This window comes from Synchiropus splendidus, chromosome 1 (genome assembly GCF_027744825.2).
Source record: "Synchiropus splendidus isolate RoL2022-P1 chromosome 1, RoL_Sspl_1.0, whole genome shotgun sequence".
Classification (NCBI taxonomy): Eukaryota; Metazoa; Chordata; class Actinopteri; order Syngnathiformes; family Callionymidae; genus Synchiropus; species Synchiropus splendidus.
This window is the reverse complement of record NC_071334.1, coordinates 5,716,827-5,861,005: the sequence shown is the minus strand read 5'-3', so window position 1 is coordinate 5,861,005 and position 144,179 is coordinate 5,716,827. Positions and strand designations below refer to the sequence as shown.

Here is a 144,179-nt window from a genome sequence, read left to right as displayed (position 1 = left end):
ACGGCAGATTATTCAGACAAAGAAAATCCCTTCAGAAGATTTGATAATCACCCAGGAGCAAACAAGGAACAACAGCAGAGTTCAGTGAGAGGTCACCAGGAGGCAGTGAATCCCATCCTGACTGCTGTCACATTATTGCTTATACTGCGGAATATCTCCGCCGCGAGAGGCTTCTGCCGTCACTCCCGCCAGAAACGCTGATCTGGTATGATATGTTTATTACCATCCATGTACAGCACTATGAAGAAAGAAAAAGTCTTGTTTCCGTTTTATCTTCTTGAGAACCACGTCATTTGCAGTAGCCCCACCATGGTGTGGAGGAGATGGGAGGTGCTGTGCACCATCAATGTCAGCCTGACCAGCTCCCCACTCCTTAGGTGGAATCCAGCCCTGCTGACCAGGACCTTCTGGTCTGTCCTCCTGCTGATGTGGCAGGTGATTCTGCTGCACCAGGCCACCAGATCAAAGGTGACCAGGTCTATGAGCGGTGACAACTGGGGAAGTTTCCGGATGCAAATAGACAGATGAGAATCATCTCCCTCATTCCTGGACAGCTGGCGTTATAAAATAAGGGAGGAGGAATGAGTGGAGCATCTGCCTTTCCTCACACACGAAGCAAATAAAAGGAACTGTGGGATGGTTTCTGCAGGGGAGGAAAGCGTGCTGCAGTGTGGAGCGTCTCCACGCTGCAGGTCTGCAGCCCTATTATGGTTCAGTTTTCACTGTTCTGGCAGAGGATGGAGAAACAAATCACATCATGAGCAACTGTTTGGAAAGACACAAACACACACACACAGAGAGCGAGAGAGAGAGAGAGAGAGAGAGAGAGAGAGCAGTTGGCAGCGTCCGAGAGCAGTTTCAGTTTAAGGTGTTTTTTGTTTCTCACGCTTATTTTTCTTCCCTAATAAATGGCCTTTTTTTGCAGATCTTTTGCTCACTGTCAGTATATCACCTTTAAAATGAATGTATTATGCATATCATTGAATACATACAACATTGACGTGTGTTCCTTTATCATCTCTGTTAGAGCTACTTTGCCCAAATTTCCCCCAGGTGGGATGCGGAGTGGTTGTTCTCCACTCGGCCACACGAGGATCCTCAATCCCGAGCCTCTTCCTGGATTGAAAGAGCCGAAGTCTTTATAGAGTTGATGATGAGGGTTGTAAAGACTAGGTTGAGACTCGTTGTTTTCAAAGTTCAACGCAAGTCAAAGAGACGGGATGGCTCTTACTTTTTCGTCTTATTTCCTGTATAAACGATCATCTCAGTAGCAACTTGACCTCAATCGCAGCCAGTTCAGCGGCTCATTTGGTGAAGAGCCGCATGAAACTGAGGATAGAGCCTGGTCTACATGTAGTGTTTTATTAAGAAAGTTTCCAGGATTCGCATTGCTTTTCACTGGCCGACTTCCTGTTTGAGCGAGTGCAGTGTGAAGTTCTGCAAAAATAGAACTGCTGCGCAACTGAAGCAGGGGGAGCTGGAAGAGTTCCGCCTTCCCTCCACAGCCAGTGGAAACAGACACATTGAAAACAATCTATTCTTTCTGAAAAACCTCAGCACGGCTCCTGGACTCAGTGGAAAATGGGGCTCGCTGCTCAGTTCCGGACCAGTTGGAGCGCTTTCTCTGAGAGACATTTGAGTCATGGGCCCCATCTTTGCTTTCATTTTCAACTGAAGGAAACGGGACTGAACTGTTTTCCTAATGTGAGGATCGAATGGAGCCAAGAGGATTCAAACGGAGCCTTCCTCCTCGTCTGCTGCAGACCAGACGGCATCTTAGGGCTGGGAAATTGAGCGAGTTTTTGTTGGAACGACGATTATGTCTTCCTACGATTATGAAAAGCTGATAATAGTCATGAAACGATTGTCTCGCTAAACGCCCGTCTCCCCAGCTTCTCTCGCTCAGCATCCAAACGCTGCACCACGCCTCAGGCCTGTGGAAGTTGCCTGGTGGGAAGCTGCTCTGGAAGGCACAGTGAGCGCGCTACACAGAGGGAGCCAACCAGGACAAGGCTCCGCCTGTCAGCTAGAGACACGGCGCGGGGGACGCTAATATTAGCCGCTGTTAGCCACACTCGTCTTTACAGCGGTGGCAAGGTCAGAACCTCCGAGGAGCCGATGCTCGTCCAGCATTTTGAGGCACAACAGCAGTGATAGCTGCTTGTTGGAGATCTTTCAAAAACCAGAGATTATTTGGAAGTGAATAAATGCATAAGAACAATCGCTCACGCTCAACCTGCCACAGGGGTAACGAAACCAAGCGCTCCTTGTCACTCACCACACTGCAGAGACACAGGAAGGGCCCTCAAATACAGAAGTTTTGTGATCAAAGGAGTGACTTCTTCTCTCTAAGCTTGGAATGTGAAATCACAACTTACAACATCATAACCACTGAAAAATCTATGCATCCCAGCCGAGTGCCTGCACAGCTCCAAATATTGTCTCCTGTCTCCACTGTGCTCTGAACAGTGATTCTTAACCAGAGGGCAGAGGCCGCGAGCGCCCCCTAGAGGGCCAATAGAAGTGTTGTGTTTTACACCTCTGCGCTAAGTTTTAATACACTTGCCACATATGGTGGGAGTAGTGTGTCATTGACATCTATGGAGAAACTATGGAGAAGTTCTTGAAAATGATAAAGACTTACTGTTGCGCCCCAACAGTAAAAACTTCTCACCTGTCTTTTTATGGTGATGCTTTCATTTACACTTATCTACTTTAGAGTTTATTTATGAAAAGGAAAATATTTTATGATAGTTAGTCGTTGTTTTATTATATTTATTTTATTCCATTTTTTTTTTTGAAAATTTGAAAAATTATTCAGAATTTTTTTCAAAAATTCATGATGTACAGTTTTTCCAATTTTCCCAACAAAACATGACTTGCACCTGCTTCTGCTGCTGTTTGGACTTTTCGATGATACATACCTTTGCGCTGATCATATGGTTTCATGTCATTTCACAAGGTTTTGCTTTGTTTACATGTGTGGTCATTGAACACGAATGAAATCAGGAATGAATCAGTTCTGTTCCTTGTATGGGCCCCGGACCCCTTTGTTCTGGAAAAGTTGGACCCTGAGATCAGACAGGTCAAGAATCCTGCTCTAAACTCAGACCACGCAGAAACATTTAGCCTACATGATGAATACATGTTAAATAAAACTAAAATTGTAGTTCATTGCTCAATAAAGTTTGAAAGTTCAATGATAAGCATAATATTAAATTGTTAAAATAACCGTTTGTGAATCAATATATTGGATATTTTGTCATACAGCCGACTCGTATCTTTTAAAATATCATCTTGAAATATAAAATACACAATTTGGGAAGACACTACTTTAATAAAAAAAAAAAAAAAAAAACATTTCAGTGGTGCATGTGGCGGTTTTTCTGCCTCCCGCCATCGGAAGCCTCTCTGAGCCTGAGTCAAGCCCGCTGCTCCTAATCTGCTGCAGCCAGCTGCTCCTCCACTTTCCGCACCTTTCCAACTCATTACACTCCGAGTTTGGAGTCTGCTGCTGTCAAACCTGCTGTACAATTACCCCGCAAAGGTCGGGGCTGTGTGAGATTACCATCAGATAATATCTCCTTCTGTCTTTCTGCATGAGGGTGTGTGTTGCTCCTGGAAAGCGTGTGGGAGGCAAAACCCGCCACATAGCGAACATACTGTCCTCAACTGGATCCAGGTTGACCTAACAAGGTTAGCATGCTCATGAAAACATGCTGTGAAAGTCCGATGGATGCGGTCCGACGCACAAGAATTCACTGACCCCCTGCTGCACGTGCACACGCACGTGTGCGTGTCTCAGATCAAAGGCAGCGATACGGCTGGTCGAGTCTATCGCTGAACACGCACACCGACGGTCCCATGAAGAGCATGTGCAGAGGCAGGTACGTCACGAGTCAAGAGCTCACAATGACCACAAGTGTTGTGTTTGATAGAGATGAGTTGATGTTTAAAGGTTCCATCACTGCGCTGAACGCTGAGTCACAGGCTCCTTTGGTTTGTAGAGTGGCTCGTGTTCTCATACGAGAATGCAGTAAGTATTGCAGTAGTTTGCATGCATGATCTGGAGAAAAAATATGGTGCATCATGCTTCAGGCTGAATTACAGTGAGACAGCAACTGATGCAGAGACTTAAACAAGAAAAGGTTCAGTAGGTAAAGCGCTATGGTCGGTTAGCGCTGGAGCTAAAATGTCTGAGGCGGAAACAGAGTTCCAGAGTATATAATAAAATCAAAAATAAACTCCAGAAGATATCGTGTTGAAGACGCGTTGAAGTCAAATGACTTTGTGGCGATCAATAGATCTGGATTATCTTTAATCACGTGTTGCTCACAGGTTTGATCCAAGTCAGACGGCTCAAACTGAATAGGACAGTTGAACAGTTTTATGAACTAAAAGGCAGTTGCCAGCCTAGGTGATAGGGGGAATCGGATGACAGCAACAATGAATTTGTCCTCCGCAATGACATGAGTTTTGCTTCTCTCCATACACATAGGATTTGTGCTCTGATTGGTTAACACTACTGATGTATAGAGGTGGTTTCGTGACACTGTACTAAACCATGTGCGCCACCTAGTGGCCTCTGAAAATTAGGACACGGTTTCATGATACCTCATCTAACCGTCACCAGTTAGCGCGCCACAAACTGGCGCCAAAATCAGCTTTGCCGCCAGATGACGCCCCAGACACTATGGTCGGGGCCCAAGTCAGGCCTGTCAAACCTTCTGTTGAAGTTGAAGTGGGTTTTGAGCAAATATTATGCTTCAATAATTAATTACCGTGCATTCTGGACTATAGAGGGCACTATTATCCCCACCCACTAACGGAAAAAACAGATCTTGCTCCTGCATATGCTGCAGCGCTCCATAAGCCACAGGTGCAGTGGTGCTGTCTGCGCCGTAGAAAGTCTTAAAAATGCATGAGGATCATTTCTGAACTAGTTTGGAAAACGGGCTCCAGCATGGAGACTGACTCATGAAACAAACTGGCCAATGTTCTGAACTGGAATCATCAGCTTCTCACATCTTTTATTGACATTAAAGCGCTCAAAATGTGTCCCAAGTTCCGACACCACAGCTGGTCTCAGCTGCTGCTTCTCGTCTCCGCTCCTCCAGGAGATCGACTCAGTGGGTGGAGCTACGGACACGTGGGTGAAAATAGCGCATTTTGAGTGCTTTAAGGTCGATAAAACGCTTGTGATGTCATGGGTTTGATGTGACCAGGCTCACCATGAGGCTCTTTGTCATATGATCAGACATTGTGCCGTGAGCACAGTCTACAACTTCTGAGTTTTTTTACTCAAATAACCGCCTCCATCTTCACATATTGTCGCTGATGGCGCTACATGTTTTAGTGACCCCATTTGGAAATATATTAATATGTGGCTTGAAAACACGGTTTTCCATTTCGGTCAATAAGATCCGAGCCACTAAAGTCATCCAGGATGTTGTGCAGCTAAATGTGAAATGAAAGGAATGATTTCAAGTCAAAGGTGAACATGATCAATACAGTCTAGGGAAACTCTTGTTCCAGGAGCAGCTCAGCAGCCAGTGATGCGAGACCACAGCGGCGCCCGCCTCCCCGCTTCCCTTGTACCAGACGCCTGGTGATGAAATCTGCTGGTTGTATTCAAGCGGAGGTGAAATGACTTCATTTAAGCACTGGATCATCAACAACAACGGTGCCGGCGCCAGCGTGACATCGCCCAGATTCCAGGGCCACGACATGTAAGTGTGATGAAACTGAAACACATGCTGCTCATGATGAAAGCAGCGCGTTAGCACCTCCGAGAAAGCAAGGGGGGTTGTGGGGGGGGGGCTCCACTTTGAGATCTTCTTGATGGTCCATAATTATCTTACTGTGTTTGTGTGGCTGCCAAAGTGAGACACCGAACAAGACGAGATGAAAAACAATTGATGGGATGAAGAGCAGATGTTGGCAGCAGAAGTGGTCCACACTGGAGGCGTGAACAAACACATCTGACTCAGCAGAGCTTCATGAGTTTCACACCGACTCAGTCGAAGTAGAAAAACACGTGCAACACTTCTGCTCAAAATGTATGGAGCAAGGCATAAAAGGTGTTTAACTCCGAGCTAGTTCAGGTTGGTGCAGAGGATTTGCTGTTTGGTTTCAGCAGTTTAACCTGTTTAAGGAGGAGCTGAAGCCAACAACTGTATCAGACAAGCTTCTCATGAGGCACAGCTGAGCGGCTGCAGTGAGAAGGTGTCCTGCTGCAGAGGTGACGTCAGGGCCGGTACACACAGCAGCTGCTGCGCTTCAACTCTCCACATGGCTTCCGCAGACTCTTGCAGACTCGCTCCTCGACAGTACATCTCTCTCAGAGAAGGCGCCGGTGATGGCTCTATCTCGCCGAGGAAAATAGGTCAGGCGGTGTTTCAGCGTTTCAAGAGCGAGCTGGAGCTTCTTCAAACACGGCGTGGTCCAAAATGATGGAGCAAAATAACGGATGTTAAGTGGATGGAACTCAATATGCATCTAGTTCAGGGCTCAAAAGGTGTTGCGTTTTGAGGCTTAACTTAAGCGCGTGGGCGACAGAAGGTCCCAGTCTCAAATCTACAGTCAAACTGAAGTTCATAACAATGTGAAAGGCAGGACTAGCTAACTGTTGAACAAAACTGTAGACACGATAACTTGCTGTAATGGAAAGAATCATAGTAAAAAAATGTATTATTAAGGGTCAGCTGAGTGAAGCAGCTGCCCAGGAGACTCCTGCATCTGAAAGTGTTACTGTGGCAGCAGCGACTGAGTTCACCTCCGTGAACCATTGTTTAACTCAGATGTTTTTTTTCATGAGGTTGTTTTTGTACAAATAGATGTTTACAGTTTGTTTTTTTTACAAAGCAAAGCAGAGTCAGTCGTTGACATAGTGTGTCTGGAGGGGAATGGGTTGGGGGCGGGGTTATGAGCTGGGGGCGTGGCTTTCAACATCCCAGCTAAAATCCTGACTTTTTCCTATTTCTGCTGTTGCTAAGCTGAGCCACGTAATCGCGCACCAGCGAGACGACCGCCTCTTCATGTGTGACTGAACTGTCCTGGAGTCTCTGTAGCGCCCCCTACAGACTTCCAAGGCAACGGAAAGGCAGGACATGATGACTCACTCGATCAAGACGGGAGTGACACGGGTACAAATTTGACTGGTGATGATCATTGGCCATAGCCGCGTCCTCTGTCGGCTGCCAGATGTGATTTCTTGTTATTATTTAGGCACTTTATTTTGAGATCATTCAGAATTTTCGACTTTTGCTGTGCTAAATTATCGCTCTGTGGTTGATGGATCAATTATCTGAAACACCAGGCAGCAGGTTCAGTTCTGTCTCCAGTACTGTTGTAGTGTTTATTATGTGAGAGCTACAGCACTTTAGACAGACCTCTGATTTGATTCATTCTGCAGAGAACAAAGCAACGTTCCCCACGGCGCTCAAAACTACAGGGAGTTGTTCATGTTAGGAGCTGCACCTGTGCAAGTTTTTATGTTTTATTTCATATAAATTCAATAAAATAACAACTATATAAAGCTTTGTTAACTGTAATATGTTTCAGTCCTTTTGTCTGTCCACAATGATATGACAAATTTAACCACAAACTGAAGGATTTTCTCAGCAATGTTTGGATAAGATCAATAAGCGAAATTAAATTAATTCTTTTCATTCATGTCTAAAATGCGAGACCTCGGATACAAGTAGCTGAAATGAGTTTTCTCCAACCGGTGGCAGGCATTTCCCTTGGAGATAGGGTGTGGAGTTCTGTCACTCGGGAGTCGAGAAAGGAGTCAGGAGCCCCTGGAGGCCTCCCTTTGGAGGTGTTTCAGGTATGGCCAGCTGGGAGGAGACCCAGGGGTCGACCCAGGACCAGGTGGAGGGATGAGATCTCCTCACTGGCCTGGGAGGGTCTCAGAATCCCTCAGTTGGAGCTGCTGGATGTTGCCAAGGAGAAGGGACCTTTTGAAGCTGCTGCCCCCACGACCCGGCAATGGATAAGCGGATAAGGATGGACAGGTGGATGGATGGATGCCGTATTGAATCCCACATTTTTTGAATAACCTTACTGCACTTCTCATCCAAGACTAGAGGCAAAAGTTAGAGCCAAGAATATGAAATATGCCGGGGATATTCCCAGAGGAGTAAAGTAAAGATTACACACTGGTAGCGTCACACTGGGGTCAAAACATCCACCAAAACCTCATATTCTGTTTATCTATCCGTCATCATGAGTCAAAGGCACAGGACTCAAAGGAAGGAAAGGATGGGACTCCATAGTGCATCGGTGGGGACATGAAACTGCTGAGATACCGTAATGAAAACACGTGGAAGAATGGTATTCCTCCTCATGAATGTCACTCATTATTCATGTTAGGGGGAAAAGCATTCACGTGGTCGAGCGTTCAAACCTGCCATTATTTCCCTATAAACACCAGCGAGTCTAGAGCATTTCTGAGAGGCAGATATTTCAGGTCTCCAGGCGACACATTTGTTGTATTATAATCATGGTTGTAAAAGAAGCACTGAGTGGAAACGTGTCTCTCTTAACAAGAGTGGAAGCTTCACCCTCAGGACACAGAAAAAGACAAGCTAATGTGAAGTGGCCAGCCACGGCCACCGCTGTCAAACTGTCACTCACAAAGTTGTGATTCACAGAAATCACAGGTTGGAATGGCAAAAACTTTGTGTCTTTCCTGGAGCTTCCTCCATGTTTGGACGATCTGACGCATTATCCGCCATCTTTCTTCCCTTGGGTTTGACAGTAAATGCTATTGTCGATGAAAGCCTGCTCCTCCTGTGGAAGGAGAAGCAGTTGGGCTGGTGGAGGGGGACATCTTGTTCAAAGTCAGGTCACGGGGACGGCAGCCGGAGCAGAGGACCTAAAAGATTTAATCTTCTACATTAACACCAGGTGTCACTTCATCTGCATGCGCTGCAGCGGAGGAGATTCCTCACTCTCCAGGTTCAAACGGGAAAGATCCCAAACTTAGCAGGAGCCTCGAGAGCAGGGATGGGCAATTCAGTTTCCTCAGGGGCCACAGTATATACTGTGGGTGCAAGAAATACTATATAATAATAAAAAAAAACAGCAAAGTTATATGTTGGTTGCACTTGTTGTCTCTGACACCAGCAGGGCCACATGAATGCAGTCAAAGGGTCTCATCTGGCCCCCAGGCCATGCTTTTGCCAGGTCTGGTCTAGTGCTACGACAGATGGAGCGAGCATGACAAAAAGCCTGACAAAAAGGATGAATAAGTGAATATCAATAAATATTTCTCAAGCTAAAGATAAGAGCTTGAGCAGTTGGACTTCACAGTATGATCCATGTGAATGGTGACAAACGTGTGTAGATCACAGCGAGAAGGGGTACATGTTATGTGTTGATAAAGACGTCTTCATCTGGGCTGTAGCGCTGTATTTATAAAGTGAATTTTATCATCAGTATTTATTATTCATTTGGACATGACTTGTTTCAAATAAACACACCAAACACTTCAAACCTGTTAGCAGGTGAGCAACTGTTGAATAGAAGTCTGTCTCTGAATTTTACTGTAATACTTGTCGACATCAAGACAACTATATCTGAGGTCAAGAGCAACAACACAGACTCCGTCTGGAGAGTCACATGACTCTTTTATGTACTGTGATGAGACGTGTTTCATTATAGTATTGTTTTTGATCAAAGCCACTCAGAATGTATCGGCCATTCGTGTTTTTTTGTTTTCAGCCATTTTTGTAGTCCAGCACCTGATTCTTGAATTTGATCGGTCCACTATCAGTCCCTCCCGGAAATGTGGAACAATGTCGCAATTCTGACCAATTGCCACCGATCGGTGAGACAAAGTCATGTGCAACGCCAAACGCTCATATTTGCCTGCAAATATGGCCGCCAAGGGTTACGATTGTGAATCCACTCATAAATGTCCAAATTCCCATGATTGAAATGGATAATAGACAGAAGTAAGACGCAGAACTCGCTAGTGCCGCGTCACCCGAACACTATATGGGGCAGATGGAAACAAACATGGCCGCCCACCTGATCCATCTTTCTCCAGACTGTTTCTGACCCTCTCCGTCCCGACCCTGTGGAACAGATCAGTTTCATTTGGCTGTAGTCATGAGCCACCTCCAAATATCCCTCAGGCTCCTCCCTCGTGAGGAGCGCCGTAACAAAACAACCAGTGCTCACCACACACTGAGCCCGGAAACTACTCATGGAACATCATCATCAAAAATATGTGCTAAATTTATCGTCATTTCTATTTAGCATGTCCATTTATTTATTTATTTTGTGTGTTCTTTGCACTTGAAATATTTTGAAGTTTTAAACCAGCAGGATTCTTTAGGCTTAAAACTGAATTTACAAAGGTTCTTATTTCCCAACCATAAGTGCTTGCAACTTTCATGACAAACTTTTAAAAAATCTGCCGCAAAAAGTCAGCGAAATCCTGGAGGGACTGAATGACATTTCCGAGAGGAAGTCATTTCCGTCAGATTTACTTGACAAATACAAACATTTACAGCGTTGTTTTGATGGGAAGCGACGTTGCAGTTTGAGTACAGTCGACAAAACTTAGCCAAATAAATGCACTGAATGAAGCTCCTTAACTCAACAAACAGCAATATCAATCTACATCTGTTTAGGTTCAACATTATCATTGGCTAGAACACAACCCATGTTCAGGTTATTGTAAACATTAAGTTTCTCTTGTGCCGACTCTGATAGGTTTCACTTCTTCTCAGTGCTTGAGGTACATGAATGGAAGTGAAATTTACACATCACGCCCGCACATTCTTAAACCACTATCATCTTCTGCGATTATTCCAGGTGATTTACCTCAAGAGTGCCATCGAGATGGTGAAATGAAACGTGAACATTTGAGGTACACAGCCACTCGCTCGTGTGTTTGCCGAGGCCTGCATGTATCGTCCTGCCTGGGTGCAGCAGATAGAAGCCGGAGGCGAGAAGCAGGGTCCTTATAGAAACACTGCCCTTCCACCGGCCACCACTATTACAGTGACTTAAGAGATTTAAGAAGTGAGCAAACAGCGAGCGATCGTTCGGAGTGTCACGGGGAGTAAATCAGACTGCACTGTGGTGAAGGAAGGATCTTCAGAAACATCTTTTCAGCGCCACACTTTATCACTCGCTCGTCCACAATTATAGTTCCTCAGAGCGCATGAATGAGATTCCTCGCCGGTGTTTTATTGGGACAAGACCTGCGCGATGATAAATCTGCCAGAGAGGAAAACATCTCCAGTTATTTATCTGCTAGGAGGCGTTTTAATGATACACCGTCGGAGGAGAGGGGAGCCGGTGTCAGCGCGCGCAAACAGATGTCTAAGTGCAACAAATACAGCATGTTATTACCACAGTGCACACGCTGGAGACACCTTTGTCTTGGCTTTGTCTCATCCTTGTAATTTGACCAGTTCATGTGAAGCCGTACGGTAATGTAGATGTTTGATGTTTGCAGATGACATTGTGATCTGTGGTGAGAGCAGGGAGCCAGTGGAAGATCAGCTAGGGAGGTGGAGGTTTGCCTTAGAAAGGAGAGGAATGAAGGTTAGCTACAGTAAGACGGAGTACAGGTGTGTGAATGAGAGGGAGCCAAGTGGACAGGTGAAGTTACAGGATGAAGAGATGAAGAAGGTGGAGGGTTAGAAGTACTGAGGCTCAATTGTCCAGGGCCATGGAGAGTGTGAGAAAGAGGTGAAGAAGCAGGTGCTGGCAGGATGGAATCATTGGAGAAAAGTGTCAGGTGTGATGTGAGACAAAAGGGTGTCTGCAAGGATGAAAGGGAAAGTGTCCAAAAGGCTGGTGAGGCCAGCAATGTTGGATGGTTTGGAAACAGTGGCACTGAGGAAAAGACAGGAGGCAGAGCTGGAGGTAGCAGAGATGAAGATGCTGAGCTTCTCTCTGGGAGTGAGCAGGATGATGATAGGATCAGAGGGACAGCACATGTGCTCAGGTGTTTAGGAGACCAAGTCAGAGAGGCTGGATGGAGATGGTTTGGACATGTACAGAGGAGAGAGAGAGAGCCAGTACATTGGTAGATGAAGATGTTGAGGTTGGAACTGCCAGGCAGAAGGTGATGGAGGTGGTGAAGGAGGACATGAGGTCTGTAGGTTTGAGAGAAGAGGAGGCAGAGGACAGGGTGAGATGCAGAAGGATGAAGAAGGAAGAAGCCAAAAGAGAAAGAAGAAGAAGACGTGAAGCCGTACTGTGCAAATAAGCCGGGGAAGATGACAGACTTTTATTATCGCCATCATCACTCCCTGCGCTTACAGCGCGTGTTCTCAGCTCACGGGCCAAATGTGGCCCCCTGAGACATTTAACGTGGCTCGCAGGAGCTTTAAATACGTGTGGTTGATGGAAAATAAATTCAAATTCGTGCAGGAAGAACCAGGCGACTTCCAACCAGAGTCTCTCCTGTGTTTTGAGATGGAGGTGAACCACAGAGATGCTGTACGCTAAAATGCTAGTTCAGTTTTTTAGTCAAAAACATTGAAGCCATACAGTTCATTCCGTTCATCCTCCTGGACTACAGTTTGGGTTCACAGTATCCATCCATCAGGGCTGAATAATGGTGTCTGGACTGTCCTGCATTCTCAAGGCCAACAGTGTCTGATCTCTGTCACACACACACACACACACACACACACACACACACCACAGCATGGCGCTAAAATGTAGCACCCATTAAGCCACAGATTCCATGATGCTTATTGTGTGGATTGCTATTACTGTTTTATATCTCTCATTAGCTGAGCGGCGGCGCTAACTGGTCCACATTTCCAGCAGACAAGACGCAGAAATGATGTGTTACCATGAGACACGAGACGCTTTCAGGTGGAGGACTGTCTTTTTTAAATGGGAGACATGGAACGCAGTTTTCTTCTTTTCTGGGAAACACAATCTACACTCCCAAAACGTCCAATAGTGACTATTTTGTCCCATGTTGTCACATCACTACAAGTAGATGTCACTTGGTACTGTGTTTATATTGTAGTACTGCATGTGGCTGATGCGTTTTGCCCTGCTAGGAGTCACGTTCATGTTCTTCAGTTGAAACCCTAATGCGTCCACATGCGACGCCGAAGGACGCAAAAGTCCACTTTCCCAACGTCAAGATATGGCGCCATGGGAGTGAGGATGGGTTCTCCCTTGAGAAGTGGCTCAAAGTAAAACCCATTTCTCTACGTCCAGAGAAGCCAGTGAGGTGGCTCCTTGAGAGGGTGTCATCTGCACGTGTGCCTGGTTCCATGCCCAACTGGAGGAAGGCTCAAGGGCAGATGAGGAATGTGCACATTCTGGCCACATCTTGACCATGACTACATTTGAGAACCCTATAACAGCACACATGTTTTGTTCGTGGCTGTAGCCCCATGGATCAGCAGAGTTGACTCCACAAGCAGGAACAGAGATGACATGTGAGATGATAATCTTTGCCCCCCTCAGGTAAAAGGAGCAGCGTATTCTGCAGTGACTCCACAGCCAACAGGAGTCAGAGTTATTTCACCAGCCCTCGAGAGACAGCCCCCTGGAAGGACCTCTGAGGGAACATGATACGGCTGCAGAAGGACCGCATCAGGAACCCCATGAGGCGCACGTGCCGCGTGGAAACACCGCAAACCTTCAGGTACAGCACACACGTGGAGCGGCTCCTAACAAGGTTACCTGCAAATTAGGGGGACGTGACTGTTACACATTAGAGGGCGGAAGCTTGTCACTGCTGAGAAGCAAAACTGCAAATGGGTTGACATTCTACTGACGTGTGTACAGTACTACCTCTGTTTGTTTGGATGTGTCCCACACAAACACACCATGAAAGTCAGGACTAAATAGAATGACTTGAGCATGTTTGACAATATCACTCCTGTCCTCTACATGTGTGACTGTCAGTTGGTGACTTCAAGAACTGGTGGAGTATCGTACTCTGCTCCTTGCTAGCGGCGTGACAAGATGGTTCCACATCACTTTGTATTAGTTTGACCCCTAGCAGGGTTGATGAAACAGTCTTGTCATTTTCAGACGCCACTAGATGGCGCTCTTGGTTTAGAAATGATCTGCGCCTTCATTGAATGAGTTGTTCCAGTCCAAATCTATATAGAAGGCATCGCCATCTGGTGGCCTCTGAAAATCACGACACTGTTTCATGAAGCCTCATTCACCCTTCACAACGTTAAAGTGACCTTTTTTAAATCTGATTTATCTTGGTAATATGTTCAATATGTTTAAGATAATGGAATATAATGCAGTGTTTATGCATTCCTTTGATCACGAACAAGTATTGGAACAAAGGAGACCATAATGTCACACTCAACTTGACAAACCGTCGGGCCATGCTGTGTTCAAGCAAGTCATCTTCACCTGCCACTATATCAGAGCAGCTCCACCGAGCAACAAGGTGCCATCGCTCTCAACAACAACTCAGCTTCGGCGACTTCCCATGATGCTGTGCAGCCCAGTCGACCGTCGTTGATCGCTACATGTGGATATTTACAGTCAAAGTAGCTTCATGCCGCGAAGACTGAGCCTTGTCACAGCAGACCAATGACATTACAGCTGTTGTAGAGTGCTCTAATACCCTGCGGTCTCAGAACTGAAGTGAGGTGCACTCAGTTATTTTAGGTTTCTTTGCGTCTCATATAACTTATCGGGATATTTTCAGTTACCCCAGCTATTCTTAACAGTATTGGAAATGATGGTATTACAGTGTGTCACTTCTAAGCTGGGCTTGAATCATATTTGAGCGTAGTAGAAACAGTACAAAGCCACTTGTCAACAGCACAAGTATCTGTTGCACATAGCAAGTCAGTGTGGCTTGATCATCCTCCCCAGTCACACCTCTCCTCCTCACGTCCTCTTATATCTCATCCGTGAACCTCAACAACTGCCTCCCTCTTCCTCCATCTCCATCATTCTTGTCTCCAAACTGTCCCTCTCTTTCTCACCTTGTCCTTCTTGGTTACTGTCAACTCGGCCAACTCTGCTTCCTGTCCTTGTGTCAGAGCGACTCTCTACTGATCCAGCTGCTACTCTTGTGTCTCAGATCACCTCAGGCAGCGGTCTCCACCTGCTCCAGCCCCCCGCACCCTTCTCTGAAGGCAGCACTTTTCTCCATGACACACGTGCAGCCAGGCCTGCCGACTGCTCACCTGCTTGTCCGTAAGCATCCACATCTCTTCCCTGCATGCCTGCAAGCAGGAGGCAGCTGAAAGGGCAAACACAGCGGCGTCGCAGCTCACCACCAATGCGTTATGACACTGGTGTGGACGCGCAAACTGAAAGTTGAAAGTTATTGATCTGGACGATTTGTTACTGCAGCATTAATGTGATGAAATATGAAAACAATGTTAATAAGCACAGCATATCAGCAAATTCAGTGTACTTCCTCCTAGTGTTGGGTAGGTGAGGCTTCATGAAACAGTGTTGCAGGGTGGATGAAACAGCGTCCTCATTATCAGAGGCCACTAGATGGCGCTCTTGGTTTAGAAATGATAGGGTTCATTGAATGGGCTGTTTAAGTCCAAACACTTTACAGCATCCAGCGCCATCTGGTGGCCACTGGAAATAAGGACACTGTTTCATGAAGCCTCATCGACCCATCACCACTTGCAGACACTGATGGATCACTCCAGTCATATTTTTTAATATTAAATATATGTAGCTGTATTTATTTAACTGACATCACACACCATGACAGGAAAAATGAAATGGTCTGGTACGTGAAGGCTGAACCCACTGATCTGGACGGCACCGTCTCCCCATCATCCAAATGAGGAGCTGACAGCAGAACCAACTCCCACCTGACTCTATGAGAGGAGCTGCCTCAGAAGTCCAGTCGGGGAGCTTGTCGTGTAATGGCCTGCTGTCTTGAAACCCTCTGAAGGTCAATCTGCCGGACGCTCGCTGCGCCGCGTCCCACTCAGGCCATCAAATGTGCCACAGTTAGAGTGCACTTGCCGGCGTCAGGGGCAGCGAAGGGGCTCGGCGGGTGGCATTTCGACGGTACATTACCTCAGCGTTGACGTCAGGCACATCATTGCGAGCTACTTTGAGCGGCGCTCTGTACTGGAAAACTGCTGGATGGACTTTAAAGTACCTTTGATGGCCTTTATCGGAGAGGTTTTACCCAGTGAAGTCCCATTACTGGACATCACTCACGCTAAAAAGTGTGAAGCAGCACGACCCATCTAGCCTTCAAACTAAACCACAGTAGATCTGCAACAATTTCTCTGCCATAACCAGCACTTAACAGCACATGGGCCGATGTTGGTCTCTCTCCCTGTCGGTCAACACTATAATGCAGCTGTGAGGCTCCAGCGACCAGATGCATGCATGCACTTACACACACGTCCGTCCTCTCCTTGCCATAACCCTTTCCCCGGCCTCTCACTCTAATGGCAAACCTTAACCAGGACTAACCCAATTACAATGACCCAGTTATTCTGAAGTTTTCATCCTCAAATTGAAGGTTAACCTTGTGGGGTCCGGCAAAAGGGCACCACAAGGGGGTGTTTTTCCAAGCATGAAGAATGGATATGCTTAAACACACACACACGTCTGTATGGCTATTCCTGTGGGGGCATGAATGGGGTCAGGTTTCTCATTGCCAAGACCCTTTCCCCAGCTTCTTCCCCAGAACCCAACCATCCAAAACACATGGCTCACCTGAGCCAGGACTCTGAACCAGACTGAAACCCAGTTAGAATGACACAGTTATTTTGAAGTCTTCATCCTCAAATTGAGGTTTGGACCTCCGCACAAAGACATAAGGTCCCGACGAGGATAGCGCGTTGTCAAAAATCGGTCCCCACGCAGCAGTATAAACAAGCGAACACACACACACCCACATCCACTTTTGTCCTCCTGTCTTAGTTAGGACCGTCATTGACATACATTGTTATTTATTGTCATTTAATAAACTACTTTATTGATGTTTTAACCTTCGAAACCTAGTGAGGACAGGCTAGAACGTCCTCACAAGACGGTGGCTTGTATGGCAAAACATGCCCCCACACACACACGTTGTGTCAGAAAACGAGTCAGAAAAACCAACTCACCTGAAGATGATTCCTGCTGTCAGTCGTGACCCTGAACTGGATCTCCAGCTGTCATCTGCAAGGACAACAAGAAGCGCAAAATCAGCCCCACCACAGCAGTCGAACCTTGAACGCACAAACTAAACGTCGCGTTTCTGAGCATGAGAAACTCAAAGCGAATCGCTGGTCGCTCTCAACTGTTCCTCTAATCACAGGCAATGAAGCCATCAGAAGAGAGCGAGAGGTTTAGACTGGCCGCGGGGACCATTCCCACCTGTCTTCCACCATCAGTCACACCTCTCTCGCGCTTCATCTTCCTCATCTAGTGAAGGTGTAATAAAAGAGAGGGAGGGGTGAAGCAGGGGGCTGTTAAATGTCACCAAGTGCTCGGATGAAAGCTGGAAAAATGGAGACGCTCAGGTTTTCTTTGGGCTTGAAGTTAGACGTGATCAGGAACAGAGAGGTTTGGAGACAAAGTTAGGGAGGTCAGATGGTTCGGACAGGTGGAGAGGAGAGAGCTGGACCCGGCTCTTGGACGTGGTGGATGAGAGGACAGGAGAGGGGGATGAAGAGAGGTGAAGGTGGAGGACTCAGAACTGTGGACACAGGACTCACGTAAAGACCTTTGAGAAGCTCTGTCTGACTCCCCCCTGCCATCAACGTAATGAGTGGGTCCAGCGTTTGCCTTTCAGGTTGTCATGCGTTGGACCAGTGCTACAAAGGAACCTGAGCAGAACTACATTTTCTCAGAAGCCATTACCACATAAATCAAGTGGCTTTCACTTTCTTTTGTTTCCCACCAAGGTGAGCGTCTGTTCTACAGTCTACTGTCACCACGCTTCAGCTTTGATGAACGGTGTGGTGCTTTAGTTCCCTCTGAAGCGACTGGCAGACACCTTCCTGTCAGACTGCTGGGCTGACGCTTGTCAAAAACATTCTTCTGCTTCAGACGCAGCTTTGAAAGCTCAGCTTCGGCGCTGCGCGGATCAGGGGAGTCTCTCCGCGGCTCACCGTTTAGATGGGGGAGAAAAGAAGAAGCACTCAAGTGTCAGTAAGGACAAGCAGTTGGTGTCTAATAAGAGGCGCTCATACAGTTCAAAACCACAACTGAAGTGGGGAAGAACCGCTCTGAGGACAGCAGGACTGTCTGGTCTTTGACTGGATTCCTCCTCACATCACTGCTCCCGTATTGTCCCTATCGGTAGCAACTATTGACATTGGGAAAGTAGGTACTATAATACACTTTGGGAAAACAAAGGCAGCCTTGAGTGTAGAACGCTACACACAGGTGTTTCAATGGGCGAAGAGAACATTTTCCTTCTGCGGCGTATGCGCCTTGTGATGTACAGCAGCTCTCTTCACTGAATCACACTGGATGTCAGTTGCTGTCTATAACCTGACTACGCGGCTCTCTTCCTGCACTGAAGTCACCGTGACTAAAACACGCGTCTGTTTGATATTTTGCATGGATTACCTCAACCACAGCGTTTATTTTTTTTGCGTCAATGCTTCAACATGCATTGCTGAAGGCTGCCTTTGTCGTCTAGCATAGGACACAAAAGTCCACTTTCCCAATGTCAGTATGTGACGCGGTGGGAGTGAGGATGGGTTGGGATTAGTTCTACATGAACCATGTGTCAGTTGCTATTTTACGCGTGTCGCTAGTTTGAGCATTTCCGTCGGCACCATACCTCCCCCCCACGGACACCAGGACTCCACTGACACACCAATACATCAACATGCAACATGGGAGGCTCTCTTTAGCGTCATTCTACGACGCAAAAGTCCACTTTCCCAGCATTATTGTTTCGCCGTCTGACCCCCATCTTATACCGGCAAATGCGCACTGGTTGGATGTGAGAAAGTTTAGATTTTAGAAGGTCGTCTTTTTCATTTTGTATTATTAAAAAGGCAATTTGTAATTTTTTTTTTTTTTTTTAAGAATTTGGCAGAATGAAGTGATGTCCTAAAATGGTTTTCACAACAACGTGCCTCACTCTACATACAATAATGTTGTGAGGATTCTTGGCAGGGGAAAAAAGTATCTGACCTTGTTTTCTTCATTGCTTTTTGGAGCAACTCTTCATCAATATTAACTCGTCTCAGTGTCCATTACCAGCTTTATCACTTAGCCATTCATGTAAAAGCAAGAGAATCGCTGTCATGAAGTGTTATTCTGAAGTATAATCGGCGCAGCGAGTTCGCAATATGACAAACCAGGCATCACTGGCTGTTGAACGCAGAAGCAGATGGAGGGTAAACGCACTTTCTAATTCCATGTGTCGGCCAGAATTATCCAACACGTTCACTCTGCTGTCCAAATTGTCCTTGTTTCCCACGACTCGCTGAGCAATTCTGCTTCGCAAATCTGTCACGCGGATGGATTCATAATGAAGCACAGCGATGAGATGAATCAGAAGAATATTTCAGACCATTGATAATGAAGGGAAGGAGACACTAAAGACACTAAAATGCTGAAAATCAAGCGAGTCAAGTCGCATGGCGAGAGTCCTAGTGTGGCCTGACTAGTGACCGGTGGATGGGGCATCATGAAACAGTATTGCAGGGCTGAGGAAACAGTGTCGGAATTCTTTTGCTTGGTTTAGAAGTTATATGAGGTTACACTGAATGAGTTGTTCAAGTCCAAAAATTTTACAGCAGACAACGCCACCTGGTGGCCTCTGTAAACCAAGACACTGTTTCATGAAGCCTCATCAACCCTTCAATATCAATAACATTCCAATGACCTGTGCCAACATGCGTGTGCAGAGGGAGTGTGATGGACTCTCTGGCCAAGACTGTGGCCCTGCGAGTCTTTTCCACGTCTTTTATGGACACGCGGAACAAAGGCTGGATTCTTCTGGGTTATTCTGCACAGGCTGAGGTGTGCGACAACACACTGCAGTTATCAGTATGTTCACCACAAATGCAGTTAAAAATAGATAAATCAATACATCTTTTTTTTTATGATTATGACCACCTCCAAAAAAGCTTCTCTATGGTCTGAAAAATGACTGAACGCACAGCACATACACACATATACAAACAGCGACTGAACACATACACAAGAGTCTATTTGTCATAGTGAAAAAGTAGCACCGTTGGTCGGGCCAACTCGCCCGCAGTAAAATCCCCTCCATTTTTTTTTCTAGATGATTCATGAGAGGTGAGACACCGTAACTCCAGTCTTGGAAAAATGAAGACCTGAAATGTTTTTATTTATGACGTGACAAAATGTGTGGCACCAACGTTGAAGAGCACATGCAAATGAGTGACGACTGTTACATTAAGGCTGCGTTTGGTGCAAGCTGGACGGGAAAATAGTTCCTTCTGAGCTGCAACTGGGGTTGGGAATACTGCAAAACACTAAGGGAGCGTGACGGGATAAATATGTTTCAGGGCCGCTGAGTGAGAGGTGGTGCTCCTGCTGTGCACATGACGCTTCATTATCGACACACTTTCAGCACAGACCCTCACTTAGCTTTGGATCAAAAGCTAAGTGTCATGAAAGTATCATGAAACAGTATTGCAGGGTGGATGAAACAGTGTCCTCATTTTCAGAGGCCACTAGATGGCGCTCTTGGTTTAGAAATGATGTGAGGCTTCATTGAATCAGTTGTTCAAGTCCGAACATTTTAAAGCAGACAGCGCCATCTGGTGGCCTCTGGAAATCAGAACACTGTTTCATGAAACCTCATCGACCCCTCACTAAACCAGGCAATTGTCTAGCAATTGAATGGCAATTGTGTGACAGTCAGAACAGTGCAACAGCACCATCGGAAACAACAGGTAGAGTTTGTCTGAACGATTATTTCGCTTCAAATTGACAACGCAATGTAATAGAATGCGTTTTTCAAATACAGAAATGGCTCCGCTGTGGGAAGTCTGGCAACCCGCTCCATGACATGTCCCCTCGTAAAAAATGTGTGAGTCAAATGGCCGAACTGCGAGAGGAAACTGAAAATAGTCAAGTTGTGTCAGATACATTTAGATTCCCAAATGTAAAATAATTTGTTTTTAATATGATTTTTGAGGGAGTCCACAGACAAAAACAACCCAACAAAGCAATAGTGTGTATTCTCAGGACTGAATGAAGCAGGAAAAATACCTGAAAGTCATTCACCTCACACCTGCTGTAGACGCGCTCCCTCAGCCAGATGTTTCTCTTCACCCTCCACCTAGTAATTATGGCGCAGTAGCTTTTAGCTCAGGCTAGTAAATATGTGTTATTCCTCTTCTGGGCTATAGTTGAAAATACCTTCCATTGCATTGTTGTCATTTCACAGGTTTAATCCTCAATTCAGTGCTCTGTCAACACTTGCACATGAGCGCACCGGCTCCAGCATGATCCAGATGACATTACCCTGGGCTTCATCTGGGTCCGGAACCTGCCCTAACACGCCGGGGAAATATAACGGAACATTTTTCTGGGTTGGAAAAACAAAACCAAAACAGCAGCACTTGAAAATGTTTGCCGTATAAGAATAGAATCAAAACCTGGGGAGCACAAGCTCCAATAAAGGGAGTGAGCACAGGCTTGATGCCAGCAAAGGTCAGACAGGGACAATCCAGAGCAGGAGACAGCCGATTAAAAAAGCCTATTAACAATTTAAAAGCCTTGTGTCTGCTCTGATGCAAGGCAACAACTCCAGTTCTGACGCTCGCTTAGTCTCTTTAGTTCAGTATTAGCTGGTTCAGTTGGATTCTTTACGGACGGATGTGTCACCACCTGTTGTTCCAAGACATTCTACATTCATAACCAAGTGTTTACAGCGCCTTCATTGCGGCTCATGACAAGGCAATAACCCTAAATTCTGCCCCAGAATATTAGCCCCACCCACTAAGTTTAAGAAGGAAAACGGATCTTGTTCCCACAGAGTGCTCTATAAGCCGCAGGTGCAGTGGTGCTGTCTGCACCGTAGAAAGGCTTAAAAATGCATGAGGATCACTTTAAAACTAGTTTGGAAAACGGGCTCCAGCATGGAGACCGACTCATGAAACAAACTGGCCAATGTTCTGAACTGGAATCATCAACTCCTCACATCTTTTATTGACATTAAAGCGCTCAAAATGTGTCCCAAGTTCTGACACCACAGCCGGTCTCAGCTGCTGCTTCTCGTCTCCGCTCCTCCAGGAGATCGGCTCTGTGGGCGGCAGAGAAAACAGAGCATTTTGAGCGCTTTAAGATCAATAACACGCCTGTGATCTCATGGGTTTGATGTGAAGAGGCTCAATATTTTGGCAGCATGAGGCTCTTTAGCCTGGAAACATCCATATATTAGCCGCGTCGCTGTATAAGCTGCAGGGTTCAGACCACGAAAGAACAGTAGCATCTTATAGTCCAGAAATGATGGTATTACTCTGCGAGAGTCCAGAGCTCTCTGAGAGTCACTTTGCTGTGCTGTGCTTCTATTTCTGAGCCCTAACATCTGCCCTTGTCTGAACATTAACAACACATTTTGCCATCACAGGCCCATGAAAGCCTTTTTATTTCAGTGATTCAATTGTACGTCGTCTTTCATAACGTCAAGTTTCCATTGGAGCTTGTCAAGTCACTGGCAGTGCAGTGACATGTGACTGCCATGTTGCTCTCCAAGCAGCAGCTCCTCATACCAGTCGGAGGTTAAAAGTACCGGAGAAATGCATTGTCCTAAATGGACGTCTACACAGACAAAATGACCTCTGCTTTTTTTCCCCAAAATGAAAAAAGAATGGGGGATAAAATATTGAAATGGAGTGTGTCACAGACGACTACGTTTGTTAACTTCACCACTGAGCAAATGCCTCCGGTCAGACTAGGTCAGTGGAGGAGCTGAACTCCCCCTCGGCTGGTGCGGAGTGCCAGGTCTGGACGACTCACCGGCCAGTCTGGGATTTAATGCCCAGCCTTGCCGGCACCGTGCCAGATCCATTAGAAGCAAACAAATGCAGCTGCCGAAAAAGCTTTGTGGTGAGTAACACGGCACACGCTACGAGAATAAACAGCCGCTTCCATGACAACCACTCTTCACTCACGCCATATCTGAAGCATATCTGAGTGACAGCGGGACAGTAACCTCATGAATAACTCGGCAATAATCAGAACACGAAGCCGTCACATCAGCTCGGTGTGCGCTGACTCTAATTCCAAAGTTAATTCGCCACTTTGTTCTAAGCGCTGACACCGGGCTCAACCGAGAGCTGCGTGGTGCTGGCTGTCCTCGCATCAACCCGCTCCCCCATCCTGGAGTCTGGACTTGGAAATTCTGGCAAAAACAAAGTGAAACTAGACTGAATATGAAAGAGTGAGAGCGATGGCTCCATCCAACATTCCTAAGGAAGCAGGAAGAGCGAGCGCGGGGTCGTCTGGAAGTGCACGTCGAGGGGCATCTGTCTGTGAGCTGCTCTCAGAAAGAGTTGCTGTGACCATGTTTACCTGACGTGCTGTTTCTGGCAGAGTGATAACACAGGCTCCCATTCTGTCAGTGGGAAACCTGAAGATCCAATGTCATTTTTTCAAGTCAGCTCTGTCCCTCAAAATATGACAAGCAACGTTGCTTCATGACCTGTTGAACTGTCACAGTATCTGTGGGTCTCATTTAGTCCATGGATCCCTCTGACTCTGAAACCATCTCAACAAGAAGACGCCTGTTTATCCACTCGGCAACATTTGTTTTTCCATTTAACCATCCATCCCACCCCCCCCCCAACGCCCCCTTCCATTTTCATTTCATGTCTGCTGCAGGGCAGACGTTTGCATTGCCACCTCCACCTACTGTAGGTTTCCCCCTGCAGGGTTTTCATTAGCATCTACACTGCTCCAGAAATCAGACTGAAAAAAATGCACACGTAAAACGTAACCTACAGGTCCAGTCAATTCTGCCGGTTAATAGGGTCCGTCGTCCTGGGGGAACACACCTTCCAATTTAGCTGTTCGGAATCACGCTAGTTCCCCTTCCATCCCTCTCACTGACACAACAATGCTGTTGCTGCTAAAGAAGAAGATGCCAGAAAAATGAAAATACAATGGTCTTATTTGAATTCAAAGATCCAAAATATTCACATGAAATGAGTCGGGACTGCGATGATTTAACGTCAACCATGTGGAAGTTGTAAAGTCCTTTATTTGTTGCTGTCGTTTGCGCATTCCTCGTAACTCACTTTTTTTCCAGGTGCCACGACTTAAACACCTTGTCCAACATCCATGTGAAGGAACTCATAAAGGCTCAGGTGCGTGCCTTGGAGAGTCCAGTGGAAGTGTGCAGATTTCTCCCTGATAATGTGATCCATTCCAGTCTAGACCCACCTCTGAGTCGCGCGGCGGTCGCGGCTCACCAAGGTATTTCCTGCTCACACTTTTAGCAAAGCAGCCTAGTCGAAGCGTAAAATTGAACTTTAACTTCAGGCAACAATAAATGGATTTCATCTCCCAGCTGTCATGAGCCCTCTGAAGAAGCAAGTTTCTTTACGGAGAGCTGCAGCAGCTGCATGGAGCTGGGCTTCGCTCGCCACTAGCCTCCTCTTCCTTCTTCACCAGCCTCCGTCGGCTCAGTGAGGCAGAGAGAGACAACATGTGAGCGATAATCGCAGAGAAAAATATCACCATCGTCGGTTACAGGCCCATGTTTTATATGATTTAATGGCGGGAGGTGAGGGAGGGAAGGTGTCATTCAGAGTTCAGGGAGCGGTGAAGTCAGGCTCTGGGTGGTCAGGAAGAAGTACCAGAGAAGGGGAGGGGAGTACAGCAAAAGTGCTGATGGAAACTGCTACAAAGAGGTGTGATCCAGGAAACAGAGGAGAAAAAGAGGACTGGATGGTGGAGTGTAGCGGAGGAGAGAAGCAGAATAAAAGAGGGCAGGAAGAGGGGGAAGTGGTCCTGCGCTGTTCAGGACGAAGAGCCAGAAGTCGTGACGGGTCGATGAGGCTTCATGAAACCTGTCCTCATTTTCAGAGGCCACTAGATGGCGCTCTTGGTTTAGAGATGATGTGAGGGTTCATTGAGTTGTTCAAGTCCAAACATTTTACAGCAGATAGCGCCATCTGGTGGCCTCCGAGAAGCAGGACACTGTTTCATGAAGCCTCATCGACCCATCACTAACCAGAAGTCGTAGGAAGAGAGGAAGTCTCTGGAGCTCCTCAGAACTATAGCAACTACAGGAGGATCAACTGACCAGTCAAACCAACCAACGTGTAGAAAGAGTTGTGAGGTGAAGTCAGCATCAGTGAGAAGCAGGATGGTTTCATGCTGAACACCACCACTGCTGTCTTGGAAGATGTTGATGGAGAAGGACAGAGGGGCTCAGAAGGAGCTGCACAGTGTCTTTGTGGATCTGGAGAAAGCAGGACAGAGCTCCTGGAGGGGAAGCGAGGTACTATACGAGCAAGTCAGGAGCTTCAGAGAAGTATATGAGGGTAGCGCAGGACACGTATGAGGCCAGTGAGACAGACACCAGGCAGCAGAGGGTCTTATATATCCACAACCAGCGAGGTCCAAACCTCCCACACACCAGTGATGGTCGGATGAGGTATCATGAAACAGTATCCCTATACACACGGTGTCCTAACTTTCAGAGGCCACTAGATGGCACTCTTGGTTTAGAAATGGTCTGAGGTTTCATTGAATGAGTTGTTCACGTCTAAACTATTTTACAGCAGACAGCGCCATCTGGTGGCCTCTGGAAATCAGAACACTGTTTCATGAAACCTCGTCAATACTTCTCTACCCCAGACAAATATTTCCATCAGTTTTTTTTTTTATTAATGCGAAAATGCAGAGCAGCCTTCAACATTATCGCTTGTTCACAGGTAACAGCTATTAGAGGTGAGGGTTTGTGTCGACTAAAAACATCTATAGTTCAGTTTCAGGCTTGGATCAGGTCCAGTGTGGGCAGCAGCTGATGATGCTGTCAGATGGAGCAGCAGTGAAAGATCCCTGCGGCACCAGACCTCACTTGAGGCAGCAGGTTCAGGAGCTTTATTAAAGAGCAACAGGGATAGAAGCAGCTCCAACTGAGAAGCTTAGAATCCGCCCGCAGCTGCCACGGCCTTCAGTCGCACGCGGCCGCTCCCTCCTGCTCCTTTGTCTGGACAACAGCTTCTCAGTCGCACAAAGACGTCCATTCAAACGCACTAAACGTTGGGCGGCAGGTAATTGCTGAGCGGGCGTGTGGTGCCTGGTCAACACTCAGCCAAGGCTCTTTTCCCTCCATTAAGAGGCTCCTGCTGAGGGCTCTGCTGATTGGATCTGCACTATGTTTCTACCTGAGCTTTGAACATGATCGTCTGTTAGTGCTGCGAGGAGGACGGACGGACAGACGGACGCAGGTGTGTCACCGCTGATGTGACCTCTGGCCTGTGGGGCTGCTCAGGGGAGGAGTTAGGACTGTGGAGCCAAGCGTGGCTCCAGTTCCACGGTGCTTCAGCGACTGACAGATGGACATTACACCAGGGGCATCTGTAGGGATTCCTTGTCTAGGAGCCACTTTTGAGTGGTCAGTATGGAGCCTGCTTTCATGGAATTGAACATGAATCCCAGGCTATAGAGGGCACATGAATATTAGCCCCGCCCACTACATTTAAGAAGGTAAACAGGTCTTGTTCCTACATAAGCCGCTGTGGGTGCAGTGGTGCTGTCTGCACCGTAGAAAGGCTTAAAAACGCACGAGGATCGCTTCTAAACTAGTTTGGAAAACGGGCTCCAGCATGGAGACTGACTCATGAAACAAACTGGCCAATGTTCTGAACTGGAATCATCAACTCCTCACATCTGTTATTGACATTAAAGCGCTCAAAATGTGTCCCAAGTTCCGACACCACAGCCGGTCTCAGCTGCTGCTTCTCGTCTCCGCTCCTCCAGGAGATCGGCTCTGTGGGCGGAGCTGCAGACACGCGGGTGAAAACAGCACATTTTGAGCGCTTTAAGGTCAATAACACGCCTGTGATGTCATGGGATTGATGTGAGGAGGCTCAATATTTTGGCAGCATGAGGCTCTTTAGTCTGGAAACATCCAGTCACTGTATAAGCCGCGGGGTTCAGACCGCCAGAAAAAAGCAGCGGCTTATAGTCCAGACATTACGGTACTTGTGACCTAATTTCCTGCTTTTTTTTCTTCTACTGGCCGCCATATTGTTGCGTCTAATGTAGTGATGGGTGGATGAAACGGTGCCCTCATTTTCAGAGGCCACTAGATGGCGCTCCTGGTTTAGAAATTATGTGAGGCTTCATTGAATGAGTTGTTCAAGTCCAAACATTTTACAGCAGACAGCGCCATCTGGTGGCCTCTGAAAATCAGGACACTGTTTCATGAAGCCTCATCAGTAGGAGGAGTATGGGTTGGACAGTGAGGACATGGTCGACAAAACAACAGTACACACTTTCACTTTCAGGAGCTATAACAACGTGCCATCATTTATTTGAACCACGACCTTAGTATACAAGCTGTCTATGTGAAGAAAATTAGATTTTTCCTCTGGGTCTGGGCTGTTCTGCACGGGCCTTGAAGCGCTTCCCTTGCTCCTCATGAGGAACAGTTTGGCTGTTACAAAGTGTTGCTGAGATACAAACCAACATGGCAGAGTCAAGTGGAAAGTCGTGTTCTTTGTACTTGGCATGGCTCCAACCCCATCAGCCCACGCGACCCAGACTCTATTGAACAACACACACCAAGAGCTGGACTCCGTCTCATTCAGGGATCAAACCATTCTCAAACAACAACATCTGCAATGCATCACGGCACCCAACAAACTCACTCACAACAATCCAAATGATGCGGCGCAACAGGAGCCTCTACCTGAGCCAAGTGTGGTAATGCAAACCTGTGTATACGGTCTATCTTCCAGGCCTCTGGTGTCTGACCACCAACATGAGACACACAGCAGATCACCTCCAGGAGCTATTGAAGGATGGCGCGTCTCCCAGTGACACTTCAGTGATCCTTCTGGAGCTATCAAAACATCCTCGCGGAGCGATTCTGCGGTGAGCCTCGTAAACACGAGCTGAGCCAGAGGGATTCAGGAGCAGGCCGACAGTGACAGATGGAAAGAGGCTCAGGGATCCAGATGAAGAGCAGTGGAAATCTCAAAACTTAAGGACGGCCCGTGAAACGCTGCCAGTCATTGGAAAACTGCTTCCAGATTCTTTCCGTTTTTTTTAAAGACCTATTAGGAATCTTCCATAAATGTCGCACAAATTACAGAGCTTGTACTGCGGCGACGCAAAGTCATATCCATCAGGAAATGAAGAGTTCTACGTTCACACTTGCAGCAGTTGTGGAGAGCTTCAGAGCGACTGAATACTGGGCATATTTGTTGTAGGTTTTCTGTGTCACGTGTTTTTCCCCTAAAAACCTTATTATTATTTTTGATTCACTATTTTTAAGACAAACATTTCTAAAGTTATGTAGGTTAATTGTGTCCAAACATTTTGTTTTCCACACGGAGCATTTTTCACTGCATGAATGTGAGTTTTGAGTGTCGATCATAAAACTTTTTTTCTGTGGCGAGTGGCCTTTTATGGCCCCGTGATCCGCGTCTTGTGCACTTATTTTTAAAATTAACGCATTTTACCGTGATCCTGTTTGAAACATCCAACTAAAAACTGTCAAACAGTCAATAAACCCACAAGATCCTAACAAAACATATGCATTTCTCTCAATGCTAGCTTAGCTAACAGCGTGAATCCTGGCCCTCCTGCCTCCACACTGGACCCATCACCTGCAGTTTCTTGGATGAAAAATGAATCCAAAGTCCTCCGCTGCTTCCTTCTCATTTTTTGTGAATTAGCACAGCAAAACAAATAAGTCACGACCCAGCTCTGACCTCTGTCGTCAGGGAGGATGGGATGACACCCATATAAACCATCAACAGAATTTGGAAACAAATGCGTATCTGCCATTGTGGAGTGGAAAAAAAGCTCCCATTAAATGAAGATTCAGGCCTGAGGCCAGCATCTTTAATGAATTGTGCTGCGCGGCGGCTCTTGAATTGATGTGGATTAGTTCTGAGGATTAGACAACTCCAGAGGGGACGGAGGAGACACAAACCAGAAAGGCCAGGCAAACAGAGCAGAGCTTAGCAAGACGGCACATTCAATATGTGGGACGTCCGCAGCTGCTACACCTGTCCAGGCCCAGTGACGGCTTTCACACGGCCTTACCGCTGCTTCAGGCTTTCCACTCTTCAGGCCAAGCTCATCTTTGGCTTGAAAGTTTTCTGAAGCGGGAATTCAGGAAGCTATGTTTGTGCGGACCCGTGACCTTTTCTGCTTCATGTTTAATACTCGTGACTAGCTTCTATGTTCAAACTCCAACTATTGTTAAATGTAGACCAAGGACTGGTTGCTGGATCCACGTAGCTGATGCTAGCATCGGGCAGCCAACTGTCACTCCACAGCGCCATCTAGCAAACGCACCACAGATCGCATTCATGATATAGATCCATATGAAGTCACTTGGCTAGAAAGGCCAGACACATGGGAAGTGTGGCCTCAAAAGCCTCTTTTGCCAGAGTTTCACGCTGGTTAGCTCTGTGCTAACATGTTAGCGCTCTCTCAGTATAGCTCTGGAGGATTGTAGATACTGGAACAACACCATCTATGCCATAGATGGTCGTCCTGTGCTGTAAAACTGCAGGGAAAGAAGTTGGATATTGGTTATTTAATCTCTCTCCTGCTGCATCTGTGTCACATTGGTCTGTGATAATACAGGCTCTCAATCGCTGAAACTATTTAGCCCCCAAATATTACTGTCAGAACCTGTTCTGGCTCAACTGCTTGGTATATTTACACAGAGTGAATAATGCTCTTTATAAATCCAAAAAGACACGTTGACCAAATGTCTGTGGGAAATTGTGACGTGCATTTATATTATAATTTATATTTATGGTAGTATTGTTTCTAAATGGCATCATGAACACACTCGCTCTTGAGTAAATATAAGGTTCCCAGAGCCCCAGGCCAGTCGAAGGTGTCTCCGTGCTCCTCAGTGCTGTGCGAACAGCAGGTGCCCCACCTCTCAATGCGAATTAAAATGGCCGGCCTGTTGACAAATGGAAAACAATGCTGCTAAGTGAGCGGGCCACCACCTGCCTGAGCCCAGCTGCAGCCAGAGAGGATGTGTTTCTCAGACTGTTAGTGTTGGACGGACACAGGAATGTCTGACTCCTCTTCATCTTCACAGAGGTGTTGGAGGAAGGAGGTTTTAAAGTCCAGCAAACGCATTAACGTTGCTTGCATTTGACCCAGCGCATGATCCTAGTCTTTAATAGGACAAATCCATTAAGTGGAGTTATTTACAGTCAGCTGAGGGCTCAGTACTGTGGTGGGTGGCCAGAGCTGCTGCCACCAAGCAGCCTGGAGGTTCGCTGAAACACTTCACTTGTGGGGATCCAACTGTTACAGCACAGCCTGTAAATAATGGCCCTTCAACTGGAACTAAAAACCAGATCTTGTGAGCTTCCTGTTGCTCATCTCTCAGACCTGGACAATTTTCCAAGACAGCAAATACACCTGATTCAGAACTAGACAACCAGGGGGTCAATATACAGTGGTCAGTAGTGTTTCACTGGTGAGGCTTCATGAAACAGTGTCCTGATTTTCAGGGCCCACTAGATGGCACTTTTTGCTCTAAAATCTTTGGCTTCAAACTCCTAAAACCATATATCGTTTTAAAACTGCCAGCGTCACCTACTGTTTCATGAAGCCTCATGAAACAGAGCTCTCCGCACAAGTAGCGCGAGGTCTTATGAAGAAAGGATGAAGAGTGAGAGCAACAGATGGAGCAGCACCACGTCATCGGTCTAACCACTAACCGTCCTGGTTTAAAAAATGGTGCTGTAAAAACAAAGCGTTCCACACGGATCCGATAAAACGATTTGAAACACTGTAGTACGTATTCCAGGACTGTAGAGGCGCTGTAGTGCTCCAGCAACAAACAAGAACGCAACACACAAATGAAGCGTGAGCGCTAGATATTAGCACTGGGGCAGAAACAAATGGGTCAACAACAGACATGGGTGTTTACAGACAATGTGGTTGAACTACTCCCTTGTACGCTGGTGTTCTTGTGAGGTGGAGACTTTTCGGGGGAGAGCCGAGGCAGACGGGGCTGTGGTGTCATTGTTTTAAAAAGTATCCAGCACCACTGTCCACACAGAGAAGTGTTTCCGTGTCCATATACATTGACCTTACTTCAGTTACAGTGGGGCGATAAGCCGGGTTCCTGTGGACGGTAGGTCTGTCCGACACAGAAGCTAGCCGATCGATTTTGGCTCCGTGTGGATGCAAGCTTTGGGGCCGTGACTCAAAGAGGAGCACCCGAAATCGGCCAGGACTTTGCCTTGGAGACAGCACATGCTGGAGGTTTCAGGTCTTTCGGTTGACCTATGAACTCCAGAGAACTTCTCCAGAAGAGCAGGATGAGGCTTCCAGGGAAAGGGAGGTCTGTCCCTCTTTGCTTTGGCTGCTCTCCTGCGAGCCAACCGCAGATAAATGGATGACTGTTCACTGAGGTCAGTCAGAGCCTCATCGTGGCAACACTTGTGCGGAGGGAGCAAACACTGGTCATCGCTCACAGACACCTTGAAAGCTCCACAGTCTAAAAACCTCATCACAACACTCTGGACGCCATTTAGCAAGGCCACTCTGCGACTCCACATAGAAGCTTAACTCTCACGAAAGCCACACAAGCAAGAATAGACCTCCGCTTGTTTGGGATGGGAAAAGCTGACAGTTTCTTTCCTAAACAGCAGGGAAAAGACCGAAATAAACCTGACGTGCTTGGAGTCGTTCAAATGTCAAGCAGCGCCGGTTCGACCACGCTTGTCTGTCTGCCAACGCTCATTTGAATAAGGTGGAGAAAATGAGACTTTATTTAGCTTATTGATGCAGCAGTTCACATACATGGACTGGATAGAAACAAGGGCCCGGGCAGGTGCTGAAATAGCAGGGTACCTGTGGTCAGATCCCCTTCAAAGACATCTGCGGAAACCCGCCAAGAGGGCTGAGTCAGCGGGTTCCACGCCACAAGAAATCATGGTTTCCATGGCCGTCTTTGTTTTTCCCTTTAAAGGTTTGGAATAATGTACTGTCGTAACCGTTTATTCCCTCTGTGGGGATCTGTCGTGCGCCAGGCGGTTAACTTGTCTCAGCTCAGAGGCAAAGAAATGGAATGTAAAGCCTCATTGACTAGAAAATTCAAGCTAATTTTCTAAGGCATGGAATGATCACACCTCCAGGGGAAATGCATTAACAGTTCGAGCAAAATGACGGGAAAGGACGTGTAAAATACTGATTTGCTTTATGTATATGAGTAAGTCAAGGTCGTGACCAGGCTCCAACTGGCGACTCACTAGCATGATTTGGTTTTACTGTAACTTATTACCATAAGAAGAAAAGAAAAAATTCAGACTTTACCATTGTATCCACTGCAGCTGCTGTGTTTTTATGGTATTTTTTCATTAGACAGAGAGTGATAATGTCAATTGTATTTTTCCGAAAGCCTTGGTGTCCGGAATTGTTTGGGGACTTCTCTAGCTAAACTGTTGAAGCGTATGCTATGGGTTACTACACGCAACTGAATCCAAAAGACACTTCCGTAGAACCAACACCTCTGAATGGAATGTCCAACCTTCCTGACCATCTTTCTGGATCAACAGCTCAAGAGAAATGTGGGACAACAACACTGACTGAAAGTGACTTGGAAATTAGCGGCTCAGTTGGCTACGCTCTTTGTTTTCCCTTAATAAATACAAGTAACATCCGACTTACAACCTGCTTGACTTGCGACCACCCGTACTTACGACCACAGCCAGCAGATGCTTATTTTTGTCTATTCAATGTCTGGCACCGCAGCACGTAGCAGCCCAGCATTGCGTACGACGGCAGCACAGTATCCCAGCATCTCACTCTCACACTGCCATCTACCACTACAGTAGCACCTATAACCCTCGCGTCAGCTATTTGGAATGGCATTCGACTTACGTCCAATCTGACTTGAACCGATCCCAGTTGTAAGTCGGTGTGTTTTCCGATGGGAATTTCACTAATGAATATAAATGAAAGCAACCTTTTCTCACTGAGTTGTAGTGATGGGTCAATGAGGTTTCATGAAATAGTGTCCTCGTGTTCAGAGGCCACTAGGTGGCGCTCTTGGTTTAGAATTGGTGTGAGGTCGAGGTTGAATAAGTCATTCAAGTCCAAACATTTTACAGCAGACAGCGCCATCTGGTGGACTCTGAAAATGAGGACACTGTTTCATGAAGCCTCATTGACCCTTTGAATTGAATTTTATAGCTGAAGAAGAGAATTACATGGAAAAAGTAATAAATGAAATGGGACTTTCTTGTTGTTTTTTTTTTTCCAGGTGCAACATCAAACCCTTCTCTTTTGGTTGGTTTGATGTTGCACATAGGGAGTTCAAACAAAAAGGAGAGGCAGAGAAACAAGTGGAGTGTATTGATCCCGTAATAGCCGAGACTTTTCTCTCATTATGGCAAGTTATAATTGGACGCTCCAGACATCAGCAGGCTGAGCCCTGGGCGGCAGCAACCTGCAGACTCGGCTGGAAGCAGCGGACTCATTTGCCTGGCGAGCGCCGACTCGCCTCCGTCTCCTCTAACACCATTAGACTGAGGCCAAATCCACCGCCTGTACACATCATTAATGCCATCGATTTGACATCAGGATGAATTATGAGCAGAAGAAGAAGTGGAGGTGTGACTGCAACCGCTATCGACAAAAAAGAAAATGATCTCCTGGCTGTGTATTGGCTCCGCACTAAGCCAAAAATCCGCATCAGACAAATACAAGTTAATTGAAGTCCCACCTCAGAGTCACCTTTTCCTCCTGAATGGATTATAGTCAAATGTCAGCGTCATCGCCGAGATCGCTATCGACAAATGCTAATGTCTTTCCCAAAAGTCTCCTGTCTTCAGTTCCTGCTTTCTTCCAAGACATTGGATTTCCAGTGTTCCGCAGCAACACTTCAGAGAGACGACTGTGATATAGTCCCTTACCTCTGAGAGTCAGAGTCAGAGTTGAAACAAAAAGAGAGTTTCTTCTCCATTTGTCTTCATGCTCGCTCACCCAAACCCAGACAGCAAAACGCTGGAAAAGCTTCCGACGTAGAACTTCTGGTGACAAATATTCCCAACAACTCAGACTTCAATGGTCACTTCATTTGACATTCTCTTTCTTTTATGGAGCTGATGCTCGGGAACGCTATGGCAGCTCCTGCTCTTCCACAGGTACTGCTCTCCACTCCTGGTCTGTTTCATGAAGCCTCACCAGCCCATCACAACACACTGTGTCATCATGAGCACAGCACGAGATGGTGATCAACCTCTGGCCCGCTGAACATCTGAACATGGATCTTGGATGTGGCACATCCAGCTGCAGCTGTAGAATGTTTGGACTTGAACAACTAACTACTGTTTCATGATACCTCATCTATCCGTCACAACTCCTTAATCTGGCCTCCCTAACTTTGTTTTCAAAGCCTGAAACAAATTCAGCAGCTGAAGTAGAGTCTCCATCAGATCTTGGAGGTCATTCCTGGTCCTCACTGAGATGTAATCTCAGCAGTAATGATGGGTCGATGAGGTTTCATGAAACAGTGTCCTGATTTTTAGAGATGAAACTAGATGCCGCTGTCTGCTGTAAAATGTTTGAACTTGAACAACTCACTCGATGAAACTTCACACCATTTCTAAACCACCATCTCGTGGGACGCTGTTTGATCCACCCTGCAATACTGTTTCATGATGCCTCATCTAACCGTCCCGACTCCTTAATCTGGCCTCCCTAAATTTGTTTTCAAAGCCTGAAACAAATTCAGCAGCTGAAGTAGAGTCTCCATCAGATCTTGCAATGTTTGGACTTGAACAACCAGTTCAATGAAACCTCACATCATTTCCATCTAGTGGAAAAGAAAATGAGGACACTGTTTCATCCACCCTGCAACACTGTTTCACGAAGCCTCACCTATCCATCACTAGTATATATATATATATATATATATATATATATATATATATATATATATATATATATATATATATATATATATATTCAGAGATGAAACTAGATGGCGCTGTCTGCTGTAAAATGTTTGGACTAATTCAATGAAACCTCACATCATTTCTAAACCAAGAGCGCCATCTAGTGGCCTCTGAAAATGAGGACAGTGTTTCATCAACCAGGCAATGCTGTTTCATGATGCCTCATGAAATGTAATGTAAGTTGTTGATTCTAATACTTGTTCTTAACACCAGGAGGGAGTGGATATAGGTTTTAAACTGAAAGGTAATAAGCTAATGTGAATAATACAGTTGCCGTTCCCTTCACTCGTCTGAGCCGCGCACGTGCCTGGAGGTGTCAAAACGCAGAGTGTGAGCGATGTTGCAGCAGCAGAGCAGGAGCACGGCTTCCCTGATGAATGAGGTCACAACCGGTGTTTTATCAACACCCACATGAAGAAACAAAGCGGCTACTGGGTGTTCGCCAAACACAAACTTCACTCCAGGAAAATGAAAAAAATCAGGATATGAAATATGGATGTGGCTTATGCTGACACTAAACAATCCAGCTGGAAGCTTGCTCCCGGTGAGAGGGAGGAGATGGTTAAATAATCTATTGGAAATAAGGACGGCGAGCCAGTGCTGGAAAACAAGTGGACGCGTCAAAGAGAGGTCAGGCGGCCAGTAAACAGCAGACGGCAGAGGCTCTCCAATAATGCAGCAGTGTAAACACAAGGAAACAGAAGCGCTAATCTGCAGCCAGGAAAGTGCGTCCTCCACGCTCCAGGTTGGTTTGTTTGCAACATGAGGTGCACAGAATGAATGTATTGTTCCTGCTGCTGGAGACATGGTTTGTTATTGTTGTGCAGAGTACGACTCACCATGAGTTTTACTGGAGAAAACTAGTTTTGTCTTGCATGTCACCCAACCACATGAACATTCATGTTGTCATCGACGACATGTGTTCAACTCGAGGCCCGGGGGCCAACTTTTACGTTTCAGTAAGAGATTCAAGCAGAATATAATGGGAAAGCTTGACTTTTATACAGTGGTTGAATGGTTTAAATCCAACATCAATAAGCCATAAGAGGAAACCCAAGCAGCTTTGGTCAAATATGTACAGATATGTGTGTGTGTGTCACTGTAGTGATGTGATTGTGTTTAGGCTTCTTATTGTTTTTCATTTTATTATTATTCTCTTTTATTTATTTAGTTAATTTCAAATACCATATGTATTTTTTGGTGCAGTTTTCTTTTTCTTTTTTACAACCTAGGGTTGTAAAAAAGAAAAAAAAAAGAAAAAGCTCTTCTTTTCCTCACATTTGATAATTTTAAAAATGGATGAAGAAAACTAGTGTAAAATGTAAAATAATCACAGACCAGAAGTATGATGATGTCTGACATACAATGAGGCTTGAAAATGGATGCACGAAATGTCAAGAATTACTCTGCAAAATTCTTTTTTTTTCTTCTATTAAATAAAAACAAAAAAGTAGCTAAGTCATGTTGGTGAAAGATGAATTTATATATATATTTATATATATATATATATGTATATATATATATATATATATATATATATATATAGTTTTAAGTTGAATTGTTTTGTTTGTAGTGACACCGCAGTATCCAGAGGTGAGAAAGACAATCGGCCGATATCTTCCTCCCAGACATGTGATGTCTCCTCAGGCGCAGTGTCATGATGTTGGAAGAGGAGGAAGCTGGTGAGAGGCACCGGAGTGTGATGGGAAGATAAGACGGCGTGTTACGACACTCAGACGAGTGGATCCACTCACACGCACTTGTTCTCGCCACTCAACTGGCTGTGACACTGAGCTACACTCCGGTCCCCGCGGCTCCGTCTCCCAGCTCTGTCATGTCGAACTCAAGAAAGTAATGAAGCGCTTCCCTAATTCTAGGAAGGTGCTGAGGGCGGAGGGTGAGGGAGGGTGAGCTTCTCGTGAGGTCAGATGATGGATCCAACTGAGACTTTACTGATGCTGCTTGACATAACAGACATGAAAGGGGCATCTCAGCTTGTTTGACTGTCGAGTGGCGAGCTCACCTCAGTCGTGCTGCTCAGACAAACAGCGCTACAGGCTCAGTAAAAATCAGATAACTAGACACACGAAGCAGATTTTATAACATCTTGAGGAGAGCAGAAAGTTCACACCAGTCTGGGGAGGCACTTTCCATTTGGAGTCTGTTTTTGATGCCCTTTCCATTGACTTCAAACACGGTGGTGATGCAACTTGTTTTTCAATTGCAGTTTGTGCTTTGTTTTATTGCTGTTTATTTAGGAGCCACAGATTAGAATAGAATAGAATAGAATCGATTGCCTTCATGCTTCCCATGTGACAATGTTTGAAAGTGCATGCAACTAGTGATGGGTCGATGAGGCTTCATGAAACAGTGTCCTGATTTTCAAAATGTTTGGACTTGAACAACCAGTTCAATGAAACCTCACATCATTTCAATCGAGTGGAAAAGAAAATGAGGACACTGTTTCATCCACCCTGCTACACTGTTTCATGAAGCCTCACCTATCCATCACTAGTATATACATCAACAAGACTGAGGGAGAGCAGACCTCCGACAAGCCCGATGTTGCGGGTCAGAGGAGCCGTTCGTCTGCAGCTCAGCACTGCAAGTAGGGGGCGCACTGGGGTTTGTGAGTGCGATAGAATTGGAAATAAGTTCCCTCCCAAAGCCCAACATTTGGGCAGAATTGATGAGAAAGTGAGCGACACAAGACAAAAGAGTAGTTGCACTGACTTTTGCACTTCAAAAACCGATTTCTGTGCACACAGACAGGAGGAAACCGGAGCACCACTCCGACCAAACCGGCATATTAACATATTTTATTTGTGGACCCTGTGTGAGTTATTTATAATTATTATTATTATTATTATTGCTTTGAGGTTACAGCAAAACAATAACCTTTACTGTCACTTGAACAATGCAATTGTGCAGCAACTCCCTACAGTACAGACATGAGTAGAATAAGTAAAAAAGAAATACATAAATAAATATAAAAACAATACACAATTCATGGTTTAGTTGGGAAGTTGACAACAACACTACTTAATAACACAACAAGTCTGTGGCAGAACCAAGAAGAGATCGATGGACAGTGGACGCCTCTAGCCAGGAAGTTCAAACCTCAACTAGTTTTCTGTTCGGCTTTTGAAATAAAAAAAAAATCAATTGTTTCCCCGGGCAGTTTGATAAACAGAATCAAACGAATCTCCTTCATGAAATCTGTTACAGCCAGTGCGGCGTTGCTGTCTGTGGGTAGCAGCGTCGGTGTCTCGTCCAGAAAAATGTTGACCTTATTTATTGTCTGAATTGTAGGACATGTATTCAGCTGTGTGTGTCTTTTCTCACTTTGGAGGAAGAAAAGTACCACAAGAATGAGAGGGATGTAATTGGACTTGACAGCAAGTTCAGCTGACATGGTTCTGTTTTTGATCCAAACAGGGTCCTGAAAGTGATCTCCAGAGAGATGCCACCTCACACACACACACACACCTCTTATGTAAGCAGGGTGCGTTCGTGCTCCCCGGCTCATTTCTCATGTGATGTGACCAAACAAGTAGCACTTCCAGGTTGCGTGTGTCTGCGCCATTTGTGGAGGGGAGCTGTGGCGCTATCGTGTTCACATCTGGAGTTTTCCTCCTCCTTTATCTCAGCCAACAGCTCCGTGCCTGTCGTGCACTTTGCTTTCCAGCAACTAATCCCTGCCCAGACATTCCTGTCCTGACGCTGAAAAGCCCCGCAGCATCGTCTCACACGCACTTGACACGGAAGCAGCCGAGTGTGTGTGTGTGTGTGTGAGAAGGTGACAGAATCCACTGTCTCCTGTGGATGATGTCATCAGAGTTGACGGCGGAGACTGATGGCAACAGTGGCCAGGAAAAACGCTGGAAATCATAGAGTGTCTCGATGTTCCTCCACGTGTTGTCGGGTTCTCCATCATGTGTTGTTGACAGGAAAGCATCATGCTACACAGGTTGTGTCTTGCCTCAGCGTCTCCTTAGGGTCATAAAGCCTCTCATTAAACCTCATTTAACAATGCTACAATGAAACTTTGCCGTCAACATTGGTGAAGATACGACATCAAAATGTGTCTGAGCTTCTCAACAATAGAAAAAATTAGCTCTTACCTCGTGACCTACACACAGACCCTGCAGGACTTCACTTTTTTGTTGACCGTAGCGGCAAAAAAAAACGTTGAAAGCTGTGACAACAAATGGTTCTTAGCTTGTGAGAAACTATTGTCACTTCTAGCCTAAAAAACAAAATAACAAAAATGCCAGTCTGTTGCATTTGCAAAAAAATAAATAAATATTAATTCTAGTAAAGAACAATTGTGGACGCTAAAATAAATTAATACAAAAATAAAAAATGAAGTAATAATAACAGAACAAGTGCTTTTTATAATGTTCCATGAGCAGTTTCCGGTTGCAGTGAGCTTGTTGTTTTGTGACAGAGCTCCTCACAAGGGCGGAGCCTGAGGGAGGTTTCGGGTGGGCGGAGTCTGAGAGGTAAAGGTGGAGGTGTGTGTGAGCGGAGTTGTTCATGAATCCAGCCAATGAGATGTCAAGGGCCAGAAACAGCCTGGAGAGATGGATCTGGAGGTCGGCCATGTTTGTTTATGTCCGCCCCGTATAGTGTTCGGGTGACGCTCTAGTCAGTTCAAGTAAAAATACTTCTGTCTATTCCACATTTCAGTCTTTGGAATTTGGACATTTATGAACTCAGAAAGTGAATCGCGACCTTCAGCGGGAGAATTTGAAGGCAAATGTGAGCGTTTAGCGTCGCACATCTCAACAAGGAGGGAGGGAATATGACGATGCACATGCTGCACAGAGGGGCGGGCGAAAGGAGACCAAAGTGAAAGATGGAATTGGTGCAGCCATTGGTTGAAATTGCTATAACAACGTCGCGATTTCTTGGCAGAACAGGACAGACGGCAAAGGCCACCTGTCAAAGTGAGGCGATGGTATGGCTCACGTTCTGTACTGTAAATAAACCGTTCCATGCTGATGCACTCTCACTCGCAGAGGAAACGTCAATGTTTGATCATTTATCGACGTTTGGACACCTGGAGCGCTGGTGTAGAGAAAAGAAAACTAGAGGAAGTCGCGCACTCACACCCACCAGTTAGACGGTATCTGTTTCCTCTCCATCCACAGCTGCTGAAAACACGGACACAGAGGCTGAAAAACAGGTCTGCACCTTGGACTCGAGCCTGTCGAGCGTCGACCACACGCTCCAGTCGTGGCTGCGCTGCAGCGCGTGTCATCCCTTCCACTGAACCCATCACTTCTGCGTGGCCTGCGACAGCCACCGTCAGGTCAGCAGAAGAGCTCAGCTGTGCCAACATGCAGTGGACATGACGGCGCGGCACGGGACAACTCAAAGATGGCGACTCCCATCATGCAACAGTAATGAACTCCAGCGAGCAGCTGCTGCGAGGAATTAGCGGCTGGAGCTGATCAACATTATGAGCCGTGAGTCATCTGCGTGTTGCCGCTACACGTCGGGAGCAGGTGGCAGGTTGCGGCAGGAGGACAGGCCGACGTGTCGGGCGAGCGTCGCGCGCGGTGTTGTTACCTGCCGGCGACGGAGGAGCTTCACTCCTGCCACTTCAGAAGCGGATATTCCACGTCTGGACCACGTGGCTGCATCACTTCTACATCTGCCGTGGAAGCATCTGTCCGACGCTCCAGACGTGAATCACAAACAGCTGTCTGCTCGGACACGAGTGCAGAGTCCTCCTCGCCGAATCTGACCCTCGCACGTGGAAGAGAAATGAGCGGCAAGCGCCAACAGGAACGCAACAATTTCACAACCCATTAATGGGCTGATGGATGGGTCGCAAAAAGGCAACAGTCTGAATGTTCGCAACAGGGAAATGTGGAGGATATTGTGGTCTTTATATTTTGAGTCAAAGACACAGCGGAGTGTGGACTGACCGTGGGGAGAGCCATTTATTTGAGTTTAGTGGGGTTGCCTAAAGCAAATGTAGCCTTTGGATGAGAGCCCAGTCATTCACAGTAGCAGCTGCGTGTGTGTGTGTCTGTGTGAGGAAATAAAAGCTTTGCTTTCAAATTGTCGTGTTCCTTCACACGCAGAAGGTGAAAGGACTCGGCTGCAATTAAACGTGCTAATGAGGCTGAAATAGAAAGAACATTCTGGATGAGTCCAAAACTCAGCACTGCTCGGCTCCAAGACGAGGAACAGCAAGAGGTCTTCAGACAACCACAACAAGTCTAACCCCGCCACAACAACACACTATTGAAGAGTCAGGTTCAGTGGTGGCCAGTAAAAAGGTTCCCCCGTAATAGTCGGGACATTACGGGGGACACCCCGCCCCCCGTAATGTCCCGACTATTAGATGCTACTTTATTCTCACAGTCTGAGCCCTGCGTCTTATACAGCGACGCGGCTAATATCTGGATGTTTCCAGGCTAAAGAGCCTCATGCTGCCAAAATATTGAGCCTCCTCACATCAAACCCATGACATCACAGGCGTTTTATTGACCTTAAAGCGCTCAAAATGCGCTGTTTTCACCCACGTGTCCGCAGCTCCGCCCTGGAGGAGGAGCGGAAACGAGAAGCAGCAGCTGAGACCAGCTGTGGTGTCGGAACTTGGGACACATTTTGAGCGCTTTAATGTCAATAAAAGATGTGAGGAGTTGATGATTCCAGTTCAGAACATTGGCCAGTTTGTTTCATGAGTCAGTCTCCATGCTGGAGCCCATTTTCCAAACTAGTTTAGAAGTGATCCTCATGCATTTTAAGCCTTTCTACGGCTCAGACAGCACCACTGCACCTGCGGCTTACAGAGCGCTGCAGCCTATTTTACGGCCATTTGCTGTACTTGCATCTGGTTAAGAACCACGCCTGATCTAACAGCGTCCTTCCTGCCTCAACTACCCACCCGCATTTATATTTCCGATAACACTAAAAACATGATGTGGCATTTGAAATATCGTCGATAATACAGTGAAACTCCTCTCAGCTCAGTGTGACAGCAGGTGGCAGCAGTGCTTGCGAAACCCTGAGTACATTTGCCCAGAAAGATGGCCGCCCCTGCGCTGCAGAGCGGGTCTCGCAGCAGCATGGCATCTGCAGTCCCCAGTACAGAACCAAGACGTGTTAAAACCTTCCTCGTCCCTTGAGCAAACTTCACTGAAAATTCAATTTATATCCGTTCATCTATTTTCCACGCCTGACACGTAACCTTCCTGGTGAAGGTAAAAAAAAAAAGCAGTGTGAATTTGAGGGAAAACCAATGGTCCTGATGGTTTTTCCACAGCTGAGGGCCCGAGCTCCATAGCAGCCACAGTTTCTGAGCAAACACTGAGTGAGCTTGGGATTCCGCAGAGGGCAAAGCAAACACCACAGTCACAGGATCCCACCGTTTGAGTTGGCAGATCTCACCCACAGGTACTTCCTCTGCAGCAGCTGCCTCTGGGGCCAGTGAGTTAGAGGCAGTCGCCGGGTTCTTTGTTAACACCAGAACGTCGGCTTCAACTGAGGAAAAGTCTGGTCGCATCTATAGAAATGTAGAGTTTGAAGTGTGTCTCTAGAGTTTTATGACCAGCCCGTAAGATGTGGGGTCCATAGATGCCAGACCCAAAAGTGTCTGACAACGCAGTATTCCAGTGTCCTCTCAGCTGACCAGACCACTGACCTCTTCACACCAGTTCCACCTTTCACCTTCAGACCAACCCATCCTCACTCCCATGGTGTCATATAGTGATGTTGGGAAAGTGGACTTCTGCGTCCTATACTGGCGACAACGGCAGCCTTGAGCGCTTCATGTTGACGCACAGGCGTTGGATGGATGGCAATGGATTAAGGAATCCTTCCACAGATGTGTCTCACTGGCGTAGATCACAGCCGCCGATATGAAAACAAAGCACGACGGATAGAATGAACCCACTCTGTTCAGCAGTAGCAAATAGAAACACAAAACACAGCCAACACCTTCTCACTCCAAGAACGTCAAAAAGGATTCGCTGAGCACCGACATTGGCATTGAGAAATACCCAGACTAGTGGACAAACTCATTTTACGGATTATTTACCTCATTTACTTCTATTTTATGGTCTTTTTTTTAATCTTCTTCTTCTGAACTGACAGACTGAACATCACTTTTGTGCAACACTGCCCCCCACAGTCTCAGGACGTAGCTGCATTGAAGGGGTGTCCCGTTTCAAAGTCACACAAAGCCCTAAACACTTGCTTTTGAGGGCTAAGGTTGAAGAATTGGAATTCACCCTTGGTATATATAGCACCTTAGGTGACCCTGTGCTTTACTGACAGTGCCTCCCAGGAGTCTCGTGACTCAACACACCATCACTTGAGGTGCTGCAGAATAGGTGCCAACCAAGTCACATAATAAAAACACAGTGCATAGGAGCGCCTCCCCATGCCTTAAGCCTAATGCCCAACTTCCAAAATAAAGCACCTCCAGTCTTTATGTGTATGCATATATTTTTCAAAAATTTATTTTGTACTGTATGTATGTACATATATTTTGTACATTGTGATAATATTGTGTGTAAGTGTACTGAGCTGCTGGACACCAGACTTGTGGGATTAATAAAAGCTATCGCATCGCTTCGCATCGCATCGCATCGCATCGCATCGCATCGCATCGCATCGCATCGCATCGCATCGCATCGTATCGAAGCGGTGAGACCAAGCACACAACACTATCAGTGATACAAACAAAGAGGTATGTGCTAAAGTGGCCCAGGAAGTTCAGGCTGTGCTCTGACTACACGCCAGGCCACCGTCAAACTTCGGTCATCCCCAGCGAGGACCAGTTACTTTGGTTAGCTTGTTTCATCCATGTTCCTATTCATAATCGGCCACTCGCAAGTTTAGCGAAAATCTCGAGCCCTAATCTAACTATGACTATCAACTGATCAAACCCATGGATCAGAGCATAAAAACAGTGAGTCAGTTTACTCCTCCTGTCTTGAAGTGAGATACTGAGAGTGAGTCAAGACCTTTTCATCTGAGGGGTGCAGAACTGTTTCGCCTGCTGTGGAATCTACTCCGTGTTTTCCCCAAGAACGATCATCTCTATCAGCTGCTCAACACCATGGAGAAACATTCATCATTCAGGGAGTGAAGGAGCCGAGAACGAGGAACTGCCCACTCCAAGGAAAAGCTTATCACACACAAGGGTAAACAGTTCACTTTGAAATGCATGTTGGGTAACAGCAAAACTACAAACATAACCATTCCAGCTGAGCAGAGTGAAGTGTAAACGTCGGTGTGAGAACCAATGGGCAGATGGAGACTGTGGTCCGGAGAAGCAGATTGGCCGCGTGAGAGCAGCTTCTGATGCCACACAGATGCCTCACACAAACACCAGCGTTTGGAGCTCGCACACTGGGAAGACAGCCGCGGGTGGACGAGTCGCTCAGCGCCTCTGTCGTCCTCACACTTCTGACTCCCGGGGGACTCCGCCCCTCTCACTCGCTGGCATGTGCATCCTCAAGACGAGACGCTTGTTTATTTATTGTCTCACAAGGAACGGACAGAGAAAACAACCGTGCACAGTCAGAGCCAGCACGACGGGATCAAACACCCGCGTGAGACAAGCCAGAAGAGAAGATGAGCAAAACAGAAACACTGGAACCATGTTTGAAACGTGAACATGCTGACAGTTCACTTTTTGATAGAGAACGAAAAACTATTTTAGACAGGCTGGTTGAGGAATATGAGACCTCCATTCATCCGTCCTGATCCTCTTATCTGTTGCCGGGTCGTGGGGGCAGCAGCTTCAGAAGGTCGCTCCAAATGCCCTTCTCAACATCCAGCAGCTCCGACTGAGGGATCCTGAGATGCTCCCAGGCCAGTGAGGAGATCTCATCCCTCCACCTGCTCCTGGGTCGACCCCTGGGTCTCCTCCCAGCTGGCCCTGCCTGAAACACCTCCAAAGCGAGGTGTCCAGGGGACCCGAACCACCTCAACTGAGTCTCTCCAAAGTGACTCTCTCTCCTCACACTAAGGGAGAAGCTGCCACCCGTCGGACTAAACTCATTTCAGCCGCTTGTATCCGGATATCAGGACCTGTTTTTCCCATTTCTCCAAGCAATGAAGGAGCACCAACAGCCACTTTCTGAGGGGTTTCTTATGGCACCCTGCTCAGGGTTCAAAGGTCAGGGCCATGTTCATTTTGCTCTCAGCTCTTGGTTCCAGCGAAAGAGCAGCAGCTCCTTGCTGTTTAATGCCCCGTCACACTGGAAGCTGCAGAGCGCAGCAGCACCAGTGAAGAACTGGAGAAGAACTGGAGACCAACCAGATCAAACATCAAGCAGCCAGATCTCAGTGAACCATAGGACTGGATTTTGATGCACAGGTGCTTTAAAAAAAAAAAACACACTCAGTAAAATCTCAGCCCGGAAGTAGGCAGGCTGATGCCCCGGTTCAAAAGAGGGGACCCGCACTGCTGCAGAGCCAAAGGACCTTTGAGACCGGAGAGTCTGAGCATTCACTGTGTGATGGAAAGTGTGCAGAATTTAAGGAAATGTTCAAGTCAACAACAGGAAGGATTTGCCTGGTACAACACGCAGTCTGCAGGGTTGAATGGTGGATTAAGGGTTGCAACTTCACAGCCCCACCACCACCACCACCACAGGGTCTCCCTCAGTCCAGATACTGACAGGTTAAATGGTGCCTCTCACTTGCAGGTGAGAGTGGCTCCTTCCTTTTGGGAGACACGCTCAAATGAATCACCACATTTTCACGTTTTTTTAATATCAAAATTGGTATTTTTTAAGAGACTAAATTCATGATGTTCTAGTCCTCATTTGAGTTGAGTCAGCTACCGGATCAGATGTGGAAACAAATACTTGTGAGAATTCGGATTAGGCTTCATGAAACTCGTGACCGTTTTCTATTTTCTCGTTGCCATTTTTTTTGGCGTTTAAATCATTGGTGCCACTTCGCGTTGGTCCACGCGCAGGAGCCGCGGTGCGTCACGTTGGCACCGGCCACTCGGCTTCATCCTCGCACCACCTCGCACCACACGCGCGCGGTTTGGGGAGCAGAGACCCCCTCGCTCCCAGCATCACCTGTGGCTCAGAAGCGGCCACATCCCCGCGCTGAAGATGCGCCAAACACCGTGACTCGGACATGAGCTGCGAGACTCACCTACTGTCTGGAGGAGGCGCGGTGTGGCCGGCGTGCTCCTGGGTCGGTGCGCCTCGTGAGACACGCGCTGTCGGGGGTGATGAAGCGGAGCGTCGGTGGTGGGACTCGGCCGGTGCGGGCGCGCAGACACTCTGCCATCCCGGCGGCGGCGGCTGCTCGCTTATTAACTCCAGCTGGGGAAGACACGCCCACGCAGGGCGTGTGCGCGCGTGTCTGCGCGCCTGTGAAATACCACGATATTCAACGAAACACTGTGTTATTGAGATCGGAACAAGCCTTGGAGCCAGATTCCTCTGACCCGCGCAAAGTGCGGCTCGGGGGCCACACGCGGCCTTCTGCCTGCGTCTGTATCAGGTCAGTGTGAATATGACGCTCCCCTCGGGAACCAGTCAGTTACAGAAAGGAGCCCCTGATCCAACACCTCACTTCCATCTCAGTGATGGAGAGAAACGCCACGGTCCACGAAGAGGTTGAAATGAGGAGCTTGGATAGAACCACCTCCTTTGTGAGGCAGTTTGAACGCTCACTTTCACCTGCAGGTTCGGGTCCCTCACTGGGGAAGATGAGCTGAACAGGAGTGATAAATCTATGAAACTGAAGGGACAAGTTTGACCGGACTCTGTGAGCTGTAGCGAGTCGCCTGGGAGGTTCCCTCGCACCCAGCGTCCTGACAAGGCTGTGGGACCATGGAACCATGAGCCAGAGCCAACAGGGTCTGACACTTTCATATGTATAAACAGGCTTCTCTCTGGTGTTTTTCCTGGTCAGTAAATAAAAAAAAAAACTGCTTCATAAAAATGCCTTTCACTGAAAATGATTGATAACGATGTAGTACACACACCAGGCCTGTAGATGGCGCCTGCAACAGAGGAGGGAAGACGGTGCACGTGCGCCTGAGCGCTGCGTTAGCGCGGTGGAACAACAGCCCGGAGATGGAAGATGGAGCGGACTGACTGACGTGTCTGAGCCGCTGTTTCGAGTCACCACAAAAACAAAATACTACAAATAAATGAACAGAAATGCTCACACTTTAGATTGGGAAACATAGATTAACTATAAATAAACCAATTACTGGTTTATTCATAGTTAATACGAGGTAACTATGGCTTTGCTAAAAGTGGATTTTAGTGACTATTCCAGAGCAAAATTGAATCAATCTTAACAAGATTGGTTAGTAATAATCAACACTTTATATTGTAAATTATAACATGCAGTTAATACACACACAAAACCTTTTCCATGCAGTTCCATGCAGACAGCACAATGTCTCGCAGAATGTCCAGTTTATATTTGATTTTGCTATTATATTGCTTTATTATTGACTTTGTTTTGCTCTCTATGTCCTGACGTCACCGTGTGTTATTTGCTGTGTTTTTCTTTTCACATCTCAGCTACTTGTGCTGATTTTTCCACATTGAAGTTTGCTTGTTATTATTTGTTTTTCAATTATGCGACAGGATTAAACCTCCGTTGCTGTAATACAGGCCTTGGAAACTCTAGATGAGATGCAAAAACAAAGACATATGTCATGGAAAAGTCCAACCAGCAGCAGAACCAGGTACAAGTCATGCTCATCAAATTTACTGAAGACAAGACAAGAAAATATGAAAAACTGAATGAAATTCAGAATACAATAAATATGATAAAACCATGTTTAAATATCATAAAATAAAAGTTATATTTTATTTAAACTCCAAAGACGATACAAGTTAAGTGTAAATGAAAATATCGCCATACAATTCATTTTCAAAACTGCTTCAACAGCTTTTCTTTCCAAGAACTTCTCCATAGTTGGTAACTACCACAGATTTGCAGCTGTCAAGTCAGTTCAGTGACTCACTACTGCCACCATACATGGCTCATGGATTAAAACTGAGCGTCTCGCAGCTCAAAGGTGTAAAACAAAAAACTTCTAGCGACCCTCCAGGGGGCGCTCACGGCCCAACCAAGGCCCCCCCCACTTGAATTATCGCCTAACAGTGGTCATGTCTGCCGCACACACACCCACCTTTTGCATTCAAGGTCCGTTTGAAAGGTCCGGATGAGCGGACCGTTGCACTTTACCACGTTACAGTTTTCATTTCTTCTTTTCTCTAAATCCCTCAGAGCGAAATTTGACTCCATCTGATTTCAGTTAGTCTCACAGGTGTGGATATGTGGAGCAATAGTGCAGAGGAAATCTAGTCAGGGAGGATAATGAGGGTCCACGACTGAAAACAGCATCACTGCTCAGCGCTGCTGATGCTGGTAAGAGTCGCAGGGTCGGATCAATTGTTTCACTGGAGAAAGCAACACCGACTGGTAAAAGAAAAGGTGCTGTGTTTTTAAATGATCATTAGCTGATCCAAACTTTGGTCGCGGGGGCAGCAGCTGTAACAAAGAGGTCCAGGCTTCCCTTTCCTTTCGCTAGTGTCCCCAGGAAAACAGAAACAGAAAGTGCTGAACCAAGCCAGAACCACGAGTGATGAGTCTTTTAGAAATGATGTGAGGTTTCATTCACTTAGTTGTTCAAGCCCAAACACAGCAGGCTGCGACATCTGGTGGCCTCTGAACATCAGGACACTGTTTCATAAAACAACAGCAACCCTTCAATACTGTGTCGTGAAACGTCAACTTGGTGTCACTAAAACCAGGACGGAGCCTCTGTGAGGTCACTGGAGGTGGATCCTGTCTGCGCACCATGAGAACGCAGCTAAAAAAGACCTTCAGCTTCAGCATCAGAGGAGGACAACCGGAGCCTTGCATGACAGCTGGGTGTCCGTGTAACCCTGTTCTTCTAACCCAAAAATGAAGAGCTTCAAAAGAAATACGTGAGGCAAGTGTAAAGAATGAGGGACGAGCAGCAACTATCACACAGACGTTCTGCAACGGACGACTGGTTGGATGCCATTTTCTCTGTTGAACAGATGGTTTACTCATTGTGTGACGGTCACTCCTCCTTTCAAAATAAATGCTGCCCCCTGGTCGAACTGGTACAACAGAGAGGGCCTCCCTTCACGACGGAAGGTTCAGAGAGGCATCACATAAATAAATAAATAAAGATACCAGACTATTTTGTGGGTGCTGCATTAATCTCACGACTACTTTCCCCCCCTGAGACAGCAGTTCATCAGTTCCATATTTTTATATTTATATTTTAACAAGCGAAGATCCGGCTATATTCCCACTCAGTGATGTGCATCAATATCAGAGGTCCCCGAGTTCCCCCCTGTCCTGTGCTGGGAGGTCAACAAATATGGCGCCCCCTAGAGGTCAGCCACAGTCGCGGAGTCCGTGTTGTTAGCAAAGCTCTTCAGAGGATGCTGGAGAGAAGACGTGGAGTGTTCGGTGGATTATTCGTCGGGTTCCGTGTGTGAACCCTCCACACACCCCCTCTCCTGGAGGGGCGGACTCAAAATGGAGACCGAGTTTTGGGCAAGTATTGTTGTGTTCAGAGGCCTCTGTTGTGGGTCGGAACTAGCAACTGTTGACAGTGACTGGAGCGTCGCAGGCCAACATGGCCTGTCCCTCTATATACACACAGTACGTCTCACAGTTATACTGGAGCTTGGCAGGCTCGCCCGGCCCGGGGTGCCTTCGCTGCCTTCAGAACAGGAATCGTCCGTGTCCACGGAAACACAGATGAGCCTCTGTTTTTTGGCCTGAACACTTGTTCAGCACTTGCCTGTCCATTCAGCCACTTTCACAGCCCACTAGAGCGTCTCACTGCACATCACCCAGAATAGAACAATGTTACGGTGGAGAACGCAAGAGTTCCTACATGGTCCAAAATGACAAAAAAGCGACGTGAAAAAAGGTGTATTGGATGAAAATGGAATGCTATTTTACATCTGGGTCCTCTGGCGCTTCCGCAGGATTGTTTTGTGCGGTGCCACCCGACACGTCACAGTGGATAACAACGTAAAAACGCTGGTGTCACCAAACACTGCCGCCACTCAGGCGTCGCCCACGGAGATAAAACACAAGTTTCAGGCCAGTGGAGCCTTTTAGCTCTGCAGTGCATTGTGGGACGTTACAAAATAATGGTACATTTTGACTCGATAATATGGAGAAATGGACAGTGTGGGATATCGCAGGGTTCTGAGATGGACTCCACAGCGGGGGACGAAGCACTGTAAAATGCTTCACTTCAAAGAAAAACTAAAATCTACGCTTGTGAAAATCAAATGTGGATGGGAACTCGGATTGTGCCCACCAGTTATGGAGGGGGTGGGCGATGTTGTCCAGGGTTTCACCCCCACCACATCACCAGCTTTGTGGATGAGTCTGTTGAGTCTCTGAGTGTCCAGAAGTTCCTGGACTCAGCGCTAAGTCAGCGCCAACTTCCCACCTCAGAGATAAATGCAGTGCAGTTTAACTGCAGAGTCAAACACAGTAAGTTTCTGCATTACGATACGTGAGCGCACAAAATGTTCTGCTACGCAACTTGTGTTAACCAGAGAAGCTTTTACTCAAGACTCATTGTTTTATGTCCTCACACTAAAGGATTATGTAAATAGCTTTTTAAAAATGGCAAAACAGATAAATGTGTATCAACTACCGTAATCTCCAGACTATAGTGTGCAGCAGAATATTAGCCCCGCCCACTAAACTTAAGAAGGAAAACAGATCTTGTTCCTTGTTGTTCCACAGCTGTCGAAAAGCCACGGGTGCAGTGGTGCTGTCTGCACCGTAGAAAGGCTTAAAAATGCATGAGGATCACTTCTAAACTAGTCTGGAAAACGGGCTCCAGCATGGAGACTGACTCATGAAACAAACTGGCCAATGTTCTGAAGTGGAATCATCAACTCCTCACATCTTTTATTGACATTAAAGCGCTCAAAATGTGTCCCAAGTTCCGACACCACAGCTGGTCTCAGCTGCTGCTTCTCGTCTCCGCACCTCCAGGAGATCGGCTCTGTGGGCGGAGTTTGAGGGTGAAAACAGCGCATTTTGAGCGCTTTAACGTCAATAAAACACCTGTGATGTCATGGGTTTGATGTGACCAGGCTCAATATTTTGGCAGCAGGAGGCTCTTTAGCCTGGAAAATCCAGATATTAACATCGTTGTACTGTATTAGCCGCGGGGTTCAGACCACATGAAAAAAGTAGCATCTTATAGTCCAGAAATTACGCTCATTTAGTAATGAAGTACAGTCAGCGTTTCACACAGATTGTGACTCCACTGTGGAGCCCAACTCAGGCTCAGTTTTTCTGGTCTGACCCTGAGGTGCTGCAGTAATCTACAGTGGAAACATGAGCAGGATGGAGCTAAAAGACAAATCAGCACATTCCACAGGAAAACATCCACAGCTGGCGGGTGAGAAGATAAGGACCAGTGCCAGCGACTCACCAGGGCCAATTTCATGCAAATCAGCCTGCCACGCGCCGCGGCTCGTCCGCTCCATTAAATGGAACATGCCACGGCGGCCGGTTTGATTTGGGTCGGCGCCAGGATGATTCCACGCTGTTTCACAGGCAGTTTGGTGCGGTGGACATCTGCATGTTCACGGTGCAATTGTTCCGTGTTGTGTTCAGGGACAGCAAGCACCAGCAGCTGGAGGACAGGGGTCCAGCAGGCAACCACACCGAGAAGAAATAAAATGTGTGTTGGTTAAAGATGTAGCTTCACAGGATTTTTTTTTTTTGCAATGGCCAGTCTATAAAGTGTTGTGTTGCTGAACAGAGCCACATGCTACAAACATGTCAGGCTGTGAGGCTTCACCTGAGCAGCTGGTCACGTGACTTAGCAGCAGTATAGCGGTTAAAGCTCATCCCTGTGTGTCACATTGTTGCTGATTCACGTCCGGTCTTTTGTGCATGTATTTTTAAAATGCATATATTTTACCGTGATCCTCCTGGAAATATCAAGCGGCGTAGATAGAAACGTCTGCACCATCAACAATGAGTCATAGGTGAAACACACGCCAGACCTTTAGTTTAGGGAATGACAAAGTGAAACGTAGAACTGAGTCATGTCAATCGTGTTGAGCGTGGATCAGATGACGGTCCAAGTCTGAGGACCGCGACTCACATCGGCATTGAACATGCTCCTGAAACAGTGTCCTCATGCTGAGAAGCCAGGCGGTGGCGCACTTGGTTGGGAAATGACGTGAAGTTTCATTAAAACGGTTAGTTAAATGGAAAGATTTTAGAGTGGAGAGCACCATCTAGTGGGCTCTGAAAGTGAGGACACCGTTTCATGAAGCCTCACCAGCCCATTACTACGGGGTTACGGTGATGTCTCAGACGTAGCCGAAGTAAGAGTAGAAAGAAGCAAAAGTAGATGCTCCACCACGCGGCAGCACTGGCTCACTGTCATGACAAAGCTACGACTTCAGAGACCAGCAAAGTGATCTGACCAGACCCGGATCACGGACGTACGATCAAACATGACGATAACGCTGGATAATCCTGTCAGACCAGGCCAGATTTACAGCCCTGTTTCATCCGTCACAGTCTGGTTAGCGTGTTTCCAGGATGATTCAGAGTTGCTCGATTTGTCTCTGGGCTTCAGACTCAAACGCGAGCGTCTGTCTCGGCCCAACACACAGAGCCATCAATTATCACAAAGTGAGAGCTACACACACGCACTGTGTCTACAACAACATCTGCTCCACACAAACTCATCCAGCAAGTTCTAGGACTGGAGACTGAGCGACGCTCACCGAAAACGAATGAGTGGCAGCAGATGAAACAGGCTCCGGTGAGCGACTGGAACAGATGGAACCAAAGCCACATCTTGGTATGAAGGACAGGAGACCGAGGCATGAAGAACATTTCTGCCAATAATGTTTGATAAAGAGGACGTTTAGGGCCAAACTCTGCCCAAGCACTAACCCACGTTCACGTCTGTGATCTTGGGAACCATTTAGGAATCGATGGCGGTAACTAGCTACAAAGACGTTCTTGTTCCGTTCCTTCTAATTTAGCTGAGCACAGCACCGGAACCTCTTTGATCCTCCACCTTTTGAAACCACCCAGCAGGAAGGCAGTGACGGTCATCTGCATGGGACATGCATTTTCCAGCACTTCAGAGACATTGAAATCCAAAAAGCAGCGTAACAAAGGAAACACCATCTCATCATGTTGCTTTCCGCTTCAACCCTGAATATTCAGCATTTCAATTTATCAACTTCTCAGGATTAATCCGTCTTCAGATGTTCCTCGCTGTTGAAAGCTTGCTCTGCTAACATGTGACCTTCTTCTTCTACTTGTCAACCGTGGCATGAACCAAAAAACTGTCATGAAGCTTCATGAAGCACTGCCCACATTTTCAGAGCTCGGAAGGTGGCGCTCTTGCTTTAAAAGTGATGTGAGGTTTCATTGAAAAGGCAGTTCAAATGCAAAGCTTTTGGAGGTGAGAGAGCGTCATCTAGTGGGCTCTGATGAGGAGGACACCGTTTCACGAAGCCTCACTAGCTCATCAATCGAAGGTGACCGGGTTCAAGCTCCACAGTCGGACAGTTTTATAACAAGAGGAGGATTTAAGTGGTTTAAGAATGGAGTAACATGACACACACATATAGAAGAATGAGCCCAGAGTCAAAGGTTTATGACAACGACAAACTCCCAAACCAACATGGCGACTGTGGAAGAGTATTGATCATGTAGCTCTTGCACTAAAGAGGAAACAGAGGCAGAGTTGTAAGAGGTGGAGGACGGAGAATTTCCACCATCGTCTTCTTTGTGTCTCATTAGAGCGATGTATCACGTAGAAACAGCAACACTGCCCCCCATGGTTTCCAGTGGTACCGCTCCGTAAGCTTTGGGGAAACGTGTAGAAATACAGAGGAAATGAAGGACGAGCACAGACAGGAGGATCCGTCCGTATCCGGATGGAAGGTTGAGCATGAATGGGAACCAAGCGGTTCCAGAAAGGGCTGTAGTGGGCGCTGTTTCTTTGTTCCAGCCAATGTAAGCACTTGATCGCCAGTCAGGTGAGATTGTTTGGGCCGACACCCGATTGGCTGGACAGCGTGCGCGGATCTGGTTGGAACAAGAATCTGCACCTTCTGCGTCTGTGTGTCCCTGCTACATGCTAAAGCTAGCGCTGGCATCCCATTCGGTTTCCTGTTGGAGTAAATGAAGTAAAGACTTATTTTGCGAAACACAAAGACACGTCGACAAAATCATCAACTTCATGCATCTTTTATTCCTTCACAATAATTAAAACGCTCACTCTGTTGCCGTTTTGCAACAGATAGAACAATCAACTTCACTGTAGTTAAGGCTCAATGAACTCAACAGTTCACAACATCTTCCACTACTAGATTCCAGTTGCATATCCAGTTTAAAAATGAGTCATTCCGCCGCATGAGAACTAGAGATATCAAGCCCATGTCATGACTTGTTGACCAACAAACAAGACTCGTAGACAAAACTGTAAAAAGGTTGGTATAAAAATGTTTCGGACCAAAAACGGGGACTAAACATCCCGTAAAAAGAGGCGCGAGATGAACACCTCCATAGCGTCGAGGCTCATACGAACAAGGAACACCACAGATGAGCCTCTTCACAGCAGCTAGGCGTCATCGCTTTAAAATGCTCCTTTTCGTTTCAGTCATTATTAACCCCAAGTGCAAAAAGAAAAGCACAATCTAAATAGGTTGGAAATCAGTAGCATGCCATCGTACGTCTTTGGAGTGTGAGCTGTAGTTAAAGCAACCCTCTCAGATGGCTGTGGACCAGTGTTACCCCCCCTCCCCCAAACAGTTCACAGTGACAGACTGAGTGATAGCAGCAGTTCCGAAGTCTCGGCGGGCGGATGGGGTGAAGCATGTAAGGCTTGTAGCTGATAAGGTCCGTCGCCTGTCCGACATCACTCTCCTTCAGCACGTACTTTACAACTGAAGTGTTTCGAGGTCCGGACCTCCGACGTCACCTGGAGTGCAGTTCAGACCCTGACACATGGTGCTCTCTTCGTCTGAGGTAAGTGGTGTGGCGGCACACCTGAATCTGCGATGGTCGAGGCACTTGCATAAAACTGCATTCTCCAAAAGGAAGGGCGAGGACGGCTCTCATTTCTCGGGGCCACGGGTCTAATTACGGAAGGCCGTGTCAGTGTGTTTGTCAAGCTTCAGGCTGCGCTGCTTCCTCTGGAAAACCAAGGACCCAGTGGCCAGATACTCAGCAGGTCCTGATGATGTTGTTCCAATCCAACACCTGAAAGTTTGGCTTTCTTAACAGGACTTTTGACAGGCAAAATGCTGACTCGTCAAGATCTACACAGCACCGGGAACGAGGCCAACGACTCGGAACACTTCGCCCAATGGGTTATCATTTGAAGGGGAACAACTCCTAGGCAGCGCCCGTCATTCCCGCGTGGATAAGGCCCCGTGGGAGAGGTGAACTCCCCATAGCTCATCATTTACAGTGACCCCCCCCCCCGCACACTTGGCGGCCCCCTCTGAGCAACCCAGACTCCTAAAGCCTGAGTTCATTTCTTCAGGACCATAGTGTTCCCAACTGAAGTCCTTCCATATAGACCTCTTGCAATAGGCTTCTGGATTGTTTCACTTCAGCCCAGAAACTTCTTGACATTGGTTTGTAATTGACCAAACAATGGTGGTGTAAAGACCTCTGCGATGGAGAGGCCATCACTTGGAATTGAGTGATACAGTGGAGAACTCAGGTGGACAGTGGTTTCTATTCAAGTTCTCACCAGGTGGACATGGGAGCATCGCCTTAACTCGGGCGTCTCCACTGGTGTGGGGGTGTTTTTGATCCTGCCTGAAGCTCCGGCATCAGGATTTATGGGAACTGTCACCTTAACCGTGACATGATGTGTTTGAGGGAGCACCATGTATTAGGGTCACAAGTGGCTTGGCAGTACTCTTCACCAGCCAACATACTTCAGTCGCAGCAAAGGAAAACAAGGAATGTCCAGAAAAACAAAAACATCACCTGGAATCATCTGCGCGTCAGTTTCATTAACCTGATTCATAATTTACAGTAACTACGAGTAAAAAAAAAAAAGTCTAAAAGGTGCAAAGAAAAAGTAGGTCCAAAGATGAAAACACTTAAAATCAGGAGGGCGACAGACAGAGCAGTGAAAGAGAGACGGAAGTCAGGCCCAGTCCACGTGAGGGAGCACCAGAGTGTCGGACGTCTACCTCGCTCAGCCAACCGTCGAGAACAACTCCACTTCCTGAAATTGCTCAAGGGTTGGTGGGAAATAATGTCATCCATTAAGTCCTGGTGCCTGGGAGGGAAGGAGAAGAAGGGAGCGGAGCGAGGAGAGACGGCGCTCCCTTAGGAGGCGGCCAGCTCAAAAGAAATGAACTGCTTGAGTCTCTCCAGGTACTGGGCGTAGAGCTCGATGTCGTTGTGGCCGGCACCTTCCACCCAGAGGGGCTCCACGGCTCGCGGGCAGCGCTCGTACATGGCCAGGCCGTGGGAGAAGTCGATCACCTCGTCCTCGGTGCCGTGGATCACCAGCACCGGAGACGCCACCTTGGACACTTTGTCGATACTGTGGAGAGCAAACAGGCCATGGGTTAGAGCAGTGGAAGGCTGACGGAGGAAACAACAGTCGAGGCTTGATGGATCATAACTCCACGGTGAGAAACATAAAGCGCAGTTTACTGGTTTTGATGCGTGTGACAGTTGTGGAGAGTGTGGTGGAGTTTGGTTCACCATTGTAGTTTTCAGCTTTTTTTTAATAAGGGGAACCTTTGACCATGACACTGGTCGACTCTGAGTCTCTGGATCCCTGTTTATTTGATGAGATGGAGTGGTCCTCATAGGTTCTCTGACGCGCTCGTCTGCCTTGGTTCACATCAACACATGCAGGTCTCCCGCTGCCAAGGTGAAAATAGTTGGATATTGGCGGCGGCGTCCTCTTCCACGTCCCCATTAGGGTTCACTGATCGCGGACACACTCTCACAGGCAGCGCTAATGCTACGAGCCGCCATCGGTTAGGGACCATCAACAAATTCTAAAGCCTCAAAGTATGAGTGACATCTTCAATAAGGCCATGGAAAACAAGCATTTTAGGAGAGAGAATTGTGAAAAGGTTTTTCACCACACAAGACAAAGGACTGACAGTTTGGATCATGATCTGGAGAATAGAATCTGACTAGATGATCATTTCTTCACATGATTTCTAATGTTTCTTCAGTAGCATCTAGGAAATGTGTCCAGACTGCTCCATAGTTCAAGTCAACTGTTCAGAGACATGAGATACAGCAGACAGACGGCTCCATTTAACCCCTAAATAAAGCTGGCAGAGCAGTCTGTCTGACACCAGCGGCTTCTACCAGAGACGTGAAACATTGAGTTTCTCATCTCTACACTTGGTTCACTATTCTATTGAAGCATCAACAAATAATGATGCTGGAGACAAACTCCACCAATGAGTTCCATCATAAAACAGTTTCAAGAGAGACTGTCGTGTCCAACACATGGAAGAGAATGGAAATGTTGGGACCAGCCATGATGGAAAGTAGGGATATCGAACACCTCCCAAGAGGCATTCTGACTTTTCGTCTGTGCTATTTCAGATTTACAACTGAAAAACAGCTGTTTTCTAACAGCTAATTTGTCAGCGAAATAAAACGTTCACCAACAGATCCTGAACTACAGCGACATGTGGGAATCCAAATCAATAGAAACTGAATTCAGCTGAAAAAACCTGGTCAGAATTCTGCTGTGGCTGAGGCTCCAGTCACCATCTAAAGCCACCCCAACCTCATGCGCTGCAATTAATGTGGAGGTTTGCTGGGAGATTAAGGCAGTGAAGCAGCGCAAGTTGATTTCACTCTGGATGGAACCAAGCCGTTCTCCTGCTCTGCAGCACCCAGACAGAACCAGGCTGCCGCAGCAGCTGCTCCTGGATTCTCACTCCAAACGGCAGCACACAGCGGAGCTGGACGGAATCAGAAACCCACGAATGTTTAGAGTCGACTGAAAGACAAACTTGGCTAAAATGGCTTCAGTTTTTTTTCATCCACAGGAGCAGAATCGGAAATGTGGCGGTGAAACACTGACGGACGACATATCAGCGGGGAGCAGGTTTACAGGCCGTCAGGTGGCGGACCAGGAACAAGCTGTGCTGGATGGAGGGGCCGTCGAGTCAGCACTGCTGTTTAGCTGAGGCGGTGATGGAATTCCATAAACACGTGCACATTCTGGGCCGTCTCACTGCAGCGGCAGCACCACACCTGGGCAGGACAAAAGCCACCGGCAGGAAGGCACAACCTCCGTCTGAGGAGGACGGACGCGCACTCGAGGAGTGACTTGAGACTAGACTGGGGAGGGTTTAGAGGAATGTGTGAATCACCTGTCTGGTCTCCATTCAAATATTCGTGTCACATGATAGAGCAGTCATAACTGCATATTCAACACATTCATGCCAGAAAAAATCAACTTGTTAAATGAAACTGTACAAGAGGAATGAACGTAAAGCCAATTCAAAACAAAATAAAAGCAGTGTATGATGCCACGAATAACAACAACCACTGAAACAACACTGAAAGTGCACGTTGCTACCATTTGATCTGAAATACATGTCATTTAGTGGGAAAGTATTTGAGGCAAATGTGTGGATGAGCTGGTAGCAGGACTAAGCTAGCATATAGCCAGTAGCAGAACTAAGCTAGCATGTAGCCAGCAGCTGGACTAAGCTAGCATGTATCCAGTAGCTGGACTAAGCTAGCATGTAGCCAGTAGCTGGACTAAGCTAGCATGTAGCCAGTAGCTGGACTAAGCTAGCATGTAGCCAGTAGCTGGACTAATCTAGCATGTAGCCAGCAGCTGGACTAAGCTAGCATGTAGTCAGTAGCTGGACTAAGCTAGCATGTAGCCAGTAGCTGGACTAAGCTAGCATGTAGCCAGTAGCTGGACTATGATGGGACTGGGTGATGTGTGGCTGCAGCAGCTTCAGCTACGCAGCGGAAGTGAACACACTCGGTCTCATAACCTTCTATACAATGTAAAAGTCGTGTGTGTGTGACCTGGTGCAGTGTGTGTGTTCCTTGGTCTGAGCCCATGTCTGCGGTGATCATGTGACAAAGCTGGTATCAGCTGGGTTTTGGAACTGGCCACCTCCAAGATACGCTCCTCCAGTTAAGGTTGCCAAGTGATGAATATTTCATTTAATTCAGAAACCTGCACATTAAATCCAGAGATCTTCTGAAGGAAGCCTGCGGACGATGGCTCCATGACTGGGACTGCGGTCAACCATCGCTCCGAAGCGCTGATCCTCAAGTTAAACTAGTTACCCAGTCAGCACAATCGCTGAGTCACAACAATAACAAAACATTCTGACACGGCTCCTCGCCACCCGTCAGCAGTTTGTTCTTCTTCTACTGACAGCAGAACCAGAAGGACTGGAGAGCTCACGTCGCCAGCCCTGTCACAGAGGTGCATCTCTCAGCAATTCGACTTCTCTCCACTGCAGTGGAAACTGGGAGAACATGATGCAACCAGACTCGGCAGCTTAAAGGAGCTGTTGCCCGCCTCATGCTACGCTCTGCATCTAACCATGCTCAGTGTGTTTGCCAGGTGAGGAACAGCAGTGGGTTTCTCATGTTTTAACGCCGCTGTTCTGGGAAAAACAAGGCGCCAGACTGAAACGAGTCACTGCTGGTTGCTTCAGCACCTTCCTCCACACAGCACCTGCTGGAGTTGTACATTGGTTGCACTACTACCTTTTCTCACAAGATCTCTTGAGCACACCTCTCTGCTGCTCCACGCCGACAGGCGAGACACAGGGGAGGAAGTCATATGCATAACAGGGTTGTTTTATCTCTCTGTGACGAGAGATGAGAAACTGTAATGCACGACTCAGCACAAAATGAAACTTTCAAGCGAATTATTTGATTCTTCTACAGTTTTCCTGTCGAGTCCTGTGATTTTTTGATTATTACTAGTTTATTCATGATCTATATTATATTATATATATATATGAATGTATCCATTATCTATGTATTTACTTATAACTACGTATATTCTTTTTCCTCATGTTATACTGTATGTTTATATCTTAAGGATATTTATTTATTGTCTCGTGTTCTTTGATAGTGCTGATGCTTTATGGACGTCTTTGATCTAATGATCATTATTATCGTCACTCATGACTGAAGAGGCCCTACTTTCTTTGCCATGCGAGGGCCCCTTGAAGATGGCAGGCGATAAAGCGAAAGCCGTCGTTCAGGCGGACTGAAAAGAGATTTTGATATGCCTCGGATGCTTGGGCGCACTCGCCCACTTCAACCTCTACACTGAAGTCCATTCAAAACCTCCTTGCAGGACCCGCCTTTGGCACTTAACACTGGCTTCAGCTCAAGCACAAAAGCTCGAGGGCCACTCTACGACTAAAGCATCGTAACTGAGCTCTTCCATCTCTGCACGTGACACATGGCGAGGCAGGAAACATCTTGCCACGCTCCCTGTCGAGAGGGACGAACCCGACCTTCACGCCCCTGAGGATCATCACCACGGACAGAGCTGGACGCGCCAGTGAGGACAGGCTTGGCTGAGACTCGGACCTTCTTGCTTCAGGCCTTCAATCATCATGCCAGCGCCTAAAAAGCTTGCTCAACAGCCGCCGCCCTGCAGCGCGGAGAACATGAAATACTTAGAAGGGACCTTCCAGGAACACACCATCTCTAGTTAGCACATTCTTCACGGGTCTAACAACAGACAGAGGAAGCGCTGCGAGTCGGCCCTGACCTACCTGCAGCATCACCCCGGCTACAGCAGGATGCTGTTAGTGACCGACACGCCTGACCTGAAGCTCCACAGGATTATAGACTTTCAGACACGTCAGATCGGACCTGTCTTGGTCTGTGAACGTAGCACACTTGCTGGAGGAGGAAATAAAGAAACCTGTCTCTTCTCTCGACAGAGCCACAAATGAGAGCATCTTTGGTCTAAGAGCGACAGTGTGGTGTGGCAGATCAGTTCATCCATATTTAGGGAGAGTCGCTCCCGAAGGGCTGTGAAATCCCTCTCCTCCAGCTCACACACACACACCACATGGAGAGTGAGACCACGCACGCAACTCTCTGTCGTCTGTCTGTGATTTCACCTGCACTTTTTGATTCAGCGAATTCAAGCAATATTTTGTTCTGTTCCTGTGGACCAAAGGCACCTCACTTCTCTGTTTAGATTTGAAACCATTCTGACAGCGATTGGCGGCTTAAAACAAGCAGGACAATAATGTGAAGACACAACAGTCATGAAGTTTATTATCACTGGACGCTTCTTTTTATCACCAGCAAAATTAATTTTCCTAATCCTATGAAGTAGTTTGTCAAACGAAGGGACTGAAACCCAAAAGATGTCTCCACGTCCCTTTATTTTTCCACTTCTTCAACTGAGCTCAGTCGCTGCTCATAGATAAGCTGGAGTTCAGACCAACAGAGAGCAGAGCGCGGCAAAGATTCCCAGCCAAATTCTCATCAGAAACAAGGGGAAAAACACTTTCAAAGTAAAACTATCCTCTGAAGAAAAACCCCTCTAGTTCTGCTGTATCAGGAATGAAGCAGCTCCGCCGCCAAATGCGGCTGTTTAGCCAACGTCAAAATAAGAAACAAGCTCCAGGCTGTAACTGAACATGGGAGATCGTCCATCACGTTGCTACCACAAGGTTGAAACGCTCCTCAGTCAAAGTCAGCTCTCAGTACTGATGTCAGAGTGAAGATAAGAGCGAGAAGAAACAGTATGAACCTTTCTTTGAGTGTTGCAAAAACAGCAGCTGCTCTCCGGCGGAACACTTGCTATCAGACAGTCCTTTATCTGCAGCCCTAAACTCACGACTTGACATCTCCATCCATGTGTTGTAATGTCGTGCTGTGGTCTCACACCTGGGGAAGGCATCGAAGCAGTAGGTCTTGCGTGTTTCTGGGAAGGCCACCCGGAGTCCCGACATGAGCGGTGAGTGCAGGATGACGGCAGCACACTCGTATCGAGCAGCGAGGTCGACAGTTGGCACGGTGCCGATGCTCTGGCCGTACAAGATGATGTTTTCAGGCATGACACCGTATCTGCAAGCAAAGAAAACAAGGGTCACCCATGGACTCGCTATGCATATTGCGTCAACAGAAAAATGTTCCACATCAAAGCTGCGAAAGTATGTTCATAGCTTATGTTTCCAGTTACAGCACATCATGAATGACTTTCATGTCATGGGACAAAAAAAAACAAAACAAAAAAAAACAAACACTTAAATTGCCTTTTTATTTACCTTAAATCCCGGGCTATAGAGCGCGGCGGAATATTAGCCCCGCCTACCAAATTTAAGAAGGAAAACAGATCTTGTTCCTACATGAGCTGCAGTGGTCTTTAAGTCACGGGTGCAGTGGTGCTGTCTGCACCGTAGAAAATTTTAAAAATGCATGAGGATCAGTTCTAAACTAGTTTGGAAAACGGGCTCCAGCATGGAGACTGACTCATGAAACAAACTGGCCAATGTTCTGAACTGGAACCATCAACTCCTCATATCTTTTATTGACATTAAAGCGTTCAAAATGTGTCCCAAGTTCCGACACCACAGCTGGTCTCAGCTGCTGCTTCTCGTCTCCGCTCCTCCAGGAGATCGGCTCTGTGGGCGGAGCTGCGGACACGCTGCATTTTGAGTGCTTTGTGGTCAATAAACCGCCTGTGATGTCATAGGTTTGATGTGAGGAGGCTCAATATTTTGGCAGCATGAGGCTCTTTCACGTGGACACATCCATATATTAGCCACGTCGCTGTATAAGGCGCAGGGTTCAGGCCGCGGGAAGAAAAGTAGCAGCTTATAGTCCAGAAATTACGGTACTTATTGGTAATGTTGGGGGTTTTTTTGTTGGTATTTTCTTGTATTCGTTAGACATAGTGGAATATGTTCCACTAATGATTTGATAGCTGTGAAGCAAGCAAGTATACATTCGTGTTTAAAAATGTTGTTTTTCTCTCCAGACATATCCTTGTTAGTTACTAAATTCCCCACAGACCTAATCACGTCGACTTATCTGCATAGAAAATGGCAGAAAATAGTCTGGAGACGAGGATGCAGAGTGCACTGTGGGAACATTGATAATGATATCAAAAGGTCAGTGTGTCTCCAAATACGGTACACAAGTCTGAGAAGAAATATTCAGACGGGGCAGCTCTCAGGCAACAGCTCGACAAACAAACTGCTGCAACTCTGACAGCCACGAAGGGAAACATGCGAGACGCCCCGCTTACAGACCCGACACATGACCTACAGCAGGTCCTGGATTTCAAAGCTACTCTATAGACAATACCTCCTCAGGCTGTTGGCTGTAACCAAACCACAGCGACAGTCAGAAACCACTTCCATTTGGCTGAACTGCTGAGGAACAACTAACATGGCCATTTGAGAAGGAAACATCAAGCTGTCGGCAGCGGCTGCTTGAGCCTGATTTATCCCCTCTGGGGATGAAGCTTCTTCACCAGACTCTGTTTATCTGCTAGTTATTATGACTAAGCATCTTGTCAGCACAATTGGAAACACTGCTGCATCAATTTAAGAAACGTATTAACTCCAGAATGATACAAAACAAAAATCAAGTCACCATTCTGTATCAGTCGCCACGGTTTTGTTTCATGATTTAGACTTTGAATCGCTCCTTGGATTCCGACAAAATAAGTGTACCGAGAGACAACAGCAGTCGTAAACACGTCACAAATGCAGCAGCATATCAAAGCATCTGTGTATCAAATATGGATATAGACAAATTAAAATATCAATTTTCTCCCTGGTTTTAAACGCTGTTACCAACTCTTCTAAACTTTTTGCACTTTGACTGCCACCACTTATCGGATGGTTCAAGGACTAGTTTACAGTCAATCTGACGGGAATAGGAGTTATCAGCAGGGTTTAAATAGATTTCTCAGATTAGGTTCTGTGTTTTGGTTGCACCTTAAATCAGTCAGTTTCCACTTCATTTTAACACGCTTGTTCACCTGAGAATCCATCTTTAAAAAGATCATTTTCATGACCAACACCTGGTTTTTCCATTCATATTCCATTGAATTAAATCAGAGTGGTGAATCAACATTGGGATTTTTTTTAACAATCTATTGTGCAGGCCTCCTTCGAATAATATAGTTTTATCGACTTAACCGATCGGTTGTTGCAGCCCTAAAAATATCCAAACACCCTCATGCATGACGGGAGCAGGGCTTCAACTTTGGCATAGAGAATTCCTCACAGCACCGTGTCACTGTATCGCTGGGATCCACCCCACCTGATGTTAGAAAGGTTAAGGCACTTGCTCATCATTCACCGTCTCACACATCCACCATTTAATCCCCAAACAACAACAAAGAAAAAAACGATTATCTTTCAGTCTTGTTCAGTTGTAAGAAACTATACTCCAAATGGAAGTCAACGGAGGAGGCACGGTAAGAACAAAAAAGTTGAAAAGGGAGCGGGTTTTCTTTTCGCTGTTATGCATTGGATTTTTTTTTTTTAAAAGAAGGCGCCAAAAATGAGGCCTACATTTATCAAGGATTTTTTTAGTTTGTTTTGGTGTCACCCCTTGTTACCCAAAAACATGTCTTGCAGAGAGACAGACTGTACAGGAAGGCTGTGGCTGCCTGGTCCCATTTCCATTTCCAAAGTGGAAAGAAACATTGAAGCCATCCATCCCATCTCCAGACAGTACGAGGCAGACGCAGGCGGATTAGAGGAGCGGACAGACAGCCATGACAGGCACAAGAGGTGCTGGAGCGTGTCTGTCCTCTGAAGTGATGCCATCATAACAGCTCTTCAGATAACAGCTTGGGTGTGACTAAGCTGCTGGCTTAGACAAATCCCACCTCTGATAAGCAGCAAGTCAACTGAGCAGTCGCTCACCGACACAGCAGATTATGACCACACACTCGGGCGGCCCGAGCTCCAGACCGACGCTCGCCTTATGGCGCACAACCAGTTGGAAGAGACGGTCTATGACACTTTGGCATTGTTGGCTTATCGCACATCTAGAACTTGAGCACAATGTTGGCAGCAACTGCTGGTAAAAGTGTGACGACAGCAGCACCATATCAAGCAAGTTCTGAATATGAAATCAGACGCAGAGCAATCATCCACACAAACATGCCAGATTGAGTTGGCGCCTTTTCATTACTCCCCAAATATCCGCCGCATGATTAATAACACATTTGCAAAAGACATAAATCACGGGAGGTGGACCACAGTGAAAACCCAATTAACCCAGTAACAGCCATATAAGTAGCCCATTCGGTTGGTTTACATTGGTTTACATACATTTCCAATGCATTCCTCTTTCTTGCCATAAAGTTTCCGTTGTCAGATGAGAAGGACAGCGCAGATGAATCTTTCATGGCAACTACAGATGATGAATGAGTTACAAACTGATGCAGTTTGTGTTGATGTCGAATTAATGTGTTTGGCCAGCCGCCAACAACTGTAGAAATGAGTCGACGCATTATCGGCAAACCTCACAAACGGCATCTTCTTTAGCGGCTTTCCCTATCGCCTCAGCCCAATGGCTGCATGTTGAGGCGCGCTTACTGCATTAATGATGATATTTTTTTATATAAATATTGACATTTTTACTCTGTACGCAAGTCTGACAATATGTATATTAGACAAGGTCAAACTAGGGAGTATTTTATAGTTGTAGTAGTTTATTGGAAGCCCAGTTGGGCGGCGTACGCTGGCGATTCCATACAGATCCCCATACAGCAGTGTCGATATTATACATCGCGATACTGCATGTGCGGCGATGTATTGTAATATTTGCGAACAAGAAAAGAACAAAAATGTTCCAAAGTTAGCTGGGTAGCAGTCGCTTGTTCGCGGTTAGCGCTAATGCTACAATGTAGTTCCATAGGGATTCGACTAGGCATCTGCTACGCCATTTGATGGTTGACTTCCGATGTTTCAACCCGGTGTAGGTATGAGACCTTCTTCGCAAACGTGTCCGATCTGCCGCTGGATGATGATGTCAATCTGGCAGCACTTATCTGACCTTTTTTTTTTTAAATGTTTTAATAAGGTAAAGATAATTGAAATGAAGGATTTGATGGCACGTTCAACCGCATATGTGACGTTTTTATTCGTTTGCCATTGAGTACATGTCGGTTCTTCTCAGCAGTGTGTGGAACAATGCGATGGCAGGTGGTACTCATTCAGTAAGTGGACGGATTTGGTGCCAAAACAATCCAAGTATTTTTTTCACAAATATAGGATTTAGCAGAGCTGGGTGATAAAACTTTTTTTTTTCAAATCAAAATGGAGATTTTTGATTTGGACAATGTGGAAAAACATGAAAATGACATCGATTTTCCCTGTCACTATGGTATTCACAGTACCATCTCACACACACTGCCATAGTTGCTCCCTCATCCCTCTTGCCTTGGAACCCGCAGTGAGAAAGCTGAACACTAGCATGTTGGCTGCTGAGAGCCAAGTATTTCATTGCTAAAAAAGGAAAGAGAAATCTGTGTGAGAGTGACAGTACATTTCTGCGGTCAGATGCAAGAACAGTTTGGCAAATCCCAGGACGGTAGGGGAAAGCAGCAGCTTCCTCACCCTCTGATTGGCCATTTCTTGTTCAGCACAGGATAAAGACCTGAGGTGAACAGCTGAGCAGAGGTCATCTCACCCGGAGCTGAACAAGTGAGGAAAGTAGCTGAGCAGAGGCACATTTTCGGAGATAAGATGTCAGTTCTTCAGCAAAATAACACCATTTCCTACATGAGCAGCACCGGCCAGTAAGCCTCAGGTTCAGTGGTGCTGTCTGTGGACAGGTCAGTGGTGCGCCCGCTTAAAAACGCTATCAAATCCAGTTTTGAAAACAGGGTCCAGCATCGAGACTCTGGAAATAGCAGAAACAAGTTGCGTAATACGCAGCGTCTGGATTCATCCACGCTGCTCTCACACTAGACAAGGTGCAGCTCTCCAGCCGGGATCAAGTCAGCGACCAAAACCCGACTCGCTTGTGTTCACGTCAGACTTTTTAGCTGAACGCACTTTTTCTCAAGACGGTGTCTCACATCTTTTATTCACATTAAAGCCTTCAAAATGTGCAGTTTTCGCCCGCATGCACAAAGTTCACCACAGCCGGTCTCAGCGGCTGCTTCCCAATTCCAGACCTCCAGGAGATCGACTCTGTGGGCGGAGCTGTGGGCATCCCGGCGAAAACAGCGCATTTTGAGGGCTTTAAGGGTAAAAATAAATAAGGGTAAATAAGATTTCAGCCCGTAACAATCCATATATTAGCCATGTTGCTGTATAAGCTGCAGGGCTCAAAAAGTAGTGGCTTATAGTCCGGAAATTACGGCAGCTCTATCAGCTAGCAAAACTCATTGAACTATATATACATACATATATATATATATATATATATATAAACACAACTTGAAGTGTGAAATGAGGCGTGGCAGGTTCTTTAAACAAGTTCCACTCCTCAAGATCCGCTTCTGTCAGTACCAGTCAGATGTGTGCAGAGGTGTACGGTGCTGTGGGCAATGTGCTAAATATAAACACCTTGTTAAGCACGACGGAGCAGTAAACACGGAGCTGCCAATTTAAACCGATGTGTAGCGTCGAAACAAACGTGTTCAGTTCGTCTTTTGCAGTTGAAAATGCTTTTCAGGGGTTAAAAAAAAAAAGAGGTCACTACATAGTGGACTTAAAATATCAGAATTGAGAATTGTGATAGCGGGTACATTGACACTTTCTTACAACCCGACTCAGCAGTTGCAGCTCACATGGCCAACAATTAAATGCAAACAAGCCCAAAGTATCCAGGCGCCAGTCTAGTTGCACAAGAAGAGGAAGGGAATCCAGCGAAAGAGACTCAGCTCGAGCAGGTAGGTGGCAAAACATTTACCAATAAATAACTAAACATGGCAAAATAATAACAATAAATAAAAAAATAAATGAAAAAGTATGTTTTACATGGCAATACATGGTTTGAAGGATTTAAAGACCAATGTAAACATCCAAGAAAAGACCACGAAAGGGCGTAAAAGATTACTCCAGAACAGAACTGACCTGACGAAGCCATCTGAATAGGGTGAAATGTTTTCTTTGACTATAACTAGTCCGGTTGACCTGACTGAAACTTTTGCTGCGTGACGACCCGGATAGCTGAGCACTCTCACAAACATCACTCCAGAATACACCATGAAATAGTCTTTTGCCTTATGAACACAGCAGTCGACAAAAGAACATGCATCCATCGATTCATTCATTCTCATGTGCGTATCCTGGAACATGTAAAATGAATAGACCTTTAGAACAAATGCAAGGGCTTCTGTCATCACTTAGAGCAGAGAGCACTGCATGAAGGATCGGATTTGGAGGCAGCGCTGCAACAGCATCCACTGGCTTCAGGACAAACCCACAACGGAGGGAAGTACAGTGGTACCTTGGTTTTCGAACGTCCCGAAAAAAAAACAAAAATTTCAAGATTTTTTTTGCTTCAGATTTCGAATGAAAATCCACAACTTGAACGTCCCTGAAAAAACCCGGAAAAAACATAACTTGCGCGGACCAATCAGCTGACCAACCACGCGTTTTGTTATTGCGTATAACGCAGCCTCTGTATGCAGACGTGTCCCGTTAGCTCCATTTACTGACTGTTGTTTCTTCATATTGAGGTGTAAAACCTTTCCTGTCTCCACACTGGACCGTGGTAGAGTGTCACAGGGGAGGTGCTGGAGCGCTCACTCCAGGGTTTGATGTCCTGTTGTGGGCTGGAGCTGGGACAGGGATGAGGCGAGTCTGGGACAGAGCGTGACTTGGTTTATGACTTTGTCACAGCCAAACTGCACAGAAGCGCACATTCAGAGCTGGACACGCACCGGGCACCTCTTCACTTCTGGAGAGACGTCACTCACTCGGCAACCCCTCCCACATGCAGCGGCCACACACATAGAGGAACAGCGCACCTGCAGCAGACACTCTCCATTCACTCCTACAAAAGACTATTTTAAGGCTTGGAACGCATTATTGCTTTTATCATTCATTGTAATGGGAAAAATCCATTCAGATTTCGAACGGCCGTCTGGAACGGATTGTGGTGGAGATCCGAGGGACCAGGAACTCAGCCACCTCCTGTTCAAGTTCCTAAGGTTCAGGTCTGTGCAAACTCAAAACACCCATTCAACCCCAGCAGCGTGGGGAGCCAAGAGCTCAGAGAAGGACTTTGACTTGTACACATCAGATGTCTGGAGTTTATGGATGCCATTTCTCACTTTGAGTCACGTGGAACTACACATGCTCGACTGAGCAGGAGGTGCAGGACCAACGCTGGACTGTGACGAATAAAGGAACATGACTTTAGCTGGCACCAGTTCAGCTGAATCACCCCGTACCATCCCGCGCCCCCCACAGTCCCCCCGGTACTCACTTGGTCCTCAGGACCTGCCAGGCCGCCTCGATGTCCGCGTACAGGTTCTTCTCGGACGGCCTGCCCGTGCTGACCCCATATCCCGAGTAGTCGTAGGAGAACACGTTGCAGTTGATCCTGGAGCCCAGGCCGATGTAGAAGCTGCACATCTGGCCCAGGTCCACGGCGTTGCCGTGGGAGAAGAGCAGCGTGTAGCGGCTGCCGGGGGCGCAGCGCACGAACATGCAGCCCACGCGGTTCCCCCGGCTGCTGCGGGTGGTGAACACCTCCACGGCCTCCAGCTCGCGCTGGGAGTACTGCCAGTCCGCGCGCTCCGTCAGGCGCAGGCTGCTGGCGCCGCCGGCGTCCGTGTGCACCGAGTAGCTGGGCTCCGGCGGGAGGAAGGCGAGCTTGGCCGCGATGCGACTGGGGCACGGCGGGCAGCAGAAGAACCAGCAGAGTTCGCCCAGGGAGAAGCCATTCATCCTCGGGCCTGCTTCGGGCATGTAGGCGCGAGGCAGCGCTTCATTCAACGGAGCGGTGACAGGTGATGCTAACTGCTAAAGCCGCGGACACAACGGAGGCTCGGCTCCAGAGACCCGGCTCCGCTCCAGCAGCAGCAGCAGCAGCCTCTCCGGCGCTTTAGGAACCGAGTCCCCGACACACGGGTCCCGAGGCGAGCGGCGCTGAGCAAACAAGACGAAGAAACAAGCGTCCAGCCGACACAGTGGCCGCGCTTCCGCTGTCGAAGGATTTCCGCCTGCTGGAGCCGCGCTTTATGACCAGAGCCGCGACAATAAAGCACCGTCTGTTTCAGTGAACGATTAGAGAATCAGAGGCACACGGATCAATCATGTCATAAAATATATATTACGGAAGGTTTCGTTTAGCGTTCAAGTTAATTAAAAAACTGATAACAAAATATAACGTTGTAAGGCCTTGTCAAGGGGTTTTATATGTCTAATTAATGAGAGAATTTGTGATGAATTAATGTCAATGAATCGCAGTTTAATGGTACTAGAAGCCACATTTTTCAATTTGAATGAATTTGGTATATTAGTGAATCACATAATGGAGCCATACATACATTTAAACAACAAAATATTGTTTATTTTGCATCAGTTTGACACAATAAATCAGGATGGTGTCTATATTCAAGTTTTTATATCACCTTATTTCAACTGAAGCTCTTTTGATGTCTTGAAAATATTTGTATACAAATTTAAATTTTATAAGAATGTCAACTCCATTCAGAGTGGTGGAAACCCTGGTCATTGTGCAGTGAAAAACCTCCCTGAACCAAAGCAAACAGATGCTTTTGGTTCTCAGCTGTGGCTTCAGGAAGCCCAAGAGTGGAGGAGCGAATAGTCCCAGGATGGAATTCAGTTCCCTGAAAATACTGCTGTGAGTAAAAGCACAGAGTGTTCCAATATAAACGCCACGGACACACGTGAACTCAGCTCGAGGGTCGTGACTCCTTTGTTTACGCTCCACATCGATCAAAATTCAATTTGTAGTGTAACAAGGATGTAACAAGATATTGAAAATTGTTTTCAAGTGACAGGTTTATTATTCCATGACACTAAGAGCACAAAGGAACCAACAAATAAATAGATATTCAGGGAAATATCCCGGACAGAAACAGGAAGTACACTCAAGATCAGGAGTTGTCAGTGAAAGAGTTTTGTAAAAAACCTTAATGAGGGCCAGTCGGGGGCCAAACTGCTGATTATTTTGAAATGATTTTATTAAATATTGTTTGCCTTCACTTTATAATTTTGACAGCTGTGTGCGTTTGTGTGAACCCATCCTCACTTCCATGGCGTAACGCTGTATATTGACGTTGGGAAAGTGGACTTTTGCGTCCTATACTGACGACAAAGGCAGCCTTCAACGTCGCATATTGACACATTAGGTTTTCAACTGAAGCATTTGCTGCGACTTCTGTGGCACTGTAAAAAAAAAAAAAAAAAAGATGGAGGTTGGGGTTCGGTGCGCTCCTCTCATTCTACACCCATCAAACGGGCCACTTTCAGTACCATTACTAAGGAGAGGAGCCACACACGGGGTTATAAATAGCGTCTGACGTCAATGAAGAGAGCTTCCGTACGTCTCCCTGTCCCTCCGCCATCATCCCCCTGAGGACCGCTGCAGCACTTCCTCTGAGTATGCAGAGTTTTCAATTAGATTTGTCTCATTATTCTTGATAGTTTCACCGGCGGATTGTTTCGTGCGATGGGCGTCATGTGTCGTCTGTCAAGAGAGCTGCCTCCACACACTCCAGCAGGTGACAGATGGAGGGTTCCCTCCTCATTATACTACTTGTATTTGGTGAAAAGTAGTGACACTGAGTGCCAGTGTGTTTGTGTTGAAGTGGGGCCAGATCTCTGTTGCAACAGTCTATAACATGTGAACACATTAGACCGAACCCTAATGGCTTTACTGCTCCGGGCGATCGCGCAGACAGCAGCTCCCCTCTTTGCTTATCAGCGGCCGCTCCGGAATGAAATGTGCACGTGCTGCAAATCCGTTGCTGAATTCCGCGTCTATCTGAAGAATGCTTCGCCTGTCTCTGGTTATGATCGGTCTTGTCTCAGTCATGTTTACGCTGTCATCATGTCAATTTTCCGCTGAGCTTCCAGTGCTTTGCACCAAAGTACAGTCTGCAGAGAAACACTGAAGGATTATCATGCGGCTACAGGAAAGTGCAGACTTCACGTTTCACTTATTGATATGTTCGGGCTGTAGAGCACACCTGAATATTAGCCCCACCCACTAAACTTAAGAAGGAAAACAGATCTTGTTTCTACATAAGCCGCAACGCACTATAAGCCACGGGTGCAGTGGTGCTGTCTGCACCGTAGAAAGGCTTAAACATGCATGAGGATCACTTCTAAACTACTTTGGAAAACGGGCTCCAGCATGGAGACTGACTCATGAAACAAACTGGACAATGTTCTGAACTGGAATCATCAACTCCTCACATCTTTTATTGACATTAAAGCGCTCAAAATGTGTCCCAAGTTCCGACACCACAGTTGCTCTCAGCTGCTGCTTCTCGTCTCCGCTCCTCCTGAAGTCTGCCAACCTCTCGACTGAGTGACACTCCTCTTTCTTCACCTACCTCCAGTAAATAAAGAGGGGAGTGATCATGTAAACAGAAGAACATCGGAACAGGAAAGGAAACATTTAGAAAATGGCACAAGAGAATTGCATTTTAATGGTTTCACAGAGTTCAGTTTGACTTCCCATACTGTGTTCTGGGGTCACGCGTCAAGGGACGCGAGAAACAGCGCGTAAGGTGGGAGACGTGCGGAAGCTCTCTCCACTGAATCACAATGGATGTCAGTTGCTATAAAACCCCTTACAGCACAGATGGGCAAATTTCCCAAAGGGCCACATTAGAAACTGTAACTGTTGTCAGGGGCCACCATCAGAATGAAGACAGCAATGATGACAAAACATGACAGAAAAATATCCAAAAGATATACTTAAGTAACAAGGACAAAATGAACCTAAAAAGATTAAATGTAAGGATAGAAGAAGTGTACATATGCAGTGAAATCTATTGAAATATTTGATTTCATACGCACTTAAGTTGAATATAAACCAACACAACTATGGTCCAGATGTTCAAGATAAAAAGGCAATTGATTTCAAAATATATTTTCAGTATTCCTTCAATGTATTTTGAGGAAAACACACACAAATGGCCAATAGAAAGAAGAAAATGTTAGTCTTGAAACAAGAACATGCTGTATTTAATGCTGAATTGGTGGCGGTTGTGGTGACTAAAAGAGAAGACAAAGGCTGGAAAATCACAACGTATCATTGGCAGTTATAGTCCGACGGGAAAAGGACCACAAAAATACAGATATTGGCCTGCATATGACCCCCGGGCCGCACTTGGCCCAAGTCTGCCTTACAGTGTGTGGTTCTCCTCCTTAATGACCAAACTGAAAGGCACCGTGACTGCGACACGTTCCATGTAGAATGACTGGAGCAACCTCCCATGGTTTACCTCACCCCAACCTCCGTCTTTTTTTAACGTGTCGTGCTGCCAATGTGTCAATATGCGACGCTGAAGGCTGCCTTTGTCGTCAGTATAAGACGCAAAAGTCCACTTTCCCAACTTCAGCATGTGACGCCATGAGAGTGAGGATGGGTTGCGTTGGATTTTGGCTCCGTCTCTACTGTGGCCTGGGGGTTTGTTGACAGATATTTTTCTGAAACGGATGAACGTATTCAATAAAAATATCAGGGTTGGCTGCATTTTTCTTTTGGGTCATTTGGATTCATGTTTAAGAATCACTCATGACTGGCAAACGTGGCTTTATAAATCAAGTTTCAGGAGGCTAACTACACAAAATGTGTTGTGAATGTTCGTTCAACATTGCTTTAACACACCTGTTAGAGACTGTGCTATACTGCAGAGCAATACTCCACACTTTTATGACTGTTGCCAAGCAGTAATACAATTCTTTAGTCACGGAAGTTGTTTCATTTTATAGTGTTCTGTGTTCACATGACGGCACAAGTCTCTGTGCCTTCTCACTTTCGTTGACAGGATTATATGCTATGTTTTCTAAAATGAGCTCCTTGGCAGAGCTATGCAGGTGGAACAGTGCTTTTCTAGTTTGCTAGCTCCAGGGTTTGTTTCCCACGCCATCCTCTCTTTCAGAGTCCCGAGGAACACCTGCCCCTCAAAACCGTTACAATCACCGCCACAATAAAAGCTCTGGCGGCTCAGTATTTCTGTGTGCTTTGGTCCTCCTCAGTTGTGTGTTTTATCTCAGCCCACTGTTTTCGGTTGCTACTTGTCCATTTAACTCCAGGCTGGTCCACCAGAGTTGAGCTTTATTGTCCACCTCACCCAGGCTCCATTTTGTTTTTCCGTTTTGGACTATTTTTTTGACTATTTTTCCCCCTCTGTTCTCTTTGTTGTTGAATTTTGATGCTGTCTCGTTGCCTCTCTTGGATCCAAACTTGTCTCCTAAGTGAGGGATTTCCATAATAATCCATTCAGCTTCTTTCCTTTCTTCCATTATTTGCGATTGAATGCCAGTTATTACTGGCAACGTTCAGCCTCCATGAAGTTCACACAATTGTGGATCCAGTTGAAATGCAATAAAACGTTGAAAATGCCATTATCCTCTTCACTGAACCCACTCGGTGATCCACAAACTTTTTCCCAAACACTGTACAAACCACTTGTCTGGCATCCGTGGACCATGGAGAAGTTTATTAAAATGCAAAAGTTGAATTTTGGTGATTTTTGGAAAAATCTGTGCTCACAAAATGACGGCAGATGCAAAAGACCAAAAAAACGACATTTTTTCAAAACTAAAAAAAATATTTATAGCGGGTTTTTTAAAGGGACGGAAAATGTCTGCCTCTCCAACTCTTCGACAAAGTTCAGTCCCGATACCGATATAAGTATCGGTACTCACATCGGCCCTCTCTTCTGACCCGACACCAAAAAAAGCATCATAAATCTGATAAAAGTTGATTTTATTTTTCATATACATCCCCTAAATATATCAAAAATATTCCTCATATTCTCTTCCCATGGTGTTATCCTCCCTCCAGTGGTGCTTCTCTCCAGTCAGAATCCAGTCAGCTCACGTCCCTCGAACACTTAAATGAACGGTCACATACAGTCGGTAGGTAGCTCTGATAGCCAATCAAATCCCAGTTCTGAGAGTCTTGTCGCAGGCTTCACGTGGCAGGTGACATGTATTTGGGTTACCGTAATTCCTGGACTATTTTTTTCATATCAACCCTGAGGCTCAGACAACGGACTGCAGGGAAACAACGGCGCCACATCAGACCAATGGAACCACTGACATTACAGTGCTCAGCGCTCCGTTTTAGCCCATGTTTCCCGGCACCTACTGCCGTACTGTAGGCAGTAGTCTGTTTTTATGCACTACTGTGACGCGGCGCATCGCCCAGTAGTGCATAAGTGGAAGCTATTTTTCACGCCTCGGTGTCATAAATAACAGTGTTATGGGGATATTTATTGAAGCACTGGGTGTGGGCCACTGGTAGCTCAGTTCCTCAGTATTTCAATATGGTGGCGCACTAGAGAGAGGGGTCTTGCTCAGTGGCTGTTGATGGTGGTGAGGAACAAGTCAGATCTTCCTCAAGTCACCACTAACAGGAGCAGGCTAATGTCATAAGACCTTCTGTTTAATTGACTTGACAAATATTGTTGAACATGTTCAGACTAACACAATGGAGCCCTGGAAACATTTGAAAGGGATTCGTAGCAAAACAACACTTCCTTTATGTCCCCTAAATCTGTCGTAACTCCCGGACCAACCGTGAAGGCGATTCCTGCTTGGAAATAGAATCACGGCAAAACAGTGGCGATGGGACCCACCATTTTGTTGGTGGATCGATGGCTTCAGTGTGAGTCAACTGTGTGTTTGTCAGGTGAGCGCAGGAGAAAGTCAGGACTGGAGGAGTATTTGCTTACATTATGTCATTTCCCCTGCAACAAAAATTGATTTGCACCATGACGCATGTGAGAACGCCGCTCTGTTCCAGCGTGGAGGAACACTCGGGCTAAAAGCTTTCCTCACGCTGCTTGGACTCACAACAAGTCGGAGTTGACTCATAGAAAACTCAAAAACAAAAGTCTGACTGTGCTGTGATCGTTCATCATAAAAGATCTTTGGGACAAGAGTATGGTCTGTGTGGGATTCCAACTTTCGCCGGGCTGAGAGAGGGCCACCATCTGCGACGGAGCCAGGAGACCTGCCTCAGAATGTTTGACTGAAGTCCGTTGCTAAATGTGGTTACAGAGGTTCTGATGGATGTTTGGATGGGCGGAGTCTCTGAGGTTCAGACCAGATCCATGGCATCTCCTCAAGTTGGTAGATAGCCAACAGGTTCTAGTAGTTCATGGTTTACCATCGTCACATCGCCCACCTGTGTCTCCGGACGAAGGTGAGGTGGAACTGCATCATTTCCCGCGACTCACCTGACACTCTCTCACAGCGGTTGGAAAACACTGTAGACCATACATGAATAAGAGCCAGACCACAGAAGCCTTTCCCCACTTTTCTTCAAAGACTTCCTGGACCCAGAACAGAACCAAAACCTAATAATCTGTTCTTTGTTCCTTCATTGGAGTCACATCCAGCCCATAACCTCCTCGGCGGAGGTAGAAATAAGGACAGAAGAAAGGGAACAGCAGGACGTCATCTCATGGCTTTAGTCGTCGGACGGGACTCTGTTCTGTTTGCTTTGTTATGACTGTTTTTTCTGTTCTGAGCGCAGGTTGAAACAGTCTCTCTCTCTCTCTCGGAGCAAATAAAAATCAACAGGAAGTCAGCCCAGATCAAATATCGGTGGGAGCAGTCGCCGTCAGCCTCGATACAACTATCAAGCGCTGTGTTTGGGCATTAGGATTCTGGTTCCTCCACTCGCAGACAGCTGTGACTCTGGAGAGTAGATCTGCAATTCAAACAGAGAGAGAGGAACCAAGGCAAGCTGAACGGACCCGACAGAAGTGGAATATATTTACATTCCACCACCAGACTAAATGCAGAGGGGGAAGCATCAAACCGTGCCACTCCGCCGCTGTTGTTCGGCAGGACACGCGCCTCCTTTACGTGCTCTGCTCGTCATTAGCGCGTGCTTGTTGTTTTCATGAAAAACTCTTGATGAAGTTCAGGCGGGTTCCTCACCATCACCATCATCCACCGTTTCCCCCGCTGCCTCTCAGAGGAAGCAAATCCCTTCGGCTCCCAGCATTAGCACGATGACATCAAAGCTCTCGGCAGGATTTACATGAATATCAGCTCAGCGCCTTACGGTCACAATAGAGTCGAGATCGGCTGCTGGTTTTGTTCGCCCGCACCAGTCGAGTTCATTTCTACAGATCACATTCATGTGCGTATCGACGAGCCTCGGTTTGGGTGGCACGGCAGACTGAGAGTGAGCCTTTTCTAGGCTGAAGCAGGGCTGAAAGAGACCCGTCCTGGGAGCGCTGAGCGCCCCACTTTCCTAGGATTTTGCTGCTGGAGGTGACTCTGGTCTCACCTCCCAAGGTCCTAGGGCAGGGACCAGACAACGGCTCAAAGATCCAGGCCTCAGGACGGGTCTGTGTGAGAGCGTCTCTCGAGGCGCAACATGGAAGCACCCTCTTGTGTCTTCACCGCCTGAGCCAGAGTGGCACAAGACACACATCTAACATAGGAAACACCCACTGCACCATCGAGCCAACATCAAAGGCATCAAATGTTGATGGACTTTTGCCTCGCGGAGTGACTGAGGAACATGTTGTGGTGCATATCCAACATGGCACACAAACTCCACAGATTGATGTGCGATGTGTCCAATCAGAAATAGGCTTGGTCACAGGAGGTACACGCCCCTTTTCACATGGATGTTGTTGTGGTCCCGTCAAAGTGTTTCAGGGTTTGTGGTTTTGCTTTTCTGTCATGTTTGTCATTTGCCCTACATGGCCACCGTACACAGCGGTTTATGGGACACACTACACTGACACGTGACGTGCAAAACCCAGTGTTAGGGTCAAAAACCAGTGTTAGAGTGAGGAACGGGACACAGCCAAAAGCAACTGTCAAAAGATGCTGTCGGACCTGCGGTGCCAACCCTTCCCATCGACCGAGGGAAACATGACTCAACACAGGACACAAACGTCTATTTCTTCCTCTTCTATGTTCACTATCTTCAACCTGGTGGTAGCTGACATGTGCTGGACGTGAAAAAGTGCAACACTACAGCCACAACAGGTGTGAGCGGCTTCTACCCACGGACCATGAAGAGCAGCACTGCTTGCCTTTGATAGCATCACCAAGTAGTGATGCTCAGAGATGCCACTGATAATATGAACAACAAAGGAAACGCAATGAAATATGCCTGATTTTCTTTTCTAGCTTTGTACTTCTCCCCCCACCTTGTTCCCGCGCCCAGAGCAACATCCCCTGCTTCCTCAGTGACCTCATGTATTTTGCTGGACTTGTCCTGCCAGACGGCGTCGCACTCTTTCTTTAATCAGCTCGCCATAATATTTCTACAGGCAGACTCCACCGTTACCGAGTCCCTCTTCCAAGTCAAGTCATGTCTTGGTCTTGGCGAACCTCCTGTTGTTCATGTGAGGCTGAGAGTCCCTGTCTGGAGCAAGCCTTTATTTCATGCTGATGTGTGGATGGAGCGGCGACCTGCTCACGGAGTTCCACCTGCAGCACCACACATGGACCTGGCAGGAGCCGGCAGGACTGGAGAGGAAGCCTGAACACGGCTTCCCAGGACCGGGTTCCTGCCGTGAGCCGCAGCAGAACAAACCATTAGCGGCGCAGTTTAACGGCGTAATTGCCAGCAATCATGCTTCTAATGGCACTTTTCCGTTACCAATTTTGTTTTCAGTTTTCACAAAGATAATTGCTACTGTTGAAGCCAAACTGAGAGCTAAAATGTCCGTGTGCTGGATGGGTTTTTATCTGACAGTGATGGAGAGAAGAGAGCGTTTAGTCTGACCATCGGACTGAAGTTAGCAGATGAAGTGGGAAGTGTATGGTCCCTCAGGAGCACGTGTCGACTGTGTTTTACAGTCTATGCGGACCGTCCCGACTGTCCTGCTTTCTCATCTATATTTTAGATCTTCGTCCTCGCTTCCATTCATCTCTCCAGCTCGGTGACTCCCTCAGTTTTCCCTTCCTGTCTGACCCTGATCACACCTGTGTTTCTTGACTCTCCTCGCTGAAGTCTGTTTGTAACGTGGTCACCACACGCACGTACTGATGCAGCCCTCTCAGTCCTTATTTCCGTTGAGAATTGGAAGCCACCTTGTGGAGCTTTTTCACTTCACAATTTCACTCACGACATTGACTTGTTGACACTGCGAGGGCAGAGAGGGTCTTGTTGTCCTTAAGAGCTCACCACTGTTTTTTGGTGCCTAGCTTAGAATGCCAATTGGCTGTTGTGAAAGTGAGCAGCAAAATTCTTTGAAAAAGGCGGTGAGATTCTTATCCTTCAGTATCTTGGGTTCCAGATCATGAGCGAAGTATTGATGGACCATGCTAAAGGGCCATTTGTGCTCGACGTTACGTACAGATCCAGATATGGTCGGATCCTTCTGTCTGTGTTCTGCCTTCATTTCCTCTGTATTTCTACACGTTTTCCACAAAGCTTACGTATACAGACCAAACAGAGCAGTACCACCTGAAACCATGGGGGGCAGTGTTGCTGTTACTACCCGATACATAGCTCTAATGAGACACAAAGAAGACGATGGTGGAAATTCTCCATCCTCCACCTCCTACAACTCTGCCTCTGTTTCCTCTTTAGTGCAAGAGCTACATGATCAATACTCTTCCACAATCGCCATGTTGGTTTTAGAGTTTGTTGTTGCCATAAACGTTTGACTCTGTGCTGCTCCCCCTGGTGGATATAGTGGTGAACAGCACTGCCAACATATAGAACACATGGAAGCGTGTGACTAGCGATGCTAACGGATACAATTCCGTACGTTAAGTGAGCATTGATGGACCTTTGGATTCCTCAATCCCGCGGTCGGTGCTGGCAAAACTCTGAGGAAGATACTTTCCTCCATCTCGCTCCTCAATTTAACCTGCTGAGAACCGGGACAGTCCTCGCACATTTCTGAGGTTGAAGGATGGAGTCCACCCCTAGACCAGGAAGTCCTGGGTGGCTGAGGGACAGGGGCCACCTGTAGGAGGACACAGATCCCTGAGAGGTGCTGGACTTGCATAAGAGGCACCACCCAGTGCAGCTTGAGGCCGTGAGACACTCTGGATGGAGTGTGAATCGTAATGAGAATGCTCTGCGAGGACATTTGTCACAGTCCTTTAACTGCCGAGGGAAACTGGAAAACGTGGAAGCAGTAAATCCAGATCAAACAAACCGGGTCCATGACTAACACAACCAACTTCAGCGGCCTTGGCTTGTCTTCGCGGGGTTGGTATTTTTGGTGGTTGTTGATGCCCAGAAGCAGCTATAAAGTCGGTGAACTCTGGCTGGAGGCTCTGTGTCTAGTCTCTCAACCCACCTTCAACTCTTGTTATGGAGCCTGATGTTGGCGCCCCAGGACTTGGGCAGCACCTGCTTTGCGTCACTCGTGTAGCTTTAAATATTTTCCCACTCCCACATCAGCAGCACATAATCCATGAAGACTTCTCCAGAATCCCGTGCGGTGCCTGCGGAGCGACAAGGGCCCGGCCTGTGTTTTCCCATCCCTGTGAGCTGGCAGCTCTGGCACCATGCCTGCTTGGCACCTCTTCGCTCCTCTCCTCCAGCGCTGCCTTCCACTCACTGGAAGCATGTTTTGAAAGGAAACACTTTCCCTGACACACACACTCAGATCATCTGCCTGAATTCCCAGGTGACATCCTCTGAGCCCGGCGACGTCGTGATGGACCGGACGCTCGGGACGGGACGTCTTCACCACCACCGATGGTGGAGGAGCTGTTGTTTGTTTTTGGAAAGTCTCAGACGTGAGTGTTGTTCGACAGAGTCCGACTGGCAGCCCGCGCCGGGCCCAGCCTCCAGCTCTCCGCTCATAATGGCGCCCGGGCTGCGAGATAGCGGCTCATTTGCATAAGCCACTGACATGTTGTTGTTGCGCGTGTGTTTGGAGCAGAGCCCTGACAGGTCTATCTTAAATCACGCTCCATTTCCATTCAAGGAGGGAAACGCCGTCCTCCAACGTCTCTATTTCCCATTCACTTTCACCCTGTCATCGCTGAAGATGAGGCTGCTATCTGTCAAGCTTAAACCGTTTTCTGCTCTGACTTCCTGTTTGTTAGTCTGCACTCGGACCTGTTGTGGGGAAGGAAAAAAAACAATGAATCGCTGAGGGACATTGTTTTCCCACTCAGGTGCCACATCACATTCGGGTGACACGAGGCAGGTGGATGCTGCAGGGTTTAACTGTCTCTTCTCAGACGTGATTCAGATCAAAAGGTTTAAGATAAAGTGGAGACATTTGATCCCGGTGGAGTGGTGTGTAAATGAGGACGCACAGGATGGCGGTGCTCGGTTGTTGTACTTAACTGAGTTATACTAGAGTCCTGAGTATTGTATTCAGTTTTTTTTTTTAGCGCCACCAAGGATACAACTTTGTACGTATAGTGAGCATAAACAGGCCCAAGTCCTGGTGGCTGAGGGACAAGAGCTGTCTGTAGAAGAATGAAGATCCCTGAGAGGTGCTGGACTTGCAGACCTCTCCTCCTCCTCACATCGTCCTTTAACCTCAATGGTTGTCTTCCTCCCTTTCCATTCCTCCTCCAACATGTTCCCAGTGACTCCACATCTGACCCCTGTGACTTTGTCTCCAGGCTTCTTCTTCCACATCAACTGTCCCTCCGATATGCTCATTTCTACTCCTGTGCTTCCGAGTTCCTCCCATAGAAAACCTGGGCTTCTCCATTCTGAGGCTTCCGTCATGGCAGCTCTCACTGCTGTCCTGCAGAGCTGCCACTCCTCTGTCACAGGTCGCCCCTGACAGTCGCCTCTCTTCTTCACTTTGAAGCCCATGGCGGAGCAGAGTGAGGACTCCACAGCAGAAGTGAGGTCAGGCCTGGTTACCCAATAAGCATTTATTGTCACGAGCACAGTTTGTTACACAAAAATAATGAGTCACATTTACACAGTTTGTACAAGTCTAGAACTGAATGTACAAGGACCAGACGAACTAAATATCCATTGTTAAATATGTACTCACATTGCACACAATAGTATTAAGAGCTACACAAAAAACAGGTACCATGTGAAAGAAACACAACAAGAAAATCACTTTATTTACAAAAAAACGCCGGAGATCTTTAGCAAAAGTCTTCTCCCGTCCAACCTGGTACAATCTGTCATGTAAAAGCCTCCCACTAAGAAAGAAGGTTATTCATAGTTGAAAAGATTATAAAGTAATAAAGTCAAGTAGCAATAGCTGAAGAACACCAAAAGGACTAGTATTAAATACTGCGTTGCTCAACGGTTATGGCGGTTTCTCCCTTGTCAAGCAGGCTGGTGAGAGTAGCAGTTATGAAGTGCACTTGAAGCTGTTAGCTTAGCAACTGCCGGAGATGAGGGTCTTCTGTTTGGACTCGATTTTCTCGAGTGTGACCGACGTCCACACACACACACACAGAGCTGAAGTTTACACTTGATGCGGCGGCTGGATGAGACTGTGTGCAACAGGCGGCGTGAGGCAACAGAAACTGGAGGTCTTCGTGTTAACGTCTTGTCATTTACGTCGAGCTGGAGCGGCTGCTCTCTGCAGGTGCTGCCACCATTAACCGCAGGAGATTGGTCATTTCCCATTCGGCGCCGTCAGTAATGACCCTCCGCCGACGCTGACACCAGGGACGCTGAATTGGAAGACCGATGGGACGCGCCACTCACTCTTCGGTTTCTGTCCCTGGAGCACTCGAGAACCCTCGCGCTAACAAGTTTCACGCAAATATGAAGTCAGCCATCGCACGCTGCTGGACGCTGGATGCTAGGTGCGTCGCCTGGTTCACTCGGTGAACTGCACTCCATCACGCTGAAGAGACAACGCCATCTCAAGCTCTCCTTCAGACTGATGTTGGAGGGAAACATCCAAATCTGTCTGTGCAGTCTGAACCAGTTGCTTAGTCCTTCACAGTCACGTGTACTGCATCCATTTACCGTAATTTCCAGACTATAGAGCGCACCAGAATATTAGCCCCGCCCACTAAATTTAAGAAGGAAAACAATCCTACATAAGCCGCATATGCTGTCTGCGCCGGAGAAAGGCTTAAAAATACATGAGGATTACTTCTAAACTAGTTTGGAAAATGGGCTCCAGCATGGAGACTGACTCATGAAACAAACTGGCCAATGTTCTGAACTGGAATCATCAACTCACATCTTTTACTGACATTAAAGCGCTCAAAATGTGTCCCAAGTTCCGACACCACAGCCGGTCTCAGCTGCTGCTTCTCGTCTCTGCTCCTCCAAGAGATCGGCTCTGTGGGCGGAGCTGCGGACACGCGGGTGAAAACAGTGCATTTTCAGCTCTTTAAGGTCAATAAAACGCCTGTGATGTCATGGGTTTGATGTGAGGAGGCTCAATATTTTGGCAGCATGAGGCTCTTTAGCCTGGGAAAATCCATATATCAGCCGCGCCGCTGTATAAGCCACAGAGTTCAGACTGTGAGAAACAAGTAGCATGTTATAGTCGGGAAATTACGTACTTTTAACCATTCTGATTTGGCCCTGACTTTGTAGTGCGCTGCTACTCTGTTAGCTAACAAAGTACCTGCACTAGCTCCTGCCCAGTGCCACGCAGCAGAGATAATATTGTACCTCTTAATACAAACAGTCCTGCAAACAATAAACACGAAGCTCAACTTTTCATAGATTTAAATCCTCCAGTCGTATGATCTGCTATTCCACGGTACCAGCCTCTGATCCGCTCCCGTCCGGCAATGTAAGAAATGACCAACCTCCTGCCCTCGGAGCTGCACAACTTCTGCGCCGCCGGCTTCATCAGGATGCTGAAGAGCGCGACAGTGACACGTGCTGACCAGGGCAGCTTCCAGAGTCCACAGAGATGAGGTACAGATGCACCCTGCTCAGCAGCGCCGGGCCGAGCGCCCGTACTGCTGAGCCGGAGACGATGAGACAGAATGAACGGTGCGAGCATCAGTCCAGTTCATCCAGAATAATGGAAGAGAGAGAGCGCAGGCTGAGCGGGGGGTGAGGTGGAGGGGTCACTCGGAGAAGGGAGGGAACATGCCGAGGTCGGCAAAGTCCTCGATGTTGTAGTTGGCTGTTCCTTGGGTGGGATCGCCGGCCATGGGCAGCATGTCCTGCACAGACCCCCGGATCAGACCTGGGTTTTTAAAAAGCACAGGTGTGTGTGTGTGTGTGTGTTACCTGGAAGACCTCCGTCTGGCTCGGGTTCGGGTGTGTGTGCTGCTCTCCCGCCTGCTGCGAGTGATGCTGGTTCTGCCACTGGGACCAGACTTCACTGGGGCGCCCCTGGAACTGCGCCCCACTCTGACTGCTCTCCCCGGACACATCTGCACACACACACACATGAAAACTCTGTAGAGGGCAGCAGAGGGAACATGGACTTTCTGAATGCTGGGCCCAGCGAGGAGCCATGGGTTTGCACTCTGAATACAAAGCCAGTCTCCAGAGGAAACCATGAGTCCCGGCCACACATTATAGACAGCACATTCAAGCACAATGGTGCTGTTAGGAGTTTAGAAAAACATCATTGTCAGTTTTGGCAGCGACGCTGCCCCATCATTTATTCTCTCGCATGTGGGGGTCGCAGATGTGAGCTGACCTCCACCACCTGTTCCCAAAGGTCATTCTTCTTCGGTAACTGCCCAACCATTGAAGGCCAAGGTGGTGAGATGCTGTTCATCAGCTGTGACTGCCTGAAGCGGGGTCTCCACCAGGCTTCACTCTGTCGGCTCAAGCTGCTTGGCTCCTGGTCGACACATCACCCCTGAGCTGGCCTCACTTCACTGGCTTCCTGTTCCTTTCAGGATCCAGTTCAAGACTCTATTGTTGGTCTTTACATGGCTTCATGGAGTGGCCCCCTCATAGTTGGCTGAGCTGCTCCATGTCCACTCCGCCACCAGAACCACAAGGTCCTTCTTTGGAGCTTCTGCCCCGGAACCAAGCGCGAAGACCTGAGGGCGGCCGGTCTTCTCTGTGGCTGGTCCTGAATTGAAGACGCACCTTTCTGCACTGGCTATTTAGTACAAACAGAGAATCTTCTTCTATTTTTATTTATTTATTTACTACTTCTGTTTTTTATTTCTTTTTATTTTCCATTTTTCTGTCAGGTTTTTATCATCTGTCTTTTAGTCTTGTTGTATTGTAGTTTGTTTTTAAGTGACTATGAAGCACTTTTGTCCGCACCATCTAGTAGAAAGGTGCTCTATAAATGCTCCTAAAAATAACTCTTAAGAAGACCGTTCTCCCTATTGACTCCAGGAAATGGTCGAGCAGGAGCAGGAAGAAAGCCCGGGATGAACTAGAGGGGGAGTCGAGACTCGATTGTAGGGCTGAATGTCAATGCAACAAGAGGATAAACAAGGAGAAACGCTGCATATAAATGAAGAAAAATGGGGAGAGGAAATTAATAATATAAAGTAGGAAATGCAAAAATAAAGACAGGAAATGATGCAGACGAAGGCGGACGAAAGGATATTGCTTTGAAAGGAGGACACGAATAAACCAGGAGAGGAAACCGCCAAATCAAATGTTGAACTGACTAAACTGTGGGACAATATATTCCACGCCAGTAAGGACTCACAACACACGCCACACTGGGTGCAGCGCTGACAGCACAGGGCTTCGTCACACTGACCATGCTGGTGACAGAGGAAACGCTGTCATGACTGATGTGTGCACGACACTGTTATGACCAGAGGTCAGGTTAATAACAATATTATTGGTCCATCCTGTCATGAAATCAGTTTGGTGGGAGATGTCATAGCAGCTGTGGGGACTGCTGGAGTCCAGACTGTGGTCTGAAGGAAATGAGCCGTCCAGTCACTGCGCCTGCGATCAAATGTGTGATTGTTTTTGGTCGGAAGCAAAAGCAGACCTCACGCTGTCCTTCACACACATCCATCATGCTCATGACTCAGCACAACTCTTCTGACCGTAACTGTCTGAGTCTGTGTGTCTGTGATCCCCGGGAGACGCCTCGCATTTGATCTTGGTGTTATCGTTGCTTGGACGCTGCTTTGCACCGTCCAGTGTTTACGGACACTTTGGTAAAACGTGAAATGACACCAAACTTCCACCTTTGACAAAGATGGAGCTACCATAAATCCTGGACTACGGAGTGCACATGAATATTAGCCCCGCCTACTCACTAACGAGGAAAATAGATCTTGTTCCTACATGAGCCGCAGCGCTCTATAAGCCAAAATGCATGAGACTCACTTCTAAACTAGTTTGGAAAACGGGCTCCAGCATGGAGACTGACTCATGAAACAAACTGGCCAATGTTCTGAACTGGAATCATCAACTCCTCACATCTTTTATTGACGTTAAAGCGCTCAAAAGTTCCGACACCACAGCCGGTCTCAGCTGCTGCTTCTCGTCTCCTTCTCGGCTCTGGGTGCATTTTGAACACTTTAAGGCCAATAAAACACCTGAGATTTCACTGGTTTGATGCGACGAGGCCCAATATTTTGTCAGCATGAGGCAGCTTAGCCTGGAAACATCCATATATTCGCTGCTTCTCTGTATAAGCTTCAGGGGTCTGGAAATACAGTTGGATCCCCTTGTCCGCCTTGTTTGTTTTGGTATTTCTGTGCTTGTGTTCCACAATGACGCGGAGACGTCAGTTACAAAATGGTGGACTGCCAGCAGATACAAAAAGACATTTTGGGGCATTTGTAATTGATTCTGAATGCTAGCGAATGAAAAAGGTGTCTATAAGTGAACAACACTGTTTGGTGGGATGGAGGTGCAGAGCAATACACGACATAAATGCTACTGGGAGTTTATGACTGAGCTTAAAAGAAGAGCGAGTCAACCAGTCTTTAGTCAGGATTCACACTGCAACAGAAGCTTCGAGCTCATTGTCTCCAACATGATAAGAAACTACCACATGTTTTGAGGAGCAAACAAGATGTGAAGTCATACTCTGACAAATGTGTCTCTTTCTCTCGATATGTGTGAAACAAGTCTCAGCCATGAGACACTGGACTAATGGGTGTGTTCATTAAAAGGCCATCATGTAGCACAGACTCTGCTGCGTTCCACTGGTCGTGTGGACAAACAGCAGTAGCCAGGAGACACGGCTAATGAACCATCACTGCCTGAACCCTCGGGCGCATCCTCACGACCCGAGCCCGAGTCTTCGTGTTGCTGTTCACGTGTTCCATTATTACCAAGAGTCTATCCCGACGCTGTGAGGAAAGTCAAAAGCCGTAAACTCACCGAAAGCTGTGCTGCGGTTTGTCAGGCCGGAGTAGGCGTTTCCGCTCGGAGAGGAAGTGGCAGGCGACGACAGAGGACTGTAGGAGGCTGGGTCGGTCTGGTAGCTGTGGCCGGTGCTGATCCCGAACGGGCTGGTCTGAGCTTTACTGGACTGCGGGAGACAGAAAAGCCTTGTAAACAATATGTGCATGTTTCGTGGCTTTTATAGTGTTACTGGCGCTTTGCTAAAATAGAGAGGTTTGTGTTGTGTTGCTATCAACCCATCTTTTCCCTCACACTGAGACAAGCAGATAACAGGGACGTCTGGTGGTACCTGTCCAGAGAAGGGGGGTCTGTTGCCTGACCACGCCACCTGTCCAGGATTCAGCTGTCTGGAGATCTGAGCCAAATTCTGATTGGACGAGCTGGAGGGCTGGATGTCGTTGACTCCGGGGACATGGATGACGGAGGAACTGTGGGCAGAAAGAAGAAAACAGGTTTCCACAACTGAGGGCTTGTGGTGAGGCACTAAATCTTCCTTTGGGGTCATTTCAAGAGGAAATGAAATGGAAGGACGACAGTCTGTGGTCACGCAGCACAGTAGGGGACAGTCAGTGAACACTAGCACAAGAGTGAGAGGGACTGATCCGGAGGACGTCACACCATCAGGCTGGAGCATTAACCAGTTTGATGCTGCTTATTGGAGGCTTAGTCCCCACATGGAGAGAGAATTGCTTCATACATGACTGAATGGCTGCTGAATAAACAGACTGAAAACACTTTAAACGTGAAGCCCGTCTCACTAACCTGAAGCTTTTAGCCGAGTGTCCCTGCTGGAAAGGAGAGCTCTGAGAATAGAGCTGCTGTCCTCCTGCTGTTGACGATGGCACCATCATCTTCTTGTCTCCAGCTGCCAGAGAAATCACCCAAGCTAAACACGGGTGTTGCAGTTCATGATGGGACACTATGGTAACAACAGCTTTATTTATAACGCACATTTTTAGAACGCTGTTCACAAAGTGCTACCATGTGCTTTAAATGATCTAGTTAATGATCGTAGAGGAAAACAGCACCCAGCAGCATTACTACATGGTTCAATAGGATAGGATTCTGGAGCTATAAAAATATACATGAATGGTGATAATGATAAAGATGAATTGCAAAGAATATTTACAAAAATAAAAAAGTATTAGGTATGATTTATTATCTGCTTCTGCCAAGGGGCAAGACTGTCAATACCCACTTGTTTACTTGGTAGTTATGAAAATACAAATCTTAAACAACTAGGGGTGTAAGAAAATATTGATAATTCAAATATCACAATATTGTACCGTTATTTTCGCTGAAATATAGTAATACCTGATTGTGTAATAATGTTTTACATTGTGTATATTGACACTTAATACATAGATACTTTGATATGCTACTGCATTCGTGCAACATTTTCTTTTTGTACGCTGGAGTCATTTTGTTTATTCATTCATTGGGGTGTGAAATTGAACTGGACAGTCATAACAATAATTTGTTTTCGTGCACATGATATTGCACTGCATTATCTGATTTTCTCCCTTATAATGATGGTGCTTATTCCAATATACTGCAGAGTTTACAGTTTTACAATAGATCGCAATGTATCGTATCGCATCAAGCAGCGTACAACGGGGTTTTCCAGCAATAAAGGAACAGTGTAACTGGAGAGGATGATCATGACAGAAGTACCAATAAGGCCAATACAGGCTTCCTCTGGGGCAAGGGATTCAATGGTCCAGACCTCAACCCCTCTGGTTTAGAAAGAGGAGGCCTGGTGGAGTGGTGGGCCTCTCCCTCCAATTGTATTAGCCCAGAGAAACAACGCCACATGGATCGTAGCAACTTATTTTGGGGCTAGCTAACTAGTCCAGAAGCTATAACAACATCATTCAGATGAAAAAATGTTTCCCTGAGAACAAAGTTAGGTATAAAAGGTAACATGTTGTAGCGGAATAGACGAGTAAAGAATTAAAACGTGAGTGTGTGTGAGTGAGTCTTACAGCCAGAGATGCCAGAGTACATCTCAGCGAAGCGAGGGTCTCTCTCCTGGGGGAACAGTGTGTCACTCTTGTCAATGTTCTTCCCAGCCTCGTGGACGCCACTGCTCACACTTGCCACCGGCACCTGGAAATGAAGAGACGCATCACTCACCCGCGCAGAGAGCCCCTCTGTAAGAACATAGATCTCAGCTCAGTGAGGACAGTCCTATGTACTGATCTATCTGCTGGGCATGAAACCTAACAGTCAGTAGATGGTAAACACAACACCCTCTGACAGATGGCAGAGACAGGCTTCTATATCAGACAGCTTGTCCTACTTCCTTGTGGCCCAGTTTGTCTTCAGGCAGATATTTAGAGGCTGCAAACATCCAGTAGTTTACCTGAGAAAGGTCGTAGGCAGTCAGTCCATCCCTCTGGTGAACCTCCAGCTCAGCCTGCTGCTGCTGCTGCAGTTGTCTGAAAGACGAATCACACTATTAATCTCTCTAGTCTGCAACCGATGCTCCTCTTGTCCTGATGGTTAGATGGGTAAACACAGTTACATCAAGACTCTCGTCCCCATCCACTAAACCCTGCAAAACTATCAGACAGGAACTTGTTCTACAGAGCGGATCCCAACACACAAGAGAATCGCTGCTGCAGGCAGGATTTTCCGAGACATCAGAGCGAACAAACAACCTCTTCACAGTGGAGACACAACAGTCTCTGGACATGAGCCAGCAGTGCACATACATCTTCAAAAATAAGGACGCAAAAATACACATTTTGGCCTGACAAGGAAAGAAGTCGACGGGAATCATTGTCAAGACAAAAAGTGACTTTTGCTTAGCTGAAAACTACTTTGATGGTGACAGATTATACTGGTTCATGCTGTTTACATTGACTTTGTATCCTTAAAAAAACCATTTGTTACTTGTCAGATCTCACGTTCCCTGAACATTTTAATCAAATCCATTCATAGCTTTTTGAACCGTTATCTGAACACAGACAAACCAGCGTTCTCCCCATCCCTTCACCTCACTGCTCGCAGCGGCGCTGGTGGTGGTAGTGGTGCGTTCAGGTACGTTGGATTTCTTCGTGGCGTCTTTGAAGAACCAAATTAATCCTCGAGTTTAGAGTGCCAAGTTTTCTCCGATTTACAAGTTTTAAGTTTGACTATTGGCGCTTTCATTGGAATTATAATACAGCAGAGAGCTTGCTCTTTATGAAAATCAAAATTCAATTTTCAAAACAGATATATTTTTGAAGTCTGAAATAGTGAGAACAGGCAGATGGCGTGTTGCTTGACTTAAAGTTCTGCTGAGCAGTCTAATCTGAATGGGTCGGCTGGTATAAAGCATAACTGTCTTGTCATTCTGTGTCCCATTTTGTTTGGGCTGCCATTAATATTTGGTTTTCTCTCACATTCCCTGCTAATGTTGCATCTTTCCTGCTGGCATTTTTGACATCACTTACTTGGCCTCCTTCCAATAATAAAAAGGTGGTGCTCAGAGACATCCGCACACAGACACCAGAGATTAATTGCCACTTATCTGCTTTACATTTCAGCTCACGTCGCTCTTATCTCTCCTGATTTCAAAGGCGACTGCAGTCTGATGGAAATTCCGCCCAGCTCGCTGTTTATTCTGCTGTTTTGTTTGTTTACCAAAATCATAATTGCTGACCTATTTGTTGAACTGACAACTTTGGAGTGTTGTTTCTTCAGACGTCAGCGCAGTGAAGTGCGTTACTGAAACACGTGTGGACTAATGTCCGCACTAACAACTTTGTTTATCTTTTATGAAAACAATTCCGGTACATTGCAGACGAGCTCGATAAATGCAGCAGGAGGAAACCATGTTCCTTGAATGGACACTTTACCCCAGTCTTACTGTCATTTACATGCTGATCATCAGATGCGCGGTGCATGAAATTTTCGTTGCTCAGAGACCTGAGAGGTCCACAGGAGACCACATTTTCAGGACTCTGTTTTGGATTTTGGGGCAAGACCACAATGGCAGTGATATAAAAAAAAGAAAAAGTACAGCTTCATTTTAAAAACAAGGCCCATGTCTGCTCCCTTTACGTTCAAAATTGTACCCGTCTGTGTCAAACATTGTTACTGTCACTGTGCTTCAATGTGCCTTTACGTTGGTATTGCTGTTCACCACTATATCCACCAGGGGGAGCAGCCCAGTGTCTTAAGTTTATGACCATGACAAACTCCAAAACCAACTTGGCGCCCGTGGATGTACCTCTTGCATAAGAGAGGAAACAGAGGCAGCGTTGTAGGAGGCAGTGGTTGGTGAGGCTGCAAAATATATCGTAACTGGAGGACAGAGAATTTTCAGCATTGTTATGTCTTCTTCGTGTCTCATAAGAGCTGCATCACAAGTAGTAACAGTAACACTGCCCCCCATGGTTTCTGGTGGTACCACTCCTCCGAATCCGTAAGCTTAGTGGAAAAAATGAATACGGATGAAATGAATGCGGACACAAGGCTCCATCCACTCACGGATCCGTACGTAACGTTGAGCATAAATGGGCCTTCAGGTTGTCTTGCCTTCAGCATTACTTGGCCACCATTGTCTATCACTCATTCTCTCGTAGCTTTTCAACATCCTCCTTAGACAGCTCTGGCTGTTAAAGGCTGATGGTGTTGATGTGTGTCACTGATGGAATGTAATTCAGCAAAAGAACTTTTCTATACAGCACTCAGTACTTTCCAGCATCCTGTTTGTGGCAGCCACTCTCATAAAGTGGAATGTTTCACGGCAATAATCAATGTGTATTTCAGCCCCCGAATCATCGACAAACATTGCACACCTATCTAATGTCATGTAAACTGCTACTTTTGCGTCTCTAACTGACCATGCAATAGAAGGATTTTCGAAAATATTTATTTAGGAAGCAGAAATGTCATTGTGCTGACAGCAGACTGTATGACGGACAGCAGGGAGAAAGAGGATGGGCACTCAGAGAAGTGACAACAGTGCTCCCTGTCGGCTCAGCACGAGACTCCACGACAACATTTCACTGCTGTCGACTGGCGAAGGACTCAAAGATGATTGGTGTTTCCAGACTGTTTCACCAGAGCAACACACACTTGCTTTTGCTCAGCAGCTGTACACATCACACAGCTAAATTCTTCCTCTCCATTGGTGAGGTTATGGCATAACCTAATAGTAGAAATTTGCTGGTCATAAAGTTCCTGCTTTCTAGGTATCCCAGTTGATGCTCAACACAAACCAATGATGGAGTGCTCCCCATTCTCCACCCCTCAATAAAACAAATACCACTGCTACAGGAGTTGTGTGACTGATACTAAGCTTCGATATCCATCAGGTTGAGACCCCTAGTTGAAGCCTTTGCACACACTGAGAGCACCTCAACAACACCTCAAGACATCAGCGCTCCATCTTCAGAAGCTCCATTGAACTTACAAAGGTTCAACTCAATAACTCCAATTTCATTTCTGAGAGCATGTTTCCAGGGAAGTATGTTGCTAATCTCCAAATCTCCAGACTAAATTGATTCCATAGCCCACATGCTGATACATGAGCACCTTCCCAAAGAACAAATAAAAGCAATTATCGAAGTACCACATAGTTCAGGTTGTGAGATCCAATAATGTTACATTTGGAGTGCACAGTTTGCAAACATCAATCAATTGTGCAACATGACAGTTTGTGTTGTTGTTGTTAGGAGGCTAAAATGAAAACCAACCAAACAAACAGAAACTTACTTGACATTGGTGTTGGTGCAGATGATGTACTCGATCTCGTCAGAGTAAGGATTCTGGAAGGTGAAGCTGCTGGTACGGATCAGCATCCACTCGCGGTTCTTCATACGGAAACGGTACATGACTGACAGGACCTGGCCCTTTAGCTTCACCACCTACCGGCAGAGTTCCGCACCATTATTGTTGTGAAAGTTGAATGGCTGCTGAGAAGAGTGCTTGAGAGCGACAGATTCATGGTTTTCTGCACGCCCAATTTTCTGCCTTATTTATTCCAGCGGGTGGCCTTTTCCATCAGGAAAGTGACACATGCAAAACGCAGGATGACATTTTATGATGGGAAAAAGGTTTGTGGAGACTGCTCTTGAATTTTGTTTTGTCTTGTTGACAGCCTCACCCTGGAACAAACCGGTCAAACGACAGAGTGCCATTTAAATTAAGAGACCAATTTTCTAAAAGGACAAACTTGGGATTCAACAAAATGTCTTCTCAGAGAAAGACCCGCACCCGGTGGATGGTACTGTTTTCACAAGTATAATCATAATGCTTTATTGTACAGTATGGGATCTTGGGAGGTGAAGAGGAGAGTGCAGGCACGGTGGGAGGGGTGGAGACGACTGTCAGGGGTGATCAGCTAGAGTTAAAGGGAGGATCTACGGAACATGCATGGTGATGTGTTTAGAGACAGTAGCTTTGACACAAAGACAGGAGGCAGACTTGGAACAGTCAGAGTTGAAGACGCTGAGGTAGTGACTAGGAACGACATGACTAGAAACCACAGTAACAGGTCATGTAGAGAGGTTTGGAGATAAAGTTTGAGAGATGGTTTGGATATGTGGAAGGAGAAGACAACCACTGTGGTTCATGGATGATGGGATTGAGTGCAAGAGTGCCTAAAGCAGACAAGAGCAAAACGCATTTGGGCTTAGCTTGTAGTTTAAGTGGCGTGACTTTAGGCACTGAAATGTAACTGCAGATCAGAAAAGAAATAAAGCATACATTCTAAACCAACCAAGGCAGAGTAAGGGCAGATGGTGAGCATCTCAGAAAATGAGTTCTGTGTTCCATATGACACATGATCTGCACTAGTATCATACTGTCTAGAAACTAGAGAACAAAGAAGGAGATGTTATAGCACACAAACGCACATAGAGTTTTACCTGTTGGAAACTTTCTCTCAGATGACTCTGGTCCTCAGGATGGCAGAACTCCAGGATGTCTTTGCCCAGCAGGTCCTAGAGAGCAACACAATAATAATAAGCGTCAGAAACACACACATACACATTTGTATTGCTGTGCTTGTGGAGACATTGTGGGGACCTCTCATTGCCATAATGCTTTCCCCAGTCTCTCCCCATAAACCTAACCATCCAAAACAAATGGCTCACCTTAACCAGGGCTCTTAGTCAAACGTTAACTCTGTTATAATGACCTAGTTATTTTGAAGTCTTCATCCTCAAATCGAGGCTTAACTTTGTCGGACCTTGCAAAATGGTCACCGACCAAGGCATAAGGTCCTCATAAGGATAGTGTTTTGTCATTGGTCCCCAAAATGCAGGAAGAAAAACACACACACAGAATGAAGTGGCCAGTGTCAGAGTCTGCAATGTGATGCCAAAACCAGGCAGAGTGTCTGTGTGTGTTGTCTCTGAACGTGGTCTCCATCCATGACTCGAGCAAACTAGAAAACTCAGTGGCACGATATTGGGAATGGAATCTGGTTATAAAAAAATTTAAAACTAATAATTTAAAAAAATAAGGACAGGGGTAAGGAAAATACACATTAGAAACGGGGGAGAGTTGAGTGTTCATAAAAAAAATGTGTTCAATGTTTGGTAAGGATTCAACCACGATTAATCACATTTCAATATTTTACGTCATAATGATCAAGTTGGGAGGGAGATCAAGGAGGAAGCGCTCCTGTGATATGAGCTTCATATCTGCTGCAGCGCAGGACATCTTTGGGGCCTCTATTTTTCCAACTTAAATTTTCAGCACTCTCAGTTAGTCTCCATCATCATGGACGTCTTGGTTATGAAATCACACTGCATGATGTAGTGCACCTGAAATTGGCGCAATGAAAAACGGTCCCTGTGAAAGAAACGTCATGTGACTCATCTGCATTCATCGAATCAATTATTATTATTACTTTCAGTAATTCAGTTAACTTTGTTTAATGGTGTCAAAGACCAGCCCTGGTTAAAATGTCCATTAAAAATGTGGATGAAGATCAAACACAAAGATTTGTCGTCCTCTGACACATTAAAGTGTCCCTGTAAGTCATTTTTAATACACGCAGCTGGAGTGCCCAAATTCCACATTTTGCTGGTCCAAGGGACTTCAATCATTTTACAGGGTTAAGCAAGGACGTATTCCACATCAGTCGAAGCAACACATCACCTCTCGTGACCCCCTTTTTTCATCTGACATTTGTGACACTTTTTTGAAGGCTTTTATATTTCTACATTCAAACACACTTTCTCCTGAGCAGACTCAGCTGCTGTCACTTTATGTTTGACTTTTTTTAAATGACTTTCACAGCCTCTATACTTTTTTTTTTTTACCAAGCGATCGCCATCGTGCCATTTGAATAACTGTGCCGACCCACACAACAAAACAACGACAGAGCAGCATGTTTCGTGGCCACACAAGACACATGTTGGGGGCAATTTGTAAATAGAGGTTGTAATACAAATACAAATATTTCGAAGCCGAGTGCAAAAGGTGCATGATATGTTTGCAACCCTCGGTCTGACCCGAAAGTGGGAACACATTTTACCAATTTGGTAAGTGCTGATCGGCAAACTTTTTCATTGAGAAACTCTGGAAACTATCCTGTTGTTTTGAGCATACCAATGTGGGCAAGACAAGTGTTTCAAATCAAGGCCTGTGTACATGCTCTGTCAACACACTAACGGGTGAGCACGGCTAATCATCCCAAAAATTGAAACCCTGGAATGTTGGCTGAACACAAGGACCTGAGCGGAGACAGTCATGTGACTCCAACATCGCAACAAAACAACTTGGTTATTGTCGTGCTCAGAACTATCAAACATAAAAGTCGAGTCACATAGCAGTGGAAGATATTTTTCAGTCAGAAATAACTTTTTAAAATAAATAACTCTCTCAGTAAACGTAGTAGCGCCAGTATTGGCTCGCAAAAATAAACAACATTCTTGCAGCTGTTCTGCGTAACTCCTACATCAGTAATTCTGTGAGTCATGAACATCGTCTGACCACTGAAGTGTCAGCAAGAGAAACAGCCCTGCACAGCTTAAAAACAAAGATCACGCAGACCAGCAAACTGGGGAAACACTGGCTGTTTTCACTGCTAACATTATGTATTGTAGCCATGGCAGACAGCTGTCGGGTTTGTTCTACTGACATTGATGAGTCGGAAGCTAAAACCCCTCACAAGTGTGGCTGCAGTTCTCACATACTGTTATAAAGTAACTGGATAAAGTTCTTGCGTGACCTTTTGACTGTGACCCTGCTAGTTCAGGTTAGAACTATTAAGCTACCAATGTCGTCTGACAACTAAGTCACTAAATCGCTCTGCTACTCAACTCACAAGTCTATTTTAAAATATTTTTTCATTTCTTTTATTCCTTTAAGTCGCTGAAATGAAATGAAGAAGACTTGGAAATGCAAATAAAAAATAAACATAAAGCGTCTTTACATCATATTCATGATATATTCAGAATTGTTCAATGAAAATACAACTTTTTTCATTTTGTCTTTGTTCTAAGTAAATACCCTTCATGTTTTCACACTAAATTACTGCTCTTTTTCTTCATCCCTTCTTGGTATTGTGTAGACGCCCTCCACACAAGAGACACTGTGCATCATTTGGCCCTTCAGAATTTAATTGCCCACCGCTTGACACAAAACTAACAGCACATCAACCACTTCATCTGTCAATGGTCACAATTTTCTTGGCAGCCATTCAGAGAAACTCACTTGAGGTTGGTAGCCAATGACGTTGATGCAGCGTGGGTCCACAAAAGTGATGATGCCATCTGAGTTGTGACGAGAGAGGAACTCCGTGGGCACCGACAGGCCATTCATGTCCATGGACACCGGTGAGCTGGTCACCTGCCAGACAGACTCAACAGTTAGAGAAGATGGAATAATGAAGGCTCCAGCTGCTCAATAATAATAGGCTCAAGTAGTGATGGGTCGATGAGGTATCATAAAACAGTATGGCATGAAACAGTGTCCTCATTTTCAGAGGCCACTAGGTGGCGCTCTTGGTCTAAAAATGATGTGAGAATTCATTGAATGGAAGCCTTTGAAAATCAGGACACTGTTTCATGAAACCTCATCCACCCATCACTAGCCTAAAGCAGGTTTTCTACTAGGATTTAGCGACAGGGCGTCCCATCTGGTTGGTGACATCTAAAATGCTATTTTTTAATCATGAGAAGCAAATCTCTCTCCTGTCTGCAGCAGTTATCACCCAGTTTGTCTCTTAATATATCTGGACGGTCCGGATTCACAAAGTAGCACTAGTCAGTTCCGCGAGTAACGCACGCCTGTCGGTCATTTTCCGTTTTTCCATTAAAAACATGCTGAAAACCACCATGATCATGTCCACATCCACAATGTACCATGCACTTTCTGCACCCGCCAGGGCAAACTCACCAGTTAAATAACATGAAAATGGGCAAGTTCGATCTGGTTCAGTGAAATTACCAGGAAAAAAAAAACCATTTCAGAGAAATAAGGATGGCGGTACTACGATTATGGCACTATAGAGGCACTAAAAAAATGGCAAGTCCTATTTGTCATGTTTCTTAGTTTACAGCATGCTTAGGACACCCCACTAGCTCGACGCCTGGCTACAAGAGTCAGACTAGACGTTCACATTTCATGATCTGAATTCGCATATCTGGACAGGAGTTCTCAAGTATCAAGATTTAAGACCACATTTAAGGTCTTAGCTTTGCCTTCATACACGCTCGAGCTAGACTCTGAACTTTTGGTCAACTTTTCTTTGACAAAAACCTGATCCGCTCGCCGTCTTCAAAGCTTTCCAAGCCAATAATGACCCTGACGCCCCAGCAGCATGAGTGCGCACCAGCATGTGTTCGAGTTCCTGAACATTTTATCACATAATAAATGAAAACAAGTCGGCTCTTAATTTTTACAAGATGTGACTCTCGCCACGCACGTACCACTTTAAAATGACACTAGTTTGCTTGACATTTCAAACTGAATAAAATGCCTTTTCCCCAACTTCCAATGAATTGTCTGCACTTCCATCCTCCCTGCTCACAGAGGACACATCAGCACAACGTGAAACGTTATGAGCAGGACTGTTCTTTGGAAGCAAAATGAAAATCAACATATGAGATGAAAGAGAACGAGTGATGATTCACGGCGTTAAATTTGACATACACACCTGCAGCCTCCCGATAGCCACCAGACAGTATTTCCCTGTCTGTCCTGCCTCTGTGTCTTCATCTGGTATTGTCATTCCTTCAGGCAGAAAGAGAAACACAATGTCAACAAAGGTAACGTTGGAGTGCAGTTTGGTTTTGCTATTTACTCCCAAATGACCTTCAAGCATGCGTGTGAGGTCAGCTTGTGAATTTGGTGAGGAAAAGTAATCAACCAAAATAAGAAGCATGAAACTATCAGATGTGCGCTGGTCGCAGCCCTGGACTGATTTGCAGACCACCAAACACCTGAGATTCCCATTCCACACCAGAAAAGAGCCAGCTTAACCATGCTGAGCTCAAAAAACACTCCCAAAAAACATCTCAAAACTAAATAAAAACATGCTCCTGATCATGACCCACACCAAAGATCAACATTCCCAACACCAGCTGCAGAAACTTTCTTCTCCCAATTTCCCAACTTTTCACGTTTTGCTTGCATGCCTCTTCATGTTTTTCTCCTTTCACACAATGCTTCGAAGATCGCTACGCACATGCCAGTGAAGCTGAGGCTTGATGACATGCACCGTATGTTTGAGCAGCACGTGAGTCTGCCGCCTGCCTGCATGCAATGAAGGGCTCGGACCATGACCGTCCATTAGTGCGGCGTCCTGAACATTCCACGTTCAGAGCTACAAAGTGAAGCATGTGGAATTGATCTCAACAAAAATGTGTTTGCCAGGGGGCACTCTAGACCCTCGCTCTCCGGAGCCTTTTGTGGGTATATTCTTCCCACTTCCATACAAAGTATTGGCGACTTGAAATTTTGACACACGTGAAAAATAATGACAAACTATTATTCAATTGTTACCATTAAGTTCACCTGAAACCATTCTCGTCCAGTCCTTGCTTTCGTCGGGTTCAGATCTAAATATTCATCGTGATTTAATGGACTCCCAGAAATGTAAAATCCTTGCCTCAATTCCTGACTTTTTAAGATGTTCAGTGCAGATCAAAAAGCTCAACCACAAGCATCTCATAAAAGACACATGGCTGCCACGACGTGCAGCACTGCAGAATACTTTTGCTGCTGAGCCTGAATTGACAGTGAGTGAACCTTAATTGTGTAACAGAGAAGATGTCACCTGTGACGCTCGTTGTCTTACAAACATTTGCGGTATGTGATCTGTTTTTAGTCAAAATGTTCAAGGGACCATGTTAGGAAACACGCGGCTGAGCTCACATCCTTGCCCCTGATCCAGAGCTTTGCAGAGGTCAGATCCGGTCACATCGGTGCTTGAGTCATGCGAGCTAGTCAAGCAAGGGAAGCAACCGCTGTGTGGAGTAACAGCAGGGGTGTTTATTTACCAGCAGGGGGCCACGCTTTGATGTATCCGGTGCAGTGAACCACGGAGTACTGGGCTTCTCCCTCTTTTGACGGTCCAAGGCCGTTCCTGTCCATCAAATGCAAAAAGAATGAGCAGGTTAAGAACAGACACACAGTTGTCGCGGATCGTAATGAACACTCGAACAGTGGGGGTGTGTGAGCGTGTGTTAAATGTAGCACAGCAAAACATCCTGTGTAATTAATAATGATAACATTCAGGGAGTACGGACGTTCTAATTTGTCACCGTGGAAGCAGGTGTCGTGGTTGCTGAGCATCTGAGATCTGGATGACACAGGTGTTTATAATTTGCAATCCAGTCATTGCCCATGTAAAAATGACGGTCTGACCAGATAAAGAGGAAGTGAAGACAACTACAATGAAGAAAGCTGATTCTGATAGCAGTGTTTCAGAGTCTCAGGAACAGTTTGGTGTCTTGGATGAATTTGTGTAGTAGATAAGGACATATAGACACATTGTCCCCTGCATATATGCATGTATTGGATGGAAGACTAATGCCTGCATTTGAAATAGGGTCTGGTCATTGAAGTCACATCACACAGTTGATGCCGTTTGATATTATAGAACTTGAAGCAACTTTTACAAATATTGATCCTCCAAAATGTTTAATGAAGTTTATGAATCTCTCTATTGTGAGACTCATATTTTGCTCCCTTTGCGACCTGCCTGTGTGGATCAGGTTAAACTCAGGAGGAAGACGTTTCGTCCACAGACCACAATAGCACCTCCAAGGTGGACAAGCCAGAACGTTGGGATTACTGCCCAACACAATAGGAACTGGTGGAAGTAATATTGCGTTCTTCCTCCGTTGACTGCTGTAAACATAGCCATACAATTGCTCAAAGTCTTCAGCTGGTTCCGTTTGCGCCCACACAGTTGGCGTATCATATAACCTTTGACTGATCCCAACCTGGTGCTGCTATCATGTGGCCAGCTGGGAACAGAACTTTTGCTGAGAGACATTATTTTAGTCAAAGCTAAATGTTCCCAGTGACGCTAATGTGAAATGTGATCGTATCAGAAGGAAATTGTCTTATCTTCCACCTGCTTCATTGTTCACATGAGCAGAAGTTTTCCCCAAAATGTATCCAAACTTTCATCACTCTGAGTAACTTAACAGCCCAAACTTGCAATTTGATACTGCAACGGAGTCATTCCCAGTGTCACTCTCAGATCCCAGGACTTGAGTCTTTTAGTGCCTTGAGTTTAACACTAAGTTGAGTCTTCAAATTCACCTTTGTTTAACATAAACAGGCCTTTATTCTGTTTAGGAATGAATTAACAAACACAGACCACCTTAAGTAGAACCTCTCAAAAAACCTCTGGGGACCACACTGTTACGTGCTGAAGTCGAATGAATAGTATCTAGCAACAAAACACACAAACAATTCTCTGGAGGTACAGGAATCCTGAGTTCAAAATATTTGGGCTCAGGAAGAAGCTGGAACAGTGACCATACCTGTATCTCTTCCTCATGTTGGACAGGCGGTTTAGAGAAATGTGGTCCAGAGGAGCGCTGCCACACCTGCACAGAGAAATCAGACACACACACTCACCAACTGGAGACCGTGTTTTACATCAGCTCCATGTAGCGTTGCCAATATTTATTTAGTAACAGAGACAACAGCGTGTGCAACCAGTCGCAGCAACAGACTGTCTGCATTCCACCAATGATGCGCCATCACTGACAAATAAACACTCACTCTCTACAAGAAAAATCAACAGACCCTTGTGAAATGCAGCTATTTACAGCCATTAGCAGCAGAACCTGGCCATGTTTCAATCTTTTTCTGTTTCGTGCATCAAGCCCCAGCGAACTTAAAGACAACCACTATGGTTGATACTGACAGTACCAAGCTAGTCGGCTACAATCTGCCCAATTTTTGTGTCACTCTGAAAATGACTTTTTTTAAGCACACAGTTATCTCCATATGAATAATAGAGATCAACATTTTGGACACAAGCCCTAAATAGAGCAAGAATACGATCAGTGGTAAACGCACCAACAGCTGCGCGCTCATTTGTCCTTGTCAAATATTGATGATATTCCTCTTCCCAAAGGCTGCTTGTTATTATTGCAGAGTGCATCCAAGTAGAAAAGTTGTTTGTATAAGGGTTCACCTACGACTGAAGGCTCCTGATGTATCATTTAAGCTGTGACACCCTTAGTGAATTAATGTGAAGGAGCACGTTTGCACACATCTTCATTTGAATCAGACAACGTGACAATGTAAAATAAAGGCAACTATTTCAATTAAACAGTTGACCGATATATCGGTTTAGCCTCCATCATATCGGTCCCTAGCTATATTTGTCCAATTGCGCCATTGTGTGTTACGAATACAGTCTGCCGCTCATTCATGCCTTGGGCAAAGTACAAAAGAAATCTACTGCCTTTTATAAAACCTTAGATTTTTATTATTATGTCTTTATAAGGCTAACATGCAAAACATGCACTATAACCTGCTGTGGTTAGGTTGGGGATGTTTTTTAAAAAAAATATAAAAACCTAACCGAAACCTAAAAACCTAACCATGAGACGATTTAGTAAGTCAAGTCAGTCAATAATTTTTTCTGTTCAACTTAAGCAATAAAACCATTCTATACAAGAATCTATGTCTTCTCATGGAAGGTTTGCAAACAAATAAATAACTCCACAATTTTCTTAATATCAAAGCCATAGGCCGTCGAATTGTTCGAAATCCGAATTGATTTCGCCCATTACAATGAATGGAAAAAGAACTAATGCGTTCCAAGCCTTAAAACAGTCTTTTGTAGGAGTGAATGTAGAGTGTCTGCTGCAGGTGCGCTGTTCCTCTATGTGTGTGGCTGCACGTTATGGTTTTTCTGGCTTTTTTCGGGGGCGTTCGAGTTCTGGATTTTTGTTCGGAATCCGAAGCAAAAAAAATTTTTGTTCGAATTACGAGACGTTCGAATTCCAAGACGTTCGAAAACCGAGGCACCACTGTATCGGTAATCAGATTTCTTAAACTACTAGACATCGATATTGGCCCAGAAATAGCATGTTGGTTGACCCCTTCTTCAATGATACTTTTCAAACTAACATAGAGGTGCATAGGCTTTTAAAACCTACACAGATCCCATCAAAAAACTGTCCTCCTCCTGAGCCTAGATGCCACTGCAGAGTAGGCCAGCAACACACTGCTCTCTGCTGAGTGGTCTAATGGTCCGTCCCATTAGCAGCCAGCCACTGCTGGCAGCACAACACATCACCATGCCTAGATTTCATTTCACCTGGTTGTACAGTATTGGTTCCCCTTTGACTCAGAAGAGGTCATTATGATAGCTGCTTTTTTTGTTGCAAATTTCTTAGTTTTTTCATAGTTAATTTCCAGTGCGCAAAACAGAACATTTGTGGGTCTAAAAATAAATAGTTGATAACTTTCATTCATGGTCCAAAGGCAAATGAATCAAACATTATTTTGGTTTCTCTGTAATATGGCTCTTATATCCACGTAATACAATAAATCTGCTCTAGTGCAATCATATTTTTGGGCCATTTTTCTGTTAGGTTCAGCTTTTTAGTGGCTTGTGCTGTGTGTCTATAACAGTAAGAGTCTCACCTGTCACCAACAACAGGGAACTCACAGTGATTTCATTGTTATGTCTCCAAAGTCATACAAGAGTAATTGAGTCAAACTAGTCTAGACTTCAGTTGGAATAGATCGGATCTGGTGGCCGGCCAAATGAGCTGAGAGTATTCACTGGGATGTTACATAATCCTGCCTGGGTCCAATCTTCCCCCAAACCTTGCTCAGCACTCCACCACGTGGTTTGCTTTGACTTGTTTTTGTCACACATGTGCTTCGGTTTCCTTCACCCTTCTGCTTCCAAGCAGACCCGGCAGCATGTTGGTTCAATTATTCCGAGCTTGGAATAGCAACAGATCAGAGGGGAAGTGCAGGTCCAACAAATTCTCAACACCAGACCTCGGCAGTTCTCATGCGACTGGCAGGCCTTGATGACATCTGCGCGCCGAGCGATAGCCTCTGGCGGGAGCAACGTTTGAGACGACACAGAAGCATGAACTGAGCTGCTGTCCTTCAGACAGTGGATGCTGATTTGTTGGAGTTTGTCAACGCCAAGTAATGAACACAATGAAACTGAAAATAAATGTTTGTAGCGCCAGAATGGTTATGTGTCTAGCAGCCGGCAATTATTATCACCATATAAAAAAAGACGCGAAACCTGCCTAGTCCAATTATCTTGCAACTGCAGAGGCATCAGTCATAGGACCCGCGCTGCTCGGAAATATTAATAGCATTACTGTGGAATGAAAGAGCGCGTGGCTTCAAGTTCACGTGGTGTGAAATAGGTTATGGATCCATGAACATCTCAATTTTAAAAGAAGGCAAGAGTGGTTGATTGTGCTTTTGCTGTGTGGGATTACATTTCCTGTTGTGTGAGTGTGCTACCCACAGCGCTGAGTTTATAAGGTGATGATGGCGAGAGTTCAGGAAAGTTTGCATTCTATCGTCAGCAGACTGCATTCGCTCAGGTAAATCCATCTTTTGGGTCAAGAAGATAACACAGAATAAACTCCCCGTCACCTCCACAAAAAGATGTCGCACAGAGTCAGGAAATCTCGAGCGTCTCATCGATCCATCCTTGGGGTTACGATCAATTCAGAATTGATCTTTGCCTCTTTAAGGAGCAAAATCCCTGAGATTATCTGAAAAAAAGTTTCTATGACGCTTTATGATCACCATGAACAAGTCTAGTAATTAGTGTTGAACTGCTATCGTTCTCAAATCTGTAACGACAGACTTGTCAGCAGGGGCTACTCGTACCACTTCCATATCTTGCTTTGACTCGTCTCTCCTATAGGTTACCAGTTAAGCTGTTTTCTGTCAAACTCCAGGACTTCCATCCTTTCATTCTCGACATTAAATAACAGTAGCGTGAGAATTGTATTCTTAATTTATTATTCTCCTTCTTTTTTGTTTATTTTTCTTATACATCTTAATGTTGATAGATGCGTTTCATAGAATAAAACAAATCATGTTACGTATACGTATCTACCTGTGCCTTTATTCTTCCCGCGAGCTCACTAGTTGTAAATGGCGCATACCTGCAGGTGATCGCATTCAGTCTACACACATGTGAAACGCCCTCTTCGCCTGGTGGTGTGCAATAGATGGACTTTGCTCCCTATCAAGTGTTTTCATTGCTTATTCTAGGTCTCTGTTTGGCCTTCACAGTCGCGCCTTCTTTTATATTAAATTATTCGTGACTCTCTTCAGTTCTGTCCGTTTTCTCTTCTTTGGTTCTTCTTGTTTTCTCAGCAGTTTTTGACCATCATGTTACTTTCTGTTGTATTATTCAGAAAGTTACGTTGAGGAAGATGGCACCTGTCTTGGGATTGAGGAATTGACTACCCAGACAACCAGACAACCCAAAATGCTTTGAGTATTTTCAGCCAATGAAAAAAAAAAAATCACATCCAAAGCAACAAAAAAGTGAGCTATAAATTGAAGTATTTTGTTTGTTAAAGGAGATATTAATCTAATGAAAACTGTAAACTGAAAATTGTATCATCTCTTATCTGTATTATCTCAGGTGCTGGCGAAAAATGCACATTTTGAGCGCTTTAATATCAATAAAAGATGTGAGGAGTTGATGATTCCAGTTCAGAACATTGGCCAGTGTGTTTCATGAGTCAGTCTCCATGCTGGAGCCCGTTTTCCAAACTAGTTTAGAAGTGATCCTCATGCATTTTTAAGCACCACTGACCTTTACGTGATACATTTATTAATCAAAATCATCGAGCCAGCTCCAAATTAACATTTGCTTTACATCTCACTTGAAGTATGCATGAAGCTGGGTTGCTGGTGGAAGACTCACCTCATGCGGCAGATGAAGGACCGTCGAGAGCCCATGCACATTCTCATGGATGACTGCTGTCCCTCCTTCTTCACTGTACCGGTCTTCAGATCCAGAATCCGACCTAAGCACAGAGAGAGCAGGGACTTAATAACCTGAAGACACTGGACACTGTGCAGCATGTTTGTGATGAAGCCAACTGGTGATGCCCACTTCTACACAACCTCCAGCATCATAAATATATTAAGAATGTTGCTTAATACTGCCTCCATGGTGACACCAGCCACATTAATGATCATTAAACCTGATGGCAGCCAACATATGCTGAGGGACACGAACCGAGAGACTGGAGAGTCTTCAGTGTGTGTGCGTGTATGAGATGAGTTCCACACGTGCATGCAATCACACTCGCTGGAGATGATCACAAAAGCCAGTGAAGATTCTGATGGATCTTCTGGGTGGCACGTTTGAGGTTTTGGTTTTCTGTTTGTCTCCATTTGGGACACAGCTTGTATCATATTGTGCTGGTGTTGCTGTTTAAGGCAAGTGTTTGTCATTCAAAATCACATTTTAGCACTTCTTTCGTGTTAAATATGTGGGCTTTTAAAGAAAAGGAGGGAGAAGTGGCCGGTGTTTCCAGTAAATCATCCAATCCCCTTGAATGGCTCTGATAAATAATGGAAATCAGGTTCAGGTCTTTGCCGAGAAAAAGCCTTTGACGAGGCTAAACAGCTGGGCATGTTTTGGCTCGGGAGACGGTCAAAGTCAATGACTGAAGTGGTGAGATGGCTATAAAAAAAAGCTTCAATGAAGAACTTAAAAGCTTTCCATGTTCCGTATCGTTCTCAGGATGAACCTGTCCAAGATCAAGACCAAAGAAAAACAAAACTGGTATCCAGGGCCGCTATTAAATCTGCCATTTCAAGTTAAAACAAAAATATATTTACACACATTAATGCTTCCAGGGCTGTCAATAGATAAACAATTTTATTCTCCATAACACTACGGTCAAGTTAATAACACCTTTTCATATCTGTTGTAAATGTAACTTAAAGGAAGATGTTCTCAACACCAGAGTGGCCAACAGCGTTTTCCTCATGCAAACATTTGTTTCCTCAAACAACCCAACAAAACAGATACTGTCAAGAACATTCTTTAAAATAACCTCAGAGGCACTGAAGAACATGCTAAAAGAATAGCATTGTTGCCATAATTGTCCACTCTTTTGTTGAATAAATCTTCCTTTAAAGTACATTTACAGCAAATACAAAACGTGTGAGTAATTGGACATTAATCATGAGTTAACTTAGGTTTAGTACGGTTAATTGAGATTAAAAAACTCCCTTACATAGGGCATAGTATAGTCGCATGCAAGGACATCTAACGCTTGCATTAGTAACTGTTTGGACCATTAATTTAGACATGTTTATTGTTAAAGACTATTTAAGCTTCAACCACTCAAGGTAGAACCTTGTGTCCCGCCGTATATCCCCCCCCTTTTTTTAATGCCTCCATGCTGTCTGAGATAGGGACTTCAGAGGCATAAAAAGTAAAGTTTTTGGGGGGGATAATTGGTATTTCTATGACTCTAATGGGCCAAAGAAGTACAATAAAACAAAATTCAATCCAGTTAAATACAAGCCTAAGAGGTTCAATAAACCATCAGTTACTTGAGAGATCCAGACCTGCCTAGATCCAACCTAAACACCCAAGATGAAGGCACAGCCTGAAGTTTTATACAGGTTCCAAAAACAGCACATTTGTAACAATGGTGGAAATACTTCAAGAGGACACACAAAATGCTTGTGTCCAGCGGAAAAGATGATCCACATGGCTGAATGTCAGCGCAAAGGGTTGTAGAGAGAAAAAAATACATCTCTCTCTCTCTTGTCTCAAGCACCACCAAAGCTAGTTCCCTGCATCCATGAGTTGATGCACACTGAGGTTGGGGTAGAGGAGGATGAAGACGAATGGGAGGTTCTATTACTGTAACCTGCACTATCAGGCTCCATCAACACTCCAACATGACTGATCTCTTCCAGATGGAGATGGAATTTTCTGCATCTTGCTGGTGACTGAACCTTCACACGCAAATGTGTTGACGTTCCTTCCCTGCAGATGGAGAATCTGATGACCAGAACAATGCAGAGCAAGGCTTATTTGATCGTTGGATTGCCCCAAAGAATGTGGGTACAATCACCACCGGCACATCTGTCTCACCCACACAGGCGGAGGAGCCAAAACACATCTACAGATGCTTGTTAGTATTTTAATTTCAAACAGCTGCACTCTTGAATTAACAGGCTCGGAATCTTGGAAGTATGTTATCTGAATCGAACAATCCAGGACTAATCAGGTCATGTGTTTTCATGCACAGCGATGGTCCTAACGGTAACTAGTGGAAAGCCACAAGAATGTTTCTTTGCTCACTGCTTGTCTTCAGACGAGTCGCGAGGCAATATAGTTATATTTCTACCCTCTCTTCGGGTCAACGTTCTGCCCGGCAGTACTCCTCTCCGACACCCCAGGGAATGAAGGAAGTGGGTGCATGAAGTCACAAAAAAGCCAGTGCTCTTCTCCAAGTCTTTCAAACAGAATGATGAAGAGTTGTTTCCGTATTTCCCCACACTCGCACTCCACTTGCATATTGATGGTTTTGCAGAAAACTATTTGACTTCGCATCAACAACATCATGCGGTACTGCTGAGATAATAGTCACTCCCGAGTCTGAATGCTGGCAGCCCCCTGGTCGTTCCTGATACAGATAGCTGGTATGGCAATCACTCCCGGGACATGTGCTGCATGTCTGAGAGAAAGCTATTTTCTTGGAGCTACTCTTGGAAAAGAAAATTGCAATAGGAAGTGCCTGCATAAGAATGGCACTGGATTATGATCCAAATGTAGCCCGGTTGTCTTTCATAATTAACTGCCACTCGTCTTCATATCCATCCGCTTAATCTTGAAACTGGGACAGTGATAGTGTCACAGAGATGATGAGATCTGGGGCCTCATTTCTAAAACTGTGAGTAAGAAAGCTCAGTAAATCCTCACGTCAACTTTGGTAGAAATACCAAAACCTGCATACTTAGGTGGCGTAAGCCTTCTTTAGTGCATGTGCACTGTTTATAAATGAGGCCCATGGTGACCAGTACAACATGTTGCGGAAGAGATAAACAGAATAAAGGCCTTTGTGATGAAATGCAACTGTTTCCCGCATGCTCTGTGATTTTCCGTTCATCAAACAAAGTCATCCCAGCTACCAGGAAACCTTCTTCTCATGCTTAAGTTGTTTCGTCATCCTCTTCACGTCTACACGGTTTTCAGCTTAGATTTGCTGAGGACCAAATTGTTTGCATAATGGTGTTTGCCCAATCTTTCTAAGCTAACCACTGCAGTGTGCCGGGCATGTTCAAAGGCTGGTCCAGTGGCCAATAGTGGTCCTCGATCTGATTTCACATGACCTTCAGTAGGGTTGCAACAATCACCATTTTAAAATAAATATGTTTTGTTCCCTTTTCATTGTACAATGAACAGATCAAAACCACAATGATCAATTGTTAAATACCGGAATGCTTCCTTGTAACCTGACAGACTGCTCCTCTTTACATCGACTACATCTCCAGTGAAAGAGTATCTTGGGTAACAACAGAACTCAGCTGCTCATCCAAAACAACAAACTCCATCAGCATTGGTTTCACCTGCGATTCACCCCGGTTAGCTTTTGCTCAGTTATATTTTTGCCTCTGATCCATGAACATCAGTGTGGTTTTTTGCTTAGTTGTATTTTTCAAGGCATCTAAATAAGACGTGGTATGATGTTTCTGTTACTGTTAACAGTTTGGACACGCCTGATTTAACCTGCTGATCCTCCTTCCAGGATGGTTTTCTTTGTATATTCCCATAATCACACCCAATGTTGCACTAAGCCTGAGGTGCTCCCCAACCCCGCCACGTTTGTGTCCAGCAGCGTCTGCCGCGGCCACAACACAACTGAAATGTCCACAGTCCACAGGGCGTCTCACACCATTAAAAGCTAAAGCTGAATTCAGTGAGTAAACAAAGACTGACAGCCATCCATCATAGAGTCTCTTCTACAGGGTCTTCATCAATCACCGCTCTCAGTAAATCCAATGTCACCCTCCTTATCTGCCATCTTTCCCCCTACCGGTAGGAGCTGCGGCTGAGATTGAAATTTGCAGAAGAGCAGAGAGATGTAACCTGCTGCTCGGATAACCAGACAAGGTGGTGCATCAGGATTCTCCCAGAATCAGGATATCATTCATTTAACCTTCTCCAACCAGTTCTCTGATCGCCTGAGTAGAGCCAGAAATGCTCTTTGAACATGAGGAGTGATGGTATCTAGTCTGTGGTGGAGGAAATCTGTTTCCTACCAACTATAGACGGGTGTTAACTACCTTTTGCCTACAACAAGGACTTGGAGGGAACAAATGTGTGCAGAAAAGAGGAAAAATACAGCCCACCATTCTTTACCATGGAGCCATAAACATCAGTGGCAGTGATATTAGGTTCAAGTGTTTCTCGCTGTTCTCAGTGGCACGTCTGGGATACTGAAATCCTTCTGTTGCACCAGAGCCGAGATTTCTCTTCTTAGACCCAAGTTTCCACACAACACTTCCTAATAATTGCCAGACGACTGGGGTCACAAGGCTGCAGTCTCCAATCCAGGAATCAAAACATGACCTCCACGTAAGCCATTCTAATGATTTTTTATTAAAATGTATTTGTCCGAGCGAACGGATAACCCTGCAACCTCGGATTATTTACGGGCAGCAGCAATATTCGCTCGCTTGCAAATGACGTGTCAAGGAAAGAGAAAGGTAAAAATAGCCAGCGCCTGAGGACAAAGCCGGTGAGCCACATACTCAGCTGGACAGCAGCTGCGAAATTTGATAAAATATACTGGCCGCCACATTTTGGCTATAAGCAAAGCAGCCAATAACGTTCTTCTGTCCCCACACCAGGCCGCTCATCATCAGTCAGGAACAAAACATGGATCTTTTTTAGGATCTTCACGCTTATAAAAGATTAAAAAGATTCTCCAGTTTTAACGTGTGAGCGATGTTTGCCCCGTTCCTGCCTTTGAGTTCCCATACGTCAATTAAAAAAACAACAGAAACCGAAACCTCCTGGCAGCACATGGGCACCTGAGCGTGGTTCAGTTTTCTTTCACGCTCAACAGTAGGATCTAGGAGTGCAAGAAAACATGAGCATACTCACATATCGCAATACTTGACTGGGTAATATTACCTCAATATTATTGCTAAATACCACATTGCTTGATAGTGAGATATTGTCATGATAGTCAGCTACATCAATATCTAATACAGAGATACTTGGATATGTTGCTGTATTTGTGATGTGTTTATTTATAATATTTTATTTGTATGCAGGAGTTATTTTGGTGTTTACAGGGGTGATTCATTTCTTTGTTCAACTGCGAAATTTAACTGAAACAACTAACAATAAACTCGTATTCATGCACATAATATTTTACTGCATTATCTGATTTCCCTCATTACAATGATGGCTCTAATAAGATATTGTTGAAACGTAATCGTCATGCATTTCTTTACCACTCCAGTTATCTGCTAACACACAGCCCTTGTAGGATCCTTGTTTTGTTTTTTCTGAACCATTTATTTCTTAGATCTGTCCTTAGAACAGATGGGATCTGATCTTCTTTCTCATAGTGATGGGCTGATGTGGTTCAATTATCTTCTCAACCCAGAAGGGGGCGCTCTCAGTTTAAAAATGATGTGAGGCTCACGGGACTCATGGGCTGATTTAAATAGGAGAGAGTGCCACCTAGTGGCCAATAAAGATGTCGACATTAATCTTACATAATAAACATGAATAAATAATCTAATAATAAAAACTTTCTATATTTATCATTCAGAATGACAATTATCACTATCCTATATCCACTATTCCTGGCTAGAAAAGTCTAGACTGGTAACTGGTTGATGTTCAGTGGGAATTTCCCAGCTAATAAACAATGTAAATAATGACCAGCAATCTCACTAGGAAACATAATGGGAGTTCCAGCATGATGCTGGTTCAGATTAATTCCAAAGACAGCAGGACCACGTCTGGACAAAATGAAATGTAGTCACTTCTTCCACATCAAGCTGCAAAATGTTATTCCCTCTTTCCACCTCGGCGGGTTGGAACAACATGCTGCGGGCGGAAAACAAAGTTCAGAGAAAATATACGGCTTTTGGTTCCACTTCTTGCACTGAACACAACGTAAGGCTAAGGATTGCAGCGTCTTCAAAGTGCCTGCACGATGGAGCGCATTTTCCATCCGTCACAGCTCAGCATGGACGTCACAGTGTTGTGGAGATTACTCAGCCCTGCAGGGGGCTCGCTGTGGTTGAAGGGGTCAGACTGACACAGGGAGAGAGTTAAAAAGATAGACAGCCCGGGAGCAGAGCGGAGACTTGCGACTTCAGCGGAACACTAACGCCCTCTAGTGAGCAGTCGAGGAAATACTTCCTCAGATGGAGAGCAATCGTTGAAGAAAGCTTTACATGAGAACAATTCACTTTAAACCCAATCTAATAGGCAACTAACTTATAGGTGTCTTTTGAGTTACAGTTTATGACCATTATAGTGTGGACTTATGAAGGGAACACCGGTTTATAAAGTCCAGATTTGAGACTGGGGGAGAGAGGGAGTTATGTGGCTAAAAAATATGATGCGCAGAAGGAGGAGGAGGGCGCTGAAAGTTCAGTGAGATAAGGAGGGCGAGGTAGTACAGGGATTTAAACGTGAGAAGTAAGGTTGTGTGTGGACGGGAGTGATGATGGACCAGTTGTGAAGATGAAGATGCCAGCAGTATTTTTGGCAGGGATCTGTATGCTCTGCTGTTTAAAGGAGGGCTGCAGTAAGCAAGGCAGAGAGTGGCAGGAGTATGGACAAGTATGAAGTGTTGTTCATGCTTCCTGTCGAGTCAACATTTGATTCACACGCATATCTTCAGCACGTGTGCCCATCAAGCCACCTGCCTCTTACCTGTCATAGAGTTCTCTGACGTGCTGAGCTGCTCCCTCAGCTTGTCCACGTCGTCCGGGTGAACCTGCTCGTACAGAGTGCTGCCGAACCACTCGGACTGAGGGTGATTAAGAACAGGAGTCACGGAGTCCGACACGTAGATGACGCGGCCCGTCTCAGCCGCCACCACGAACAGGAAGCCGTCTGCTGCCTCCAAGATGAGATGTTTCAGCTCCTGCACACAAACAAACACAATTTCTCAGCCATCATTTCATTACAAAATTTAACAACCATAAATTCTGGACTGTAGAGTTGTATCAGAATATTTGCCCGAAATGAAAAAAAAAGATCTACCTTGTTCATCCATAAGCCGCAGCGGTCTATAAGCCGTGGGGGCAGTGGTGCACCCGGCTTAAAAATGCATGAGGATCACTTCTAAACTAGTTTGGAAAACAGGCTCCAGCATAGAGACTGACTCATGAAAAGAAAAGGGCAAGGTTCTGAACTGGAATCATCAACTCCCCACATTATTGACATTAAACCGTGTGTCCCAAGTTCCGACACCACAGCTGCTCTATGGGCAGAGCGTTGGAAACCCCGGTGAAAACACTTAACTGGACACTAAAATTGACCCAAGGAGTGCATGTGTGAATGGTGTGTGTGTGGAAGAAGTACAAGCATTTTACAGCAGACAGTACCACCTGGTGGCATCTGAAACACCATGTACGGCCAGGGGCTTGCATACGCTCACTCAAACATATTTTACGGTCTACAGCAATGAAAAATGTTAAAATCACAACTGCCACAAAGAAATCCTCCCAACTATACTGTAAAGAGCCGGATACATCAAGGACAGGCAATCCAGCAAGGAATCAGATATGCACTTCCCAACTCGAACACTGACCTGCTCAGTGAGAAACGACGGCTTGTATGCTCCATCAGTGGACGTGTTGCCGGTCCCTCTCATGGACTTCATGTGTGACACCGCCATGCGCAGGATGGTCAGCTTGTCCGGCTTCCTGGCCAGAGCACTGCAGGTGGGCACCATGTCGGACAGCTCTGTGATGTACTGGGTCATTTTGTTGCGTCGGCGTCGCTCAATCTCACTGTGGTTCTCTCTATAACAGAGAACGGACTGATCAGATGCTCGCAGGGAAACCTTCATCGGCGACTGCTGAAGAAGGGCGAGCAAAGGTAGACCCACGCTGTGTCCCAAGCGAAGGAAAGGTCACAGACTTGGTTTCATGTCATACTCAAGTTAAAATATAACAACGTTGCATTGAGCAAATATATCAAGAGACAATGGCATAGACATGAAAGGGAAAAGTTTTTTGCACAAAAGCGACTACTCTTGATAATTGTCAAACCAATATGCATGACATTTTTTCTAGTATATCCTATTTCCCCACTGTTCTGAGTGGCTTCCTCCACACACAACATATTAGTTTGGAGAATTGTTTTAAGGATTTAGCTTTTCAATTCAAGAGCTCAGAGCATTTTTGCAAGCTGCGCAGTTCAGTATGATACAGTGCTGCTATACACAGTCTAGAAGATAAATCTCTTTCATGAACGTAAATCCCACGGAGAATAGCTGCACTTGAAAATCTCTACTCTACCAAAGTTGCCAGTGTAGCAATGTTGCAAATGAGCTGCACTGCACCACCTATTGGACACTTTCCACACGAGAAGAAATTGCTGTTTAATGTCCAAACTTCATGAAAGGTGACGTGTGACCTTATGTGACCTTTTACGGGACTCCAAAACACGAATTTTAGTACTGACATTTTGTTTTTCACAACATTCACCCTGTGAACGCTGCAGTTTCTGAGATACAGTAAGAGGACAGCAACCTTTAGTGTACTTTCAACACTAAAGTCAGAGTCTTTTCACACGTCAGATAAGAATAGATGATACGTTGTTTTTTTTATTTGGGTACCATGTCATTCAACAGCTAGTGCTCAGCAAATTAGCCGAGGGAACCTGAGGCTGAGACAACTGAAGTGCTTCATCTGAGGAGTGGTTGGAAAAGATTTCGATTTCTCGTGCAGTGCTCAGAATAAGGATAAAAAAACATTTCAAAAACGTGCCCTAATAGGCGTCAGCTTGTCTGTAATGATACAGATTCATCATAGTTTTTTTACAGAGGCACTTGCTCGTGAGGCTTCATCTCAGTGTCCTGCTTTTCAGAGCCCACTAGATGGCACTCTCAGCTTTAAAATCACCAGCACCACCACCTACTGCGCTCTGAAAATGAGGACAGTGTTTCATGGAGCCTCACCAATCCATTAGCACTAGTAGTTAGAAATGAGCAGATGACACAGTATTGAAGGGTTGGTGAGGTTTCATGAAACAGTGTCCTGATTGTCAGAGGCCACCAGATGGCGCTGGGGCTGTAAAACACCTGGACTCATCATGTCTAAACCAAGGGCACCATCCAGTGGCCTCTGAAAATTAGGACAAGGTTTCATGAAACCCCATCAGCCCTTCAATACTGTGTCATGATACCACATCTAAAATAATAAGCCTCTTTTATCAGCTGTATTTTCTGAGAGAAATAGAGGGGGTATATTTAAGTTCAGTCCTCGGGTGATCAGCGTCAGACCACATCAGAGAGGAGTGTATTTAGTTCCATGGTGTATGTGGATGCTAACCATGATGAATAATGTAGGTGAAATGATGGACGGCGTTGGGTAATCCACTGATCGCACCTCAATTACAGGTGATGAGAGTGTCTTTCCACAGAGTACAGTTCGTCATGATAAAAATGAATGGTGCTGTCAAACTGCTTGTCTCATTCCCGCTCACTGGGTTTGATCGATGAATGGCAAAAATAACTTCTCTCTAAAAGCAGGAAGCCTGCAGAGCAGTTAGATCACTGCCAGTGAGCTCACACTCCATAATCCAGCATAATCCAGTGTTCGGAAGCCTATCTGGGCGTTAATGGACTTTGTTGGGATAGGAGGCGGTTTAAACTCTGCCGGTGTACGGTGTGGTCAGCTGATCCCTGAACATCCTTGGTGGCGACAGCTGGCTCACCCTACCTGGCATATCTCTCCTTATCAGCACCAGGAATCTGATCATCATCATACCTGCAGAACAAGAGAGAGAAGGGACACCAGTTTACACTCTGAGCCTGAGGAGCCTGACCATACATGTTGCTGAGCAGGAAGCGACTGGACAGTAACGATGCGATGGCAACAAGCTGAACCAATGAGTTTAATGGGGAAAAAAAGCTAGGTTTGCGTGAAAGGTCATGTCACTGCTACTTTTATCACGACCATGGAAGGAAGTCATCGATTGCAAATCTTTCTTCTTCGCAATAAAAACATAGATTAATGAACAAACTATTTCATTTGAGGGAGCCATGATTGGTTTTGGTGAATATATAAATCATATGTCAATTATAAGGAACTCAATTTACTTGGTTACTTGTTATTTGTTCACAAAATAAGCTATAATATATAATGTCTAGCTCTCTGAAAATAATCGCCATAAAATACAAATGGTAATATTTCACTGTCAACAGCAAGTAATTAAATTTTAAAAAATGCATGTTGACCAAAGTAACACGGTTCTCATTCTGAAACACGTTATAGTAAAACATAATATAGCCTATACATATATAAATAGCCAAAAAGCCGCAGTGATATTTTAGATTAGCTGTGTTATTAGATGCTTATGAGAGAAGGATCATGCTCAGATGTCAAAGCACAATGCAATATCCACAATTAAATTTGTTAGATTTTTAGAAAGACCATCAAAGACATGAATATTATAAAGACTCTAATTTTTACCCAATAATTCTGGACGTATGCTTTAGAATGTGGGAGTAAATCGTATAGAAAAGTTTGAATTGTAATACTCTTTATATTTTTTGCATTTGCATTAAAAAAAACATAGAAACAAACCAATAGAAAGGTGTGGCCATCACCCATTGTGCATTTCTATATTTCCTTTTAGCACTTCGATAATGAGTTGGAAGAAAACGCCAACATCAGTTCTTCTCTGGACCAGCAGAGGGCGGTCCCTTCTCCCCCGTCAAATCTCAGCTGACGTGGACACTTACTTACAGTGCAACACAAATCTGAGCGGACAAGTGAGATGCTCCAAAACACAAAAAACACCTTGATGTAAAATAAAAATGAGAAATGACGTGAAAATGTTGCATTGGTTAAAAACAGCAGCAATACATGCGCACAGAATAATGCATTTCTTTATAGATTCTTAAACACATTGATAGATTTGCTTGGTTCAGAACATGTCTTTACTGTGTTCCACTTGTCTCACCTTGAAAATTTGCTAGGCCCCTCGCCATCCTCGTCGTCGAAGTCCATCCTAAGAGGCAACCACAGAAAGACGTTACTTGTTGCTGCTCAACGGCGCTGATATCGTTCCAAAACACAATACACACACGGAAGAACTAGGGGTGGGGCCAACCTGATCCAGAAAGACTTTCACTTCCACCACTCAAACCCGTCTTCGCCAGACATTGATCACTGTTTTCTCTGGTTTCTGGTGGTCTATTTTTTGTTCACATACTAAGGTCAGCCCTACAACTTCAAATTCATAGTCTAAGGTCGTGTAATTTTTCTTGCAAAAATTTTATTAAAGTATTTAATCTTAATGTACCCCATCACTCAGAGGCAATAATATAATGAATGTGGCAGTGCATCTCCGCTAGAGGCGTCTCTGTCCGGCGGGAGGTTGAATGCTACTTCACAGGTGGATGGCAGTTTTAGAGCATGTGATCTAAGAGCCTTTTCAACTGAACATGAGCATTTGCTGAGTAAAAATCAAGTCAAACTTCCACCACTGTCTTCATCCAAGACTATTAAAGTGGCCGCCATTGAGCTGACTCAGTCATTACCAATATGTACAACTGTCCAACTGCTTCTCTGACCCCTAAACATCTGGCTGCTTTGTTCAGCAACCATGAAGTGGACAGCAAGGAGACCCACTTATTAGCAACTGAGCAGTTGAATCCATGAAAGCGGTCCATTTCTCATGAGTGCCCCACCCCCGCTGATACCATCCTGTCACTCCTGCCTTTGCATGCATGATCTCGCTGGCGGCTTTCTGCTCAATAGCACTGAGGAGGATTATTGTGTGTGTGTGTGTGTGTGTGTATGCGTGTGTGCTCACCCACCCGCACACACTATGCTGTATAAATAAACAACAAGAGGATCGACAGCGGTGAGGGTCCATGGAGCTCTGTTGTTTATCCGCCCAGAATCAGGTCTGGATTATTTATTTATGTTTGTATAGGCCTAATTCCCGTCCATGACTGCACGCGGAGCGGAGCTACAAGTTCCTCACTCAGACACACAGGGAACATACAGCGCGAGTCTTGAGGCACAACCCGGAAAAGCCATTTACGTTTGAACCGGGGGTTGCAGCAATTCTTGCTCACACGATTTCCTATTTATCCAAATGCAGACAGATAATACATCGTGATCAGCTGCTGTCTTAGAGCTTGACATGACACTGCATTGGTCCATTGCATATTGTCGCTAATAGGAATCAACCACATAACTCCAGTGTTCAGAAGGAAAATGTGATGAGCATTAAGCATGTCACAACTGCAGCAGCGTATCCAAGTATCTACGTGTTAAATATAGTATCGTATCATGTCGCAATACACAACCCTGGTAGCTAGAATACAAATCAAATGCTGGCAAGCAGTATTTGAAAATTGATTGAATATATATCTTGTGACAATACAAAATATCAATATTTCTACCCGAAATTGATCTATTTATTTGTTTTTCACTCTATGATGGCAAAGTCATATCCATTACCAAGCAAAACAGACAGTGAGTGGCGCCCGAGTGCATCACAATATCAATTGGATGGGCACCCAAGTATCAGGAAGAAAAAAATCCAATCGGGTCGAAAGCATATTGTCCCATCCCCATTGAAAATATATGTTTGCACTGTTTTACGCACTGTTTTTTATGAGCTATTTAAAGAGGGCAGCCTGTTATTTATTTATTTAAAACCTCTGTTCATATCAAGCCCTAATTGTTCTGAGAGCTGGCAAAACTTTCGGCTTCAATTAAAAGGAAAAAAAACATACAATTTGTATCTTTTTATTTGTGTTTAGTCAATAGGAAATGTGGGACTCACACTTTACCATAAGGAGTAAGACAAAGCTACACATGAACAGTAATGATGATAGATTTTGCTCGAGCAGAAACACGAACACAGCTTGTGTGTTTGTGTGTAATTTTCTTTCTGGTTGAGGTTGTAATCCACCAGTGCAGCTTAGAAGTATTTAATTAACTGAGTCGGTGTGTTGCCAGCAAGTGTGTGACACATTACTCCATAATCTGGGTGTATTTTGGAGACTGGCACACTGCCCACACTGAGCCGGCATTGGTTCACCTCTGATCCTCTAATCCAATCCCTTCCTCAGCAGCAGTTTTGTGGTACCTTTTTCCCACCTTCATTTCCTGAAACTTTCAAGCTATCGCAGTCCAATTTGTTCCAGAGAGTATAAGAAATCTACTTTTCTGCAGCACAGTATTTCCACTACACAACATACTCAGATAAAAACTGTTTTGTTGTTATTTATAACAAGAATGAGTCCCTGTCTCAAGAGGAGACGTTTAAGTTTCTTGGTGTCTGGTTCTCAAGTGACGGGGTAAGGGAGAAGGAGATTGGTTGCCGAATCGGCGCAGCAGGTTATTGCAATCGCTCTACCACACCATTGTGTGTAACAGAGACCTGAGCCAAAAGGCAAATATTGTCCATTTACCATTAAATTTTCATCCCGACCCTCATATATGGTCAGGAGCTTTGGGTCATGTTGGAAAGAAGGAGAAGTTTCTTTCAATGGGTGGCAGGTGTCTTCCTTAAAGATTGGGAGAAACTTCTTCTCCAGCAGATTTCCCTTTAAGAACTACTTGATATGATACAAACACTAGTGATTCTGTAAGTTCACTGTCACTTCTGCTTTACTACACTTATGTTGTGGTGAGAATGCTCCAAAGAACTGAGCCAAAACTTAAAAACGTAAAACAAAAGCTCATTACGTTTCCATTTTCCACTCCGATCAAAACACAATAAAATGAAAAAAGAATGTTTTCATATGAACACTGAGCCATGCTGGATGGAATAAGATTTGATTTCCCTTTAGATCTTCCCTTTGCAGTTTCATATGAAGAGAGAGACTCACCCTGCTGACCTCCTTTTGCCCCCGCGGCCAAGCACGGCTCCACCCATCCTCACCTGGCCGCCTCCAACTGCCCCTGGCATCGCTACTGTCCCCGGCAACTCACTGCCCATCTCTGGAAAAAAAAAAAGACAATTAATCAGTAAACATGGTGGTCAAATGCCAGTCGGACATCATGAGTTGGTCAAGACAACAAAGCTGATCTAAGAAGTCATAAAGATGTGTAACAAACCTGTATGTGACTGACACTCAGAGCAAAGTTAATAATACCAACTTAAAGAAGCAAACAAAATATGAAATCAGGATGAGACCAGGGAAAACAAATCCAGTCATATTTAAAAAAAAAAGAAACAAAATTTCAGAGTAAAATGCGAAACGGCGAAAATATGAAAGCAGGCACCCGACAATGCACCTAAAATCTAGAGGGTGCATCCATTTGTTAGGAGCTGAGGGCAACAAAAGGAACAGAGTGGCATCTATTTCTCAGGTGCCTAAACTTTGATGTTATAACTGTTATAACTTGAAAAAGCCCAAATCAACAGTGAGATGTTACAAACATCCTTTTACAACTTAACAAGGGGAAATGGGTCACATTTGACCATTTGACAGAGTCATGGCCCTTGTGATGTGATCTACACGTTTTCAAGGACATTCAGAGAGAAACATACTTCAGTGGTTCGCCAGTCTTCCAGTTCCATCTTCAAGTTCCACCACCATTCCACTTTAAACTGGCAGATGTTGAGTAATGCCAGCAAAGCACATTGTGTTTTTCTCCTCGCAGCCCACAAATGCAAGCACGGTCCATTTACAGAAACATCCCTGCTCCTCTTCAATAACTAACGGAGCATGGTGATTCAGGGAGCAGAGACAGTGTTGGAAAGGCCAGGGGAGTTCTGCAAACTGTGCAAGTATGAGGTGTTTTTCATTTCCAATCTGCATGTCGCCTGTGCCGCAGAGTATCCCAGGACAACTGCAGCACAAGCGAAGCGTCAAAAGTGTAGTGAAGTCACGCCTGGCTCTCCAGCGGCACAGCCAGAAGAAGTGATGCAGGATTACCTGAAGATAGGTAACTCAAATTAACGCACCTCAGTCACAGATTTCATTTACACCTCGTCTACTTCATCTTTGTAGCTACCAGACTTTGTTTTTCATTTAAAAATCGGTCAACAGCAGAGGCTGAGTCTAGTGAAAGTCAAGTTAAGACAGTTCTGTACTGACAGTTCAGAAGACTGTGAGAACAGAAAGGCTTTGATGTCAGAGCGTGGAGAGAGTTAAAAGAGGAAGCACTTTTTTTGGCCTACCAAATTTGAATTTTGAATGATTCGTCACTCTACTTAAAGACAGAGCTGAAGCGCGACCTCTCCAGCAGCTTTCTTCCTCACCTAATGCTTGTTGTATGCTTGCAACTATCAGGGACACTACCACCACCTGCCGTCCCATTGACAGACTGTCAATGGAGACGCGGCGACCGAAACAGAAACGAATGGATGCCTTCTGTTTTGGAGTCAGGTGCACTGTGCATTAGCCACCTGAATGTGACATTTTTAAAGCATCCAGAGTGGAAACTTTCATAAATGAGTGCTCTCTGTTGTCGGAGTCCCGCTACAGTATGTAAATATTTCACAGACACAGCACAGTCTCCAGAGATTCACCTGCGACCTCTTACATCGAAATAAATGTTTTTCAGTTGTCCTTTTGACAAAATAATTGCTCCATTCAGCAAGCTTTTTCTATTTCTGCCACCATGAAGAGGCATATAAAAATGTGTCTGAATTAAAATGATTTTATGTTCATTTTTTCCACATCATTTACACAGAAGGTCTTATTATTTTGATTATAAATTCATTGTCAATCCATGTGATCGGTATCGGTGATCTGCACTCTGGCTGATCGGTATCGGTGGACGGCAGCAAAAATCCTCATCAGTGCATCCCTAGTTTTCACAACTTCATTTTGAGGCTTAAGTCATCGCTGGATTTGACCATAAAATTACATCTCAACTATTGAATTTTTTATCGGGTTTACAATTATGATCATACAAATATGATTATAAAAATATAACAATCGTCATGAAACGATTATTCAGCCGTCTCCCCAGCTTCTCTCACTATGTCCCGATGCACCCAAACACTGCACCACGCTTTGTCCCGAAGAAAACTGACCAGTGGGAAGCTACTGTGGAGGGCACAGTGAGCGCGCTACACAGAGTGAGCCACTCAGCGCGAAGCTCCGCCTGTCAGCGAGAGAGCTTGAGCCTCTATTTACAAGGAGTGGAGGACGCTAAATGCATAAGAACAATCGCTTGCGCTGAAGTGAGACAGGGGTGATAAAATCAAGCGCTCCTTGTCATTCATCACACTGCAGAGACACAGGAAGAGCGCTCAAATATGTAAGTTTTAAAATCAAAGGAGTGACTTCTACTTTCACAAAAAATGAATAAAAAAACTATGACATCACAGCTTACAAATCAGAACCTGAGAAACATCTTTGCGTCCAAGCGAAGTGCCTGCTCAGCTCGAAATCTTGTCTCCTGTCTCCACCGTTCTCTGAAGCCTGACCATACAGATTGGTGTTTCTAGAGAGAGAAACATTTAACCTACATGAAGAAGGTTAAATAGAACTGAAAAATATTATTTACATTTCACACAATGCTGTATTGTCGTTCCTTGTTAAATAAAGTTTGAAAGTCTAATGACAACTAAATCTTAAGTCTTATAAAGCCGTTTAATAAACGTTTGAATAATCGTGATTATGATACGAATCAAAATAATCACAATTATGATTTTTGCCCAGCCCTAATCTCAATTTAGTGGAGCACAAATCATGTTTGTGAGAGCAGGAGCAGGTGGAGAGGGGATGCCAAACATGAATGTAGCACAACAATTGCAGTTTTATGGGGCTACTGTCAAAGAGTGGCAGTCATTTTAGCATCCTCGGAGGACTGATCCTGCTTTACAATGATGGATTCAGTCGGGTCACAAACGCCGATAGAGCACTTACGTGTAGCGAGAAGAGAGAGCTGGGTTATGTGGAGCTTCGGTTGTATTGTTATGATTAACTAGCTGAGCTCCATTTTTGTACGGTCAGCACTATGAAACTGCAGTGCGTGGAACAATTGATTCAGTCCGCACTGCAAAGCCGGTGATGCAGTTCTCACAAAGAGCACAGGGACCTTTATTAGTAATCAACCAGCATGGATTATAACAATGAATTACTTCACTTCCAAAGCTGCATCGCGTGTTGACATCATTTCTCCTTCTCCCTCACGTCGCTCTGCCTGCTCACAAATGCATCCATTTGCCGCTGCGACTTGTGTTTTATCCACACAATCACTTATTCAGCCAAATGCAATAGATAGGCCAAACAAACCCTCTGCTGCACCTCATTGCACCAAGTAACATGGTTAATATTTGATAGAGAGAGCATTCCTCCCTCTGTCCTCCAGAGAAAAGCACCAACACTCTTATCCTGCCTGCCATCTTTCATTCAAGGAGGAGTGAGGACTGAGATGCAGCTGAGTCAAGTGGCGCTGTAGACAATCAGTGAAGCTGTACCCGGATGAACAGGTACTCTGTACTGTACCAAGATTCTGTGTCCAGCATGGAAGTCTTTTCCTCGATCCCATACAAACTCTTGTAAGGTGACACATAAATGTTTAACCCTACTGAACTATTAAACAATTCAAATTATTCTAGAGCCTTCCAAAAATGATGTGGGCGGCCACCAACCTGACATGGGGCAAAACCTCACTGTTCTCCATGTATTGACAGGGTTTGAGATCACCCATGGCCCCAATTATTACATTCTTTTTTCACGTCTATTGGTCACTTTAATCTGAAGTAAAATGAAATTTCTTTAGTGTATAACAAAATGGAAGCAAAAATAGATCATTTTTTTGGGTGGCCAGGTCAGTGAAATCTTACAGGGGGCCAGTAAAACTAAAAAAAACAAGACGTTGGAACCCTGATTGATGAGCTGACACGCTTCATTGGATCCCGATATCTGCTCAAACAGGTCACACTTTTTACGAATGACGACAAATCTAATGCTTAATCGGTTCAATATCGTCAGCCATTGACCGTTCTCACCCCCAATCCTCTCAAGTTCTGTTCATAAGGGGCTTGCTCTGAACTCACTTCACATATCAGCCAGCACAAAGCTAAAAAAAAACCCTGGGGGGGAATGTATTAAACAGTGCGTGGTGGAGCTGAGGGAGTGTTTCTCAATCATGGCCCTTGTTCTCTGCCAGTTGGTTCCGCTCTCTGGCTGCAGCTTCTTATCCGTTCTCCCTCAAGACAGGAGCCGTCAGAATAGCCTGAGGGCATTTCATCGCTTTAGACTCTATTAATACAAAAAAGGAGGCAGCGCACACAAATGCTTCTCACTGTTCTGAGGAGTGAAAAGCACCACATTATGTTAATTTCATTAAAATCATCTTGTTTGTCGTTTCTCCCAGCGCCTCTGTTCAGAAGACATTCTCATTATTCTCCCTGACACCAAGTGCTTTGCTGTGAATGGCTTTGCTGCAGCCTGCTTCAGTTATCGCATTTAAGCATCTTAAGAATGTGATGACCTCAACCAGGAGGACACTTGTCGAACCACGGCGCAACACGTGGGAACACCTCGGTCACAATTGTGACTTGGAAATTGGAGTGCAGCGACAGAACCGTTTCCTTCATTGTGCTGGAAATTCGAACGTTGATTCTTCTTTGTGAACGCACAATTCGAAGTCAATGTAATGTTGAAATTAGGATGGTCAGAAATACAGACAAAAAAAAAGAGTGAAACTCAGGATGTGTGCGGATAAAAGTATATAGCACACTCCACAGACTAGAACTTTATACAGCGATCAAAACGTTGCATGATGAGGGAGTTATTGCATCACAGAAGGAGGCATTCGACACTTGCACATGTGCTTGAATCAGGAAATCACATTTCAACATTAGTTGCTCTTTAAGTAGGATTATATTAGCAAACAAATATCTTATCAGGTACGAGATCATATGTATTTCCTGAAGCTCTTCTCCCTGAAGGGTGGGAGAGTTGAGTCCACAGGTCCCATCCAGTGATGTAAATAAATAAATTAAATAAAACTGGATAAAATGTAAATTTCTTGACTGGAGCTGCTTTGCTCCAGTAAACACGTTTGGAAATGTGTGTCAAACTCAATGGATAGTTTCGTTTCATTTTACATGCAGCCAGAGGCACAAACTAACAACCAAGAACGACTTTGTTTTGCATAACACGCGGCCTTTAATTTATTCATCCTGCTACAGCGACGGTGTTTGTTACCTCCACCAACCTCCAAGCAGTTACGTAATAGGGGTCATTTCACATTTCTGTTCGTTTGTAACACCAAAGCAGACATATTTATCAATGCAACTTCCAGGATCGGTTGGAAATAGGAGGTGGTATTTTCAAACATGAATCCTATTACTTACTATTACTATCCTAGTACCGGTGGGCCGCTAGTCATGTGGCTGGCACTAGTGATGGGCAGATGAGGCATCATGAAACAGTATTGTATGGTGGATGAAACAGTGTCCTCATTTTCAGAGGCCACTAGATGGTGCTCTTGCTTTAGAAATGATGTGAGGGTTCAATGAATTAGTCCTTCAAGTCCAAACATTTTACAGTAGACAGCGCCATCTGTTCTGTCAGATAGCGAAACGGGGAAATTTAAGAAATCCTGGTGGAAACCCTGTCAGATCTAACAATTGAACATCCACATTAGTATTCTGCTTAATAACATTTCAAATTAGAGCTTAATCCACCACCAGCGTCTCAACAAAGACAATCCCCCTATTGCATTATAAAGGATATTGAGAATAACAATCCCATTAGAAAATACTGTACAAGACACAGGGTGATGACAAACGCAGGGAATCTAAGTCCCCAGACTACTTCCACCGCCATAATCCAAGGTCCAATTTAGAATGAATGTACTGCATATGTCTTAGAAGTAGCTCTTGAACAAATGCCTTTGTGAGCAGTGCTTGTCACTGCAGTCGACGGCATGTATGTTTAGCAGTTCGAGACTCTCTCCTCATTAGATTAATTTCACTTGTCAAGTCTCACAGGTTCTTACACCAAATTGGATATGGGTGAGGACCAGCTGGAGATAATCCGACTATGACACAGCGTTTCTACAAGCTGCTCACACTAGTCGCTGCACCTGACAGTGCTGTCATCTACGGTGTCTTGCTCGCTCATCCTCAGCTGCCTACTGCAGCATCGGCAGGAGTATTCCGAATGATGTCATCGAGACTGCAAGCGACAGGCTTTCCCCACCTCATGATGGAGCTCCCAACACAACTTTTCTTGAATCACAAATAAAAGAAATATTATTTTTAGTCGCTGTTTCGGAAGGTGTTAAGACAGCATCAAGTCAAAACCAAAAAAGCATAATGAGGGTAAGCGGGTTCATACTTGCATCAACGTCTCTTCAACCAAACAGAGGCAGTTGTAACAATCAGACAAAAATGGAGAAGAAAGCATGGCACGTTCCACAAATGATAAGCAACAAGGAAATGGAAACGAAGCCAGCATTGACCAGAAATGATGCTGAGTTGTAGTTATTATTTCAAACAGTGCGGTAAAATAAAAACACACAAAATGGAACGCAAGTAAATCTTTCTACAAGTTGAGTTCAGCAAGCAACTCAGTCACTATGAGGCTTCTTCCTGTATTTCACCATTAAAAACACAGCGACAACCACCGTAATCATATCCACCTCCATGATGTGCTACGTGTTATCCGCTTGTTTCGATGTTTCCACTTCGTTTAAAATACGTTAGCTTGCATGAGATTTCATCTTTAAAGGCGTGTCGGCTCTCATGGTGGATCGCAACACTCGTTTACATTTGGTGGAAACCTAGAATAATAAGTCACACTTGACTAAAAACCAAAACATTAGAGAGTGACCAATGACGGTGGCGCTCGTGGTTTTCTTTAGCGACGTGAGCTGATCTGCAGTCACCCGCTACACGCTACATCGACGCTGGCAAGTGGGTTATTTGCATCAATTCTCACTTCCAGTCCTTGTATGATTTGCACCGAATACTAAACTTGTTTTCTCAGTTCATTCTCAGAAAACAGTACCTGGTTACCACAACTCCACCTTCATGTGGATGGAGCCGTTTTCCTGAAAACTGGAGCCATAACAAGCACATGAAACAGCAATTACTTTAGTGACACGCTACGTACGAGCGGCATCATAATAAAGACAAAAAACACTCCATAGAGACCACATTCACACAGGCAATAAGCAGCGTCACGGTAAAAGTTTGTTTGTGCTGCGATGCTGCTGTAAATCATCAACCGACAATGAAGTTTTTTATACTCTGTAGTGCTCCGCTGGCAGCGTTCTTTGTGAGAACCCAAAGCTGCAGCGTAGACAGCAGATGACGGGCATAAAATTCACATTTTGCATGGTTTATAAAAACACTAGTGAATGCAAAACTATACTGGTCACTCCGATGTTGACTTGCTTTGTAAACTGTATTGGTGGAAACTCTAAACACTGTCATGAAATAAAATAAATAGCGGTCACGATTATTGATAGCTTTTTAAGTTTTTGGGCCCACGGTTATTATGAGTCAACGTGCAGTACTACAGCTATACAACTGCTAAACACAGAACGTTACCTGAGATTTGTAGATCAGTTTATGCATCAAGTTATCGGGTGGTTACCTCTTTCAAGGGAAACCTTGATACAGCATTGCATCAGTTTTAGTCCGAATATTTTTTTGTTTTGTTTTATTTCCCTGGAGACTATAGAAAGCAGAGTGCAAAACAGGTGTAACACATTAACCTGCATCTCTCGCCAAATAAAGTGTTTGTACTAAAGAATAAGAGGATCGTTTGAAAAACACTGGAAGGTTTTTGGTTCACAAAAGACGTTTGACAGGATGAAGCAACATTTCTTGCGTGACTTCAGATATGAATCACTGAGTTTGTGGGAGATTTTCAAGGAAACACACACTAAATGTCCCTGTAAATGTACCGTCTGTTCTCGGATTCGATTCGACACAGACCGCAACAATTGGGCATCACGAACCGTTTTCTTAATATAGACTCAACAGGCGAGCAACTCGTAACGGTACATCTGTAATATATGAGTATTTCCTGGTTGTTTTTGAGCACAGTGAGCAATGGTTAAGGACGTGTGTTGTTTGACTGAATACAGAAAAGGGCTTTTGTATCACGGCAAGTGGGGTTCACTGACATGGAACCGTGTTGCTAGCAGGTCGATGCAGCACAAACAACACAACAAGACGACAAAACTGCGATAGCAAAACTGTTCCGCCGGCTGTGGAGCGCCGAGGCTGCCGCTAAATCGGGAAGAATCACAGTGAAGCAGGCGAGGCTATAGTCGGGGAAGGGGGGATGGATGCTGGAGCCGAGCTCCGGCGGCCTGCCGTCGGCTTCAGCCCTCGCCCTCCGCTGCCTTCTGCCTCGGTCCCTTTCAGCCGAGCTCAACAAAAGCGAATCTAAAACAACGCAACGCAGACTTACCAGACGGATTCACCGCGGCGGGAGTCGCCATTTTTCCTCACCGGAGAGAGAGAGAGAAAAAAAAAACAAGAGAGGAGCAGCAGCAGTGGAGATGACGCACAATACGGCCGGGCAGCCGGAGAAAGAGCGACTAAACACCGCAGGACTGGCACGCGAGGCTCGGTCTCACCGCCTCACTGGAGCACAATGGCGCTGGTTCCCGGAGAGTTCGACACCTTTCTGCTATCCACTATAACGACCCCTTTGTCCTTTATTTGAGGCTAAATAAGCCTTCGAGGGCAGATTTAATATCATGCAAGATGTCTGAATGGAAGCACCGCGAGATTTTCGAGCTCCATGAATACATTAATCTATAGTCAGTGGAGCACGGGAGGATGCGGGCTGGTGGAAACATAGACGTCCAGCTGCACGACTCTGTATTCCTACTACACCAGAAACCGCCTCCAAGCCAAAGTGGCTCTGGTTCTGTTATATACCGTCATCGTATTCAACAGCGATAATAAGATGACATGAAGATTCTGTCCTGCATAATGCATTATAACCACATTTATAAGGCACCAAGGTGCGTTTATAAGGCTCATAAAACATGTAATGTATGTTCATTATTGTGTATGACAACTTGTTACAAGGTTTATTAAGATTATAAGGTGCCAAAATTGAAAGAACAGTGCAACCTCATTTCTCATAATATAATACTTTGTGGTCAGGCTGCGGTTAAGATACTTAAATTACATCCACAACTTATAATATGACATAAACCCTGACAAAAACTACTATACCTGATTATGAGTATTCATAACATGTTCGGTACAACCTTATAAATGCATCTTAGGAATGCACTGATAATGCATTATAGATCAGACCTACAAGTAAAGTGGCACCGAACATTCTAACTGCACCACAATTGCTTCATATTTTGTTGGGCATCTCTGTAAAATCAGAGCTACATTACACCACATCTGCCTACATCAGCAGTTGTCAACTAGAAAACGTCTGCTACTTATTTCAAACCTATATTATTATCCCACATTTATTTTATCTAATCAATCAGATGCTTTTTGCGGCAGTACAAATGTTGTTGATCGCAATAAGCTCAGTTTAGATTTTTTTTTTTTTTATCTCTCATCATATGAATTTCAGTTTGCAAAGATGATAAAATTTCAAAGTTAGCCTTGATCATTCAATGGGTCAGAGCAACAGCAACCACTCTCTGGAACCGAAGTTCCTCCATGTAATTCACACGTCCTTCCAAATAAATGTCCATTTTAAAGTCACCTTCTGCTGCTTATCATGTGAAGTTTTTTTTTTTTTACACAACCCTTGCTATCTGGTCAGAGAACTGCTTTCAATGAATGAACTGATATATGTTTAAAATTACTTAGAGTCAAAGTGTAAAGTGAACAACATTTGGAAATTTAAAGCAGTGTTTTGCAACCTTAAACCACGGCGCACTTCATTCATTGAAAAAAATTGTGAGGCTCACCACAGGAAAGGAGCGTTGGCTAAAAGGCAATTGTGCTTTGTAAAAATTAATTTGTGAAAAACTGTAGCTACTAACACGCTATTTTGTCATGTTATTGTTAAAAAAAATGCAGACAATGAATTTGTTTAAAATGTCTCCAGAAAGGGGGTGGAGAGTGAGGGAGATATGGCAAATATATATATATATCTATATATATATAGATATATATAATGATTTAGTTAATTTTAAATAACCGTTTTATTTGTTTTAATCACATTCTCTTTTGCATGATTTTATTCTAGTTTGGGGAATTTTCTGAATTCTTTGTCTCAGCTTCATAACAACAATGATTCTTTATCTCGTCATGTTTGGTTTTTAGCCAACTTTTAAGCAAACTTCGACGTCTAAGAGTGTCAATAAAGTTTTGAAGTAAGACGTCGCGTTAGCCATTAGCACTGTTGCTCCACATGCAGACAGTCTTTGGCGTTGCGGGTTCGATAAAGAACTCGCCATCATTCTGTCCTGAAGGTGAGGCGCATCAGGTTTAAAAACAACTCAAAGTTGCGCATTTTACCGGCTTCTTTACTGTGAGTATGTGGGAAGAGGAGCAGTGCGCACCATTCAGCGAGTGATGAACAGGTCGACACATCAGCACAGATCAATACAGAATATAGAAAGATGTGATCGAATCCGTGTCACCTCAGGTTGGTAGATGGTCAACACGTTCTAATTGTTCATGATTTAATGTCGCCTCTATCTCCGGACAAATGTGGTGATACTGGATCATTTCCCACACTGTTTGCCGTGGCACACCAGTTGAGAAACACTGACTTAAAGTCAGTAATAAGTTTGAGTATGTTCAAAACTAGCAGTAGTTGAAGGCTCTGACTGCCTGCCACTGCATTTAGCGGCACAGAAACAAACGTCGAAACACTGCGTCCAGGATTTAAGGTTGCACTATTCTACAGCTATGTCTTTCCTTCTCTGTGTATTAATTCACAACTATTTGTGCGGACATCAACAGAGCTTATCAGCTGGTGGAATCACAGTGGCAAACAAAAGGAGCGCTCAGTTATTCAATTTATACATGACACTTGCAACACATTGATCTGCTGTTCCAATGCTTGAATGCTACCATTATTTAAAATACATCATTTACAATCATGTCCGTGATGGAACTCCATGGATTTAAGCAGTGGTGGCACCTTAGTATGTGTTTCAGAAGACAGTTGCAGATTCACAAACCGCGTCTGTTTGAAACAAGCAGGGTTGATGCTTTACCCCTCAGTTTGAGGCGAGTGGATGCAGCAGTAACTGCCGCCCGACCAACATTGATCCAGCTGCCGCTCTGTTTCTCACTGGCTGTGGTTTTCTCTCCGTCTCTCTCTCCATCCTGACTCCTATTTAACTCCCTTAAAACCTCACCTTGCTCTCTGCCGTGGCGGTTCCTCAGCAGGGACTGGGAGCTGATCTAACACCGGGATTTGTGCAGGATGTGAGGGAAACAGGTAAGAAGCCGACTTTCTCTTTCTACGCACTGCATAGGCAACAGTTCATCTTCCCTGGCAGGAAGCTGAGGCAGTGCTGCATGTTCACACACTCGCCACTGTATCTGTCTTCTGAGCTCAGAGATTTGGAAAACATTGTTGAGTATTATGAGATAACAACCGTTGTGTAATGTTTTGTGAAGTGGGTTTGTTAGCTCTGTTGCCAAATATTTCTGAGGCGAACTGCATGTTTGCATAAGATTACTGGCCTGAGGCAACTAAGTCGCTGAAGTCAAAGACTGAAGCTATGTTTGCAGAGAAAACAGAATCCTAGCCCAGATGTTCATTAGGGATGATGTGAAAAGGAGAAGGAGCTCCTGCTCTGCTGGGGCTACGCTGACACCACCATCCAATTCCTCATGTCAGATCTGAGATTTAAAGTTCAGAGCAGAGCAGAGGATTAACGCTTGAATAAAGATTGTATTGTCTCTAGTTTTGTACATGAAAGTGGTCCCCCAACTCTGCTGTTATCTAAACGGTTAAGATCGCTCCAGTATTCATGTAAAAAAATGTGAAAGTTGAGCTCATGTGTGATTCCATATATGGTTACATATTAGGGCCATGGGAAAAAACGTAATCTGAAATATACTATGATTTTTTTGTGACAATATTAATAATCAATATTTGTAAGTTTTCCCCATATTTTGACAGCGGCAAGATGCAACGTCATGTTCATTTCCTGGTGAACAGTTCGGAAGCTGAGCTCAAGTGCGTCTCCTGCTCAACAGAGCAGCCGATCAAACACACCTGTCGTGACAAGCTTTTATTTTCAAACCCCAACTATTGTCAAATGTAGACCAAGGACTGGTTGCTGGATCCACGTAGCTGATGCTAGCGTGTGGCAGCCAACTGTCACTCCTCAGCGCCATCTAGTGAACGCACCACAGACTGCATTCATGATATAGATCCATATGAAGTCACTTGGCTAGAAAGGCCAGACACAAGTGTGGCCTGATAAAAGCCTCTTTTGCCAGAGTTTTACGCTGCTTAGCCCTGTGCTAACATGTTAGCGCTCTCTCAGTATAGCTCTGGAGGATTGTAGCTACTGGAACAACACCATCTATGCCATGGATGGTTGTCCTGGGCTGTAAAACTGCAACCAATATCCAACGACAAAGTAGTTGGATATTGGTTATTTAATCCAGCTGCCACGGCGTCTCTCTCCTGCTGCATCTGTGCATTGGTCTGCGATAACACAGGCTCTCAATCGCTGAAACTATTTACCCCCCAAATATTACTGTCAGAACCTGTTCTGGCTCCTTGCTATTGCACTTCAACTGATTGATAAAGAGTGAATACTACTCTTTATAAATACACAAATACAGCCACGGTCACCACTTTGACCGAATGTCTGTGGGAAATTGTGATGTGTCTTTTAGGATTATCGGGAAAATATCACATCTGAACTGCTTTCTGAGTTGAAGAATGCCACCACTTCAGCAGAAGTCTGTTTCCCTCCGAGTCAGATCCAATATCTGTGAGTTCAGTAGTTGATGGTTTACAGCATTTGCATGGTAATGGACTGCCATGTTGGCCTCTGTGGTTTGAGCTAATGTGTCTGTTAATATAAAGATGTCATTTGTCCAGCTGCCTATTTCTCATCAGTGGCAGAAGTGCAGATGTCAGTAGTTCTGAAATTGCTTCTCACAAACACTTCATAGTCTTGAAGCCCGTGCTACTGTATTTTGTGGCACTGTGAAGGCGCCACTGCAAGAGACCGTACTTTAAAGTGTTGCCAGGCAGAGAGACGGTGTGAATGAAAGGTTGTGAAATTGAGGATGAATTTCTGTAATGACTGTCTAATTGACAGAATGATGAGACTATCTTTCCACTTAACACACTTTATGTTGCTTCTTTTACTTTTTAATGGAGCAATTTTATCTTTTATGCTGACTGTGCTGGTAGTTTTACGACATACCGATTATAAATCATATTTCAAGTGGAGACGTGTAGCTGTTTCCTCACAGATATCTCACATTGATGGGCTTCTTATTCAGACTTTCACAAAGCGAAAATAAACATGAATGAAAATGCCAGAAATTATTTTACTTATTTATTTTCGATTGTTTTCAGGTGGTTGTGGATGGCAGAGATGGCTTCATTTTTACCGAGAACTTTTTTAAAGTCATGTGTTCAGGAAATGCATGGCTCCATGTGGGTGTAGTCTGATGCTATATTGAATAGAAAACAGTGTGTTTTGTGGTTAACAGACGCTCTCTGATGACATCATCTCATGGCGCACTCTCCTCTCAATGATCGCAACATAATAACAAATGCAGAGTGGCATGAAGTCACATTTTATTTTTGCGCATTTTCACTAGATTGGCTCAGAAATATTCAGATGGGAACCTGAATAATCACAAGGTACGAGCTCAAGAGGGAAGCCTTGATAAAACCATGGACAATGACAAGAAGACGAAACAGCTTTGACTTTCAAAATGCTGCGGGCACTTTTGGATGAGTATGGAGCGAGAGAAGGTTTAACTGACCGTGGCTGCAGTAGCAAGGCCTGACTTCCCCTAGAAGCTCAATGAACAACATCAAGGACAGATGAGGGAAACTGGTGAAGCTTCATTAAGATTCTGTAATGTAGTGAAACTTATATAAGCAGGCAGAGACTGCACTTCCTATCTGGAATATTCCATCTCAGTCAGCGGTGCCAATAAATCACACCAAGTTTAATATGAGTTTATAAAACATATAAAAAATATAAAAACATGACTGAGTCCTAAATGCTAGATGTATTTTAGTTATATTAAAGGAATTATATTTCGTTTTAATGTTTTATTTTGTTATTTAAGAACATAAATCCTTCAGAAATGAAGGCGTCGGTTTCAAAGAACGGTAATGGTTCAGGCTTTAACAAGGAAATGTGCTTTGCTGAGGTGAAGAGCCGAGGATCGTCTTGTATTGACTGAGTATTGATACAGATCTACAGGCAAATACCACTCGATGAGCCACTGTGACTCTTTGGATTTCACGCACAGATACTGCTTTGGCATCAGTGTCGTTCCAACCAGCTGTCAATCAAATGGTTTTTGATGTCCAGGCAGCTGTAGTTTAGGTCTTCGGTTGAATTGTAGACACACTAAAACACCTGTGATTCATCAAGAGTGCATGCAATGGTTTGTGTCTTCAGATGGGCCAATCGCATGTTCCCCAGGGACATGAACACTGAGCATGGTCACATGACGCTCAGAAAACAGAATTATTGCGTTAGTTCAGATAAGTTTGGACTATTAAAATGCATCTAAACAGCTTAGTCCGACTACTGGAGAGAAATTTCAACTTCTCTTAGTGGGACTCCATGACCTGAATAATGGAGTTAATAGCTGGACTAAGCTAGCATGTAGCCAGTAGCTGGACGAAGCTAGCATGTAGCCAGTAGCAAGACTAAGCTAGCATGTAGCCAGTAGCTGGACTAAGCTAACATGTACCTAGTAGCTGGACTAAGCTAGCATGTAGTCAGTAGCTGGACTAAGCTAGCATGTAGCCAGTAGCTGGACTAAGCTAGCATGTAGCCAGTAGCTGGACTGAGCTAGCATGTAGCCAGTAGCTGGACTGAGCTAGCATGTAGCCCAGTAGCTGGACTAAGCTAGCATGTAGTCAGTAGCTGGACTAAGCTAGCATGTAGCCAGTAGCTGGACTAAGCTAGCATGTAGCCAGTAGCTGGACTAAGCTAACATGTACCCAGTAGCTGGACTAAGCTAACATGTAGCCAGTAGCTGGACTAAGCTAGGATGTAGCCAGTAGCTGGACTATGATGGGACTGGGTGATGTGCGGCTAATGGTGTCTAATAACCTTCTATACAATGTAGAAGTCGTGTGCGTGACCTGATGCAGTGTGTGTGTTCCTCAGTCTGAGTCCATGTCTGCGGTGATCACATGACAAACCTAATATCAGCTGTGTTTTGGAACTGGCCACGACCATGATCTGCAGATGTGGAGATTTGTCTTCAGCTTCCTTCAGTCAGGTTGTTTTTATGGTTAGTTCTCACAGGAAGATTAGAGGATTTCTTGGTTTAAGGAGACAACGGTACCTCTATGTTAGCAACCGTTAGCATGTTTACAGTTGAAACTGTTGGAAAACTAGTTTGTCCCAGCAACAGAGTAGGTGAGCACCGTGCCTACCTCCTTGCTCTGGTCATCTGAGTGAATCTGAGTCATCTTGAATGACTCACTAACAAAGAGAAAACATCTGTGTGTTACCACCAAGATCACTGGTTTTTATAGCCATTTTTCTTTCAAGGCAATTTCCTCAGTTTTTACACTTCACCTGTTAATGGACAGTACTGACGGGTAGATGAGGTATCATGAAGGGTTGATGAAACAGTGTCGCAATTTTCAGAGGCCACTAGATGGCGCTCTTGCTCTTGGTTTAGAAATGATGTGAGGGTTTGTTGAATGTGTTGTTATCATAGACACGTTAACAATGAGTCACATCCCAGGCTGGATGAAAACACAACTTGTTTCCAAATGTTCGTCCCGAACTCCTCTGCTCCAGCTGCTGTGCCGTAGATTGTGCATCTCACCAATGTGTGACCTTGTACTATTAGTCACTCTGTGTCAGATTCCAAAATTATGCGGCTGAAGATGAGCCGGATCAAACCTTTTCCTGGCTGATAAATGCGAGGTGGCAGCTTTTTTTTATCGCTGTAGCTGATGTCCTGCTCTGCCTTTTCCGTGGAAAAGTAAAGCGCTGACATTTACAAATTGTTGGGCTCACAATAAGATAAAAACGCCGATTGCAAAAGGAAAGCAGTGCAGTGAAGGCTGGTTTCATTTTCCCTCAAAATTCTTCACAAAATGCCCTGTAATGAAAACATGATTGCTCCATTGCCTTTGCTGTCAGGATTGTGCTCCGGTGCGTCCTGTTTCCTCCCTGAGTTGTTGCTCCTGCTTCATTGATGAATGCCTTTGATAGAACTTTTGTAAAGCTTCGCACAAGTTCCACCATCGACAGCACAAGTCAGAGCGACCCATCCTCACTTTCATGGCGTCATATATTGATGTTGGGAAGGTGGACTTTTGCCTCCTATACTGACCACAAGTTGCAAGTTCATGCATTGGCAGCATGAGGTTGCGGTTAGTTAAGCCATGGGATGGCGCTCTATTCATTCTACGTGTAACAATGTGCCTATTGGTATAGAGAGCCCATCAAACTGCTGTGCGTCTTAGGTGACCATCACTCAGAAGGAGAGCTTCTTAGCATACGATTCACTTCCGCCTCGACAGCACTGTATATGGCAGTTACCTTTACATGGGAAGGAAAATTTTACTCCATTGACGTGTTCATGCGTCAACATGCGACGCTGATGGCTGCCTTGGTCGCCAGGATAGGACGCAAAAGTCCATATATGACGGCATCAGACTGAGCATGGGTTGGTCATAGCGTGGTCTGTGAGGTCACAATCATTTTCTCTTGACCTCCATCATGGGTTTCCCTTGAGACACAAATGGTACAGCCAAAATTCTGCGGAAGGTCGTGAGTACAGTGACCTTGATCATCCGTAAAACCAACAGGGTCCTTCCACGAACTGGCCACATGTTAAACTTTTGTCGGTGAGACTTTGAGTTTATTGCAGTATTTTGCACAGTTCAAAGGCTTGTGCAAACCTGGCATCTGTCGGGGCTCCTGCATAACCTCTGACTCTGAATCCATGGGAAATAAAATTCTCCGGTCTGATGAAACCAATGTTTGAGTCAGCGTGAAATAGAGATAGAGAACCATGGTTCCAGCAACAGGGACTGGCAGACGAGTGAGCATTTTCCCTCCGCTGCAGAGGCAGTTACCTGACCCATGCAGCCCCTTATGTATCAGATAACAGCACATTACATTTAGCAGCCCAAAATGCTTTGCTCATCTTCACTCCATGGCGTTATATATTGACAATGGGAAAGTGGACTTTTGCGTCCTATACTGACGACAAAGGCAGCCTTAAGCTTTGCAATTGCCACAGGTGTTTCAGTGGACTAGAAGAACGTTTTCCATCCAGGGCAGGCGCGGGGATCGCAGGGAGCGTCCAACATGATCCAGTGAATCATCATTGATGTCAGTTGTTATTTATAACCCCTCATTATAGGACATATAGGCAACTTACTCAACCACATGGCAGTGAGGATGAGTTGGCGAAACCACATACGGTGGTGGTTTGGATCAGTTTCAGGTTGAAAGTGTTCAGATGAGTCCGATTCATGGATCCTTTCAAAGAGTTTTCAGACTTCAAAACAGTAGGGTGTAGTCACTTTAAGTCCCCAGTGAACTTCTAACATTTACATGTTGTCGTTACATGCAGCGTTCAGCGTATCTTAACTAGCTCTTCGATCCAATCTGTACTGCATGTACATTGTTGTTTCTAAATGGTGCTTGTTGTGGACTGGTGTTGGCTTTGGAGCGAGACACAGAAGCAGCATGCCATGCCACAAGCTACGTTGTTTCCATAACACTGGAACTGCTTGGGTAAGCAAGTCAGAGAACCTGCCCATCCTCAGGTGCTGAAGTCCATGCTGTGAAAACTGTCAAATTCAGTCATAAAAGAGCCACATTTGCCTCGCGAGGCAGAGGTTCCCGACCCCTGGTCTCATCTAAACTAACCTTTTGTGGAGTATCCGTTAAATCAGTTGCTGTAGCAACATAAATTTGATGTGTGATTTAATGATAATGTCTTAAAAACAAGGTTATCTGGGGCGGAGAGCGGAAGAAGTGGCGTAACTGTATATGTATTTGAAACATCTTGTACATCACCCCTATAATGGTGTCACAGGTGAAGCATGCTGGAGTGGTTTGTGTCTAAGCATGAATGAGAAAAGCTTTAAAGGCCACAGGGTGTGGAGCGGTCGGACTGACTGAAATTCCAGTCATGAGTCAAACATTCCTCCGATTCAAAGAGGGAACCATTATTATTCCTTATTTTTACCTCGCTTCTCAATCTTTCCTTCCTAAGCCCTTCTTTCCTGAGCCGTGCTCATCCTCCCTGATCTCTTCTGAGTCATTATTCCTCTGTCTCCTCACTGGCACACAGGCCCAGACCAAAGACTAAAACTTTCACCTCTATCAAAGGGAAGTGTGCGAGGGTCGGGCAAGTCCCGCCAGCTCCAGTCCTATCTTAATCCATATCTTTCCATTTTCAGCAATTTCTCAAAGAGCTTGTAATCTGAATGTCTGTGGAGAGACTCTGAATGAGGGCAGTCGATTGAGGTGAAAATCGCAAATGAAGCTCTTCATTGTTAACTTGCGAGAGAACTCTTTCTCCCAACCTCCACCTGAACTCCTCCTTGAGAGGACGCTGTTGGGTTGAAAGAGGCAATGTCTTTATTGAGGTCATGACAAAAGTCATAAAGAACGGGCCGACGCTCGATCTCCAAAATGAACCAGGTCATCCAGGTTGTCAGGAGCGAAGCGCTCTGCTGACTGTTTCGGATTCACATCGTTTTTCACTGTCTGACTTCCTGTCTGAGCAAGTCTCTCTGCCGCGGTGCTGTGCGGAGCTCCGCAAATATGCACAGTCAGTGGAACTCGACAAACACTGAACAATGTTTTTCTTTTTGAAATAAAGACACAGGCACATCAGCACCGCTTCCGGACTCTTTGGAAATTGGATGTAAGGTAAGCCATTATGGTCAGAGGGGAACTTACTCCATCAGGCAGGAGACAGTGGAGTCAGAAGTCCCATTGGGCAGGAAAAATAAATGACGCAACCACTAACACAGATGCTCAGTTGAAGAATTTCAGTGCCCAGCTCATGTTTTGCTGGTCCTTTTCCATGAGTCTATATCTGTGTATCTCTGGTGTATGTGTGTATATAACTATCTTGTTAATTCAGTCATCTTCAGTAAGCCTCAGTGGCGATCGTCCCCATTCCTATTGTCAGCACATCACCTAGTGTGTGTGTGTGTCCTTGTGAGGACCGTGTGACTTTTTAGGGACATTTGGCTGGACCCCATGAGGTTACACCTCGATTTTAGGATGAAGACTTCAGAATAACTGGGTCATTATAACTGGGTTTCAGTCCTGGTTCAGAGTTCTGGTTCAGGTGAGCTATGTGTTTTGGATGGTTAGGTTTAGGGGGAGAGGCTGGGGAAAGGGTTATGGCCATGAGAAACCTCACAATGTCCCCACAACGATGCAAGTGTGTGTGTGTAGACTGTGACTGCTGCTTGTTCATCACTCCAGTCATTTACAGCGAGACCATTCACTGGTTGTCTCTCTGCATCACTGATAACTGGAGCAACATTTATCTGCCCTTCTTCCTTCTCTACTTTCCTCCATTTAACTGTCCTTGGACCCGCCTCTCTCACCTCGACCTGCACAGGCTCCCGCGTCAGCACATTTTGAGATTTGACAGCTTTACGTTTCAGCATGGGCTTTTTTAAGCTTGCGTTGTTTGCACCAGGCCCCAGAAAGTGCACATTAAATCATAAAGGATGAAACAAAAGATTGTCTTATTTTACTGCACGTACTGTATTGTCCCACAAAACCAAGATTGGGTTTTGGAATTTGGACGCGACAAGACCTGCCAGACCAACCAGGCAGATGTACCTTTACCTGTCCAACTAACTACGGCTGTCGACAGGTTAAAATTTTGAATCTCAATTAATCGAGCAGAGAATTTTAGGCGAGTTAACTTGCGATTAATGAGAAATAAATCACACGTTTTTGTATCTGTTCTCTATGCAACTCACAGAGTGGCCAATAATGTTGAATATTTTATGCTTGTAGCAAGTTGTTGAGCCTCTTCAGTGACTGTGGCGTTATTCTGAAGAATGCTCTTGACGGTTTCTGTTATGTTGTTGGAGTAAACAAACGCTTGCATGAGGAACGCATTATTGTTCATTCGGTATTGAGAACATTTTCTTTTAAGTTACATTTAGAACAGACACAAAATGTGGGTGTAATTTGACATTAATCGCAAGTTAACTCATCTTTAGTGCGATTTTTTGAGATTTAAATTTGAATCTATTGATAGGACTAAAACAGACTATGTGCCTGTACTTACTGACTCAATATCCCTGGTTCTGTACGATACACAGTGAAAGAAATCTGCTGATCGACTGACCTGGATATCAGGTGACATCAGGTACAGGTACCGGTACTGAGGATGAAGTACCGGTCGGTAACTGTACCTGAAACAATTCAGATTAACCTGCTCTTCTCAACAATGACAATGACAGTTTGAACGGACATTTGAATGTGACCATAGTGGCGTTCACTCATTTTTAAGGCAAGTTGGACACAGTTGTTTCCAATGTGAGTCTCACTTAAACAATGCAAAAAAACCCCACAAGTTTCAGTTTCATATCAATTCATGAGTTCGGACAGTAACACCTGGACATCAGGCAGCCGTACGTCTGGTTTTAAGGCAGAGATTTGATGTCTGAAAATTCCTTGTCCAGCATCCGACTCAGCCTCTGCCCGGACGCCTGTTTGTCCTACTTTATGCAGGTGCACCTGAACATATCTCAGCATACTATACAATGCCCAAACCAGTCACAAATAATGGGTAAAAACTTGACTGGCTGGTGGTAAGCTAGCATGCGATAGGTTGACCATGTCAGCAAGCGGCCATGTGCTAGCACCATGCTAACAGTACGTCATCATGCCGTCAGGTATCACCAGTCATGCAGGAGAGTGGAAAGTGAAAGTCAACCCTTCTGTTTTGCTTGTGTCTTAGCTCAGCTTGCTGGCAACCACAGTTTTATATTGGATTAGATCAGACTGAACCAGTTATTGTGAATACTTTATCATCTCACTTAGCTTATTCACGCCATGATAAATTCCTTACCTTTTTATAAAATGTATTTTTCCTGTTTTTTGTTGTACTCTTGCAGTAAAATGATCAAAACAAAAAAATGTTGCCTAACGCAGGACATTGGAAATGCATGAAAATTGGAAAAAGGGACAAAAGCACTCACTCATAGAACGTGAGAAGAACCATGGCCAACCGTACAGAATCGTATTCAAACAGGTTGTTCATATATTTTAAAACCTCTGAGTTTTCCCTAAAAGTTTATTTCTTGTGTGCCAGCAGCGCCGCTGTCATGACGGCCGCAGGAGGGGAAGACGTGGCTGAGGACAGCAGCAGTACACCAACACCGCCATGGAGGTGGAGGGCACGACAGAACCGGACTACGTGGACGTGGATCAGGGCATGACCTTGGTCTGCATCGCCTTCCTCTGCCTGCTGCTGGTGGCCATGATCATCCGCTGCGCCAAGGTCATCATGGACCCTTACAGCGCCATTCCCACCTCCACATGGGAGGAGCAGCACCTGGATGACTGATATGGCCATATGTACGAGCACCGTCGGTATATCACCATGAGTTATGGATATGTCTGAATTGGCTGATCATCAACAAAGGAGACAATCAAACAAGATCTTATATCAAAGCTCTGATATATATATACATATACAGCATGAACACATCACACACTGGTCACCAACTGATGGAAACACGAGCGTGTTCAAAACAAACAGCACATTAGTTCAGTGGAGGAAGAATTTGAGCTAAGGAAACAATGAAGTAGCAGCAGGCTGCTGTTCTCCTTCCGCACGCACTTTCCCTTTACGCCGATCTCAATGACCCTGGTGTCAAAGTTTGGGTCACTGTCGGAGGCCATGATGAAACAGTTGCATGTGTCCTTTAGCAGCATCTTAAATTAGCCTTAAGGCCCGTTTATGCTCCCTTTACGTACGAAATCGTACCAGTCTGTTTCAAACAATATTAACGTCACTGAACAGATGCTTCCATGTGTTCTTTATGTTGGTATTGCTGTTCACCAATATATCCACCAGGGGGAGCAGCACAGAGTTAAAACAACAAACTCCAAAACCAACATGGCGACTGTGGAAGAGTATTGATCATGTAGCTCTTGCACTAAACAGGAAACAGAGGCAGCGTTGTAGGAGGTGGTGGATGGTGTAGCTGTTAAATATATCGCCACTGGAGGACGGAGAGTTTCCGCCATTGTTATGTCTTCTTCGTGTCTCATTAGAGCTACGTATGGGGTAGTAACAGCAACACCAGTGGTACTGCTCCATTAGGTCTGTAAACGCGCAGAAACACAGAGAAAATGAAGGCGCAAGGATCCGTCCGTATCCGTATCTGTACGTAACGCTGAGCATAGATGGGCCTTTATTCCGTTTAATCGTAGCTCAAAATGGTTTGGGGGCGTGGCCCTGCTATTCTACTGATATTGACACAAGAAAAGAAACCAGGACATAAACTACTGAGCTATTACCTGCGTTGTTTCCTGTATGAACATTGGTAGAGTTAGCTTTACAGCACTAGTCAAACAAGTGCAGCACAAACTGGAGGCTCTGTCGACGGGCTCCTACTGCAGCGTCTGGGGGTTGGATGAGAGAAATATTTTAGTTGTACTGTGTACTGCTGAGAAGTTAGCGGCTAGGTGAGGTTAGCAGTCAGTAACACTGCTGCCTTTCATATCATTAGGTAAATAACCAATCCATTTGAATCTGACTGCAGTATATGTCGAATCGTTCGGCCAATGACATTTTCTCACAGAGTGGAAGTTCTTCTTCAGCTCAGAGGAGTACTTGACCTTGGTTTCACTCGACAAAACCGCAGGAAATTAACCAATTAATCAATAACAAAACACCCAGTTTCATTTTCATCCAATCATATTTGACATCCACGAGACCTAAACATGACCCTAGTTTTGCTGGAGGGAAAATAACTTTTGAACTTCCGAACTTTTCAATGTCCTTTCCTGCATGTTGTCCAATGGACCCCAGGTTGGGTCAAGCTTTCTGTGAACGTGGATAAATAGCTTGGGATAAATGGGAAGAAATCAGAGGATAAATCAATGACTTGAAACTATTGAGCAAAGAATGTATATGAACCAGATGTATGGCAGGTATATGAAGAGGTGAGCTGAAATTCTCATCTTGTTTTGACATAATTCACAAACCGGAAGACTCAAGAATTAATGTCAGGAAAACTTAAACCGCATATAATAGTAGAAGATTTCTTCAACATAGCACAAGGGTAGAACCTTAAAGTACACTTCTCTCGATCCAGATTTATGTTTACAATTCTGAAACTCAGAAACTACTTCCAAGCACAAATGAAACGCACAACATAGAATTTGTATCAAGGGGTTTTATCTCCCGATCGTGCTAAAATAATGGAACTTTTTCCATTTTGTATTTATTTTTATAGTTTTTTTCTTTTGGCTGTTGCAATACTGTGGTCTGTCTAAGCGGTGCCCCTTTAAATCCAGTCACGGAAATACACAATTGTGAGCAATGATGTCCTTCTCTGCCTGTTTGGCGATTTGTTTTTGTATTGCATAAATGTTGTCACTGGATTGGTTGCTTGGGATAAGAGCTGAAGACATGCAGCCATTGGGATTCCGTACATGTGTCAAACTCAAGACCTGGGGGCCAAATCCGTCCCGCAACAGCTTTGATTGTGTGTAGTGGCCTAAAATGAATGCTCATGTAAAAAAGGTTTATGTTTTTCAAGGAGAAAATGGGATTTTGGTTGGGTCATTGGCTCGGACTGTGTTTACATTTTTGTCCCTTGTATGACTGAGTCTCACTGCTCTGCTATTGCACTTGCATTATGTGCGTCCAACTCAGCTAGGTTTGGTTTTCTTTACAAAGTTGTGAACAGACAAAAATGTGGG

General features: G+C 45.3%; 4 protein-coding genes across 8 annotated transcripts in view; 1 reads left to right on the top strand and 3 right to left on the bottom strand.

Annotated features, from left to right (window-relative positions):
- Positions 1-46,367, bottom strand: part of LOC128764752 (cell migration-inducing and hyaluronan-binding protein-like) — a 97,342-nt gene extending 50,975 nt beyond the window's left edge. Inside the window, exons 1-2 of one of the 2 annotated variants that reach the window (XM_053874853.1) lie at positions 46,230-46,367; positions 17,073-17,127 (exon numbers count right to left, since the gene is read on the bottom strand). The gene's annotated coding sequence lies outside the window, so the exon portion shown is untranslated. The remainder of the gene's footprint in view (positions 1-17,072; positions 17,128-46,229) is intronic. The other variant, XM_053874843.1, reaches the window with a different exon arrangement.
- Positions 46,368-55,609: 9,242 nt separating this feature from the next.
- On the bottom strand, positions 55,610-70,338 carry abhd17c (abhydrolase domain containing 17C, depalmitoylase). The gene is made up of 3 exons (XM_053854494.1): positions 69,549-70,338; positions 62,022-62,201; positions 55,610-56,682 (listed from the first exon to the last, which is right to left on the bottom strand). The coding sequence occupies exons 1-3, from the start codon at positions 70,031-70,033 to the stop codon at positions 56,463-56,465; spliced, it is 885 nt and encodes a 294-aa protein (XP_053710469.1). The 5' UTR covers positions 70,034-70,338; the 3' UTR covers positions 55,610-56,462.
- Positions 70,339-81,725: 11,387 nt separating this feature from the next.
- arnt2 (aryl-hydrocarbon receptor nuclear translocator 2) lies at positions 81,726-128,956 on the bottom strand. 4 transcript variants are annotated; one of them, XM_053861239.1, is made up of 20 exons: positions 128,522-128,956; positions 120,008-120,119; positions 117,118-117,165; positions 115,872-115,919; positions 113,735-113,936; positions 112,852-113,065; positions 105,838-105,940; positions 101,432-101,497; positions 99,935-100,020; positions 98,590-98,666; positions 97,146-97,280; positions 94,346-94,420; positions 93,192-93,343; positions 89,848-89,923; positions 89,468-89,591; positions 88,245-88,347; positions 87,772-87,910; positions 87,459-87,609; positions 84,417-84,562; positions 81,726-84,349 (listed from the first exon to the last, which is right to left on the bottom strand). In XM_053861239.1, the coding sequence occupies exons 1-20, from the start codon at positions 128,550-128,552 to the stop codon at positions 84,251-84,253; spliced, it is 2,187 nt and encodes a 728-aa protein (XP_053717214.1). In that variant the 5' UTR covers positions 128,553-128,956; the 3' UTR covers positions 81,726-84,250. The 4 variants fall into 4 exon arrangements, with proteins under 4 accessions (XP_053717214.1, XP_053717206.1, XP_053717230.1 ...); XM_053861231.1 differs by having other exon boundaries at positions 81,728-84,349; positions 113,735-113,948; XM_053861255.1 differs by lacking the exon at positions 115,872-115,919 and having other exon boundaries at positions 81,729-84,349.
- A 2,440-nt stretch (positions 128,957-131,396) lies between these two features.
- On the top strand, positions 131,397-141,850 carry LOC128749097 (cortexin domain-containing 1 protein-like). Its single transcript, XM_053848335.1, has 2 exons — positions 131,397-131,491; positions 141,559-141,850. The coding sequence occupies exon 2, from the start codon at positions 141,628-141,630 to the stop codon at positions 141,808-141,810; it is 183 nt and encodes a 60-aa protein (XP_053704310.1). The 5' UTR covers positions 131,397-131,491; positions 141,559-141,627; the 3' UTR covers positions 141,811-141,850.
- The last annotated feature ends 2,329 nt before the right edge of the window (positions 141,851-144,179 follow it).

Excerpts from the sequence above, each read along its gene's own strand:
- arnt2 (XM_053861231.1), bottom strand. The coding sequence starts at position 128,552 with ATGGCGACTCCCGCCGCGGTGAATCCGTCTG. Across the intron at positions 113,066-113,734 it reads CGTCGTTTCTCACTGAGCAG|GAGCTGAAACATCTCATCTT; the intron begins GTCAGTGTTCGA and ends GTTTGTGTGCAG. Across the intron at positions 87,911-88,244 it reads CACTCGGCTAAAAGCTTCAG|TTCCTCCGTCATCCATGTCC; the intron begins GTTAGTGAGACG and ends TTCTGCCCACAG.
- abhd17c (XM_053854494.1), bottom strand. The coding sequence starts at position 70,033 with ATGCCCGAAGCAGGCCCGAGGATGAATGGCTTCTCCCTGGGCGAACTC. Across the intron at positions 62,202-69,548 it reads TGGCAGGTCCTGAGGACCAA|ATACGGTGTCATGCCTGAAA; the intron begins GTGAGTACCGGG and ends CTTTGCTTGCAG. Across the intron at positions 56,683-62,021 it reads TGCTTCGATGCCTTCCCCAG|TATCGACAAAGTGTCCAAGG; the intron begins GTGTGAGACCAC and ends TGCTCTCCACAG.
- LOC128749097 (XM_053848335.1), top strand. The coding sequence starts at position 141,628 with ATGGAGGTGGAGGGCACGACAGAACCGGACTACGTGGACGTGGATCAG.